The following is a 142,588-nucleotide window of genomic DNA, read 5'->3' on the forward strand; positions in this document are numbered from 1 at the left end:
TTTCCCAAAGGGTCTCAAAATGGAGACATCTTGCCTTGCTATTGAAAATCATGGATATTACTGTACTTACATATTTAAATAATCTTTCTACCCCAAGTGAGGCATGACAGGGTAAATACAAGTCTCTGAACAGTGCAGAATGACTCCAATAATTATATTTGTGTTTATGATGTCTGAAAGTGCACAAGGAGCATCATATGACACATGAAAACAGAGTACCACACAGAGCATCTGTCCATTATGGTCTGTGCAGTTATTTATGCTGAGAAGTGAAGGAATATATCCAATTTCACTTCTGATGTTGTTAAGAAGCAGAAAATGAAATCCTCTCTTTTGGAAGAGGAACTCACCGATATAATTGGGAGCTAAGTCCTGCCTGATGTCGAGCATTTCTGTTCAATTCATCCTGATGCTTTGCAGCATCCTTCCAGTCCATTCTCAACATCCCTCTCTCCCACATTCGTGGGCCACAAACTCCGTTTCCTCGGAATCTGGAGGAACTGTGTCACGAGATCACTCTGCCCCGTATGGTGTTGTGGAGTGGTGTTTCTTTGGAAAGAAAGGCTGGATACCATCCGGCTGCTGAGGGGAAACTAGTAATACTGTTGTTGTTTTTCCCCTTTACTTTTTTAACTGACAGGAACCCATGTCAAGCAGTTGTGTATCAGCACACTCCTTTAACGGTTTGTGTTTTCTCTCCCAGGAACCTGCTAGATGAGCCCTAACGCACTTCAGCTCAGCGTTTTCTTGTTAAACAGGATATTTGTGGGCAGAACGCGGCAGGTGTGTCTGGGAGGCCCGGGGCAGCAGGCTGCAGGGAGGGTCGCGCTGGGTGGCTGTGGCACCGCACAACCGCAGCTGTTGGCTCCGGGTGCCAAGCCTCAGCTGCCATTGCTGGCAATCCTCACCTTGACCAGCAGTTACCGGCCAGGAACAAGATAAAACTGATATTTTTTTTGACACCCTCGGTGCGGGCACACCTGCGCGGCCCCACGACGAAGCTGCTTTTCGAGGGTGGCGGCGGCAGGGCTGCAACCGAGCGCCCTCACGTCGGGGCCGGGAGGACGGTTGTGTCACGACGAAAACATCCTCCCTGTGACAAAACGCTGGCGCGACCCGCGCTGCGCAACCACCCCCTTGTACCGCTCGGCCGTCCCGCCCGTGAGAGCGGATCTGTGAGGGGCCGTGGAGACAAAAACGCCCCGAGAGCAGCACCGCGCCCCGCCGCAGGGTGACGGCCCCGCTCGCCCGCCCTCAGCCCCCGGGGCGGGGCGGCAGCCGCCCCGCCCTATCGCGGCGGCCGGGTGGCGTTGACGGACGGGCGGGGCGCGCAATGAGCGAGGCGCCGCCGCCGGGCAGTGCGGGCTCGGCCGCGGGGTTCCGGCCAATGAGAGGCGCGGGGGTGGGGGCGGGGCGGGGCGTCCCGCCCCCGTCGTGGCGCTGCGCGCGGCCGAAGGCGGAGAGGTGGGAGCGGGCGCCGCCGCCGCCGCCTGCTCGGGCTGAGCGGCCGCGGGCCGGTCACAGCGGGCAGCCCACCGGGACGGGACGGGACGGGACGGGACGGGACGGGACACCGGCGCAGCAGCCATGGATCACTACGACCCGCAGCAGACCAACGACTACATGCAACCGGAGGAGGACTGGGACCGGGACCTGCTCCTCGACCCGGCTTGGGAGAAGCAGCAGAGGAAGGTGGGAGCGGACACCCCCCCCCCCCACGCACACGCCCCGCCGGGACACGGCCCCGGGGGCTGGCGCGGCGCGGCGCGGCGGCGGGCCCCGCGGGGGCGGGCGGAGCGGGCAGGTGATGGCGGGGAGGGAGAGGGAAGGAGGTGCCGCGGCGGGTCCCCCCCGCAGCAACAGCTGTCCGTCCTGTCACCGGCACCCGGCCCGCAGGTGCGCCCGGGCGGAGCGGGGACCCCGCCGGGACCCCCCCCGCGCCCCGGCCCCGCCGGCCCGGCGGCGGGACGGTAACTGGCTTCTCGTTTGAATGGTGTGGTTTAGGGCAGGGCTTGCGCGGAGCTCATGTCCAAAAATGGTAACATTCAGCCCTTTTTTTTTTTTTTTTTTTTTTTTTTTTTTCTCCTCTCAAACCGAAAGGGTGGCGGTGGGGAGGGGAGCTCAGGAGGAGCTTCAGCCTCGCCGCTCTCTCTCTATTTTTTTTTCCCTCCTCCTTTAAACCAAACGCATCCTGTATTAGATCACTCGGGAATCCTAATCCCCGAAACATTTCCGTTTTAGTCACTTCATCAGGCAACAATAAAGCAGAATTTGAAACAACACTCGCGCTAGCATGGCAGGGGCACCTCGGGGTGCAGCGGGCTCCTGCCGCTCTTCCCAGCCGGTCACTTGTTCGCTCTGGGCTGGAGGTTTGGGTCGTGCCTTGCTCTGCCCGAGCCGCGAGCAGGCAGGAGAATCCCCAAAGCTTCCTTCTGTGCTAGAGGGGAGGTTATCACTTATTTACGTGTAGATGATATATTAATATATATATAATGTAGCCTGAGGTGTGGGACTTCCTGTAAGGAGCTGGGAGTAACTGGGGGGAAGGTGGGCACTCCAGTGAGAAGACACTTCTTCCTCTTTAGCCACTCTCTTTTCCCCTTTCTCTGCTTCCAGATGAAGGCTTTTCAGGTTCTGTTGTTCATAGCTGTCTGAAATGGTGCCACTGAAAAGTCTTTCCCCTGGAGCCTGATGAGTTAATTGAAGGTGATAGCTATAGAGCTGCTGTCAGCGATTTCCTCGCTTGGAGGGACTTGGGTGGTGAGAGTAGACAGCATGAAAATTAAAGCACGCAAACGAGGGCTTCTAATGGAGAAAGAGGCGATGGCATGTGAGCTTACATTTCAACAAAGGAGAAAGAGAGGAATGTAATCTTGGTCTGGGATGTGAGTGCTGGAAGGCTTATCGGAAGACTGAGTTGTACTCCTTTGAGGAGGGAAGTTTCTTCCTTTTCAAAAGATCTGCCTGGCTGTGTGATCTGTATCTCCAGTCTTGTGCCTCTATCTGGCCAATATATCTCGAAACAGCCAGTGGGGCCCAGAGCGAGATGGGCAGTATGGCTCACAGGCTGTGAGGGGAAATGGTTATCATGCCGTGGGGTTTTTTGCCTTTCATGGTGCAAGGTGAGGTGAAATATGTTCTATGAAGTGGGAGACCGACTTGTTTGTCAGGAGGGGGAATTGAACCTTTGGATTAAAAGGAAGTCCCAAACCTCAAGTTATGGTACGTGCTGTAAGGGCCATGCTCTTTTAATATAACCTCCTTCCAGGAGATTTTAGGTCCTCTTGGTCCTATCACAAGAGGGGGACAGAGAGCTACTCTGTTAACTTGGGTTACTTGTGCAGAGGAGGGGAGAAGCCAAGGGGGAGTTTTAAGGAATTAACACATCTGCTTCAAAATAAGCCAAGCCAATTTCTTTTGATGTTCAACTGCTACCAGTTGAATTTGATGTGTGAGGTGTCACTCTCCAGCTTGCTGAATGGGAGAGCTCTAGATAGTTAGGTGTCCTCTGGTGGTGGGGTCACTTGGTTGTTTCCCTTCCTGCCAATGGACAGCTGAAGCTGTTCCCTTCTCCAGTGGGTGCAAGCTCATTGTTTTATCGTGACCCACCCCTCTGGTGACCGTAGGTAGGAAGATCAGCTCTGGGAGTGATGGCTCTTTCCAGTTACAGCCTGTCAGACTAATGTCCCCTCAGAGGGGTTGATGACCAGATCCCAGCCTGGACAGGCTGTGCAGATATTGAGGGGACAGTCTTGTTCCCTTCCCCAGGGTCTGAATGTGACCAAAAGCCCTGTTGAGGTCTTGGGGCTTGCTTCCTTCAGACGTGAGGAGATAATGGTATGCACTAAACATAAGCCTGGGATGTGTGGTATATTAAAACTGTCACCCCTTCTTACCTGTGAAATTAAATTATTGCAGCAATTAAAATTAAATGTTCGTTTCTGTACATGTTAGTTAATAGCTTGCTGAAGTGAACAGGAGAGATTCATGCTTCCCAAATACTCCTGTGGGCTTTCTTCAGGCTCAGTCTTTCGTGGTTCACTCACGTGTTTTAGGTTTTCCTTCACCTAAGGAATACCTAGAGAATTTCTCACAGGAAATCTGTTTAAGTACTAAATCAGACAGTACTAAATCTGATTTAAGTAGTACTGAATTATTGTTGTCATTATTGTTTATAGTGCTGAAGCCAGCCAGTGAGGCAGATGAGAACTTTTGTGCTCGGGCCCTCTGTGGGAGGGGAGACAGCATGTCTGAAGTGGTGGCATGGCCAATAATCCAGTGAGCAAATGTCTGCGTAAGAAGTGCCTGCGTCTTTCTGACTGTTTCCAACCCATCCCCTCATGTCCCAGCTCAGTAAGGCCCTAGGGATAGCTGTGCCACAGTGCTGTCCTGAGTGGCTTTGTGCAGCTGGGACTAATTGAGACTTGGGAAGCAAACAGTCTAGAGATGTTGTTCAAAGATGAATTGAATCCAGCTCCCCTTCTCCTGGCTGCATGGTCTCATGGCAGGCATCGGAAGCAGGAAGATCTGCTGATTTTTTTTTTTTTTAGTAACAGCCTCAACAGGCACGCTGTAAGGAGGACGAGATTGCTGAGGTTTTGGGAGCTGGTTTGCAGGTTTCCTACCTGTGCTGAGAGACAGATATGACAGTCTTCACTCTCTGAGACTGTGCTTGAGGTACGATCTCATGAGCTGCTTTGAGATGAGTGAATAGGTGAGCTGCAGAGTGTATTTCATATTTGAAGGGTGAAGCTTGGCCTCTTGCATGATACAGAGACACTGGTCTCACACTTCTTCCCACCTGCTCCTTCCTGGGAAGTTACTGTTTTGCAATGTTAGGGATAAAGTGACAATTCCTGGGAGGAAAGCAGCTTTCCATGCAAAGCCTATTTTTCATGTCTATCAGAAGAGACTCTAAGAGGTTTTACAGAGCTCGTCACAGCATCGCTATTCATAAGTGGCAAAAAATACAATGTGCAGAACAAATTAATCTGTTTCTCACTTGATATAAGCTTCTGCACAGCCTTTTGTGCAGGTGCAGGGGGTCTCTTTTTTCCCCTTTGCACTGTTGAACTCATCTCAGTAGTTTCTTCTAATTGCCTTTTCCTCTCCCTTCTCTTTCCTGTCTGGAGTCAGGCCTCACAGTAGCACTAGCCAAGGCGTAACAAGGCTGATCCTGTTGCTTCCCAGTGTTATGAAGCAAAACTTGCCGAAAACCACTGCAACAGTCTCACCCGGCTGTCAAGATAGGCAGGTTTGCCATGTAAAAAGTATGTGGATGCTTACTGACCAAGAGATTGTCACTTGTGCCCACAAGGACATTTCTCACTCTTGATGACAAATGGCTAGCTGTGGTGGTCAGTCATTTCCTGAGTCACCGGGGGGGCTTTTGGGGAAGGAGCCGCATTTGGCCTTGAGGGACTGGGTGAGCCACTTGGTGTTCAGCACGCCTGGCTTATCTTTGCAGGTGGGGTGAAGGGTAGTGGTGAGAAGGGCAGCCTCCTGCCACCTCCTCCTGTGTGTCCCGGGGAGGTCAGGAATGACACCGGGGTGAAGCTGGCAGTGCTTTGGGGTGCTGGTAGGGGTCAGCCTTCGGGCCCCACATGCAGCAGGCTCTCCTGTTGGCTACTCTGTTTCACTAACTGGTTGCTCAAACTGCACCTCGTTCAGGATTTATTTTAAAATCTGGCCTGAAACAACTTGATCAAATTGTAGAGCTGGGGAGGAAGCTTTAAATGCCAAATTGCTTTCTGACCTGATAGCTGCCATCTTGGAAATGCGAGTAGGAAGCAGTATTTGTTTGCACCATGTAGAAGACAGCCACATACAACTTAAATATGCTGTAAAGAATGATAATAATGCTTTTCTTTTTTTTTTTTTTTTTTTTTAAATAAAAATCTATGAAATAAATGTACCTTGTCTTTATTCAGTGCTGCTCTTCCTCACCAGGTTGGCACTTCTGTGGCAATGTGGCAGTAAATGATATCTCTGGCTGAGAGAACTGCACTGTTCAGATTTACAGTGCTGCTGAAGCAGTGATAGCACAGACTTTGGGAGCGCCTTTTCTGCCTTGAAGTACTTACTAAGTACAGTTATTCATGAACTTACAGAAGTTCCCTGTTGGAAATGGTAGTCTCCCAGAACCCGTCTCACTAGTCTGTGCCATACACTGCATGTAAAGATACGAATAAATACAAGGGTAATCCCATAACCTAAAAAGCCATGGGTCTCTCAGCACTACCGTGTCTGCATCCAACAGGTCTTACTGCTCTCATTATGATTTGAATTTTGCTGTGCTAATTGCCTCCCTGTTTGATGTAGGGTTGTTAATGACAGAAAGTACCTGTCAAATGGAGCCCAGGTCCCTCATGGAAACACCCCACCTCCAAGCCTGCTGGTAGCATGCTCAGATCAGGTGGCATGAGTCTGACTAATATCTCTGACAAAATGAAAAAGTCACAATCACAGCTTCCTTTTCCCTTGGCTTGAGTGTCTTCGTGTCCCAACAGGGTCTATTTTGAGAAGGGTATTTAGATTTCCAGGAAGCTACAGTTGTGATAGCTGCTGTGGACCCACACAGAGGTGTGGTACCACACCTAATCTGTAGTTTGCTAACATTTCTTTCAGCGCCATCATAGATACAGCCATGAGGTAAATAAATGTGTGTTATTGGTGAATGTGCAGCGCTGGGTCCCTCTGCTCCTGCTGTGAGTGACATGGTGCAGTAGTCGATGGGCCACGGGGAGGGGTGGTCCCTGCGTGGTCTTCACAGTGTGGCTGTGCTGTAGGAAAGGTGGCCCTGATGCACCTGAGGATCCTCTATGCTTTATTTTGCACTGACCAGTATCGATACAGAAGCAGAATGGTGTAATTTGTAAGGCTGCTTGCTCAGCTGCTATTTTACAGTCAGACAGGCAAGCAATATAGGTCACCAGATATCTCTTATCTTTCAGATCAAGCTTTTGTTGTTTAACATAGGTAGCCTATTGCCAGATACTTGCTCTTCAAAACATTAAACTCAAAAGTTGCTGTAGGGGGTTCTGGAAATATCTGGCTTTGTAGATCAGTTATTTGTCCTTGAGTGTGGGAGCTGCCTCATACTTTCTGTGATCAGGTTTTGTCAGGATGTGCGCTTGTGGGTTTTTTAACAAGAACATTATTATTCATTGTAACCTCTTGGTGCATGATGAATGAGGCATGTGAGCTTTGCAGTGACTTACCTGCCTATTCAGCATCCTATTTAAGGAGGAAAACTAAGGAGAAAGTGGGCATGGGTTAAAAAAGAGACTGCGCGTTCTTTGAGGAGGGAGCTCTATAACAAATCCCAAGGATCAACTCATGCGAACACAATATTCACCAAACTGTATTGAATTGCTCCTTCTCCTAATCCTCTAGGGAAGGGTAAAACACCTCGAAGGCATCCAGCTACCAGCCCAGTGTTGTAAAGTGTGTCTGTCTGGGGAATTTCTTGCTGACTGCTTCAGGCAACCAGTTTAAATTCTTGTGCATGTGATTTGGTAATGACGTTTTTGCTGTGCGTTTTTGCTGTGCGTAAGGGCAAAGGCTAGAGAGGATAACATTGTTTTCCTCTCTGACTGCTTCCAGTGCTCGGTGGTATAGCTTGGGGTGTCTGGCGTGCCACATAGGGCATCTTTAAGCTGACACTGTTTGGAAACTTCAGTTTTCTTGGCTGTCTGGTGAGAACTTGTCCCCTTAAAATGAAGTGGGTACTTTTGTATGAGGTGGTGGTGTCTGGCTATGAAACTAAAGTGTAACTGAATGGTAGCCGTGAGAATGTGTCCTGGTAAACCTGTTCAGTAAAAGTGTTTGTGAACACTGGGATCACATTTTTAGAAGCTGTGTGTGTTACAGTGGAGACCCAGTGAACAGTACCGGCTCTTCCCAGCACTGAGGTGACCAGCATGAATGATAGTAATATGCTCCCCAGCTGCTCCTGCTGTAGGCACCTTGCTTTTCTCGTGTGTGCTGTGTGAGAGCTGCAATTCTACAGCCTAACACATCTCATGCATTTTTAACTGGAGGAAGAGCAGGGTTCAATCAGCCTCCTTGGCCAGGTTGTGAGCCTGTGTGCTTTTCTGTGCCTCCTCACTGGGATCCACTTAAGACTTTGGCCTGGAGTTCCTAAGGTTGGCACAAGCAGCAGTGACAGAGATGGTGAAAATTTGCATGGCTGTGCTGGGGAAAGACTGAGAGTGCTTTCCAGCCGCCTTTGGATTATGACTGTTGTGCCTGACACTTAGGCTGTACTCTGGGGTGCACTTAGGCTAGCAGAGGATGGCTGTGCTCTTTCTGATGATGAGGTGCAGAAAGCAGTCACTGTAGAAAAGCGACTGGAGAGCTGTCTGGGGAAACGTTGGGAAGCTGCTAAAATACAACACATACAGTGGACTGGTCTCACTTTAATGTGTTGCATCTGCCCCAGGGGCTTGCTGGATGTATTGCTGTGATTTCTAGAGGTATTTCGTACAGTCTAAGCAATGGTGTTTGAGGAGGATGGGGGACAGAGTGCAACAGAGTTTACTCATCTTATATATAAGAACATAAAACTGATTTCTTGCCGTGTGTGACTATTGGAAACATGATGGTTACCATAAGGAATGTGCTTAGCATGACTTCTACAAATCTTCTGTAGCAACATAAAATGCTCTTATCCCCTCAAAGCCATAGGTGAACTCTGCACGTAGGGGGCAAAAATGTGTGTAGTATGCTTAGCAATTGCTAGGTGGGAAAAACATGACCTTAGCAAGAAAGGCAGAGTCATCTTTTCTTCATAGAGGTATAAGATGTGTTTTAACTCTGGGATTTTGGGGCTGAAGCATGTTACATGGAGCTTGGATCTGTTGGGAAGAGTTGATGTAGAGTGGTGAAATAGGCTTGTCAACAGCAGGACCTTTTGTCTGGTGCTAGTCATGCCAGAAAAGTCTGTTTTATTGAAGTCTGTGGAGCCACCCACTGCTTTATTTTGACCCTGATGCATGAGACTGATGTACAGGTTCTCAACAGTCACCCAGATCCTCGAGACAGAACTGGGCATGCCTTGGGCCAACCCAAAGGATGCTTAAGTGGGCAAAACCACTAGCATTAATATGATCAGCAAAAAAACCTTGCTTCTTGTTCCCTTCCTGCCATTGCCTTCCCTGTTCTCATTCCCTCACTGCATGAGAGCAGAACTTGGTCACAGGATGTGTGTGGTGTGGCCTGGCACCAATTTAACCTCTTGACTCCCTATTAGGCAGTAAAGCAGAACCATTTTTTCCCCATATTGGTTTCGTGTCATGTCTTTTCTGTTCAACTGGCAATGTGTGTATCTTATTGGCAAGGGCTGGGTCAAGCCTTTGCAAGCCAACCTTTATACCAGTACTGCAGCTGGCTGACCTCGGGCTTTTACCTGCAGTTGTCCTCTCTTCTTCTTCCAAATCTGTTACTGGTTTGAAGCACTACAACAGGAACAAGGCTCTGCAGAGGCCTTCACCCTCAGTGCACTGAAACAGCTCCCACTGACAGGCCTGGGGTATGCATGAATAAACAGAGAGGACTTTGGTCTCTCATCCAGGTGAATCTCTGATTTATTATTCTATCTATGTCAACTCAAAGCCTCCTGGAAATGCGTTCATTCCTGTGGTGTGGGAAATAACAGCAAAACTGGCCTTTCCATTGTATTAGAGCCAAGATGGGAAGTACTGGCAGGTGAAAAGGCCGTGTCTTGGCTATTAACGCTCACTACAGTGGACACCACTGATGTGAGTGTCCATATATCACCTGTCTGTTGCTCAGATTGGAGCAGTTTCAAGTAGGTCTCTGAATGACAGCAATCCAGGGCGTCTGGGCAACCTTACAGAAACCCGCCAGCGTGGATAGTTGACAGGCAGGTGAGGCTGCAGGGCAGACTTCTTAAGCAGCAACTTGTCCCACATCCTCTTAGGCAGCTTACGTGGTCAACGGGAAGGCAGGGATGACTTGAGGTCGCTTCGTTGGCAGTCTGCTTGACTTTGCAGTGACTGTGCATTATTACTGTGGTGTAGGGCCTGTCCTTTGGGATAGCACAGGTGGGCTCTGCTCATGCATTCTGTGCATGGCCCTCATTTTCAGAGGGACCCTTGTGAAATCTTGTATCTCTGTGCCACGCAGCACAGTGGGGTTGGGCAGCCTGTTAGCTCTGCTCCTTCTATGAGCAGAGTGCTGGATGGCTGGAGAGGTTTCATGCAGAATACTCATGCTTTTTTTTACAAGGCTGGGGACAACTCTCCCATCCTACAGAGGTGCTGAACCAAGGCCAGTTGGCAGCAGAGGAAGGACTTCTGCCTTCCATGGCCTTTGGATCAGGCAGCCAAGGCACTTGTTACTCCTTGCTGCAGTATATGATGCTAAACGCTCAAACTTCACTGCTGCTGTAAATGGAAGTTGTGCTGTTACATCTTTGCTCCAGGAGCTAGCCTGTAAAGGCTTCCGAGAGATGAGGGAGAGTGAGAGAACCATGTATGGGCTCTACATCCCAGCAGAGTGCTCTTTTCTTCATCATGGAAAGTGATGTGTCCCAGAAGCCCTGTTTCCTGGCCAGATTCCTTGGCTCTATAGCAGCTGATGCTTTTTTGCTGCCCAGTGTACTTACCTGTGAACCCCCTCAGTATTTTTAAATCTACCCTTCAGTAGATGAGGAGTTAGTTCTACTACTTTAATCTGTTATCCCTCAGAAAACTTTAAAATTTGGCTCCACAGGTGAAAAAAATGCAAGTTAATTTCTTAACTGTTAAACAATGCCAATGAAAGGGCACTTTGTTTAAAGCTGCTTAGACCACGTCTATGCCAGGGTTTATCACAAAACGGAAAATACTTAATTTCCTAAGGAAAACTTTGATTGCAGCCAAAACAGTTCCAGCTTTTTAAGTGTATTTATGCTTCCAGGTGAGTTTCCTACATGTCTTATCTGGTTTGAGATGTGGAGATCTCCCACCGATGAGAGAGGGGAGAGCAGTAGCTCAGATGCAAGGGTGTGGTGGGAAGAGTGTGGGGGTACATTTGTTCAAGCCTCTGCCTTCCCTGTAGCTCTGCTCGCAGTGTTGCTGTGCAGGAGGAGCATCTCCAGAGGAAGCGTTGGACTTGGCCACACCTGGCTCGGCGCAGAAAGGGAGGCCCAGCTAATCAAAGAGTCAGTGCTTGCTAATCAAGCACCTTTTGGCAGCGGCACTCGCAGGCGGCTGCGCTGCACTGCACAGAGAAGGCTGGGTGGGGGCAGCGGGGGAGTACATTCATGAACATGAACCAGTCTGTTTCAAAATGGCTAACGCGTGGAGACTTGCCGTTTCCCGAGGGTTTTGTTGAGCCGTTGGGGAACTCTGGCCAGGGATGAGACTATTTCCAGCTGTGGTGAGCCAAGTGTGAACTCACTCTGGGCAAGATGCCCAGATCCACTGTTTTTCTCCTGCCAGAAATCCTCACCCTCCAGCCAGCGATACCAAACTCAGTTTCTGCCAGTCCTCAGCTGAAGACCTCTGAAGGGAGAGGAAAACAAGGAGCCTAAGCAGAGCAAGATGCTGCTGAGGAGGGGCACTGAAAAGCTTGTGCAGGGGACACAATGATGGGGTATCACCACCGTGGGGTGGCATTTGTGGGTGAGGTCTGGTGAGGGATCTAGGGACCTGCTTTTCCTAGGGCAAGTGGAGAGGGAAAAGTGGGTGGTGGGGGTGCAAGGAGTTGGCTTTCCTTGGTTAGGCAGAGCTGTCCAACCCACAGGGACATGCTGCTGGCAGTACCGTCAGCGTAGTCATCTGGGAGTGAGCATTGTTCCCTTCATCGTGATTTCAACACACTGGGGATTTCTTCTGTAAAATAGGATATTCCTTTCCTCTTGTGGAAGGTGCTGCAAGGTAAAAGGTGCCCTTCAAGGAGTAGGCTGTGCATCTGGGACCTCTGGCCCTCCATGGTAAAGGCATGGCCACAAAAATCTTCATTTTCTGGAGCTGGCAGTCCTCCTTGTTGCAGGTTCTGTGTAATGGGATAGGACTTCTTGCAGGGATCCATTGGTCCAGCTGCTTTTCTGCAAAGACTGCTCTGCAGTCAGATGCTGCGGAAGAGCAAGAAGGTACGCAAGAGTCAAGTGTGCCAGGAGCCTCCCTGGATGCTCCTTGTATGGATTTTTAGCAGTTGGAGGGACTGAGGGATTAACGCCTAATACAGTGGTCCTTCCAGTGCTGGCAACAATTGCTAGTCAAAGGAAATTTCTAGTGGCAATTTCTGATGAGTGCCTTTGGCTCCTGATACTGCGGGTGTTTGCATTCAGCTGTTTGGTTGGAGCTAGCAGGTCTCTGTCGAAGAGTTTCTAAAATGCCAGTACTCACAACTCCTTGCATGCTGAAACAAAGCATCACAAGCATGGCATTGTGTCGGTAACAGTGTGCACACACCTGTCAGCATCATGTCTCCTGGGCCCATCCATGCAGAGGTGTTGGAGCTGACGGGGCCAGCGTATGAACAGGAGACCTTCTACCCCTGCAATCACACCTCCTCCAACACTGATAATTTTCATGTGCCAGTGTATCATTTAGTGACACATTACACTGCTCCTTGCTGTTTCAGCCCATTGCAAATGGTGTGACCCAGCCAGCTACTGAACAGCCTCCTACAGGGTGGACAACTGAAAGCTGTTTCCATCCTAGGAAAGGAGTATTTCCCTCCCCCTCCTATAATGGCTTGGTTTTTTAAAGCTGCTAACTGGCCATAATCCAGTCATTACTACTGTAATTAGTGAACTGCTTACAGTAACTAAAACACTTGAAGCGTAATATCCTCTGTGTTTGCAGAGCTTGGAACAGCTTTTTGCCTGCAGTTCTGTGAGAGGTAATTACTGCTGATGGCCCGTGGGTAGGTGCAGGGGACACGGGGCAAACCTGGCACAGGCCACGCTGCCTCTCTTGTCGAGCTGGCTTCCCACAGCAGGGAGAAGCTCCGGAGCCCTGTGGAGGTGAGCTGGCGTGCCCAGCTCGTGGCGATCTCCTGCTGCCCCTTGGTCAGAAAGGAGCTGTCTCTTTGCGAGCTATGTCAGAGGACACTGGTGTTGGGTGGAACTTGCAGGGCAGCTGGTGGCGTTGAAGGTGTGATGTAGCATTGCTTAACATTTGGTTTATTACATGGTAGAAAATCCCTTCATTGCAGCAGGCTCAATGTCTCCTCTTGCTGCCAGAGTACCTTCTTGTCCCTATGCACAGTGTCTGTGCTCTCCCCCCCTCCACCGAACTACTAACCTCATAAGCAAGGCCAAGAGACTTCAGCTCCTGGCCCTGCAGGTTCTTTCTACAGGACTTGGGGCTTCCAGGCAGACACATTCCTCTGCTGCATTCTTCAGCCACTTCTCCTTTTGGGAGCAATGAGCTGGCTTTCCTGAAGGCTTCTGCTGCCCTCCCCTTCATACCCTGACAGGAGGGCAGTACCAGCATGCTTGTCTCCAGCCTTTGTTCTGCTTCCTCATTTTTACATCCCGAGATGAAGCTTGTAACTCAGGCTCTTCCCTCTTGAGGAGGAGGAGGATGGTGGTGAGGAAAGAGTGTGGGCAGCTTTTATGAAGTGGAGAGCCCTGCTGGGTGAGAAGGGGTGAGGGTGGGTGCGCGCATGCGACTGCAGCAAGCAAATGGCCTGCAGTGGTAAAATACCTAGCTACCCAGGTGCCTGCCATCAGTTGGCAGGCATGCTGCACTCAGCAGCTGAGTAGGGTATTCATTTGCAGTATTTAGCCTGTGATGGGGTCATAAAAATTAAAAGACTTTTTGAACTAAGGATGAAGTTTAAAATAAAAAAAAAACACCACAAAAAAAACAAAACAAAAAAAACAACCAAACACCACCCCCCCAAAAAAACCCCCCAACATCCACACCCAAAACCCACCCCCACTCCAAAACTGACTGCCATCATGGGATTTTCATTTTGCTGTTGGGAGATTATCATGAAGCTTTTCCAGGCTTCATTCCTGTGTGGTGCTGGGCAATAGAAGCGCTATAAGGTGTGCAGTCCACATCATGGCCCCCAGCTGGTGAAATGGATAGAGACACAACCTCTGAGAATGAGTTTGCTCCATGTGCTCTGGAATTAGCTGTGGAGGGGAGGGATGTTCTCGCCCCTCAGGATCTCATGCATGCTGTCAGCCTCTGCCACTGCTGTTTATATTCTTACCTTATTGGCCCAGAAATCTGCTGTTGTCACTGAGTTGTGTGAAAGACTGAAAACGTATTTGTTGGCATGTAGATCAAAGTGGTCAGTAAGGTGAGGAGCAAGTCCTAGACTGCCAGTGGCCAGAGATCTGCGCGGTGGGCCCCATGATGTGCCAAGATCTCTGCCTGCTAGCCCAAGCAATCTGCCCGTTGCCTCGCGCTCCACCTTTGCAACTCTCTGCATCTTCCTGCAGTCTCTTGCCATGCTCATAGCCTGCAGGGTAACTGGGGAAAGGGACAGTGTTTTTACACCACCCAGCACCACAGAGCTCTCCTCTAGGAGCCTGCTTCCCAGGTGCTGCAAGGCCATGAGCACCAAAGAGATGGTAACTGATTTTAAATGGACTTTTTTTTTTCCCTTTACTTGTAAGTGTTGTCTTAAGACCACTTGTGCTCATTATGGTACATAAGAGATAAAAGTTGCTTCTCTGTTTGTGGTACTTGCTTACAGTCCACTTGACTCAAAGAAATTATTTTCAATTCCATATTCTTCTGCACTAGCACCATGCGTTTGACTTGCTGTTGGGTTTAGGTGATGGCACAGCCACTACCAGCACACCCTGCTTGAGTGCTTCCCAGTCTCTCTTCTGGATGCGGTCTAGTGGCAAACTATTTTGGAGTGGTGCTTCGGTATTGGTCATCTTTAGCTTCAGATGGCTGCTTTCAGCGTGTTGCTACAAAATTGCAAGTGTAGATCTCCCCTTTTCCGCACCCTTTCAACTCTGCTCGTGTAGTATAGCAGTATTTGGTAGTGAGTTTCTGATGTGGGTGTAACCAAAGAGAATAAAATTATCAGCATACTATTTTTTGTTAAATTTTGCCTTGAGTTTAAAGCCTCCGATGGTATTCCTTAACATCTCTTTTTCTACCTGTATTTCCCTATCCCAAATTCTCCCTCCTCCTCTTGTCCCTTCCTTTCCTTGCTCCTCTTTCAGTACCAAAAGCTGGGAAGGGAAGTCTGGGTTCCCATCTTACTCTGCCATTGTGTTCAGTGATCTCATATGCTTTGGATTGAAAATTGCTGTTCTGCTGAGATGGGTACCTGGCTTTCATGGTCTGATACACTAACAAAATGATGTGGTGCTGGAAAGAGCTTTTGAAACTTTTTGTTAGTAAGTTTTTAATAATTATCTTAATCTCTTTTATGTAGACGTGGTGTTGCTTTCCTTCAGAGCTTATTTGGCAGTCCCCCACTGGCAGTGAGCCTCGGCAGCCCCTGAGCAAGCCTTGCTCTGCTTCTGAGCAGGGCAGCAGCAGGCAGGCTTGAGGTAGGGGAGTGTTTGCACTGGACACAGTCAGGCTGTTGGAATCGAAGGTGTGGGTTCAGTCTGAACAGCCCATCCAAAGGAACAGCTCACCAGGCAAAGAGCAAAGCTCCTCATCAGTGCCAGTACGAAGTAAAGACATGTCCTTTGGATAAGCATGCCTCTGGGTGTGAGTACTGTCCTCATGCTATAGCAAACAGTGAGGCACTGGCAAAACTTGCCTGGGTTTCTGTTCCCTTCTGACCTTCCTGTGTGGTGATTGGTAAGTCACATTCTCCTATGACTTCTTCTCATGTGAACCCTTCACAAGGTTTTGTAGGGATGCTTATTTGTCATGAAGTTGCAGCACACCAGAACAATAACTGCCCTTCCAATCTTAGTAGAAGAGAATAGAAATATGAGCTAGACATGCCTGTTTCTATCAGAGTAAATTTATGCCCCCCCCTTCCCCCCCCCCCCCCCCCCCCCATTTGCTACTTGCTTTGCCTTCTGACGATATGAGCGGGCAAAATATTTTACATAGGTATATTGGGGATAACATATTCCAGAGCCCTTAATGTAGTTTATGTAGCACTTATCTGCTTTTTGGCTAGTGAACTTTGGTACTTCTGCAGCCTTACAAAAGGACTGAATAAATGTATTGTGTAATTGCACTCTGTAAAGTGTATTCTAGACAGTTTGCCAGAGGATGACATAAGGTATAGTCAAATTGGCAGTCCCTGATGATTCCAAAGACCTGCCAAAATCTTATGTTTTGCACCTAATTTGTTTAACTTTTGCATATGCGAGTGCTGAGTGTTCTCTCTTCATCCATTTATTTGGGGCAAGACTCACTCCAGATGCAGTTTCACAACCTTCAGTCTGACTGTGCTTATCTGTCACTCATTCTCAGTTGGATGCACCCATGACCAGTACCTGCCAATGCTATGAAAAGTGAGTTTGCAGCCAGATAACAGAGTTGATTCTGCTGAGCCTTCTGTTAAGAGGAGGATGGGGGAAGTGAAGGGTGAGTGCAGAGTGGGACTGCCCACTTTAATGGCAGCTTGTCAATAAAGTGGTCAATGCCAGACATTAAACCAGTCCCTCAGCGATATGGTATTTGGAGCTACAGCAAATGCAGAGGGGACCTGGCTCCCACAGCCAAAGCAACTTGAGGTTTGTGCTCTGTTCCAGGCTTCTGAATGCCTTTTACTAGGTTGGAAAGCAAAGAAATGCTTTCTCATTTTCTTTAAGCCCTGCCCAAATTCCTTGAATTTTTGCAGCTTGGACCAGGTGACAGTTCTAGTCTGCATGTGAAAAGAATAAACTGTCCGCCCTGCCAACTCTCCATAGGTAGGAATGCAGTTTAAAACCACCCCTAACCATGCAAGATATCAGAGATTACGGGGGAAGGGGTTTGGAGTGGGGGAATGGAAATCTGCCTGACACAAGTAAGTAATGTTGGAAGCAGTGAGACTACATTTATGGCTTGATAGAGTAAGGGGGCTGGATGAGCTGACTGAGAAATACGTGTCCCCAGCTGCTCCTTCTCTCCCTTGCAAGGCACAGCCTCTGCACTGCTCCAATGTAACTGCTTGTGGACACAAACTGTGAGCCAGATGAAATAACTTAATTGGTGTTAAAATTAATTTACCAAAACAAGAGGGAGAAGAGCTAAACCTAGATGGCTCCTCACAGTGAGGGAGCAGCAGAATTGGAAAAATCTGAAGAGACTCTAAAAAAAAAAAGCCCCCAAACCTCTTAACTGTTTTTGCTGTGGAAATAAATATCGATGAATCTGTGTTCTGAACATCACACTGCCTGGTTCCCCAAGCACTGGCCCTGGACTGGGATTTGGCATCTCTCTCATTTTCACGTCCAATGCAGTCTCCCGCCTTCTGGAAGCGAGTGCTGGTCAAAGAACCGCTGCATAGCAGCTGCTGAGCTGGGAAAGAAGTTGCTTCTGTTGCCTGTGCAGGAACATTAGCCGCCGCCTCTTAGGCCCTGCAGAGATTGCCAGAGCTCAGAGCAGTTCCCGCGAACCCAGTTGCTGGAGCTTTGAGGAAACAAAGCTGCTCAGCAAGTGCAGTCTTTAGCCCTCCAAGTCTGAAAGCTCAAAACCTGAAGACTTTGCCATGCTGCTTTGCAGAATACCAGACTTCTTCCATGAACAGGTACCAGTAGTCTCATCCCCATCTTTAAAGAGTGGCAAGGCTGCTGTAGGGAGTTTGGGGAGCCAAAGGGTTGTGCTGTGGGTTGGCTTCTCATGCCTGGGAGCTGGAGCTTCCCTGTTGGGCTGGCTGCTGCTACAGTGAGCTGAGTAAATCCCCTGTCAGCAGGGAGATGCTCTGCTGCAGCGGCTCTGCTGATGGGTGCCTTTATTCCCTAGCAAATGCATGGTGCTGTGATCTGATCTGCTTTTGCTGCCTGGTCGCTGTTCATATGGACCTGTACTGCTCTGCAAACTGTGCATCAAGTGCAGTTCAAAGTCTGCAGCACTGAACATGTCAGGGCTCCGTGCTGAGTCTTCCTGGGTAGTGCTCAGCCTACAGCAGGCCTAAATAGAGAGAAACCACACAGAGATCTGGAGACAGGCTCTAAAATTATCAGGGTTGGGTTCTTAAGCATCAGGAAGTAAGAAAAAAAAAGTGCTAGAGAGTAGTCTGCTAAGCAATGCAAGGGGCTTAGCTGTTTTGGCAGCTGAGAAGGGAAGAAATAAATTTTAATTCACTTAACAATACCTTACCTGCGTGCAGAAATGGGCTGGCTGGCTCATGGCATGGGAGACAGTGTAATGTGGAAATGACTAACTTCCTCTGGCAGTTGTCAGTGCAGTGCATAGGATGTAGGAGGTAGGTTGTGAGGAGGTCTTGGGCCGCTAATAAGTGTAGCTAGGCTTGCTAAGTACCAAGTTGAACATCATACTGTGAAAACTCCACTTTCTGTGTTGGATTGCCTCATTTGTGCAGGAAGAAAATGTTTCCCCTACAAGCACAATGCTCTGTGGCCATCTGACTGCGTAAGAGGAAGGAAGAGTCCCGCAAAGGTTAGGTCCTACGTGCCCTGATGATAGGATATGTGATCCCATGGGAGGGAAGAGGATCCCATGGGAGAGAGGGGCTGAAATTCATTACTTACCTGGCTTCCAGCCTGCTGGTTCAGGTCGCTTTCTCTTCCCAGGTGGTGGGTGCTGGCGTAGGGTTGTGTTTGGTCACAGCTGCACAGCGCGTGTGGCAGGAGTTGGAGTGGGAGCGCAGTGTGCGAGGCGCGGCGTTGATGCTCGTGCAGCAGCCGCAGTGCCCCTGGGTGATGGCCAATACCTACTGTGGTGTGCAACAACTGCGTGATTGCTTGGTGAGGAAAGGGTTGGGACAGCTGTGCCCTTGCTCTTCAAGCCCACCCGCTGGTTATTCAGCGTGATGGGAGTGGGATTATTTCTTCTGGCCCACAGGCAAGATCAGCTTGAGCCCTCCCACTGCGGGATCTTAATTACCCATACCCTTTTCCCTGTGAAGTGGCACGTAGACTGCTGGTGGTGTTTGACATGGCTGTGGCTGGTGCCCAGCCTTATGCTTGGGTCAGAGCAGCACAGATCACCGAATAAAGCAGACTTCCAGGGGACTGGTTACGGTGAAAATCACATTCATCCTTCTGCAGCCTTCCATTGTGTGGAAGTGGTTTTCCAAAGGAGGCAGCAGTGAGCACAAAGCTGAGGACAAAAGGCCAATCAGTCTGCGGAGACATTGTTTTGCTGTTCCCACTGCAATGCTGTGCTGATGTGCAGCTGCCAGCAGGAAGAGGGTTAAGCACACATATCGCATGGCATGGTTCTGTTTACTGCATACTTCTCATAATCAGGGCTGGCATCCAAATCCGGAAGAAGATTAGCACTTAACCAGAGACCCTGAAACAATGTGTTTCATGTTGGTATTCCTGTGCAGCTATGCAGTCTGCCATCAGCTCTCTTGCAGAGACCTTGTCCCTGCAGCCCTCAGAGGGAGCTATGGGGAGAGAAGAAAATGGATGGATTTAGGAACAAAGACTGGATTGGGCTGAACCGCATTTATCATCGGTGTAAGCTTGAAGCCAGGGGAGTTTTGCCAGGAATTAACTTATTCCATAATAACTTGATCTCTACCAAAGGGGGTTCTGGCTGGACTCTAGCCTGAGATTAGTGCAAGAAGCTATCCAGGCTCAACAGTGACCAGTCTGGGAAATGGAACCGTGCCCCTTGGTGTAAGAGTTTGGGTGGGTGTCACTCAGCAATTTGGCCAGTACTGAATACAAGCAGTTGTAGTGGTGGAGAACCAAGTGTAAAATTCAAATTAGTTGTCGAGATATTGTTTTGGACAAGAGGGAAGGTATAATTTTGCAGCACCATCTATCGCTTACCTTTGCTATCAGTGTGGGCATCACTGTGTAGCAAACTTCCATGGGGCCCAAGGCAGGGTGTGATTGCGATTTACCTTCCTATTACTCCTTCTGCAGAAGGGAGATCCCTCTGTTTCTTTCTCTCTCCTAGCAAACTCATTTCTGCACATACACATAACACATCATGGGGCTTTTCTCTTCTTCAGTCTAGTACCAGTTCACTTGTGAAGACCTGCCTTGTCCTCCTTAGACCTTCAACTTATGGCAGCAACCTGTATTGCTGCTGATTTCCAATGCCATTTCTGAAGATTTCTATAATCTCTTAGGAATTGCGGGTCTGTTTTCCCCCATGCTTCCAAAGGTCTTTTTCTGTCACTCTTTCTGTCTTGTCTGAAAAGTCTGATTAACATCCAAGGGTGAAGTTTATATGAATGGAAGAGAAATGACGGAGCGGTGTACCTTTCCCCTTGCCATGATGAAGCCAAAGCCAATGAAGGAAGAACTTCTCTTGACCATCCTGTTCGTTACTGGGACCTACCTGCTTAGGAAGCTCTTGGCCTGAAGGAGAATAGGAGAGATTTGCTAGTCTAGGCACAAGCTTGAAATAAACCTGTCCATGTGTCTGTTGGTAATGTCAGAAGGACCATTCTTTTTTTTTTTTTTTTTTTTTTTTTTTTGTCTTTTCTCCAACAAAGTTGACTTTTATTTACTCTTTTGTACTTCAGCAGGAAAGGAGAAGAGTTCCTGCTTCCTATTCTGTTGGGTGCTAGTTATTACTGCTAACCTATGGTACAGTTTCTTTAGCCACAAATACTAAAAATGTAGTAGAGTCTGTCTTGAATTAACTTTTCTATATTGGTTTTACACTGAACTGGATTATTGTAGGGGAAATGGAAAGCTACTTGAACTTCTGGAAACAATCCCAAATTCCTCTAATTAGATGATTTGTGGTGGATATCTTAGGGTGCTAGCAAGATATCTGTTTTCAGTAGTTATTGACAGACCTTGTATGAATATTGCTGGAATGAGGTTTTTAGGTCTTCTGAAACAAGTGGCAATAAATGTTCCTTGTACCAGAGCGTTGTGGTTTTATCCCAGCCAGCAACTAAGCATCATGCAGCTGATTGCTCAATCCTTCCCCCTCACAGTGGGACGGGAGGAGAATTGGAAAAAAAAAAAAGAAGTAAAACTTGTGGGTTGAGAGAAGAACAGTTTAGTAACTAAAATAAAAGAAAATACTAATAGTAATGAAAATTAATATAGCAAAAAGAGATGGAAAGAAAACCCAGGAAAAGACAAGTGAGTCATGATGCAGTTGTTCATCACCCACTGAACAATGCCCAAGGAGCCGTTGACCCCTCCCAGCCAACCGCTCCCCAGTTTCTGTACTGAGCATGATGCCCTATGGTATGGAATATCCCTGTGGCTAGTTCGGGTCAGATCTGCTGGCCATGCTCCCTCCTGGCTTCTTGTGCACCTGCTCACTGGCAGAGCATGGGAAGATGAAAAATCCTTAAGTTAAATGCTACTTAGCAACAACTAAAACATCAGTGTGTTATCAACATTATTTTCACACTGAATCCAAACCACAGCACTGTACCAGCTACTAGGAAGAAAATTAACTCTGTCCTAGGCAAAACCAGGACACGGGTAATTTGACTTCCATGTGGTAACTAATACTGCTATCTGTCATCTGCATGCATCTTGCCACACTTAGATGATTCCTTAGCTGAGAAAACAGATGACAAATGTCATGGCAATGATGACTTGTAGATTGCACACAAACTGCATGTCCTACTGTTTGGGTTATCTATTTCTTGTCAGTATTTTTTTGTTTGTGGCTTGGTTTGTTTTTTGTTTTGTTTTTTTCCTAATGTAATATGATGCAGGATTAAGGATCTGTTAGTTTTATTATTCCTACTGTATCCGTCCATGCATATATTTCAGTAGAAATGATTTAGGCACTCCCTAAGTAAAGAATGAAATACCCTGGATGTCACAGATCTGAAAAAAAAAAAAAACCACAAACATAAAAACCCAAACCAAACAAAACAAAAACAAAAAACAAACAAACAAAAAACAAACAAACAAACAAAAACAAAGCAGAAAAAAAAAAAAAAAAAACAAACCAAAATGGGTATGTCAAAAAATGAACAAAACTCAACAGCCATGTACCATGTATTTTTACTGTGTAACCATTAGGAACAATCGCCATGTATCAGTTGTGATAGTAAGCTGAATTGCAAATATTTTGCTTAGCAACTGTTGCAAAGGAAAGTTGTCAGGCAACAGCAAAATTAGGAATGGTAAGTACGGAAGGCACTCTTTTTAAAAGATGAGCTGTACTCTGACATTATCTGTGACTAAATGATTTAGCATTTTCTTACAGAAACATGCAAGAATACAAGCATTTATGAATACGCATGAAAGCAAGTTCAGTCTAATCCGGTAGCTTCATAAAAGCTCTTGCTGGCTTTCTGTGTGTAGTAGATACCTCTAGGCAACCTCCCAATACAAGGCAGCAGGGTCAAAGGGTTTTACATGGTAGTAACTTCTATGGCCAATCCTTAGGCAACAGTGATGAGTTTGAGTGGACATCAAACCATGGTAGCTGAAGAGTGGTGGTTGGTTTAGCCATTCTCCATCATTAAACTGTACCCTTTTGCCTAAAATAAATTATGTACTTGGCAGGGCCATGGCCAATACCACATTTGAGACTTCCTCCCTGTGGAACTGCACCAAGGTTGATGGTGGTGTAAGCACGAGTGTGAATGTGAGGTACCAGTTTGTCCACTCTTAAGTATGTAGCAAGACAGCAAAATGGCAAACAATGCACTGTATGGTGTGTGCAGAAGTGCTTGCTCAAGCAGTGTTGGCTGTGGAGCCGCCTAAATGGAGGATGAGCCTACAGTGATGAAGGCTTTAATTTTGTCATGTATAAGTATGTGTGTGTTAGAGAAAACTGTGTGTAAAAGACTCCATGAAGGGGGTTAATCCAGCAATCTTTAGGCCTAAAGTCTGAAATAAGAAATTGGTACTAAGCTAAACAACTCCTTTAAGCACTTTTGTTAGGCAGTGTCCGTGTCCACGCATCTCCTGCCCTTGCTACTGTAATCTTAACAAGGGACTGTCACAGGAGAGGCATATGAATAGCAGTTGGGCATCATAATACAAATACTGTCAGGATAAGAGCACTTTCATTAGGTGTTACTTATTCATGGGAGAAATGATCAAAGGCAAAAGAAACCTGCCTTGAACTGGCACATGAGATGTGCCTCTGTGCAGGAGCCTTCTACTGGGTTATCTGTGAGAGAATGCCTGATAGATGACAGTCTCCTTTTTAGTTGATTATTCTATGCAAAAATAGATCTAAAAGTTACATAAGGAAGAGTCAGGGTACAGCTTAGTAGCAGTCTGCCCAGGCTACTTGCCTGGTCTTGGAGTGAAGGTTTTTATTTTTCCAGCATCCCAACATTGCAGTGAGGTTTCACAGCACTAACGTTGCCCCTCCAGGCCAGGGTACAGCTGAAACCAGGGCACTGTCTCCTAAGTACCTGCCCTTTCTTCCTTGCCTGTCCCAAATGTATAGCATGTGGCAGGGGGGAATCAGTGTTTTGTTAGGGTGACAGCATAGCTCAAGTGGAGGTTTTCCAAAATGATACCTTCCGTGTTTGAACCAGAAAGGCCTGGCAGGAAAACGTTTTCAGCAAAGCGTTGTCTTTTTCGGAAATTTTCTTCCCATCTGACTCTGACATATTTCTGCAAGTCCTGTCCCTTGCAGCGGAAGGTCACCAGAGAGGATGTCCCTCACTGTGATGGGTTGTGGCAGTTCTGGTGTGAGCATTGGTGCCACTTGCTGTGCTTTGTACTTGCAGTTCTGTCATTCTGGCTACCCCATATGGGTTTTGTCTTCATCAGAAATCCTGTTTGTTGCAAGCTACGGTAGCTCCCAAATAAAGGTTGAGTCCCTGCTTCCTCATCCTACTCTCAAGTGAAATGTCTCGTGTAAATCACTTGTCTTTCCCTGGCCAGAGATCTCATTTTATCCCTCACATCAGGAGTGGGAGCCTCTCCAACCTCCTTGCCCCACTGAACCTGTGGAGTTTCAGACACGGTAGCAAGGCATGCGTGTTGTTCTGTTACAGACTAATGATGTAGGCGTTGTACTCGATCCCTCCTGTGTCTCCTTCATCACCATGCTGACAAGCACAGTGTGAGACAGGCCCAGGGATCCTTCATGACTGCCAGAGGTGGCAGGTGATGCTGGCAGATAGTGGGAAAGCCTGTGCTGTTGTTACTGACTCGCTCTTCCTTGCAATTAATAAAACTGGTTGGGTTTGGGGTTGTTTTTGTTGTTTTGTTGTTGTTTTGTTTTGTTTTGTTTTTTTAAAGTGCTTCTTGGATGCACCTGCTTTTCCAAAGTCTGTGCAGTTGGTGGAAAGCAAATGGTGTCTCACCAGCAGTGGATGGGAGGATGTATGCAGGCCTGGTCCCTGGCTGCCAGGGCCCCCGCAGTGTGTGTGAGACCCAGGCTGTCTCCATCCCCTGGATCCCAGCGATGCTGTGCTGGCTTCTCCCTGGGGCTCGTGTCTCTTCCGCAGCAATCTCCTCTCTCTTCCAGCTCTGGGCTGCATGCTCAGCAGCACAGGGTGCCCCTCTCCCCTTGCATCGCTTGGTGCCCTGTCCCTAAAAGAGGCCCCCCCCCCCCCCCCCCCCCCCCGACCCCGTGCTGGTGGCTCTGCTGCCTCCCAGGTCTGTTTGCAGGGGTGACTCATCTCTGCCAGCCTCCTGGACTGCGTGAGCCTCAGGACCACCTCGGTCCCACCGCTCTGGTGGGGCAGCACCGGGTGCTGCTCTGTCCAGAAGACGAGGGGATTGCCACCCCACTGCCTTCCCTGTCGGCAAGAGCACACTCTGCCCTGCAAGCAAGCCAGCCATGCCTGCACCCTGTGAATTTATGGGCTTCCTCCGGGTAGCTTTGTCTCTGTTCACCAAGCAGGGAGCTTGGCAGGTGGATCTGCTAATACAAGAAATCAGCTGACTTGTGTCAGGAAGCAGGGGTAAGGGTTGAGAGACCAGCTCTGGTAACTAAGACTGCTGAGCAGGCATCCAACTGTACGTGCTTCAGGGCTGTACTGAGTGGGCACAGCTGAAAGAGCCTGATCAGAAACAGAGACAGTGGCTAGGAGTACAGGTACGGAAAGCATGACTTTGTGGTGCTTGTGCATTTTACCACAACAGCAAACTCTCTGAGGGTCCTCAAAGTGATTTTTCCAGCATCAAAAAAAAAAATCCCATGTAGCCTAAATAGAGGTCCTGGTAAAGGACTTAAAAGGTTGTGGGATGGTAGAAACCCAGGATGGTGCTCTGTGGGAACTCCTTTGCTATTGGTGGTCATGGGGAGCATCTCAATCATTTCAGCTTCAGTTTACTGCTAGCACATTGCTTAGGTCCCTAGGCTTTTCCAGAATTGCCATAGAAAGCTTAAAACTGTCCAGAATTTTATCATGCTCCTGGGTTGAATAAATCCCATGCCACTTACCAACGAAACTGAGAGTTAGTGGTGTGGTTTGGTTTGGTTTGGGTTTTTTTTAGAAATGCCATTTAGGAATTATATGGGATTAGAGGTTTCTCTTGTCCTTGGGGAAAAAAATTGTTCTGCTGTGTCAGGGTCCCAGGATGATGGACTTCTGTTGTAGCTTTGGGACCACAGCTGTAGAGTACCTCTGCATTTTTTAGTGTGTGCCCCCTATTTTGAAAGTCATTAAGCGCACAGGTTTACTGGCCGTTAATTTGTGCAGCAGTGTTTCATGCATCACAGAAAACAAGATGAGCCTGTGTCCTGGAGAATTTCTAAGTAAAATTAGTGGTTCCAGCTAACGGTGTGCAAGTATAAAGCAGCAGGCATCCTTGTACTTTGTTCTTGCTGACAGGCTAGACCATAGATCATTTCCTGTGGTCAGGAGTGACATCTGAGAGTTTCAAGAGCAAGGTATGCAAGTTGGGGACCTTGTAGCTAAAATAACATATGTTTCAGATGAGATCAGATCTTACTAGAAAGGGGAAAAAAAAAAAAAAAAAAAGCTAAGTAAGGATATGGGTTACAGATATGAGTGCATGCATATTCAGTTTAGGCAAATAATTTGTTGTGATGGTTCTAAGTGTTTTTGATGTCCTGTTTTGTAGGAGGTGCCGAAGCACTGCTTTTTGAAGCAGCCCAGTTCTGTTACCCACCTAAAATGACTAACTTGATAAACTGTTTCAAAACTTCCAGCACACAAGGTAAAAAGGACTCCATCCTTTGAATGGTTTCACTTCTGCATATGGGAGAAGGGCACCTCCCCATGCTACCCTGAGAGCTGCTATTGTCAGTGGCATTTCTCACTGGTAGTTAATATGCAACCATAATGTCCACAGAAAGTCTAGATTTCAACATTTATTTCTGTACCTTGACAATGTCTTTTTCAAGAGTCGCAAGGGAGGGGCAGGAAAGGGGTGATTTGCCTTTGTATTGCCTTAAAAAAAGCTAAACAAACCAACTGTAAGACACATAGTATTGATCTGACCTTCACCCAAGTCAAACTCTATATAAAATGTGCTGTAGATATATGGAACAACTGCTGTGTAATTATATTCTGCTCTTTCCTACTGAACTGTAAAGCAGAAGTAAATTGAACATCTCAGATGATTTAAGGAGCTTGCTTACAAAAATGTTTTGTTTCTGCTCTCTTGTTGTGCAGGTTCAGGACCCCATTGTTCTCTGTGTGCAGGCGCAGCACGGAGCAGTGTACTGTTACTGTAGTGTCCATGTTGTTCATCCCATTCCTTCCTCACCTGTACTTGCTGTCTCACTTCTAGGGTATTGCTGTGCGTTAAGCAAATGAGTTGGTGAGCTGTTCAGGGCTCCTCCCTGTTTTGTCCAGGTTTATATTGAATTAATTTAGGATCCAGTAAGATGTTTTAATAGTTCCAATGCAACTAAATCCTTGAGGATTTATCACCAGTGACTTTTATCTGTCATTGTGTTACTCACCTGCTTTTGGTAAAATCTTGTTCTTCACAGCTGGGTTTTATAAACCAAAATATGTTTTCACCTTACTGATCATCTTATTTTTCTCTATCACTAGTAATTTCATCAGGTGATATTTGTGTTTGTTGGACATGTTGTGTAACTACCCTAGCTTAGTTCTCTCCATGATGGAGACTAGACACTTTATAATTTAATTTTCTGCCTTCTAGCTAGTTTATATTCCAAGAGAGAATGTCTCTCTTGCCCTATAACTATTTGCCTTCAAAGGGTCACTGATGTTATAACAGCAGCAAAATTAGCAAAAATAAGTCAGAAGTTGAGCGACAACGAAGAAAGGTGCAAAATGCATGCTTGTTTCTGGAGGTGTGGCTGGATGGGACAAGGCAAATAGGTTTGTTCCTTATTAGACACCAATGAACATGCACCAGTGCAGTGTAGTAAGCCAGACTTCGTTAGTTCTGCTGCTTACTGAATGGCTTGTTATCAAAGAATAAATAAGTTAATATTTGACTTTGGGGATGAGGCACTAATTTTCAAGAAAAGTTGAAAACCAGCTGGAAATTGAATACAACAGTAAGAAAGGTTTCACTAGCATTACTTTGCATCTTTCAAGAATGGCACATGGCCTGTTACGTTACTAGTGATTTGTTTGTGTTGCCAAGGACAGCTGATGCTTAGCAGTGCTGGGAGGCTAAGGCACCTTCCTGGAAAAAAAGCCCTACTGCTAACTGAAGCAGCTGTGGGCTTTGATAGCCCGACAAAGGGGGGAGGATGGATGGACAGATGGACACGGACACAGCCTCAGTGATATTTAAATTTGATGCTATTTTAATGGTTAGCCAGGACCACTTAAAGGCTTCACTAGGAAGATGGTGCTGACCTAATGCCTGTGGCAGGGGCAGTCAGTTCAGCTGTACCGGGGTACCGACCCATTGGAGGGGGGTGATGGTGCAGGTGGAGCCCGTTGTCTGGCAGGGCAGCACTCCTGGGGTGTCATCCTCTGCTGCCCTTTGCGAGGAGACTTGTACATCCTTCAGTAATGGATTTCCATTGCTCTGCCTCTGGTGGGATACTCAGTCACCTGGCACCAAAGGCTAGTGGATTGCTGTTGGCACCACAATTAAACTAACTTCTTGGTGGGACTACCTTTGTGTTGATCAAGTCTGGTACAATTTTTGAAAGCTAAATACAATTTTTTGTCATACATGAGGTGGGAATTAAGCTGCTGTGTTGACTCTGCCACATCTCCAGAAGATAAAGATGTGGAGTAGGATATACCTCAAGGATGGGGAAGCTTTCCTAGGGCTCCCATATAGTTTGAAAGAAGACTGTGGACCCAGAGGTTGAGCAGCTGCAGTTCAGGCACACATTCCTCCTTGCTGCACCTCTTAGTGGAGTAGCAGTGTTCAGCAGTGGGACGGGGTAGAGTTGTCTTAAAAACTATGGCTGAGGTTTTTTTGAGCCTAGCCTTTTGTTAAAGCTGGAAAAACAGTTTTGGGGAAACATTGTTACCCAGTGTGCAATTACACTGCTGCTTGTGTGCATCTCCTGCACTGGATGGTGTGCAATTAGCCCTGCTACTGCAATGTTGAAGAGCCCATCACATGTCAAGCTGCCTTTAACTCTTTTCTCTTACAGCTTTGCAAGTCTTGAACCCAGGAATCCTCACCTAATTTAGATGTAGCCACAGCACAATGCTGAAATGTAATGATGTGTCCTGTTGATTAAGTAGGCAGTGTGTGCTACAATGTGACACCCAACTTCCGAAGTGTATCTTGCATGGCACTTCTCCCTTCCTTCCTCCCTCAGCTTGGGAGACACCGAGTGGATGGTACTGCATTAATCCATTAGCATTCACATGGCCAGAGCAACAGGCAGTGATATCGTGCCATGATTTCACCTGCAAGATTCCCTTAATGCCCATGTGAATCAGCAGATTCACATGAAGAACACGTGCTTCCCAGGGTGGTCGCAGTGCTTTCAGGGCTGCTGAGTTCTTCGTTAAATTCAGGCAAGTGAGATAGAGATGAAGAGCGACACACAGGCCCTTTAAGAATGAATTGGCAAAAGAAGAGCTCAGTATTTAAATTTAGTGCAGACGAAGAGGGAAAAAAAATCCCTACAGCATCTGGTTTATATTACTGCTCTCTCTGCTTCAGTAGAGGGTGTGTTTACAGGGAAGCTCTCTGGTGCGTAGAAAGGGGGGTGCTCAAGCTGTTCGTTTCTGGGGGACTCTGAGCTCAGGGTATGCCTTGCAGCTACCCCCATGTCCTTCCTTTGGCCTTCTCAACTAATCCCATCTTGGCTTGTTGAGTGGAGCGGAGGGGTGCCCACTTGAGTCTGACGTGTCTGAGCACAGTACCCAATTTTCTAGGGCTCACTGTCCTCGCTGCTTCCTATTTTGCTCAGCCTAGAAATGGAGGCAAATAGTCCCCTGATTATGAGTTTGTGTGGACATATGACCAGTGGCTACCTACAAAGATTATAAAACTGCTGATGCATCTGTGTATTGGCTATTGTAATGTTTTGAACAGAGCCAGTCACTTCTGACTTTTCTAAATGCAAGGTTGAAGCTCAGCATTGGGAGGTGGAAAGAGCAGAAGCATGGCTGGGTTTTAGTTGTGGTGGAATTTTTCTTCTCTGTGTGTGTGTTTTCTTTATTAAAGCGTGGTTTGTGGTCTCTGAGCAGTTTCAGCAGAACCAAGCGCCAAAAGGAAACCTGAATGTAGTAGCGTTAGTGGAGCGAGCTACTCATCACAAAGTAGTAGAGCTTTGCACAGGTAGTGTTTGCACAGATCTGTGGCAATTTCTGCAAATGCTCCCTTCCACCTGTAGCTTGTGCATCCTGTAGTCTATCTCCTTGAGGACTGACTGCAGCTCCAGTCACGTATGCTGTAAAAGTACAGTTGTTGGACTAGGCAGTGAGCTCCTGTGCTCTGTTTGGCAGGCAGGGAGGTTAAAAATTCCCCTGAGTTCAGTCATAATATAATTGTATTGCAAGATTTCATCATGTTCAAGGATAAAATACAAATTTTTTTAGACCTAGAGCTATGACAAAAATAATTTGTAGTGATCATTTCAGTGCCTCTTATTTGAAACTCTTGGGAATAGATGCCATGTGCTTCCAGGAAGAAGGAAGAGGAATGGAAAATTCTGGATTTATGTTCATGTATAGTACAGATTTTTCATATAGTCATTCTCTCCAGCTACTGCTGGACCAAAGCCTGTTGCCACCACCGCTAGACTGAGATTAAAGCTCGTAACACAAATAAACTCTTCCCCTAGCTATTTTTGCAGTTTGCCTCATCCAAGAAAACACAAAACTAGTCCCCACCTCCCCCTTTTTCCTCCTCCTGTCCCAGGATGAGTTAGAAGCAGTTTTCATCTTACAGTATTCATCATCCCTTCTCTTTAAACAGCAGCAAAGGCAAATAATAATTAATCTTTGCCTGACCCCATTCAAATTGGTTTCCCGCAACTACCAGTCATCCTTTATAACTGAGTGCATCCCCCTACAGATGAATCAGAAGTTAAACCCTACAGTTGCTTCTTTGCCATCCTCTTCCAGCCAACCCTCGTCTTTCAATCTGCCACGTTCATTTACCGGTCACTGCCCTTCTAGGGGCAGCCTGCTGGCAGGGGAGAGAAAATACTTCTACACATAGGAACTACACGGTTGATGGCAAAACTGGCAGCACTGTGTGTCTGTCCTGTTCTCCCAATGACACTTTGGGAAACACTTGTACCTAGGGGGACGTTCAGTGATTACTGCAAAGGGCCAGTCCTTTTCAAACGGTTAGAAATGTTCTGTGACCAAAAATAAATCTACTCTTAATCGTAGTATTACAGCTTTTTTTTTTTTTTTTTTTTTAGTGAAAAGTGTGTTTTCTGTGGGGGAAAAGCAATGTTGGGGTGATTTTATTTTTTTTTAATTCTTTTCTCTTTTTAACAAAAAAACCTGCCAGTTAGTGGTAATCCCCAAATTCCAATATTTTGGCCAGTTTCCTTTTTCTTCTTCAAAATACATTTGTGTACGCAACTAAAAATTTGGTTGTATCTGCAGGGTGGTTTCCAAAGGGAATTGCATCTCCCATGATTTGTACCCATCAGACTCCTATAAAGCACCATCCTACTTGGTAGCTTATTGTGGAAGATGCCTTTAGACGAGTTCCTGCACAGTAGAAGAAAATGGGAGCATGAGGCATCTGAACTACAGCTCCTGAAAGACATCACAACTCCACTGCTGAAGCAAAATCCTGCAATTCCTGATGAAGTATTTCTCTTCTATGTACCCTTGCTGAAACAGGCCCTGTCCTGTAGAGCAGGAAAAAAATGTCTCATTCACACTAGCCAATATCTCCAATTGTCAGAGCTATCCTGAAACTCATTCACTTTTCTAAAAACAGTGAAATTGAATCTATCAATTGAGAACACTCACTATTTAGTACGTATATACCTGGAATATGGTTAGGGTTGAAATGGAGCTGCAGAAAGGAAGGGAAAATCCTAACAAATTGTTAAGTAAGGTAGAAATGTCTAAAAAAAAAATTTAATTTTAACTTCGTTTCCAATGGATTGTACTCTTCTTTGGTCTTCTCTCTTTCCCAAGATATTTGCATTAATGCACAGCATCTCGGGACATCTGGCATGGCAAGTAGAATTGTCCCAATCTTCTTTCTTCCAGCCTAAAGCTGGTCACAAAAAAAGGGTATTTAGCTCTGTTCATTGAAAATAGCTAAGACATCATTAACTTGGAGGTGTATTTATTTTCCTTGATGAAAATATCTGAATTTTCTCCTCAAATCTATCTTCCAGTCCCCTGCCCACCTGGAAGCTCCTCCCTAGAGAGGAAAAACATTTTTTTTTTTTTTTTCTCTCATCCCCTAACAAGAGGTGCTGAGCTTTGGAAACAGTGCTAGCATTTTTATACCCAGTATGATGTCCCCTCCTCTGGCCCACTGAAGAATGCACCTTTTATACCAATGGCCTTTCCTATAAATGGAAAGGCTCTGGGTATGTGCAGAGCACGGTGGAAAAAAAAAAAAAAAAAAAAGTAGTGCTGGCACTCAGCATCCAGTTTACATCATCCATCCTCTCCTGTGGTGAGCTCTTTGACCTCATCTCCTAGAAATGAGCAAATGCAAGAATGTGAACGTGTCTGTGGCTAGGGCCTAAATCACACTCTGTCCTCAGCCACTGGAGTTGCTACAGCTCCAGCTCCTGCCTTCAGATTATTCATATGCTTTCCTGACTGCCCTGCGTGCCAAGTTGATTTCCCCAGCCAGATACAACAGTGTGGTGTTACTAATCTAGGTTACATTTGGGCTTGTTGCATCTTTCCAGCAGGTGACTGAGGAGCAGAGCATGACTTTTACAGAAGGTGGTCCTAGATTGGTCCCCAAGTCCTCACCAGTCAATGGGAATGTCTGTTAGCCCAAGGCATCGACTCTGGGACTTGCCTCTGCACCATCCCCTCGTGCTCTGTCTCTCAGAGAACATTGTTTGAAGCCTCCAGCTCTTTGAGGCGGAAAAGTAGAAACAGCAAACATTTCCTGATGGGCTGAATTGGCTGGTAGCGGTGTTTTCCTCCCAGTTCTTTCTGCAGTGTTTCCCCCTACGTCCCCATAGGTTTTCCTGTCATCAGGATGGTGAAAATCTTGATGCTAGGTTTAAAAAGAGATCAAATTTTTCCCATTAGTATCTGGCAAAGTGTTCTGCATGTCTGCTTTTAAATAACGCAGCAGCTCCTGTTGGCTCTTTTGGACTTGGTTGGAGTCACCAGACTCTTTCTGTCATTCTGCCACTGTCCCCCGCAGCGCAGGGCCTGATCCCAACCCCCTGCAGTCAGTGGAAACATTCTCCTCGGTAGCCTTTGGGTCAAGTCCAGAAAGTTTGCTGACTGCGTTTCCCAGGCTTTACCTAGGGCAGCTATTCTAACAGGCTCAACACTCTCCCAAAGTACTGGCAGATCCCTGGTGCATGCCTCTATAAGCCTCACTTCCTTTTTTCCTTTTCATAAAAGTTTTGTACAATTAGACAGTAAGACCATAGCACAAACTTTTTAAAGAATAAATGATACCAATAGATAGTAGCTCAGAGCTATTGTGCTACCTAGAACTGAAACTGGCTTTGCTAATTGTTCAGGTTGAATAAAAGATCAAAGGGGGGGAAAAAACCAAACAAACTTGAATGTTTCTTTTTCCCTTTTAATCCTTGATATCAGTCCCACATCTGACTTCTTTTAGAGAGAGCTTCTTGCTTTGATAAACTGCATAAACAGTTTCAAGACAAACAAAATAATTAAGGTCAAAATAGATAAAAATATGAGGTTTTGGTCATGAGATCAAGAAAGTCTTTAAAGACTTCATCCCCTTAAAGTTAGGTCATATTCTGCTTAGATTTCCAGTCTGGAGTCTTGGTGGCCATGGGCAGGGCAAGGGAGGATGAGTTTGGAGCAAAGACAGTGGTTTGGGGGAAGCAGAGAAGTGCTACCCTGTCCTCAGCCGGATGTTATGTTGGGTGAGCCAGCATCGCCTCCATCTCTCTTAATGCAGTTGCTGCTCTCTTGGGGTGTCTGAAACATTGAACCACAGCAGTCTGGAACAAAGCTCTTGCTGTAATTATACTCTATCATAATTTTTAATCTTCAACTGCCTTTTTTTTCTTACTTTGTTTTAAGATCTCCATCCTGGTCTGAACACACATGCTGGGAAGACCTGACCTGACCTCTCCTGCTGCTTTGCTCCACTGCAGTACCAAGCCTCCATTCCTATGCTTGCCACGTACTAATCTCTGCAGGGGGGCTGTGCCCTGGATCCCTGGTATGGCTCCTACATTGGATAGCTCTTGCCAAGCTGTGCTTTGCTGCCACTGCTGTTTCTGGTACTTTGTCTCAGATACTTGAACACTTCTACGCTGGTTTTCACTGTGCTGTCCAGGTGTACCCACAGACTCGGCACGGATCCCTCAGGGCACACCTCAGTACCAGTCAGGGCTATATCTGCTGGGTGAAGGTACGAGATCCCACCACTTGCAGTGCATGTGGTGGTAAGGTGGTGTTAGAAGCTTGCAGTGGCATGCAGATGCCTTAGGGCCCATGAGGATGCTCACTAATTAGACCACTCCTTGGGCTGTGATGCACACCAAGAAATAGCTTGCTACTCGGTGCTAGTATAGACAGTTTAAATCCTGTTTTATCCTAACTCATAGATGACACATTCATGCCTCAGCAAGGAATATGTCTTAAGATCCCAGAAAAGACCACCTTCATAATCTCACCACCCACAGCAGCTTCAGCACTTTCAGTATCCAATTAAAAAGACGTCACGATGCAATTCAATTTTAAATATGACCATTATCTTAATAAATGCCCTTCCCTACAACCACAAGACACGCAGACACTGATATATATGAATTTGTAGTGTTCTTAGCTGTTTCATGTGCTGGGTATTTAAACTATAAGTGAAAACACTGTTGAACCTACAGCTGTGCAAACATCCATGCCCACCTAAGAGTAACAGCCTGGGAGGAGAGATGCCTGTGGTCAACTCCCAGCCATTCGCTGAGGATCTGATCCTCCTGACGCTGCTTGTCTGTGCACTGTTGAAGGCCTGCAGGTTCAATGAGATGTAGCAGATATGCCACAGTAAGGACCTACTTCTTTTCATGCATGAGAAGCTGCAGATCTCAGCACCATCCCGATTACCTGTGCTGACTTCATAGAGATAACAGCAGTAAAATGTGACGACAACTGCTGCTCTGTGCGTGTGAAAGAAAGGAGCACATCTACTTAGGGGTAGATAGAGGAGCAGCTCCACCTTTTCACAGTCTCTGTGTTGCAGGTAGTGGGAGAGAGAGGGAGTGATGAGGTGGTCACTGTTCAGAGTTCCCAAGGCTCAGTTCTGTATTTTGCCTTTTAGAAGACATTTACTGCTCCCATGGGTTAGTGGTGGGACTTTTTTGGCAGTGCCTTTATGTAAACATTCAATATCTTGCCTACACTCAGATCATTTAAAACCTTTCATTCAACAATAGATGTGACATTCCCTACTCTGACCTGACATTTAATTTCTCTCCAGAATGGCTGGTGGATCTCTCATACAGCTCCTACATGGGCTCTCAATTATTTTATGTCTGAGTAATGGCAACATCCTTTTTTTCTGACCTCTGTGAAGCAATCCAATCACACTCACCCAAACAGCTGCAGCAATAATTTTTGTTACCCATCATATATAAACATGCCCTTCAGTTCATGTCTCTCCAGTAGCACCCCTTTCTTTCACCTTGTTAAATATGAGGTACCTCTCATTGTTTTCAAGGCCCCATGTTTTTTCTTACATTCTTCTTATCTCTCTGCTGTGAGGTGCCAGGTCTCACCTCTGTCAGTCCCTGATGCCAACTGTGTGCTCATTACATTTTCAAACAAATGCTTTCTTGCTCTTGTTTGTGCTGCCTCTCTCACTTAGGAATAATCTGCTGTAGACAACCACAGTTCTGTTGTTTCCCCTCCAATTAGGCTGCCAGTACCAACTGCATGGACCAAGTTAGAGCACGTTGCTCTGTGGCAGCAGGCTGTAGCTTTTGAGAACAAGGTGATGGCATCAAATGTTGGAGAGCATGAGGGAATCAGATCTGCAGTCTTGCACAGGAGGCTGCTGTTCAGATGCAGTTACATAGCTTATAGGGGTTGCGAACTGTGTGTTGTCAGATAGGGTCATTCTTTTTTTATAGTTTCCTATGATCTTAGTAAAGAATGTGACAAGAGGTAGGTTGTAGGTGTGCTGAGACCACTGCCAAGCACCCTGACTAACGCTGCTTTGTTATTCTGAGATGCACTGTCTCCACGCGCATCTCTGAGCCTTACAATTGAAAGTGCTTTGGAGCCCAGAGCAGCTTTTCACCCTGTGTCTGTGTAGTCCCTAGCATGGTAAGATCCGTACCTGTCTTCGGGGCCCTTACTTTGGTAGTATATGTGCATTACAGTCATCTTGTCCCAGGAGCTATTCTCTTAATTTTGGAAAATCCCTTATCAGGTGAATGATCTTAACAATTGAAGACCTTGTTCAAAAGGCAAACCCTCTGGAGCTGGGAGTGATGTGTTTCACAGCTACAAATGAGCATGAGAGCTCTGAGCATTGACAGCATGGAGTCAGGGGCAGTGCTAATGGCCAAGGGGACAAGTGTATCTGAAAGTCTTATTTTCTTCCTGTACATTTTAGCTAAAAGTTTGTGTCACTGGTGATGGGAGTGAAGCCCAAATACATCTATGCCAGGTGGCCTTCAGAAACTGTTGGATACCAGTATCCTTTCTGATTCCTTGCTCTCGGGCTTCATGCCAACCACTGCTTTGGAGTCCCTTTCTCACTCAAAATGCAGTTACAGGTTCTTTCAGCCAGGACACTTGCTATCATCCCTTAGAAAACCAGATTATTTCAATTTTTTTCTGTCTTCCAGAGCTGCAGAGTCATTAAAGTTCTGCAGCCTGAAAAGCCTGGAGCAATGCTTTGTGCTAATTTTGCAGCATCCATACAGAACAGTGGGCAAATACATGTTAAACTGTTTCAATTATTCAACCTGTTTACTTACCTCTGTATTTAGAAGGCCTGGATAAATGAAGCTGTAAGTTCCTCTTCCTCACTTCCCCTTCACCAGCAAAGTAAACAGCCAAAGAAGTCACAGAAAAAGCAACACCTGGGAATCCTCCCAGGAGGCTGAAAGAAGCAGACCCATAGGACAGCCGCATGCAAGATGGACATGAGAGCTCTCAAATGTCTCCAAACCTCCACCACAGAAGGGCTTTCAAGCCAGATCAGCTTCTGCACTGCTGGCTTTGCAGACTTAGTATAAACTGATAGCCCCCCACCCCGTGAGAGCAGAAGCACAAGACAGATTTTCAGCAGAGCAGTTGTGTTAAAGTCTGCCTGTGGATCTAAGTGGATCCACTGCAGGTAGGGTGCTTCCCTGCCCTGCCTTGAGTGGAAAGAAGTCCCATACCCGTGTCCCGTGCTCCCAGATAAGCCAAGGCTGGAGCGGATTTGCATGTCCTGGTTCATGTTACAGTGCCAGGCATTCGCTGTCTTCCCCATAAGACTTTTCCCGGGACCAAGTGGGTGACATCTCACCATGAAATCAGTACTGGGTCTGGATAAATCCTCAGAGAGTTTGACTGGATGGTGAGATGTGAAGTGTAGGCCTGCCACCGGGAACATAAGGCTGCTCGTGAAGGCTTTCATCCTGGTGTCCTGGCCCAATCCTGCTCTGGACAGTTGGAGTTTAGCCTTCATGAATCAAACAGTCTTGCTTTCAGTGGTTTCTTGCCACTTTTCAGTCCATAAATAGTTGCGTCATAGTGCTCAGTAAAATAATTTCTTCCTGTATGTCTTGAAATGCTATAAAGCATTTGGGAAGCTCAGCATATAAAGTGCAGAGACAAGCTCTGTTTAATCTTTGTTATGAGAGAGCTTAAAGCAAGTTGACATTTATGAGCTGATTTCATAGGAGAGTGAAGAGCATAATGAGGCATCTTGCTAGTCTGAGCTCCACAATAAACTCTAAAAGATCATACTTCTAGCCAGTTGATCTCCTTGTATAGTTTGGGGTTGGTTTTTGGTTTTTTTTTTTGCATGGTTTTTGCATGTCTGAAGACTTCTTGTAAGTTGCTAGCTATTAATGCACCCTGGTAACTCTGGAATAAAGAGAGCTTGTACTTTACTGATCTGAAATGCCAGCCGACTCATTGATTGGTAGCTTTCAAATGCCAAAAGCAGATTCTTCCTGAAATGGTCTGTAGCAGAAATGGAGTTAAAGGCTCCAGAGGCACAAATGTAGAGAAGAACAAATATTTACCCTGTGTTGGACAGGAAGTGTGCTGGATTGAGATTTCTGCCCTTACCACTTTAGCCCGTTGTTAGCTAATAAAAGGGATTGTTCTGACTCCAAAGCAGTTAATACCACACCAGGGGAAAACTAACGTGGAAGGGACTCTGGCTTTTTCTTTTTCATCCTGTCTTCCAGGAGAGGAGACTCAAAAATTGTGCAAGACACTGAGAACTGTATTCCACTGAGCAAAACTGAAAACTCCTACACTGAATTTACTTGCACTTCTTGCAAGTGATGTGCTGATTCATTGCCATCGTTGAAAAGGATGAATTGATTGTAAGGAGGGTTTATTTCCCATGTGCAATGCTTCCTAGTTCCTCTGGACAAGGAGAGGCTTTTGTGGTGAACTTCATGTTCCCAGCAGGATCCAGCCTGGCTTAGGCAGTTACATTTAGGGCTGGGGCTCTTACCCTGGTACAGTTGTTCTCATCCTGAGCTGCAGAGTTGGGTTTTGGGAAGCGGCTAAGAAGCAGTGACTGAGCTCTGTGTTGCCAAGTTGCAGGGGCTGTGCCCTGGAGTCAGGAAATGAAAGTAAACTTACAATTTACCTTTTCATCCTCAGTAATTCCTTACGCAGCCACCATTTGGTTCTTTAGGTGGTTGCTGGGAACACAGTACAATGTAGTGATACCTCCCATTTTCAGGACACAGTACTGCAGAAACAGTGTGGGCTGTATTTTGTCTTTTAGTCATGCTTGGAACTCAGCAGCTGCAATTAAACCAGAACAGGACATTGCCACCAATGCTAGTGGTACTAAACTCCTTTTGTGGAGGTGGCAAAGTAGTGCTGTGAGTATCTGTAATGATTCCTTCTGAATACCCATTTAATTCCTTTGGCCTTTTGAAGACTACATTGGAGGTCAACTACATTGGAAAGCAAAGCTCTTCACTGTGCAGCGTTGGCCTTGTTGATGGGTTTCCAGCCACAAATCCAAAATATAGCCCTGTACTAACTACTATGAAGAAAATTAACTCTACCTCAGCCAAAACCAGAACACCATCATATCTGCAATTCTTTAGAGGTCAGCTGCTGACAGTGTACCTCTTCAACAAAAAACAAGCTCTTTGAACCACCCCCGTGTCCTGGAGAATGGGTTCAGAGAGTAAATGCTGAAGGGGTTTATCAAATGCCTTTCTTCTTTTCAAAACTGTTAGATGGCTTCAAATGCAAAGCAATGCACAGTGGAGGTATTTCAGGTTAGAAGATTAAATTGGCATATGGTGGCTGATCTCTTAATTCAGGTTCAAACAAAAGGCACTTTGGGTGGCTCCCTAAACTCGTGATGAGGTTTCTGTAGAGTATCTCCAATCCCTAGAGCTTCTCTGCAGGAAGAGGACAGCCCTGAGAGCGTTTTTGGGCTTTCTAGCAGATATTCAAGTAAACCAAGAGGTGTGTAGCATACAGAACTGAGGGCTGCAGGGCTGCACTTCCTCCATCACGGCTGAAAACCACTAATACAAAGGTGTATAAAGCTTCTGTCACTTGCAGCCTGTGGGCACAGAAAATATTCATTGGGACAGGAGACTCTGTTTTGGCTTATCTGATCACAGTTGTAGTCCATGAAGGGCCATTTCAATGCCCAGCTTTCTTCACTATGGTTGTTGGTGTGTTCTGTCTTGTGTCCAGCCATTGCCTTTCTTGTGCCAAGGTGTTGACAGAATCCAGGATTACTTTGTAATTACTCCGTAATTAACTGAGCACCTTGTCATCTTATACCACAGATTTGGGCAGGAAAAGAAACTGCAACCAAGACTGTCTTTTGAGTCTGTGTTGAGTGTGGGAGGGTGATAAGCAGCCACCCACAAGACCCCCAGCAATACTTCCAAGTGCTTTAAGGTGTGAAAGGAGGATTCACAGAAGGGAGTGCCACAGAAACCCTTGAAGAGCATTCGCAGCAGGAAGGGGAGAATCACATGAAACCCTGGGGGTTAATGCTGGTAATGAATTTTAGTGCTGAGTGCAGGGAAACTTGGACTGGATGGTTGAGATTTGTTTTATGGCCTGCCCAGCCTTTCAGTCCAAAAACGTCCGATTAATAAGGTAATGATGGCCTAGTCTGTCTGTTCAGGGAGCAGGAGAGAGAGATTTGTGGTGACTGTGGGTTAGCATCCTCCTTACTTAATGCAGTATATTCAGCTCTCAGACTACCAAGGTGGAAAGGATCCCATTTTGGGGCAGCTGGAACTGCATTATTAGTAATTCTATTGCTTAAAAAAGCTGTGTGTGCAGCAGTTTCCTGCCTGCTCTTAATAAACTATTAGTCATTGTTAGGTGCCTCAGTCGTTGTTCCAGATAATTTCATTTAAATACAATTCCTTGCAGCGTGGAATCGGCTGTAGAATTTGTTGCAAGAATTAGCAGATCTGTCTGGGCAGTCCTGTAAGGCATGATGGCAGTAAGCAGGCGCCACAGAGCGTTTGCTTTCAGGCCGGGCAGGGAATGCAGCCTGGCTCTGCAGTCAGAAGCCCGGCTGCACTCCTCTGAGCATGCGACTAGCAGAAGAGCAGCACTTGCAGCTGGGTAAATTAATTTTGTTTTCCAGCTGTGTATGATATTTTAATATTCTGCTTTCTTTCCTGGTGACTGGAAAGGGATTCTTCCTGTCATTTTCCATACAACACTAGAAGAAAGCCTGGGCTAGCACCCATAAGCTTTCAGCCTGTTCAAGACCTCACTTTGCAGAGCATGTGTGCAGACACCATGAAACTACACTACTAGGGCAAGATTTGTGTGCTAGCAGCTCCATCCTCTTCTTAACAGGAGCCAAACCTTTGTGGACACATCTCAACAGCAGAGCTGTGTTGAAATACTTGCTTAAAATTCATCCCCCAGCATAAACACAAGGAGGGAGTGTGCCTGATGGCCGTGAACGCTTGCCTGCCTTTGACTGTGGTGGCGGTGATCTGGAGAGACAGTGCTCCAGTGAATTCTTTCTTTGGTTGCTTAAGCCAGACCTTTCTCCTGTCAGAAGGGAGGCAAGCAGCACTGCTCTGGCTCAGTTACAGCTTCTCTGGGGCTGTTACACAAACATGGCAGTCTCTTGGCTGTGTCAAAAAGTTTACACCCACCCGTGGAAGGCAGGGCTGCATGGAAGAGTGATTTAGCAAGGAGAGAAGTAAAGAGCATCTGGAAAGGTCAGATAAAGCTGGAATGTCACTGTCGCAGCCACAAAGAGATAAAACTGCCCATTTATTTTTTTTAATATCTGTCATTTAGGTGGTTGTGGTAGATTCAACATTTACATTGCTGAAATTGCTCAGCGACTGAAGAGCCTTATGACTGTTTTCTTGCAGCGAAGTGCTCTCTAGATCTGCTCTCAGTGGTGTCACAGCACTACTGCTTTCCAGGCAGAAGCATTTTCTAAACTGAAAAATATTGACTTACTATCCTGCTTTCCCAGGTTTCAGGAACACTGCCTGAGCCACTTTGGTACCAGAAAGGTACTGAATTCAGAAAGGACAATGTGAAGAGGAAAAGTTACTGGGTTTCAGGAAGAAAAGCAAAAGCTTAGGAAATGCAGAGTACCAGGGAGTGTGTGCCTGCACGTGTAATACAGGGAGAGCCAAATGTAGGTTTGCAGTTGGCAGGTCTGGGAGATACTTGGAAGGAGGTAGCTGAAAATGGTGTATCAGAGCTTTGGCTGCAAGACTTCTAGCAATCACCTACCTGTTGTTTTTAGTTAACTCACGCCTGGGCATGGGTTAATACAGAAAGCTCTGAAGAAGCAGGGACTTTTCATGTTGTGTCAGAAAAAGGGTGTGTATGCCTGTTAAAATAGGTATGCAGGTAGGCTTGTAGAGGTTACCCCAACAGTAAACCTGCCTCCTATGCTGAGGTAGCAGAACAGTTAATCATATTTGCTTGCTTTTAGTAACATTTGTTATTCTTTTTATTATCTGACAGGTTATATTGTGGTAGAATATGAAAGTCCTATTGTTTGTACAGCACCTAGCGCACAAATAGCAAGAGTTGATCTCAGTGACAGGGATTTTACTGATGAAGCTGGAATGTAAAAAAAGGAAGCTACAAATCATAGCTAGGTGGGAGCAGGGTGCACAGAGAGCAATGCTGAGAAATGCACAAGTGTACATGCAGACACCCCCACACACACTACATCCAGCATCCTCCATTGTGAACACTGAAGAAGAGGCAGACCTGCAGGGGAGTCCCAGCTGCCTGTTGTGTCCAAAAATGAAATTAAGAGTACAATATATGGAAAGATCCAGGGGCTGAGAAACACAGCTCTGTTTGCACCACTTGTGCAGTTACCATAGAAAATTTATGGTGTGAGATTTGTTAAAGAAAATCCAGTTGATGGTATGTTTTTGTGCTATTATTTAACAGTAAGTAGTTTTCCAGCTCTGTGAAATTTCCGTAAACCTCTAACAGAGTATTTGTGATTTACGGATGAAAGTTTCCTCGTCTTTGGGACAGGGAGTTAGGGGTAAGCAGAAGAATAATCTCGAGGCTTCTGCATCTGCAGGCAGCAAGGAAGCACATCTGTGGCCTCAGAGCAGTGCTTTGAGCTCATGACCGAGGAGATGGTGCTTCCCACCTGGCAGTGCATTTCTGCCATCCAAACGGGGGTGTGCCTCGCCTCACCCCAGCAAACACAGGTGGTTTGGGTTTGGGTTTTTTTGTCTGGCTGCTCCCACGGCCAGGCTTGCACTAGAAAGATGGCTGGCTGCTCTTGGCAGCCCTTTCCACTTTCAAAAGCTTCATTCGCTGGTGGCGGGCAGCAGAGCAGCTGCCCCCAGCCGATTGCCACTGCTAGCAGCGACACAGGGCAAGGGGAGGAGCAGCTGTGTTGCCCGGGAGGTGGATGGGGTGAGTGGGTGGTTTCGGTAGGTTTCCTAGAATAACAAAAAGGATCCTGTGCAGATACGTGAAGCCAAGCCAGTAAAAATGGCTCCAGACAAGACTGCCAGGATTGCAAGGCCCCAGCGGACAGGAAAAATTTCAGCTCTTCCTTCTTCTTGTGCTTCCTCCCACTTTTCTGCCACGTTTTTCCAGCCTTCTCCTATCTGTCTGTCATCTCCTTCCAATTTACTACTTTGAAGTAAGAAGATATTTTACTCCTGTGCAGTATATGCAGCAAATGCAACATAAAGCTCTTTTCCGATTATTGTTTTGAATGATGTTGCTCTGGATTGGTCTGTGAAGAATATAGTTTGTGAATCCCACTGCAGTTATTAAAAGCATTCATAATCCTGCTTTCTTGTAAAATGGCCTAGTGCATCCACAATGGGCTGCTGGTTGTTGCTGTTCCCACACGCTGTTGTGCTGCTTACAGTGTTATGCTTGTTGCAGTTCATGTAGGACCCGAAGGGTGCCTTGACAAAAAATGCCTGGGAGTTGTCTAGTGGGGACTGCGTGTGCTCTATTAACCCTTCGTGGCCCATGTCCGTGAGGAGGTGAGGTGTCAGCTCTGCCACTGATGGCTAATGGCAATGTTTTGCAGAGTTGTCTCACATGAACACGTCTGAGGCTGTGATGTGGTGGAGATGGCTCCAGCAGAGAAGTTGGAGTGCTGGCTTTGGGACTTAATTTCCCACCAAGCCCTGGGTGACTCTTGCAGCAATAAAAATACTCTCACTGATCTGGTTATCCTGCCAGGCTTTAAAATAACGCAAAGTTTAGAAGATTTGTGGTTTGCTTTTAATTTCGTCTGTGTTTCTTAGAAATGTAGACCTCGTTGCCCTATTCCATCCTCAAAATATGCAAAGAGATGCCCAGCTGAGTTACACCAGAATTATCAGTGATTTAAAGCAGAACTTCCTGATCTGCTTGGGGCTGATGGAAAACTGAAATGGCCTCAGGGAAGTCATACAAGAAATAAAAGTGCAATTTGGTGGCCTGTGAGTTAGATCTGAGTCTTCCTCCTCAGTTCAACACAGATCTTGTAATGTGACCTGGGACCAGACACTAGCTCTACGTATCTTGGTTTGTCTGCTTTCCAAATATGAGAAGGAGGTTCATGGGCATCCACAACCTTCCTGACATAACTTGCTATCATACTTTGATACATGATAACGGTGTATCATTTGAAAGCATCTCTGCTCTCATTTGACCCTCAAGTGAAGGAGCCCGGCTGCAAAAGGGAGCCACATAAATGAACCTCTTCTCATATAATACAGCACAGGCAGTGGAATGAAAAAAATAGTGCCAGAAGGATGTACTTCAGGATACAGGGCCCATTTTCAAATAAAACTGCTCTTATTTAAAAAAAACACCACTTTTATTTCTCAGGGGAATAACAATAAAAAGCAATAAAAGGTGCTTAATGACTTACTCTTTTTTTTTTAGAGCTTCCAAATCTGGAAGCAAACCAGCCCATCTTGAAAAAAAAGATCCCAGACTTTCACAATACATGCATCCGTCCAAAGGGCCATTGCCATGAAAGTATTTACAGCTGCACTGTTATCCTGCTCCATTCCACAGCCCCGGCAGGGAGCAAGGCCAGAGCACAGCAGTGGGAAGCTCGGCAGCTGCTGAGCAATGCTTTTTCCGAGGAAAGGTTCTGCTATGCTCTCTGTAGTCGTGTAAGCACTAATGTGAGCAGATTAGTAGAGGAAGCCCAGCTTCCAGACAAATAAGAACGAGTCCTGATGCGCTTTGCCATTTGGGGTAATCTTTCAAAATGCTATGCATGGTGTAAGCAGTGGTGAAGCATTTCTAAATTTTTGGCATGCCATGCTTCAGTGTCAGCTGAGTCCTTTCTGCTGAGGTTCCCCAACAGCCTAAGATGGCATGACTGCTGTGGTCCACTCCACCCTACTGCTTGGCCCGTGTATGCCAAATTTTCTCTTGCAGAGGCTTGTTAGACTGCCTTCATGCACTGCTGAGCAGAAGACTAGCCTTACCAAAGAAAGTAAATAGTTCTTTGCTGGGCCAATGAGTTGAATTGGCTCTGGGAGAGGACAGGAAGAAAGACCTTTCCCTGTGGTAGCACTGAGCTTTTGGAGCCGCTCATTTTTTGAGTAACCTCACCCTTCTATTTAAAGCATGATTGAGGGGTTATCAGTTTGTACAAAGGAAAGGATTTACTTGATGTCCTATTCAAACACTGTGAAACACATTCTTTAGCACTTGGACAAACTTGTCCACCTTAAAAGAACTAGTTGCTACCATTTACTCTTCAAACAGTCCTTTTGTCAAACAGCTTCTGCATCTCCAGGTTGGTCTCTTTGATTTGCATTTTTAAGACCACGCCACACTAAGGTGCCTGAGGAGTTTTATATTGGTTTCTTGTGTTTTGACTGTTGAATGGTAGCACTTGCTTTTCTTTTTCAGACCCATTCACATATGGCTCTTTTGAGATAATCCCAACTATCTCATCTCTTGGATGAGACAGTCTCTTCCCGGTCAGTGCCCCACATGCCCATTGTTTAGAACATGGGCTGACAGATTGCAACCACAGAAAATGTGTCTTGTCATCAGTTGTGGTGAAATTCATTTCTCTCATATGAGAGATCCTCTTATCCTGACCACATGAGGTCAGAAGGCGTTTCCAAAAAGAGTTTTGTTTAGCCTGAATGCCGCTGGCTGTGTTGTAGTTTGGATCTCAGTCCCTCTTGCACTTCATATTATTATTCCAGTGGTGGTGCATAATATCACTAATTGCAGCGTGGCTATGATTTCTATCATTGAGGTGGCTGCAGTGATCCCTCTGCCAGAGGCTCTCAAGTAGTGAGAGTTTGGGACTGTGCTAGACAGTAGTGTCACTAAGTAATGCTTACTTTTATCCTTTCTAGGACCTCTACTTCTGCTGAGACGGGTGATCGCATTGTTTTTTAGAAAGTATTTACTCTTCCACATGAGGGAGGAGAGAAGGTGGGACACTCATGCAGGGGAGGGAGGTCTGCTTAATAGCAAGTTGGTGAGAACAGAGGCAGCAGGACAGACACTGCTGGGATGTAGTTTATGTGGCTGAGGAGCTCAGCCTCTGTCTAAGGGCTGCAGTGTTTGCTGGGGATGAAGTAGACCAGAGGCAGTTGCCCATAGAAGAACAGTCCTTTTTTTCTCAAGCACCTGTCTAGAGACAGGAAGATCTGGAATGCTGTTTTACATTCTCCTTCATATTATGTCAAGACGTGTCATCTAACACCACTGGAATCCCTAGCAATCAGCATTTAGCATGCCTTAAAATTGGTTTCAAGGTATTCTAAACCAAACACAAAATGTAGGGGCCTCTCCAGAAAATCAGACATGCTGGAGCCATGAAGCGATTGTCTCTCTCAGACTCCTTCTGTCATAGGAACACCCTGCAACTTCTTTGGCTATTTGGGTACTAATGCTTGTGCTCCACAAGGCCAGCGGGTGGAAAGATGATAACCTAACCACCATTTGAATCTGTGTCATGGTACATAGCAGCACTGTTTTGGTTCTGAACTGTTGTTTGGCTTCTGGGAAGATTACTGACTGCTTTTTTTTTTTTTTTTTTTCTTTTTTTCTGTCTTTCTTTCCTGTGTTTTAGACATTTACAGCATGGTGTAATTCTCACCTCCGCAAGGCTGGGACACAGATTGAGAACATAGAGGAAGATTTCAGGGACGGTCTTAAACTCATGTTACTTCTGGAAGTCATTTCAGGTGAGAGAGGTTTTGTGTGGAGCTCTCAAGTGTCTCAAGTTTCAGAGCATCTCCACTCTGAAATCTGTCTTCCTCCCTTCTCGCAGAACAGGGACAGCAAGGTCTGTAATGCTGCAGATTTTGCTGGAATATAAGAACAGCTGCTTTCTGATTCAGAACAAATTTCTCCCTAACAAATATCTTGTCTCCAGCAGTGACCATTAATGTGCTTTTGGAATGTACTCCAAGCCTCATGGCCTGTGCAGGCTGCCCGTTGCATTCCTGCTCCTGCCTCTCGGCTTTCCTCTGCCCGTCAGGAATGCACGGCCTCCTGTGAAGGCTCAGGCAACGGTTCTTACTGCTTGGCAGGGCTGATGAAGCAGCTCTGGGAAGGGTGTGGGAATGCTGCACTGGCAAATCATACCAAAGCCACATGACAGTGGGAATAGGATAGAAGTTATTGGAAGGGGGGGAGTCAAACCAGTAAATCTTCTGTGTCGTTCAGTTTTAGCTGTGACTGAAGTTTTTCCATTCTAGTTTCAATCTGAGCTCAGTGCTCAAGCCTTTAGGGAAAAAAAAAATCCCCAAAAAAAGCAAAATCCCAGAAAACCCAGTCTGAAATAAAAACAGTGGCATGAACAACTTAGATCAGATTTGTTTTCACTCCCTATCGTGAATGTTCCACTACTTGACAGATATCTCCCTGGGATTATTTCATATAAGAAGTAATCCCTATTGATGTGCTGATGAAATAAATACCTTAGTAAAGTATTGTGGGAGGCATCGAGGGGGGGTAAGACTGAAAAAAACCCACATGAAACAGGGTTTATGCCCACAGACTTTCTTTTAATGGCTTTTGAGCCAGTAATAGCATCCCAGTGACTTGCACTCCTGACCTTCTTCAATGCTTTCCAATAAAATCGTCATGATAGAAGCACTCAGACTGCCTTCCCTCTGCACTTCCTTTCCTCCCCTTTTCTCCTTTCCCCCTTTCCCTCATTTCCCCTTTTCCTTTGCCGGATCCTGAAAAGATGCTGTCAGTATTTGTGTTTTTCAGAATTTATGAATACAGGATAAAACTTCAGGGGTTTTGCCCATGCTGGTGGTTTAGAGGGATCAGTGTTCAAAATAATATCAGAGCTTTGCGGCACACAAATTGCCTCTGCTGTGCCTGTAAGAAACAAGGTAGCAGAGCCTTATTGGTTTCTTTTCTGTATTTATGTTGCCTTGCAGAGGAGGGGCTGCAGCCTGGAAGCAGTGGCAGATGAGCGTTGATGACTTAGTTTCTAATCACTTAATTGGAAGATAGGGGAGAGAAGCATAAACAGGGGAGGGCAGATGAGGCCTTGCGCTAAAGCAGGGCTCTCATATCTCCTACTGCTTAATTTCCTTGCCTCATCTCCCGCTCTTCCTCTCCTGTTGTCCTTCTGGGAGCCCACTGGCAGGGCCTGTCAGGCCCCCCTCAGTTTGGGAAGAAGCTAATGGCTTCTGAGTGCCCCGGTGGTGTGGGCATGGCATTTCCCCATCTGCCACAGAGCGCTCTGTGCCCGCATCCTCCTGCTAGATGACTGGTGGGCAAAGGCATCAGGACCAGCTGTGGGCTGCATCCCACCAGAGGCCATGGTCCTTCACACACTAAGGACTGAGCATCCTTTCCTTAGAGCCAGCAGAAGCTAGAACCACGGTTCTCCTAGTTACAATGGCAAAAGAGGAGAAATTTAGCGCAGTTGGTTTTCCCCATTTTGTTTCCATCATTGGCAGTTCCATTTCCAGTTGTGAGCCCCACTGCTCTTATGGACCCTCATTCCAGCCACTGGCCCCACTAGTAGCCCCTGTGGCCCGCAGGTGAGGAAGCAGCAGCCCAGCCCGGGAGCAGCGTCAGGGTAAGGAGTCTCCCCACTGGTTGGCAAGGGCTTGCCAGTATGTTCCTGCCACAGTTCCTACCGATCACCTGCCAAAAGGATGAGTCTCTGGATGGCTCTTAGCCCTCCAGTTCCAGCTCTTGGCCTTTCCTTTCAGCTCTTGGCTCACTCCACACCTTCCTCTTCCCGTATCTGGGGGGACTGCAGAGCTGCTGACGGGAATTTGGCGTGGGCAGGGTTGCTCTGTGGCAGGCTGATCTTTCCCTCTAACCCAGAGGGTGATGGCCATCAGAGCGCCCTGGGCCAGCCTGGCCGAGAGCCGTGTGGAGCCCAGCGCCTCCTCCGCCTGGCTGCCCGGCCGGGTGTTTGGGAGAGAGGGAGCACTGTGTCCCCCGCTGCTGCCGCGGGGAGGAGGATGGAGCCTCCATCAGGGAAGCTGCTGGGGACCCTAGGGTTGGAGAGAGGGACTGTGCCAGCGGGGCTGTGGGAGAACTGTTTCAGGGCAGACCCTCCCGTGTGTCCTTGAGGAGATGTCGCTGCCAGGCAGCTAGGGCAGATAGGAAGCAGTTTTCCCAACCAACACAGCTTCCTAAACTATGGGAAAGCAGTGGTGTTCTGCAGGAGGAGAGCGCCTCAGTTTTACTCAGCCTGGTACCTCCTGGTGGTGAGCTGCGCTGCTGACTGGTCCCCTTCCAGCCCAACCAGAGCCCCTCGGTCCCCCAGCCACTGTGTGATGTGGGAAGCTCCACAGACAGTCCTGGGGCTCCCTCACTGCAAATCCTATCCCGTTGGCCTCCATGGTGGGAAGGAACTGTTGGGCCCCCCCATAGAAACTGCCCCAAAAGATAGACTTTCATTTTTCACCGCATGCGTTTCCTTCCCCTGACAAAGCCATTTTAAAAATAATACAAGACTGAAAAAGGCTAAGCTCGTGTTTAGTACATTTAAAGTAAAGTTATAAGGTTGAGTGTTTTTTTTCCCCAAACAAAAGGAATGACTAGTTGAAATTTTTCCTAAACAAATTTTCTGTAAACAACTTCTATGCCAACACTTCCTTGCATTGTTTGGCTTTTAAAGTACAGCCTTGGGCTAGTACATGAGCATTAGAGAATGGAAGTGAGTAGACCATTTTCATTTTCTCAGCTGGGAGAAGTACTGAGAAATAAAGCGATGATGCAAATAGCTGAAAGTAGAACATATTTCTAGCAGGCTTCCCGTTTAACAGTATACGACATTAATAATGTATGGCATGGAACCAGATTAAGCTTTTCTGTGGAAATCTAAATTTGTAATAAAGTCCAAGTCTGAAGGGAATAGCCATCAGGTTTTGGGACCTTTTAAGTTCCCCTCAAAAAATGATTCTAAACCAAATAACCTATTGTGGTATTTGAGAGAGGAAGACTGCAGTTTTGCAGTCACCATCAGCTGCTTGAGGATCGTGTTGCTGTCAGAGGGAACAATCCTGCTCTCCCCAGCCCAGGGAGAGCAGCTCAGATGCTGTCCCTTGTGTTGGCAATGCACATGCGGCCACAAGGTGAATTGGATCATCTTGCTGTTCCAGCTGAAACCTAATCTCTTGTCTTTATTTTTCTTCTTTTGCAAGGCTAGTTTACAATCACATGAGCTGAAGAAAATGGTTATTTTTTAGCTGGCTCAACCCATTTGTTGATATTTGGCAGCATAAGTCTGCTATTGTGAAACTGTCACAAAAAATGCTTCCACTTTTTTAAAAAATGACTAGCATTACCCAAATGGAAAAAGAAGGCAACATATCATGATATATACTTGAGGCTCCATTAAAGCAAAAGAGATTTTTTTTTTTTAATCCTAGTATGGAGGTAGTACCGTAAATACATCTTTTTACTTAAATTATCAGACATCAGTATTTCATTTTGGAAGTGAATCTGGTTTTACCCTTAAGCTTGAGAGCTAATGACACCAGCCTACAGTAATCACTGAAACACTTTTAAAGGATTTTCATTTCCAAACTTTTTTCTTTGTAGAGCATGGCTATGGAGATAACCTATTTTTCTCCCTTTTAGTTTTTCCTCAGTCCTTTGTTAGGAAACAAGCCATCCAGTTTTAGTATGAGAAAGAGTTCTTTAAAAAGTACTTTTCTTTCTCACCCTTAAGCCTCAAATAAAGACTTTGAGTCAGCTCACATTGACTTAAATATTCAGGTTCAAGATACAGCAGGAGGATTTTAGAACTGAATAGGTCAGGTGAGTAATTACTTGCCTAGACTTGCCCATTTGATCTCTTTTTAATGATCTTGTAACTTCTTTTCAAAGTGCAAAACCTGCTTGCATTTTGTTTAGGTCTTTTTTGTATTCTGGAGCTTGTGATCTGAAAGTGGCTGTTCTGTTCATTTTTTGCTGTTGTGTGTCACATAGAGGTGGTTCCTGATGTCCCATTTAATTACATTTCTAGCAGAGGTTCCGTTGAAAAGTCCACGTGTATGTCCAAGCTTTAATTTGCTTGCTCTGCATGTTGGGTTAGTGCTAGTAAAAGTAGGCTGTGATCATAGTTACAGGCAACCCATCAAGAAGGGCATGACTGCACTTAATGCAACTCTTGAAATAAATAAGGTCAAGAAAGCACTTTTCCCCATATTCCAGGTTTGTTCCAGCTGGCACTTGCCCTAAGACTCATTCTTATCAGAGATTTACCTGCTCTTGCCTCAGATCTAGGCTGCTTCCCTCTCTCTGCCTTATTATAAACATTTAAAATGCATACCACTGTGTAAGACACCATTGCATAGGGTTAGGAATACATCAAACATGTAATGGAAGGGAGTTGAGATGACAGTCCTTACAATTATAAAGCCACTTGCTAAAGAAGTGATTTTATTTCCTGATACAGGTAGTTGTGGCCATTCAGTGAAGAGACTTGAGATGTAGGGGGTGAAGAGAAAAGGCAAGATACAAGATAATGCTCATAATTGACTGCAGGGAGTTCCAAGAAGGAGAGATTTGCTTTATAAATTGGGTGTTGTAAGTGCTGGAGGGGAGCTCCTCATCTGTCTTTCGGGGGGAGGGAAGTTTATGCCATTTCCAGGCATTGTTATCAGCAGTTAATGCTATGAAGGTTAGTTCCAATGCCTAGCTCAGTGTGGTTTTGAAGGACCTTTTCACCTCCAATACAAACCTGCCATGGGAAGGACTCAGTGCCAACAGTTTCTCTGTCATTAAATTGTCAGGGATGCAACAAAAGGATACTTCTCTGTCTGATTCTTTCTGGGGGTACTTAATGGTGAGTGTGGCTGTCCTGTATTCAGTGGCAAGAAAGGATCCAGGGAGGTCTACTCTCCCCATGGCTGAGCAGTGGGAGTCACCAGCATGAGAAAACACCCACCAGGGAAGAAAGGGTTCAGAATTGTTTTCTAACACTTTTTTTTTTTTTTTTTCTCTTATTAGGTGAACGTTTGGCTAAGCCTGAAAGAGGCAAAATGCGAGTGCACAAAATATCCAATGTGAACAAGGCCTTGGATTTCATTGCCAGCAAAGGAGTCAAACTAGTATCTATTGGAGCAGAAGGTAAAGAAACCAGCTGGTTTGTCTGGGTCCAAGCTGTGCTTAGCTGTTGCCTTTCTCTCACAGCTTCATGTCATTTCCCTTTGCGTCTCCTTAGCCCTACCATGTCATTGTAGAATAAGTCATACAGGAAAAAAGGGGATATATTAGGCCTTTAATCTGGATTTAAATCCCACTTTCACACCAAGCTGCCAAACCGGATTCCTACTTGGGCTTATTGGTCAGACACTCTTGCTTTTCTCCTGGCTCTCATGAGCTAAGGAAAACATTGAGCAGTGGCAGAAACAATTTCTCAAATGAAGAAAAGTCTCATCTGAAGCAGAGGGGTTAGGAAAGATCCCCCATTGCTGTAGGACATCCCATGGCTCAAAGCCAAGTGTAGTCCCCAGCACAGGTCAAAGACCCCAATTTTTAGGGCTTCTAGGCTGCTTCTTATGCACTCCAGAAAGCTGGGTGCTCTGGCTGGAAGCCTGTGTATCGTTGTGTAGAGACCACTGTAGGCAGCACCAGGGATGCCCTCCAGACAAACTTGTGGATCATGCAGACGGCAGGGAGTTGTGTGGGATTTTTGTCTTTTTAGCAAAGATGGTGGGTGTTTTGCAGGTATGTCACCTGAGACCCAGAAGTGCTTGCAGGTTAGTAAGATAGTTTGCTCTTTTATAAACCTTAACAACTTGTCATCTTATCTGCATTGTGTTTTCATGACACTTATTTTCCTCTGCTCTGGACCTGTGAGTGAATCCTTCCTATGGACTCATGTTGTGACTGTTGCTGTGGACACTCTGCTTCTGGGGTATTTCTAGGCTTGTCTTTGCAGTGTCCGTGGAAAATTAGGGAGGTTTGTTATCTCCATCTTACAGATGGAAATATGTGGTTTCTCTAGGGAAACTCATGACAGAGCCAGGAAACGAGCCCATGATACAGTTCTGGATGAGCATTCCTTCTTCAGGAGACTCATGGGGCTGCAGGGCTGAGCCCTCCCTGTTCTTAGTTGAGGAGGTCAGAGCAGTGTTTGTATGCTGTCCCCAATTTTGGCCTTTCAGGCATGCTCTTGGGGACATCTCCAAGACATGTGCCCGTCCTATGGTCCACTTGTTCTATGTCAGATCAGGCACAATACCTCAGCTGCTGCAGATGCTTGTGTTTGCCTTACCGAGACCCTTACCTCAACATACTGCTATAACTTTATGGAGGCTTTGGAAGAATTTTAAACTAATGCGCAGGGACATTGCAGACACTTACTTACTGCATTTGGTATTTAAGAGCAAAATACAAGAGGTGAATGGCTCAATGATATTGTGCATGCAAAACTTTTCTTCAATTTTCTCAGTTTTTCCCACAGGAGCAACATGAGGGTGTTGCTTGCCCTGTTTATGTAGCATTAATACAAACCTAAGGTAATTTTGTGGCCTTATAAAAAAGACTGATGCATCCAGTGTCTGGTACAGTAGTCCATATCTATATGGGACCCTTTTCAAATTGGAATTTGGACCTGGAGCCAGAGGTCTTCTGCCTTAAGACAGGTCCTACTGTCACTTGGATCACACACAGACATTTGGATCCTACTGGGAGTCTAGAGCATTCATAAAACTTATTTTCCCTGCTCTATTTCGTTTTTGGTTTGTTTGGATTTTTAGGGTTTTTTTGTTTTGTTTTGTTATTCCCCTGGTTCTTCTCTGCTTAGCACTAGTTTGCCTTTCCTTCTTCCACTGGATTTTTCTTTTTTGATCTCTGCTCCTGAATCAGCTGTGACTGTAACCTCACAGCACTTAGAAATCATTTGCAAGTAAGATAGTCGGTGACCAAAGATCTCCAGGGCCCTGTTATTCACTATGGATTCATAGCAGTTACCCTGTTCAGAAATAGGCTGTGAGGTGCCATTTGGTGACAGAAGCCATGATTTATATCAGTCTGAATGGTGATCTTGACCTCCCCTGTCAAATGTTCCTGGCTCTCCTTTGTCCTGGTGCCCATGCAGCTCCATGATGAACCCCTCTGAGTTTCTTTATGCTACCAAAGGTAGCACAGCACTGAAGTTTGGATCAAGGTTTGCTTTGATTTTTGTACAGAGTGCTTGGGCCCATGCTGTGATGCCAGCTCAGGGCATCTAAGGGTGATCACAGCATGGGCTACCCATGCACCCAGATCGAGCCCAGGCCACTCTGGTTGTCACCAGGAAACATAACCTGCTGCAGGGGCTTCTGCCTGATCCATCCAGGTGCTTGGTGTGCAATAAATTATACATCCGCTACAAAAGTGGACTTTTACTTTGAACAGCAGAAGTTACTCTGCCCATGGAAGGTATTATAAACCGTCCCACAGCATGAATTTTAAGGGCTTACTTTCAGACTTTAAGAAGACATCATGCAGCAATAAAGAAGATAAAAGCCAATGACGCAGTCATAACACTGCACCGAAAATATGAGCTGTAAATGCCTAAGTCAGGTTGGACTGATCTAGGAAGTTTTCCAGGTTGCTTTTCTCCCAGAGGAGAAAACCACGATCCAATGGCAGTGTAGTGGTACTGGTTAGGGCAGCACACTCCTCACCTCAAGGTGCCTTGCTCCATCTCTGGGTATTTGCTGGGCAGCAGGGTCCTGTGTGAAGTCTGCAGCCCAGCTGTAGTTCTTTGTATACATTAGACAAATGGCATTGGCCATCAATGTCCTGGCTTGCTTTATTATTATTTTTTTGTGGTTAAAAAATAAGCTCCAGAAAGAATCCCAAGGAGAACCTCAGGTTGGCTTAAGCCTTGTGAAACCTTGTGTTTAATCAGAGTTAAAGCCAGCAAAAATGTTTTTGTGGCATTTATCTCGCATTTCATCAAATAAAGATCCCTCTCTGCTGTTTACAAGCCAAACTCTGCAGCCACATCCCAGTGAACGAGAACCAGAGTTGAAGAGGACTTCCTACACACAGCACGAGTGCAGGACATATTCTGTGTCCACATTAAATGGAGGGTGAACTAAGCATACAGAATAAGCAGTGAGGGTTAAGAGCTGCTTTATACAACCATCTTTGACTGTTAACAATTCAGGATGATTCTAAACATCTTTATTAGCCAGTGTCTGTATGATCAAAGCAGTTGCAGCATAAAGCAGATCTGTGTAAAACTGGATCAAGGAAGGCACAAGCCTGGTGCAGCTTCCAAATGGTTTTTCATCTGCTTTTAAATCTCGCTGTCATCTGACACCTCAGGAGCCATCTTTTGCTGTAATGGGTTCCATACTGGTGTCAAATGCTCCTGGGATTTAACAGATTGAATAGGTCAAGTATGTGACCCTAAGACTGTTTTATTTGTACCTCTAATCTGCATAGAAAGTTGCTGCTTTCTTAGACAGATGTGGCTTATTTCAGCATAAAGATAATTTTGGATGAACTGATCCCTATTCTCACCTGCACGAGTGAAAGGAGAAATAAAACTTAGAGATTTCAGCAATTGCAGAAGTCCCATCTGAGCAAAACTCCTACTGAAACACCAGGCAGAGCAAGCATACATTTGACAGTGGAAAGGGGTGTGTGTGTGTGTGTGTGTGCAGAAATAAGGTCTCTCCATGTCAGTGAGTGAAATGTAGCATTATAGTTGTCCCTGTCTCCTGCCTGCTCACAATTAGGGAGCTGAGATGCACACACCCATCAACAGTGCCCACCATCTGTGCTAAACCTGGCTGGACTATCATTAGCAACATGCTTGCTGAACACAGGGGCACGGCTGCTTGTCCTGCTTTATTAGGCTTTTGTTAGGATAAACAAAATGCAGAACAGCCTTTATTTTATGTCTCCATTGTTGCTCTATGTCTCCAATTCCCAGATCATAATGTTATCCTACCAGTTGTCCATCCCCTGCAATTTCTTCTCTCCATGAGGTAACCAGAGGCTGTGCTCTCATGAGGGACTCAGAAGTAGCTAGGGGGGATAACAGTTTCTGTAGCATTGATTCTGCTTCTAACTACCCAGGCCAGGGTAGAAAAGTAAGCTTAATCATTTTTCAAAATGAGTTCATGCATTTAAAAAAATCATTTTTAAAGTTTTAAAATTAATCTAAAATTCATTTTAAAGTTCATGCATTTTAAAAGCCACGCCTATGTAGCCAGTCAGTCTTGCTCCTAAGGACTGAATATTTCTCAGGCCCTTAACTGGCTGTCAAATGGATGAAGGTACTGTAGCCTTTGCATATTTTGTTCATGGTGTTTGGTACAATAATGGGAGCTGGGTGGGAACATATTCACTGGTGCAAAAAATTTATTTCCAGTAGATGCAGCTGCATCACCAGCTTTAGCCAGCAACTGATCCACCCCCAAGTTGAATGTAAATCACATTAATAACATACACTTGCTGGTGCTGTTCAGACAACAGCTGCTGGTGCTGGAGAAAGTGCAGGCAATGCTTGCAGAGGTCCTGACTAGGAAAAGCACTTGGAAAGCACAGTCAGACAGAAGATAATGTCTGATTATTAGCCTTTTAATATGTGAACTTCTCTTGCATTACTGAGCCTTACTTATATCAGCAGGGAACAAACACAGGATCTTTAATTAAGCATTAGGTTGTTCTAGCTTTGTAGTGTTATGTTCAATTTTTTAACAATTCCTGTGGAGTTTCTTTCTCTTCAGCACCAGGAAGCAGAAGGCTTCATGCAAACCTATTTTGCAACCATGTTTTTCACTTTTGTTTCTTGGCCATATTCCACTGTATTAGAAAGAGACTGGCAGCAGCTGAAGGGATCCTAAAGGGAAAAGGAGGTTGGCATTGGGCAATGCAGGGGTGGAAAACTAAGTGAGCGAGCATGTGGCCTTTCTGATCAGGCTGGTTGACTTTGTAACCAGGTTGCCAGGAGAAGTTTTTTAGCTCCAGAAATGAAAAATGTTTGCCTGCTTCTAACAAATAATAACAGTTTTGTCAACTCTATTTAAAAGGGAAAAAAAAAAAAAAAAAAAAGACTGGGGATGGTGTGGTTGGTTAAATCTGCATCATGGGATAGATCACTTGCTAATCTCACTGATATCGGTATCTGCTTGGTAGGTGGTGGGTTTTCTCTCTGTCAGGAAAAAGTAAAATGATATGTAGAGATGAAGTGGTGAAAATATTCTGGGCTTCTTCCAGAGTAGCTTTGCTTTGGTGCACGGCTATGGAAGAATCAGACATGGGAGTGAGGAGCACACATCCTCCTTTTTAAATGAGTAATGCAATGAAGAGGGCTGGGGTAGAAGAGTTGCTTTCCACCTTAACTCCCCAACTAACTTTATAAAACTGGAATTTGAGAACGTGACCAGAGCATAGTGCTGAATTCTAATGCCACTTTAGCAACTTAACGCCATCTGGTTTTATGTAAGTATCTTGATCTTTATTGCCAATTAAATCCATGGAACAGTAATATTAATTACCTGTTTCAGCTCACTGATTGATTTATTAGTGTTCATAAAGCATTTTCAACATTAAAGTATTGCCATCAGATTTTAATCTAGTCCATTAAAATAAAGAGCTCGATTTAGGTTCAGATCTTAAATATATCCTAGGGTCCTCCTGCCAACTGCTGTGGCTTTTACAAGCACTGGGGCTTTTTGCTTTTTGAAAACCTCCACAAAGATCTATCCCATGAACAAAACAAACAACCTGAAAACATTTATGCTTTCTTTTATACTTTAACTGTAGTATCTCAGGTATTTGTAACAATAGTAAGGATTTTCCTTTAAGTTGATTGCAGTACTTTATTGGAGGAGTGAAGAATGCAAAAAGTACAGAACTAAATATACTTGCCATCACATGACATCATCTACATCAGCCTAGCAGACAACTCACTGACCCCAAAATACCTGTAAAAAATTAGTTTGTGAGAAAACTGTCACAGGTTTTTTTTCCTCTCAACTGCTATCAACAATGACTGTAGTTCTTTTGCACTGCAGTGAAAGGTTTCTAGCTATTTAATTCTGGGTGAACAGATGCCCACCAAGATATCTGTGTGTACTCTTAGGTGTGGAAAGGAGCAGGCACAGAGGTTTACTGCAGTGGAGCAAAGTGGTGTGTCTTGTTTTCTGTCTTTTAAATCTGTAAATCCTTAATGCGGATGTATGTCAAAGCACAGTGGAGATTATCCTTCTAATTTATGCTTGGAAGTTGCACCACATGTATCACTAAATCACAAGCTTTCAGGAATTTGGACCAGATGGACACAGTTTCTAAAACAATGTGTTTGGGGTGCGTGCTACTTGTCTGTTGGTTTTGAATGCACTGAGATTCACATTTTGAATATTTTTCATAAGCCGTTAAAAAAAAGCTTTTCCTCTTAAAAGGAAAATTTCAAATATTGTTACTTTTGTGACAGGATCCAGACAGGTGACAGCTGCCTATACTGCATTCTTCTACTTGCCCCAGAGCATGATGTGTTCCTGCTGGGCGGCTTTATGGAAGCATTGGCACAGAGGTGTCTACCATAGTACAAAAATGGTTTCTGGCAGCCTTGTTAGGACTTGAATTATTCTACCTCCATACAGTAGGTTAATTCTAACCACTTTCTTACTGAAAATACTCTTGTAACTTGTCAGTTGTTTGTGAAAGATCCTTCTGCCATGCAGGAACCTCCCAGAGAATGAGTAGGAGAAGGCAGCTTGGCTAGTTTCACTATCCAAAAAAGTGAAGGCTGTAAATTTTATAATGTGTATATATAGTCTGCGTGGAATTTTTGTAGATGCTGAGGATCAGCACTTGAGACCCAGCTGCTCACTGTTTGGCACTAATCTATACATAGTGGAAGCCCCTTTCTGGGCCAGCATCCCCCCAGCACCTCCCCCCAGAATCTTGATCCCCCATCCTAAACAGATCATACCTCACACACACAAGCACTCACTTTCTAAAACCTCTGAGTTGTTGACCCTTGCTGATTTATATTGTGGAGTCCAATGAGCAATAAAGCACAATCTGTTTAACATCTTAGTTTATGTTATGGTCTGCTCAGGCTGGTCAGCATGAGTCTCAGCTTCCTCGTCAAGCAGGATGCATGTACTTTGATGAATGCTCTGTTGTGTCTTTTGGCAATTATATGACTGAAAGAAGTCCTATTGCAGGCAGTCTGGCAGATTCAGGCTTCTTTGAAACAAAAAGCATTTTGGCTTCTTTGAAATTAAAATGTTGATGTTTCTTGGTTTTCTTAGTGATATCTTGTTCACATGACAAAACCAGCTGGCAGAGCTCATCTGCACTGGGAAGTCTCACTGGTGGTTCTGGTCTAAATATGCTGGGGCAGTTATATATGTGACTTGGAGTGGACGTATCAGAGTAAGAGAGGGAGGCTTTTCTTTTGCCCAGTTTGGCTTATATGGCTTGTAAGTGATCAGAATTAAACCTGAACAAGGTGTTTTTAGGCCCCTGGGGGGAATTGCACTAATCTACATTGATCCTTATTCCTGGTCTTTTGCATCATCAATGTCTGTTTTACAGTCAGTATTGTACTGCAGGAGAACCAGTCTGATTAATACTGGGCAAGACTGTGCTGTACCAGCAGATCATCTGGGGAGGTGGGGAAGAACAGTTTTCAGCTGGAATTCCATTCTCCTATCTGCAAAAAAGAATGCCCTGCAATGCTTCTGTTTTACTAGGACTTGCACTTGCAACTTGATGCCTTTTATTTTTTCTCTTTCTACTTTTTTTGTTTGTTTGTTTGTTTGTTTGTTTTTTCCATAGAAATCGTGGATGGCAATGTTAAAATGACTCTTGGAATGATCTGGACCATCATCCTTCGTTTTGCCATTCAGGATATCTCAGTTGAAGGTAAATCTTCGTTCTTTCCAACTGTTGTTCAACAATGAACAACTGGGGTAGCTAAATGGCTTTGCCACTTAAAAGACCCAGAATGTGCTCTTAGGTGAGTCACTGGAAGATTGTAGGGAGCTACCCCTCCCAAGGTGCCCTGTCATCTCACTGACAGTTCTGGCCAGGTTCAGGTACAGTGAGAAGAGTTTTTCACATCCTCTTCTTGTAACGGATTTTAAGAGCAGCTCAAAAGGATGGCGAAGCCTGAAAGCCAACTTTGATGTTGGAATTTATTTCATTTCTTGCAGGCTGATCTGGGGACTAGCACTGAAAATGGACCTATCTCTTACAAGTCCTACAAAACTCTCTCTAATCCCCAAAAGCTATCTTCTTATTACAGAACCTCATTAAGAAAATAATAGTAACAAAACTATCCCAGTAGACTATTCTAAACAAGGAGTTTTCTGACAAATGAAATTAAATAAAGCACAATTTAGTGGAGTCTCTACTAAAGAGGAGTTGGTCGTGTTTTTCTAGCATATGCTCCAGAGACTCCTGCTTTCAAGAAAATGAATTAATTGGTGTGTTTTCTTTCTTCATCTAGAGACATCTGCTAAAGAAGGACTTTTGTTATGGTGTCAGAGGAAGACAGCCCCCTACAAAAATGTAAACATCCAGAACTTCCATATCAGGTGAGTTACAGGCAAGAACACAGTTTTACAATATCTGTTATTTTCATATGTCGCTTGGAATATTCAACAATGTTCCCAGCAGAACTCCCAAGGCAACGCAGATGCATGTTACACAGTAACGGTGTAGTCCAGAGAGACACCTAGGAAATTAAAATCAGTGGTTATAAGGGGATCCAAGTACTTACATCTCAATCCCTCATTCTTGTTACACTTGCTGCTTTTGTAAAGTTCTTCAAAGTATTAAGTCCTCTGAGAGCAGTGTATGTGCCACAGGCTAAGCAAGACAACTTTTGCTCTGTGAAAAGTCAGGACACTTCAGGAGCCATGAAATAAGGGCTTCACCAGAAGCTTTGTGATATGGCAGAGTTGGGAAGGGATGAGAGATTTTTTTTATCTGCTCTTACTGTTTCCAAATTGGTAGGCGTTCCAGTGAAGATTCTGCATAATAGTGTTTTTTCCAGCATATCTTGAACAGCTGTATGAACCATATAAATGGAAAGCACTTTTTTTGAGCTCTTAGGTGCCATCCACGCTAGCCAGTACTATAGTGGAGCTAGCTATGGGCATCTGCCTTTTCCTTAACGAATGCACTTGTTCTTCCTTTAGGGTTTGTATCTACATCTTTTTTCAACCCTGAGCTCTGCACCTGTCCTTGCATGCTCCGCAGGACATGCACAGAGAGTTCAGCACAGAGAACTGGCAAAAAGGAGGTGGCAGTGCAAGGGGCAAGTCCTAATCACAGTAGATTTTTGTAGGGGTTGAAATGAATCTTTATTACAGTCTCATGCAGGTACAAGGCATGCCTCCTTCCCAGCACTTACAGAAGCACTGTTCACTAGAAACTAAACCAGAATTAGTTGTCCTGCTGTCTTGATGCCTTCCCTCATGCTCATGCCTGTCACTGTGTCTCTGCCCAGCTGAGCACTGTTCATTGTGCTCTCTTCTGTGTCTCTTGTAGTTGGAAGGATGGCCTTGGTTTCTGCGCTTTAATTCATAGACACCGTCCAGAGCTCATCGACTACGGGAAGCTACGAAAGGTACAACTCAATTTGTTTGTCAGACCAGATGCTTGGCTCCTTGGAAATAAAGAGGGAGAAGAATTAGCTTGATAAACGTAATTGGAGAACTTCAGCACAAGCTGGCAGTTGCAGGATTGGGGGGAAGGAAGGAGGGATGAATCAGTACATTCAGGCTTCTTAGTGAAGCGTGAAATTAATGAGCTTCCTGCTTGACTTTCCCTGCTTTCAGACAGCCTTATATGAGACACACGTGCCCCAGTCCCAGCTGATGAGCAAAAGCTGGCAAATTCAGTAACACCAAATGTAAGACTAGTTCTGTGCTAACGTCACAGACTAGCGAGTCAAATCAGACTTAACATTTCCGTGGAGGCTTGGATAGAAACCGAATACCTGGTGTTGAAGTGCAGAAGCTCATTGAGGCGTCTGTGTGCCCTCACTGGACACTGGTCACATGCTTCCATCTTAGCACTGAGCCATGTGCAGTACTGGGATTCTCCTAGCATGTAGGTGTCAGGTGCCAGAAAAACATTTGCCATAAAACTCAATTTTACTTTAAAAATTGCCACGGGTAACATGGTATCTAGATGATCCAGAGTTTGCTACCTGCGTGTCTTGGAGACAATATTGCTAAGTGGATGAGGAAAATAAGCATTCAGTGGTTTGTGCTGCCAGCAGTGTCTTAACCCAGCAGGGTGATGGAAGACCAAACTGGGTTCTCATCCTACTGGCATTCCTGTAGTCTGCTGAGATCCGCTTTCACTGTATCTGTGCACATGTGGAGTGAAATGTCACCAAGAGCAAAATTCACGTGTCATTACTGGCACTAATACACACAAAAAGTTTGACCATCTGATCTCACAGGCTGGTCGTTACGAAGTGTGTGCGTGCTCTGTGTTAGGGAAATAAATGCAGAAGCCCATCAGTAATAGACCTCGGCTCTTGGATCACTGTGCAAATAGGCAATATGTAAATGAGTTAATCAAATTAGCTGCATCCTTGAGGCAATGAATTGTACAATGCCTGATCTGCTTTTCAGTAACATTTTAGATCTTTACTGTCTTGCAGAGCAGTCAATTATATTATCTGAGCAGTTTTGGTGTCTGGAGTCAGCACATGATGAATAAACAGTGAGGAGAGACTGCAACTGTTTACAGAAACAGCAGCGATAAAAAAATGAATTATTAGAGCTACATTTTCAGTGCCTGATCTTGGGAAAATAAAGGCAGCTAAGCAATGTGTGTCTGACAAACCCTGCCGGGTAAATGCTACAGTGTTCTCCGTTATCAGCAAAGCCCTAAGCCAAACCAAAGTGAAACTAGAGTGAAGAAAAGTTAGTTATTTGGTCATATTGCCTGCAGGCTTTTTAAGGTGAAAGAGAGGGTGATTGTCTTAGCCAAAATCAATGTAGATGAGAAAGGATTTGTCCTCCTTGGAGCAAGGTTAAAGGAAACCAGCATCTTTTGTTCTCTACTTGCCTTTGATCCCATCCTTCATCAGGTTCCCTCTGCCCTCCTGCAGCCTTCTGATTCTTTCTGTATCATTTTTATTGTTGTTCTGCCTCATTCAAAGGCATGAGATTAAATGCATGTTTGAGAACTCTACCACAGCTGAAATCTTGAGCAAATAGCTGGGAAGAAGTTAGCTCAGAGCCTAGACTTTAGCTCTGGCAGTTGACGTGTGCTGAAGGGAAGTTGCTTTTTTTATTCTAGATCTTTGAAACCCATTTGTAGAATGTGTAAACATGGCACCTTCCTAAACAGTATTTGCCTGGACTATTTCTGTCACTTGTTTCCTCTGTTATTGCTTCTTTCTTCTCCCTTTGGCTCAATTCAACTGATTCTTGCCCTTCTCCTTGGAGCCTACTCCCCCCTCTTCCCTTTCCCTCAAAAACGAGCAAAAAAAAACCCCAGCCCCAACATTTTGAATCATTCCTGGCTCTGCAGGGGACTTATCTTGCGGAGAAAGACATGCGAAAGGCTGCTGAGAAGCAGCCATCACAGTGGATAGTAGATTAGAGGTTCACTTCCAGGTCTCTTCCACCTCTAGGAAGTGATTAATGGCATCTCAGCTGTATGTGCCTTTGGCGATGATGTGTGTGTTTCTGTGTACACACACACACAAGGTAGAGGTGTGAACATCAGCCTAAGCTGCCAAGAGGTCGGCATTGTGCCTCCTGTTTGGGTGGCATTCTTGTGCAGTTTTAGTGTTTTCTGCTGCTTCACAGAAGCCGTGTCTATGCTACAGACCCTGTATTGGCAGTGTATGCTAGCAAGACATAGCCAGTGTAGCTGCATGTCTTCTTCCCAAAAGTTAGCATCTTCTTTTGTCAGCACGGTTTTGTACTGAGTTTAGGTTCCTAGCTATTTTTCCTAGTCTGGCTATATTAGTGGGGCAAGCACGATTCTCTTCTGCCTACATGCACTGCCTAGCTGAAGTTACTCTTATAGTCCAGACCCCAAAATAAAAGGTGCAACTCTAGCCAGCTTGGTGTCAGTGATTCCCTGACACCACAGCTACTTATTTGCTCAGATGGTTGCTATTCAGTGCGGGCCTCTGCTGTTGTTCAGCTCACTGTAGATAAGATCTTGAGATTCAGCTCATAGTCTGCATGTGATGGATATGCAGAAGATGGGGTTTCCATTTCTCCTTTTACCCTGACTGTAGCTCAACTGTGGCCACATCGAAGATTTTTTTATCAAATACAATGGTTGACTGATGGCTCAGACACCCTCTCATATACTGAAGTCTATATAGAAATGTGGTCTGTGTACTGCCCTGTTAGATGCATTTATTACAGATGTTCCTGAAAAACATGAGTTGTACCAACTGGATTTCTTTCCTAGTGTCTTCAACTGAGTCAGATATAGTAAGTGCTTGCTCTCTCTCAATTTTCCTCCCCCTCCATCTCCTTTCTTGATTGCTAGTTAATAGAAGATTTTTTTTTTTATGTCACACTGCAATAATTGCCATGGCAACCTTGTGTGCTGCAAGGACTTGGAAATAGCTGGAGGAAGAGAGAAGTCTCCCTGTGTGAGTTAGGGTTGTGGTGAAAGAGGAGGAGCTGCAGTAGTCTTTAGTCAGCAAAAGCAGAGAACGTGCCAGGTGGGCATCTGTTTAGGGCAGGTTTGCTGTCTGACACCGTTAAAACAATGTAATTCCTCTGTGGTAAAACTATATTTCCTCGCATTTGGCCCAGCTAGAGCCTGGCAAGTTACTGTTCCTCTTCATGTCTCTGCCATTTCTATGTTCATGTAAGCAGAGTGGGAACGGAGGCACCTCTGCAGAACCTCATCTGGGTCAGTGCTCTTCTGGGGTATGTGTTTCAACTGTGGAAGGAATCAGGGGCAGGTGGCTTGGCTTTTGTTTGCTCTGCTGCCTTTGGGTCCCTAACGCGTGCCTGCAGCTGTGGTGCTGCAGTGTTGCACTGCGGGGCTTGGAGCTGCCAGGCCAGTCCATAATACTTTATCCCTTTTCATGGGAGTCAACTGAAATGGGTGACTTGAAATAATGTTTAGCCACTCACTCAGACCCAGGACACTGATGTACAATGGGGTGGAACTGAAAGCAGTGGAGTTTGGAGGAATTTCATAGGGCTCAAGACCCTATTGTAGCCCTGGACAAGCCCCCAGGGAAACCCTATTTCTTGCACAGAACATCGCTTTTGTGGTGAGCAGCTCCACTGTCCATGAGGGGTGAAGCTTTTCCCATAGGGAACAGGGTCTTGCTTGGGTTTAGCTCTCTGCCCATCTTGGAGCTACTCTTGGACTTAGGTAGCTTGCATTCGGTAGCACTGTCTTTAGTTTCATTCCCCAAGAGACTGTGCAATCACACATCTTTCTTGCATATGAAAAAGTTGCCTACTGGCTTCATTTGGTGAGTCTGCAGTTTCCCACATGTTAAGACTTCCAGCCCTTCCTTTGGGAGTGCCCAAGCCCAGTAAGTTTTCCCATCAGGAAACCTCTCCCAACTTCCAGCTTAAAATTTCTTTTTAACCTTTGGCATCATTACTCCTGGTGTTGTTACTTGCAAACTGATAGGAAAGCTATCTGTGGTGAGTTTGCTCCTCCCTTTCCTCTAGGAGAGGCTCAGATGAGTCTGTGTTAGTGAAGGGTCTGTGTTAATACTAAACACTTTGTCAGAGCATTAGCAATGCCATGGTGGTCATGGTCAGCATAGGTTGAAATTTGGTATACAGTGGTGACATTCTACAGAAGTAGAAAATGTCACATGGGCTAGGGGAAAACTGGCAAGGGAGCTGCCACTTGGTGTTTCTGGATGCTCCTGAGCTTGAGTGAAAGGCTGTTACTTTTCCTTCTCAAATGGAGCTAAGGCCCTGTCTACACATAGTGAACAAGGTATGTTATATAGCAGCTAGTCTCACTTCTTCAAGTTAGGCTTTTGCTTACACTTTGGGTTCATAGAGGCTTCTCCACAGCAGGTACAGGAGAAAAGTAGGCTAAAGTTGGAATGGTACCAGCCTCTAATTCCATGGCATAGGGTGGTTGCTTGTGGCTGGAGGATCATAAAAATCCCCTGCCTGCACTGCTGCTAAACTCTGAAGAAGTGGATATAGATATACGTATCTGACATAGTCACCATTGAAAGTATATTATTTAGGGATAAAGTACTATTTGAAACTGAGATGGGGGCCTGTTACCATGTGTGACAGCTGCTGATTTCATCACAGTGTGCCCGTGCGACATTTCCTTGCTTAATATTTAGTCCCAGTGGACTAAATACAGATCACTGGTCATGTTTGTTTTGATGGCCTCTGTGTGTGATTTACTTTGGTAGGTGGAACACTGCAGTCTACTGGAGACATTCACCCAAGGGAATATGATGCTGATATGGGATGCCAACCTAATACATGCATTAATTCCTAGGGAAATGCTGCAGGAAACTGCTTTTCAGATTAGCTCAGTTTCCTAGTTTCATGAAGGCTGTAATCCAAGCGCTACATAATGACCAGTGCCATAAAGAAACTTACTATCATGGATATACAGGAATATAGGGATCAGGCTTGTATGAGGGACTCATACAGGTTGGCAAGTGTCTTGTTTCTGATCGTTGTGTTTGAATGCTGGAAACAATTTGCAGAGGTCTTTCATTTCCAGTGACATCTGCATTTCATACTCTCTCGTGTGGCTCTTCAAAATCTAGTTACCTTTGTTATATGACTCATGATGTGATAAGTCACATTTAACTTTGTTTAGGATTTGATTACTGTGTATTGATGTCTGTATCTGAAGTGCATCCTGCCACAGCAGAAGGTTTATATATAGAGGTATAGAAATGTACTAAGGAAATGACAAGGCCTGTGCAGCTCCTAGGAAGAAAAGCAATACTCAGACAAAATGTGTACTTTTATATATATTTATTTTGTAGAGATTTGTTAAAACATTTCTCTTCCTCCCACTCAACTGGTGTTCAACAAACTGTACACTAGCTAAGGACAGCACCCGTTGCAGATGTTGTTACTATTTTAGTATTGCTTAGAAGTTCTAACAGATACATGGCTCTGCAGTTCTTTAAAATCAAAGTTGCAAACCTAATACAAGCATGAGATGTGTGAGATATGGTCGTTTACTATCAGGATGATGTGAAGCTAATTTTATTTTAAACTAGGTTCAAGACAAAATGCATTCTTTCTTCTTGTTGCAAGTGCATAGATTATATGTTAATTATCATATCATGAGTCTCCAGGCTCTGCTTTCAAAAGGAAGCTAATTATTCCATCCTGCTACATGAGGATTCACACATAATTGTATCTGGACAGCGCAGTTACCTGAACCAAACCAAGCACAATAGCTCTGTTTTGAGGGAAATGCTGTGTACCTTGTTACAAGTTGATGCTGATGCTCTGGCTCTATTTCTCTCCCAGGATGATCCTCTCACTAATCTAAACACAGCTTTTGATGTGGCTGAGAAATATCTGGATATTCCCAAGATGCTGGATGCAGAAGGTAAAGTACAATCCCAATGGCTTTTAACTTGCTTTTTCTCAAGAAATTTCCCACTTCTTCTAGGTGGACTTGTATTGTACAAGATTTCAGTAACTTCTGAATGCTCCCTTCATCACCACATACTAAATATATAGGGAAAAGGTTACAATGGAATAATGAATCACATATTCTGCTTCCCTCTTCCTCCTGTGCCCCTCAGTCTTGAGTATGGTGCGGAGAACTTAACGTGGGGTTAACACACTAGGCAGAGATGAGTAACAGCTGGCTGTGTCCACTGCTGACTGAAGTGTTCCCTTTCAAGAAGCAGGCATAGTACTGAGTTAATGTATGGTGTAGGACTGCATTCCTTTTGCTCCAGATTTTTTTTCTGGGCTCCTTCTGACATTGCTGGTGATCTTCCTTTTGGAGGCATGATATTAATAGTATAAACTGCTGCTTCTTGACTATTCAGAAGTGTTGGGCGTGGAGATCCATCACTGGCTGGGTCTGGAGGCCAAGGCAGAGATCCATGTTGTTCAGTGGTGCTTTTGCTACTGACTGTGACTGCTTCCCTGACGCCACTGGGACAGCAAGGATTACTTTTTAGAGCCTTGTCAGGACCAGCTTGGCAACAGACTATGAAGACTAACTCTGAGGTACAAACAACAGCCTGAAGTAGTTCACTGGTTGTTGGCTGTTTGCCTGAAGCCAGATAGTTTCAATGGTAAAAGCTGTGCTTCAGGCTTGGTTTGGACAGGAGAAGCAGTTAAAGGCTTTTGTTAAGTAAGGGATTGAGAGGAACTAGGGGGTAAGGTGGGAATAGGACAGCTGAACCCAGTGAACCTGCATTTGGATAACCAGGACGTTGACATTCTTAGGTAGTATTTCCCATCCTTAGGGATGAGTCATGCTTTCCCTGCATTCATCATGCTGAGGTCACAAAAAATCATGAGGATTCTAGAGCAGATTCAAGTGCTTCCTGCCATTCTGTAGGAAATAGAGTTACCTCCAAAATAAGCAGATCTAGCTTCACATCTCAGCAAAGCTAGCAGTGATGAAGAGGGCCCCTTGCAGGAGCTCCCATTGCTCTTTTCTGATCACACTCCTCCCTCATAGAGTGGAGCTAATGTGCATTCCTCCACACCATTAATTCTGATCTGGAGGTGTTGAGTTTCTCCTGAAACTAATGAAAGGGCCTTTTGAAATTCAAGCCATCATTGTGTTGAAATGAAGGACGGGGGCATGGAAAGGAAGGGAGAAAGGATCTTTCCTGAAGAACTGCATGGAGGAACTGCAGTATAATACATCTATAAAAGCCATGTCAACTTGCTGCCAGTTTGGATTGATTCAACCCACCATTTGCAGTAATTTTCTCAGGATGGGGAAGTGCTGTGACACGAGACGTGCTGACAAATGGCTGCATTAGCCTGGCCAGACCCTGGAAGCAATTTTATCATGAGGGAGGGGAACCAGGAGGGTGATTCTGACTTCTGAGAGAGACACATCTTCTGGGGAATGCTGGGAAGCCCTGTGGAGTTGCTATGACAAGCATATACCCCAGCAGGCCTCCTGGACAGTTGTGGCGCTCCCTCTCCTTTGCTTTCCTCCCATCAGTTGATTATGCTCTTAACGTGAGGTTTTTTTTGACAGACATTGTTGGAACTGCCCGTCCTGACGAGAAAGCCATCATGACCTATGTTTCTAGCTTCTACCACGCCTTCTCAGGAGCCCAGAAGGTATCGCAGGATCCCAAGCTCCCTCCACAGAGCACACCTGGTGCCGTTGCTAATGTCCAAACCTTTTTTTTTCTTTCTCTCTCTCCTCTCTAGCTACGGGCATCTTTATTATTATGTTCTTGGTAGAGTTGGCTGTTGGTTCAAAGTGGTGCCCCAGACATAATACGTGGGGCAAGGGAGCCAGGAGTCCCATTTCCCTATAGTCAGTGGTACTTCCCGTGGCACTTACGTATGCCAGCACCTTGGCACCCACACAAATCCAAGGGAGTGCGGAGCTCTGCCTTCTCCATTTGCCTTCCAAACTGCTGACCTGATGGCCAAGGACTTGCATCCCCTGTTCCTAGGAAATCTGAGCTAGGATGCTTGGTGTCATGAAGGTGGAGACCACCATGTAGACACTCTGCTCAGCAGGACACTGCAGCTTGCCCCCACTGGAAACAGGGCTGATACCTAGTCACTTTTTTTTCCCCTTTTTCAAAGATGGAGAAAGAGAGCTGACTTAGTAGTTTTATGAAGGGTTCAGTGAGTACCCAAAGCTTTATCTTTTACCTTATGTATGCTGCAGGTTCCCGCACCCTTGCTTCAAGGTCTGAACCTGCTGCTTTCTCAAGTTGTGCCACAAATTCAGTCCCAGTTCACCTGGGGCTTACTAAGCATGTCTAACGAGTACATCCATGGTGATTTTGCAAACAGAGCATTACTTATCACGCCCGAGTTTTGTTCATTTGTTTCTTTTTTTCCTCTTTTCTCACCCACCATGCTGGAAAACAGGCAGTTGAGTCCTTGCTGTGTCTGGCTTAGCCATTTTCCTGTTGGTAATGGAGTCGCTTAAGGAAAACATTTTGTGGGTGCAACCTTGTAAACATCTCTCGCCAAAACCAAGCAGCCGCCTGTACCTCAGTGCCGTAGGAACAGGCAGTGCGTGTTGCAGCAGAGCAGATAGTGTGTAGGAAGCGCACTGCGTAGGAAGGCTCTGATCTCTAGCTCCTCGCTGCACAGAAAGGCCTCGAGCGCGGGCGTTCAAACCTCCAAACAGCCTATTTGCGTCCTCGGGCCAGGACCCCGGACCGCAGCTACGAAGGTGCAGAGCCCGGATCCTTAGCACAGGATCCCCCTGGATTGCGGGGGGGGGGAAGGAGGGGTGCCTCTTTGAGCCACAAGCCAACGCTGCTAGCCACCTTCTGATCCGAATTCCCAGCTCTCCGCATGGAAATCTGTTTGGCCTGTCCTGCAATGCATGATGGGAAGTTTTCTCCCCCTCTCTCACGCCACCCATGACTGTTTTGTTTTATTCTGTGTGCTGCTTCTTACTTTATCCTTTCAACCTCTTTTCCTTCTCTGCACAGATATTATAGGCACGCTAAGGCCGGATGAGAAGGCCATAATGACCTATGTCTCATGTTACTACCACGCCTTCTCAGGGGCGCAGAAGGTGAGACTTTACCGCTAACAACCCCCCTTCCCTCTCCCTGCCCTGCCCACCACTCCTCTCCACCGAGGAACGTGCCAGACCCCCCGTCTGCCCCAGGGCATCTGCAGGGAAGCCCAGTGCGTCCAGCGATGCGCTCTTGGATGTGCCATCTGTAGTCTTGCTGGAGAAGTGATGTAAATGTCCTTCCAGACAGACTTGAGCTGCCCCATCCCTCCAGTTTCACACCCCAGCGGTGGACAAAGCTTTTGGTAAAGCTGGCATCGAAAGGTGAATGAACGCCTGCTCTGGCAGAGTCAGTATTTGTCACCACAGTGACTAGTAGCCATCATCCTGGCCAGGCAATGCGCCTCCACAAGTACCACAGTCCAGTTAGCCTACTCCAGGAAATCACAGCCTGTCCTTGAGCTGCCATCCTGCCTTCCCCACTCGGCCCCTGCTAGGTCAGTCGCCTTTCCCTAGGCTGAATCATCTGTGAGCTGGTTACATAGCACTTTTGTGCTCCAGCCACAAAGTCTGTTCCTACCAGGCCTTGAGCTTTCCCAAGCCTACACACTTCTCCATTCCTTGCTTCTCCCTGGTGCTTCTCTTCTGTTTCCCAAACCACTTGTATGTTTTATTTCTCTTTCCTCTGCTTTGCACGTTTCCATAACTTCAGTCCTCCTTCCTCTGCTTCCTCTTCACTCCAAAGTCTCTTTGCCTAGCATCGGGACATTTGTCCTCACTGGAACCAAATAGTCACAGTTTGCCTTTGGGCAAACTTCCTCCAAAATGGCAATTTCCCTGCAATCCTTTGAATAGAAGAAAAAAGTCCACCCTTTCCTCCCATGCCATAACCTGGCTGGGCTGAAGCCTTTCTACGAGATCACTGCTAATTTCAGATTGTAGGCTTTGGAACAATAAAATCCAAAGTTTGAGACTGCGTTCTTCATGTTATCAACAGATGTAAAATCTCCCTGTTTCCCCAAACCACAGCTTTTTCTCACCAGGCCTTTTCTATTTGAGACACAGTTCATGTGTTGCCCAGCTTGAGGGCTAACTTGATTCCAGGAAGAATCCATCTCCTTTGTACAAATCAGTGCTGATGGTCGCAGCGTTGATGCAGATATCACGCTGATGCTGGCTTTCAGAGGGCAAATGCAGGCAGTAGGTTCCAGGGAGCAGCTCTTTAGTTCAAGCTTTTTGTTCTCAGCCCTGTTTCATATAAATTATGTGATACTGTCATGTTTCCAAGTAACTGGGAATATGTCCCACAGCAGCGCGGTAGGCTTGCCCATTTGGCATAATTTGTGTAGTCATGGCTTTTCTGCTAGGATCCTGCTTTGTGAATAGTTCGAATCCCTTAAGACCAGGCTGCAAGCTCCAGCCAGCCGATACTTGCCCAGGAAGACTGTAGTCTCAGAACTCATGCCAGCCCGGTGATAAGGCCTGCTGTTTGACTGGTGGCCCTGAGGGACCACTCCACGCTGTCTGCTTAACTTGAAGCATTCCAGATTGAGGAAACAGCAAACCACAATATGAGTAGGGTTGTTGCCTGCTGCAAAAGCAGCTATGCCCCTTGCCAATCCCTTCCTCTTCTCTCTGCACCCATGCCATGATTTGGAAGCCTGCTCAGCAGGTCCCATGCTCTCATCAGCAATTTAGGTGGATGCTAGGTATCCTGGGATAGCTGAAAACAACCCTTTACTGCCTCAGGACCTGAACCAAGTAGTTGGGGCAAGAACTAGAGATGGAGATTCTTAGTTATTAAAGCTTCAATCCCATGTAGTCTAACTGGCTTACAGAGAAGATTAAAGATTTAATCGCTTATTAATTTTTTAGCAGACCTGATGGTCCAGCAGCTCAGCTGTGCCCTGGCAGGAGGGGCACAGCTCCTTTTTGGAGCTTCTCTAGCGTACATTAGCCAGCTGCTGAGTGACACAGATTCAAACCCCCAGGCAAATGCAAAGTGATTACTGAGTACAAGCCCCACCCCGGATTGTAATGTGTTGCCGCCTCATGCACGGTTAGGTGACTTACTGTGATATCACTCCGTTTTTCATTCAGATTTTTCATTACTGCCACCAGTCCTGAAGGGGAAGTCCCATGAGCCGCTTTCTGCTTCTTTCACTCTCTTATACTGAGCCTTTGAAGGTACAGGGTCCCCAGCCTGACGTGTGTGTAGATGGCTGCTTTTTCTTTATGCCATTTTTTTATATCTATGTATATTTGTAGGTATACTTGCTTTGGTTTGCTTGTTTTCTAACCGCTTCTGACTTTCACACTAAATGCATGCAACTACTGGTTGGCTTGATATTTTGTAAACTTGATTTCTGGGGTGAAAATTCCTAACTAATGTTTTACCATTTTGTTAAGAGATTGTGTTTGGCATACAGTGTTCTGGAGTGGTCCTCTGAGGCCAGAGGAGAGCAACAGGCAGGCATCTTCACTGTGTAGCGTACTGTGGGAATGCCTTCCTTTATGATCCTCCTCAGCAAAGAGACATGGATCTGTGATCTAGAGAGACAGCTAACTCCACTTCCATCCTAAGCAGTTCAAGTCAGGCTTGAGAAGAACTGAAAAGCCAAAAGGCAGAGAAATTACTGATACTTTGGCTGATTCAGATTTCCATTTTGAGTCCACCAAACAGCACATTGCTTATTGCACAGCAGTGTGGTATCAAGCAGAGTGCCCTGGGCTTGCCCTCCCCACAGTCTCTGAGCACAGGTAGTGTGACGTGTCAGCACGATGCTGCACTGAAGCTGAGCAGCTCACACAGGTTCTCTGCGAATACAGGTATGCAGCTTCCAGAACCCAGGATGGTGCAGCTTCTCAGTGCTGCTCCATGCCTTGTGGGCATCCTGTCTTGTTTGAGCATCCTAAATGCATCATTGCCTTTAGCAGTATGGGGAAACCAAAATGGCTTTTTCTGCTCCACTAATGAAGGTGTAGGGGGAGCTGCCTTGGACTCATGTGAACATCTTAGTGTGCCACTCTTCTTTTACTTGAAAGTGTTTCACTGAGGTTGCCATCACCACAGATCAGCTCATTAGCAGCAGTGTGAGAGGTATTTGTGGAGTCTACCTGAAAGCACTGGGATCCTTTTGTCCTACCTTGCTTAGAGCAAGTCAGTGTAATGCGTTGCTCGTGACATTAATGGTGACAGAGGCCACAGAACTTTTCCTATTGCTGCAGCACACTGTTGCATAGAGCAGTCTGGACTAGACAGGAACCATTGGGAAGCAAGTTCTGATAGGAAAGAGAAAGCTCTACACTTCAGCCGTTAGGATAATACAAATAATGTTGTAATTGCTGACATTCAGAGGGCTTTTATGTTTGGACAGATGTTCAACATGCATGTATACACACACATACTGAAAAACTTGGGCAGCTGGAGGAAATCTATTGTCAGATGCATGTAAATATGCCTCTGCAAAATGGGGTCCCTCCTGCACAGCTGGCTGCCGCTGCAGTGAGCTCCTGGGGTGTAAAAAGAAGAAAGTTAAGAGTGTGCAGGGAGCTTCTCTCCTGAGATGACTGAGATAAACGTTTGGCATCACTAGTTCCTTGTAGTCACAAGGAACGTCATAGTAGGGCTCTGGCAATGTCTTTTTGACATACTATTTGGTCCCATGTCTATGAAGTTTTCTCTGGATATTAAAAACCACTCCATTAAAGTACAAACTTCAGTTAAAAACAGATCAAAGTACAACCTTTCTTAAATGTAACCATCATTTGCCCTTTTTTCAGAATTTTTTTTTCTAAGTGAAGTTGCTCTTTCTCTTGTACAGGTCCCTCTGATGTGTATTAAATTAGTTAATATCTGTTTATCTGCTAGCTGGCCCGCTTTAGTGAAGGGACAGACAACTTAATATATGTTTTTACAGCTTCTTACAAATGAATAAGATTGCTGGATCCCCTGGGACCTTAGCAATCCATGCATCACTCTATAGCCTATGACTTTATTGCTATTCTTCGCATCAGCTGCAAAAATTAAGAGGATTTTTCTCAAATAGCCTTGGAGATTGAACAGTTAATAAAAGGCCTTTTAAGAATAAGGAAAGGTTGAAACTTGCAAGCTATAAGCTCAGCAAAACTTCTTTTGGCATCAGTCCCACACATAGTTTTAAGGCAGGACACAGCATTCGCGACTGCTCTATTGTAGTGTTGGCATGTAACCTCCTCCTCATCTCCACTTAGCCTCTGTCAGGAGGACCCCACAGCGATCCTGTGGGTAGCCCGAGCACCTTCCCCAGGCACAGGATGACGGCTGTGCTGCGATAAGAGGGTGCTGAGCAGTCCCCTGACACCCATCACAGGGACACATCCTCCAAGGCCTTGTAGCACAGCACCTACCGTGATAATGATAAAGGGAGCTGATAGCCAGAGATACATGCTGTGCAAGGATCAGCCTGCTGTGTGTTCCCCATGCCAGACACATGCATGGCACTCCAGGGCAGACTGACTGCTCCTGAGTTCATAGCTGGGATTTTTCTGATCCTTACTTTGTTCCAGATTCATGTTTTAACATGTTCAGCTCCCTGCAGAGAACGAGGTTTTGATCCCACAGTGGGGAAAAAAAAAAAAAGAAAAAAGAAAAAAAAACCCCACAAAACTGAATAGTAACAACAGACTCTTTTTTAGTGAGGCTTGTTTTGGGACAGTAAGCAAAAAGATTACCCAGAAATGAAAAAAAAAAAAAAAATCCTTTTCTCAGCTGGATCATGAGACCCTGAATACATGGTAGGTGTCATGCGACAAGATGCTGGAGGAGGTGGCCCTGTAATGAGTGCCAGAAATACAGGGAAAGCTGGAAAACATCTCTGCTGGGCAGAATTTAAGGTTAAGAGGAATATCTAACACTTTATCTTCCAAAGAAAATTAGTAATTTTCCAAAGTCCAGTCTATGGATTAACTTTGCTTATGTAGTTCTTTCATGGGGTAAAACCACATAGAGAGCCTCATCAGCTTGCCAGCACTCAGTTACTGGTGTTGCAGCTCTGAATGCTGGTGAGGGGAGTGGAGGTGGTGGCAGAACCCCCCTGTCTTTGTAAAGAGGCAGGCAGTGTCCCTCTGGTAGCAAGCAAACAACAGAGCCCTCTCATAAGCGCAGCTTCAGAAAAGGCATAGAAATGTTGTCTCACAACACATAGGGTGGGATCAGTAGAGCTGAGAATCTCTGAAGTAATATATTCACCTAAGAAGGGAAAAATAAATTATTATAAAAGATCAAGCAGAAAGCAAAGAGGTCAGGACAGATGTTTCAAAGCGCAGACAGGTAGCTAAAGCCAAGGGTATGAAACTTTACCCACAGGTATGTGGCAGGAGGCTAAGCTGCAAGCTTTGGTTTATATTTTTTTTCACACTTTTCCCTTCCGTTTCTCCTCTCTTTGTCAGGCGGAGACAGCAGCAAATCGTATCTGCAAGGTGCTGGCAGTCAACCAAGAAAACGAACAGCTCATGGAAGACTATGAAAAACTGGCCAGTGATGTAGGTGTCCATGGTGCTGTTGGTTTCTGGGTGGTGGTATGTGGAAAGAAATTGCATTTAACGCTGATAATTAATCTTGGAGAATGCTACTGGCCCATGTTTCCCTGGAAAATTCTTTTTTTTTTTTCCCCTTCTACCTTGAGAAGAATTAAAAGATCAAACATATTAAAGGCAAGAGCAATCTGCTTTAAAATAGAAAGCTTCCGTAGAGGACCTCTGAGTTTCTCAGTTTATTAAGAGCAGCCACAGAATGTTAAAATTAAAGGAAGACTAAAGCTGGTTTAACTTGCATTCCTCAGGACTATGCAGCTTCATAACATCTTTCATACAAATTGTATGCTGATATACTGCAGAAGTCAAGCATTGGATCAGAGAGAATGGAAGTTAGAGATAATTAAGGAAAGAAATATGCATTTGTTGATAGTTGGAAAGAATCTGTGTAAGATACAAACTGGAGGCTGCTTTGGTTAGCTGAGAAGGCTGAAGGCTGACAGACTGAGAGCTGTGAACTACAGAAGTGGCCAAATGTGGACTGGAGTGTGTTTGTGGAAGATAAGTAGGGAGGGGAAGATGGAGAACAGAAGGGCAAACATAGCCCATGAGCCTGGTTTCAGCCTGGTATGAAAAGCACAGGTCAGTGTTCCACTCACACTATAGACGGGCCACTGCATTAGCGTTTTGCTGGCTCACCAAATAGGTTTGCTAAGGAGGGCTATTCAAAGAGCAACACTGACTTCAAGGAAGCGGGAAGAGTGTAACTGGAGGCAAGAACTTGATTTTTCCTGTCAGACCCTTCTGGGGATAATATGACTTACAGCATCCTTTAGTTATGCAACAGTCCAGCAAAACTCTAAGGCTTTAGTGTAATCTGAGGACATAGTTTGGTCCTGATTGTGCAAAAGTTACGCCTTAAGCATGTTGGATTGGCAGTGCTGCAACAATCAGTACTACTTAGTGTGATAGGGAATGGACTGCTCATTAAAAAATAAACCCCACTTCTAAAAAAGCTAGAAAGCTTTCTTTTAGAAGCCCTCCCGGTGTCAGAATCTTTCTGACAACAAACATAAAAAGTAAACGGTCCTTAATGAGATCATAGCAACATCTGTAGTTTTAACACAATTTTTAGCTCAAGGCTTGTCATTGCTCTTTCCAGCTGCTGGAGTGGATCCGTCGCACCATCCCCTGGCTGGAGAACCGGGCTCCAGAGAACACCATGCAAGCCATGCAGCAGAAACTGGAGGACTTTCGGGACTACCGCCGCCTGCACAAGCCCCCCAAGGTCCAAGAGAAGTGCCAACTTGAGATCAATTTCAACACCTTGCAGACCAAGCTGCGGCTCAGCAACAGGCCAGCCTTCATGCCATCAGAAGGGAAAATGGTCTCGGTGAGTGGGGGTAGATTGGTAGTATACCCCAATCGTGCCTAAAAAATGGGACTCCTTTTCCTGCCCGTGGGTGGGCAGAGCGTGCTCCACCTTCAGTGTGAGCTATTCTGTGGTAGGATCCCTGTAGAACATAGTTCAGTGAGGCCATAATAAGAGAGGGTCAAGTGGTCATTGCTTCCCTGTATCTAAACCGCTCCGAGGCTCACAAGTCTCATGCCTTTATGAGGAGATGTCTGGGTGCCTCACATTTTTTCTAATTGAAAAATGGTTGGGGTTTTGTTGAAGTTTCATGTGGGGAAGTGTGTGTATCCCGACACTGCTAGTCCTGCTTATCTTAAGTCTGTCACTTTGTCTTCCTGACCTGTCTGCTCGACCCTGTGAGATTAAAAGCCCACATCCTCTCCCTCCAACCAATTGGAGCCATGTAGCTCATGGAGACTAATGCTGATGTACATCTTGCCCCCCCAACTTATAACCTGCCTTTTCTTTGTATGCTTCTTTCTCTAGGATATAAACAATGCCTGGGGTGGCCTAGAGCAGGCTGAGAAGGGCTATGAGGAGTGGTTGTTGAATGAGATCCGGAGGCTAGAAAGGCTGGACCACCTGGCAGAGAAGTTCCGGCAGAAGGCATCCATTCATGAGTCCTGGACAGATGGTAATGCCAACCTACATGCTTCCTATGGCCTGACATAGTGCTGTCCATCATGTAGGGAGCAAGAGGTGGATCATGCATAGGTCCTTCCATAAGATTTTCATCTCAAGAACGTTAGGTTCTTTTCTTATTTTATTAGAAAATCATGCATGAAAATCAGCTTACTGTCTGTTCTGCTACATCATGAGGCCACATTGGCATTCCCTAACTGTTGCAAAGTGAAAACTTTGGATAGAAAAGATCTACAGAGCAGAGGAAAAGTTACTGTACAGTAAATGCTACAGTTGGCATTTACAGGACCAGCATAGCCCAGTTTGCACATACTGAGACGAGTCCAGTATAAACTGTGACAGCACTGGCTTGAGCTGCGCTCCGTGCCCTGCTCTGTTGTTAATGGCAAACTCACGCTCTGTGGTTTGAAAGTGAGGACTGTGCATCTCTAGGCCAGCACGGGTGAGGGCAAGACTCAGGCAGGGTGTTTGGGGTGGGGGGCTGCTTCCACAGCGGGGAGCTGCCTGCGGGGGGCACTGGGTCCTGCCCTTCATTCTCCTGTCCTCTGGCTCCCTCCCCAGGTAAGGAAGCAATGCTGCAGCAGAAGGATTACGAAACTGCTACCCTCTCGGAGATAAAGGCCCTGCTGAAGAAACACGAGGCCTTTGAGAGCGACCTGGCTGCGCACCAGGACCGCGTGGAACAGATTGCTGCTATTGCACAAGAGCTGAAGTACGGCACCCCGGCACACGTCCCATCCCTGGGGCCAGGGAGGCTTAATCAGCTTTGCCCTCTGCCCTCTGGAGAGCCATAAATCAATCCCCACACAAAAATGCTGGGAAGTCCCAGTGTTTCCAAACAGTATCTAGGATACTGCTCTCCAGTATCCGGATGCACCAGAAGAGCAGGCCAGAGAACGGATGAGTCGTGGGTGCTGATGAGGGGGCAGCAGAATTATATTCCCAAGTCAAGTTTCCATCCTCTTCCAGCTTGTTATGCTGCTGTGAACCCTTTTGTAAAGAGTCTGACCTGCCACTGGTGCCTGCTAGGTTTTAGAGTTGTAATGCCGTCATACTTTTCCAGGAACAGAAGGAAATGGCAGAGGATAGCAGACTCTCAGTTTGCTCTCTTTTATCAAAAAAATCATTATTCCGGCAGGAAAAAAAACCTGCTGATGCTTGAGCCCATTGTGGCCTCCGCTGGCACTCCAGGCCCTTTGCCCCATCAGCACTTGCTCCAGGACATCCCCACAGCAGTTCAGCTCCTTCCCTGCTTCCCCCACCTTGGAAACCTTCACCTCCACTCCTTTTCCTGGAGTGACGAGTGACACAGGTTACCAGGAGAAATGGGGTCTCCTCAGGGCAGGAGGTTGATTGCTGGGGATAGCAGGCAGGTAAAGAGCTGCCCTCTGCAGCACAGGGAGCGCGATTTTGAAACCCTGCATGTTTCTTGGCAAAAAACAGTCTGAACGACTTGGCTTTGACTTTGTTTCCTATTTTAAAAATATTTATATATCACACTGGCCTATCTCAAGTTAGTGTCTGGGCTAAGATCAGTAATCTTGGGCTGAAGGACTGTTTTTGTCTAAAAAAACAGGATTATTGGATCAAGATCATTATCTCCTTTAACAACACAGATTTACAGAATTGCTCCCTTGTCCACTGGAGAATTGACCTTGGAACACGAGGAGGGTTCGAGGCAATCCTCCATGTCAGTAAGATTAAAACCAAGGCTGGCTAGTCAGCAGGCATTAGTTGACCTGCCACTTGCAGAGCACGTGCTGTGTGCCAGCCAAAGCAGCTGCAGCACTGAGAGCAGCAGTGAAGGCGGGGCCCTCAGCTGGGGGGACAGGTAATTTCTTCCAACCCGTGGGCTCTGCCGTCCTTCCAAAAGCCATCTTCCATCTCAACAAAGAGGCCATGCCCTGAAAAACCATGGTGGAGCTCTTTTCTCCCCCAGAGATACACTGCCAGGGAGATGGAGAGGGTCTGGAAGAAGCTGCTGCAGCTGCCGGTGCCGGGCGTGTTCCGCTCCCCTGTCATCCAGCACGGGTGTGTTACAAGCCAGGCTTTCAGAAGCAGTTCTTTCATCTGCAGTGCTGGCTCTGCAGCAAAGTAGATCAAGGAACTGATATGGATTAAAAACCCAGCAAAGAAAAAGTTATTTTTAACCCAAATCAGTTTCCTGACTAGTTTACCGCAAGATTCCACCAACAGTCATGCCCACACACCTCAGGAGGGCGATACAATGGTGGGAAGAAACAAGGTGGGGGGAGGCAATAGGAAACTGTTTAAACCTGCATTACTGCTTAGAGAAATGCTCATCAGATGGCCCACAGCCACTCAGTAGCCCAGTGAGTTATTCTGTTTTCTCTTTTGGGGCTGACATGTCCCATTTTGGCTGGTCTCCCTCTGCCTGCAGGCTTTTCCCTCTTTGACCACGTGCAGAACCAAGAGCACAAAGCAATACAAACCACCAGCTTCAGCTTACCGCCGTGCTCTCCTTTCCCCACCCATACTCTTACCAGCCCATCTTCCATGAGTGCCAGCCTATAGACACCTCAGCAAAGTCCTGTCAGGCATATAGGAGAGAAACCTATGCTGTAATTCTGGGATTGTCCCAAATAAATGGATGGATTGTGTAATTTAGTTATTCCTTGTCACTCGCACTATGCAACTTTTTGAACGATCTTGAGCAGTTTCTTTGCATTCATGGTAAAGTCTTTGGTGCCCATTGTGGGGTACAGGGAGGTTACAGGTGGTTAGCCTGCATGATGTTCTTGAGCAGAGTACAGGGACATATTGCTCTGCTCGTAATCTGTTTATTCCCAGTCTCAGCAAAAGTCTGTACTCCCTTCCCCCAGTGCCAAGTTATTCCCATCAGGCGGCCAGCACCAGTGTTTGTTGAGGCCTTGGGTGGTGGTTGTTTTTCTTCCTGTCCTGTGCTGTTTGATGTACCATAACATACAATGTCTCCACAACTAGATACTGCTGTCTTCCTGGCTCGCTTTACTTGCAGAGACCATGAGCTCTTTGTCTGAACCTGTCCTCAAAGCTGATAAAGATTTCTAATGGGTTTCTCTTTCTTCTCCAAAAGGTCTTTAGTTGACTTCCTGCCCTTTTTTTCCCCACCCCTTATAGTGAGCTGGACTATTACGACTCTCCCAGTGTCAATGCCAGGTGCCAGAAGATCTGTGATCAGTGGGATAATCTGGGTGCCCTAACCCAGAAACGTAGAGAAGCCTTGGAGGTGAGACATGTTACAAGTTGGACCTTTGGGATTACGTGGGCAGGTCATTTGTGGGAAGCAAGCTGCAGTGGGCACAAGCAACCAATTTTAGCTCTTTTGTGCACTTCTAGAACGTCCTGGACTGTAAACAAGGGCTGCATCTCAGTATATTTAGCCTGCTTTTCCCCCTCCAGCCCAATTATGGTGCCATTCATTTGCTCAGGCTATTGATTGATCTCTACTTTTCTGTGTTTTGTAATTTCATTCTGCTTGAAAAGACTGTCCTTGTTTTATTTCAAAGGGCCTTGGATTTTTCCCTCAGAGGAAAAAATCGATCCTATGTGTAATCTGTTAACAGCAGACTGACTTTTACTGTAGTGCCATCCTGGGAGCACCAGAGAGGTCTGAAAGGAAGGGGCAGCTTGGAGAACCCACATATCTATGTGATTATTCTGCTCTAACCATCTTTCCTGATTTTCTTTTTTTGCACATGCCCAGAGGACAGAGAAGCTACTGGAAACAATTGACCAGTTGTACCTGGAATATGCCAAACGAGCTGCCCCTTTCAATAACTGGATGGAAGGGGCCATGGAGGACCTGCAGGACACGTTCATTGTTCACACCATTGAGGAGATCCAGGTACAGAGTAGTCATTTGCACCAGTCAGGCTGGGATAGACAGAAGTCTGAGGTCTCCTGGATTCCTAGTGGTGCCACATTTGTAGATCATGTTTTGGTGCTTCTGCTCTAGTGAGTGAGCCTTAGCAAGGGAAACAAAAAGGAAAATGTTTTTCCTTGATTTCCTCCAAAAACCTGGATCTGAATAGGTATGAAACACGCTCACACCATCCTAGCTGGACACAAAGAACTGAAAGTGGATTTTTCAGTGTAACTCAAGAGTCTTATTAATGAAAGCCTGAAAACTGAGAGACTCTTTTAGGGTCTTGTGGGCTTTTTTTAACCCACATGAGCAAAGCTTAGTGCTGCTCATGGGCTCTGCATGTCAGTTGTCCCACATAATGTCATGTCCAGGTCATTTGGTCTTATGCGATAGGATGTGCCGTGAAGGGAGTTGTTGAGCTGCCAGCTGGGTGTTGGTGCTGAGCACAAGAAAAATTAGAATTCTTCACTTTAGTGGTGGATTACCGTTTGAAGTGAAAGTCGTCTTGCCTCCTACAAGACAACAGAGACAGTATCTCAGTTTCCCCCCTTCTGCAAGGGTGTTACCAAAGCAACTTGAGGTATCAACAGGTAATTTTCAGGCCTCTGAAAGCAGGAATTACTCTTCCCTGAGTTGCAGTGGGGGGGACTTCTGTTTCTGCTGCTTGATGGGCTCATGAAAAGAATCCAAGTCAGCTCTTTGCAGGAATGGCTGAGAGCAACGTGGCCATCAGTGAGGCATGGAATGGGAGACCGACAGCGGACACTAGGCAGCCAGCAGGGTGAAGGGGTAGTGAGGTAGCCCAGGTTTCAGCCTGGTATCACCTCTGTCACTGAGCTGCTACTTGTTTCTTGCACCCTTCCCTCCTGAACAAAGGAGTTTGTTAAGTCTTCCGTAATGCAGAGCAAATCTGAACAGCATTTAAACACTTCCATTGTCTCTTTGTGACTGTTTGCAGTATCTTTCCCAGCCCCCCAGACTTGCATTACATCTCTATGGCCACTGCAGCAGCTGCAAAAATGAGTCACCATGTAAGGAAGTAATTTTACAAAAAGTAGCTACAGTGTGTGTGTTTTGTAAGAGTGGTCAATCATGCAGTTTACTTTCATTCCCTCTTCTGTCCACACTGTTCCCTCGATTATCCCTGAACATGCCTCTCTGTCCCCCATTTGTTTTGCTGTCTCTTTCCCTGCGTTTGCTTCCCTAGTCTTGATCTTCCAGGTTTCTAGGATGAAGTACCTTAAAGGCCTGTAGAAGCAGTGGGAGATGAGCCAGGACCAACTGGCTTGTCAGCTGTCCACAAACTACCAGCAAGTGTGCCCCCACCATTGGTCCTCGGAGCACAGTCTGGGCACCACAGCAAGACGGGGAACATAAAGGGCCTGTTGTGTTCAGGGTGAAGGAGCTGGGTTTCAGCAGCAGGAGCATATGTTGCCTGTGCGGGTTTGCTGTTGGCTGGAAGACCTTCACCTAGTTCCAAGTGGCTCTGATCAGACTGAATCTGACTTTTTATTTATCTGGAGCTATCTTAGGTGTAGAGCTAGTGCATAACCTGGTGGGAGAAGGAAAACGTGGCACATTTACACTAGTGAGACGTGACTGCTTTATAGTAATGCTAGTAGTCAGATCTTCTTCCCAAAGGGTCTGACAGGCAGTCACAGAGCACTGTTGGAGAAATAGTACCCCCTGAATTATGAATCGGAATTATTCCACCATTTTTTGGGATGTGATCTCTGTCACTGGTCAACATGGGACAGGCACAGGGAAAATGAGACTTCACATCACTTAACTGCTTTAAACAGCCTGTTTAATGATGCTGAGAGAACCTGAAAAGCATGAGACTAGCCTGCTTTACATCCTGGGAACATGTAAGCTTTTGCAGCCACTGCTGCAGGGATACATTTGCTGAAGAGGCTGTTTAGTAACTAATGCTCTTACCCTCCCTTTGCTGCTGCCTCCCTTCTGCAGGGGTTGACCACAGCCCACGAACAGTTCAAAGCCACTTTGCCAGATGCCGACAAGGAGCGACAGGCCATCCTGGGAATCCATAATGAAGTCTCAAAGATTGTCCAGACGTACCATGTCAACATGGCAGGAACGAACCCTTACACTACGATCACCCCACACGAGATCAATGGCAAATGGGAACATGTGAGTTCTGTCCAGCCTTGCAAGTTAGTGTGGGAGGATGCTGCTGCTCGATCACTGGTGCCTCAGGAAATGGATTGTTTACTCTTCAGTTACCCTCCCATGTTTACTTCTGAGCTTTTTTTTTTTTTCCCTTGTCATTTGTTTTTGGAACAATTGCCACTTGCTCAGAAAGTGGAAGAGATCTTCAGGGGAAGAGAACCTCTTAAATGCCTGAGGGGTTTCAGATCTGTTTTACTTGCTGTTTTTATAATGAAAGATGCTAAATTAAAAGCTTTGAGGTTTTTAGTCCTCAGCTGACCTCATAAGCAAGTAAGTATGGCACGTGAGTCAGTATCCTTTTTCACCATTCAACCCTTTCAGCTGTTTTGTTTCTGCAACCAAGCAGCCTTCCCCTGCTGTAATCCTAAAAGAGCAGCTACTGTCCATGCCAGCTGTGCTGATGGTTCTTACTACCAAACAAGATCACCAAAGTGAGATCTGAACAGGGTCCTGCAATTCAGTTAACATGAGCCACCAAAAACCCAAGTAGTGAATGGAAGAAGCTTCTGGTCTTTCATGGCCTGGGATGAGTTTGCAGCGTGCACCCTACAGCAGATAAGATTCACATGCCATGAGCCTTCCCACTGTGTCCTAAACCGTATGACTGCTTGTTGTCAGTGCAAACACCCACTCCTCCCTTCCTTGCAGCAATTTCTACATTTACTATACATGTGCCTTTGTATTATAAACTGCATGCTTTGTTACTCTTTGCTGTAGGTGCGGCAGCTGGTTCCCAGAAGGGACCAAGCCCTGATGGAAGAACACGCTCGCCAGCAGCAAAATGAACGACTTCGTAAACAGTTTGGTGCACAGGCCAATGTCATTGGACCCTGGATTCAGACCAAAATGGAGGTAGTGCTTTGCTCATTTTGAAACAGCCTCTTTTCCTCTGTGATCTTCACTGATATTCTTATCCTTGGTCTTTCTTGACCTCTGTCATGGTCATTCTTCCTTCAGGTTTACAGTAAGAGAAACTTTCATAGAAAATACAGAGAATCCCAAGATTAATATCAGTTGCTTAAGTGCTTGTACTTTTCTTTCCCATACTCTTTAGTACAGAGATGAAAAACATGACTTAAAGTGGGGAACACTGATACTTTAATAGAGTTGTTAAAAAGTTGTTAAAGAGACCCTACATCAGAAGCAAATTTTGTGCAACTGCTTTCACAGCAATGGTCTTGATACACATGACAAAATAAATACAATTAGCATATCAAACATCAGCAGAAGAGACATTTTTAAGGGAGATATCTCTTTAGATAAGATTTGAGTTAAAGGAATTGGAGTTAATGAAATGGAAAAATATGAAGCTATTACTGATGGCAGGAGCTGTAAAGAAGAGAGCAATTACAGAAATATGTCTGTATGAAGGGACTAAGTGACAGATAGTACATCAGAAAAAGATCTGGCTTGGTACATTACTATCTTATGGACTGCAGTTTCCTTATATTTTTTTTGTATCCTTGCATTAGACACATCTCATGTGACTCACCTCACTTGGAAAATGTTCAGGGCTCTGCTAAAATTTTTGCTGACGCTGTCTCGGCTCATTTAAATTAAATGCTCCATGAGATTTTTTTTTATTTTCAAATCTTCATCCTGTGTGAGCATGAAATAGCTGCAATAAATGTGAAGCATGCTGAGGCTTGTCCTTCCAATGGGGCCTAACTCCTTTGGCTTTGTTAATGCAGGAGATTGGCCGTATTTCAATAGAGATGCACGGGACCCTGGAGGACCAGCTCAACCACTTGCGGCAGTACGAGAAAAGCATTGTGAATTACAAACCAAAGATTGACCAGTTGGAAGGAGACCACCAGCAGATCCAGGAAGCACTTATATTTGACAACAAGCACACCAACTACACCATGGAGGTAAAAGTTTGGGCAGCAGATCAGCCAGCCTCATCTGCTGTGGCCAGTTAGTATCAGCCATATCTAGCTCTGGCAGCGTGTTGTGATTCTCAGGAAAATGGAGAGCTTGACAATGTGGCCAAGCAGGCAACAACATGTTGCCGAAATATTGTTTTTTGCCTTGCTGTACTTCATGCCAACCCATTCCAATGTACTTCCAAATATAGACAATAGAAATAACCTGAATGAGATCAACAGTACGGCTTGAAAAATTGGCTGGTCTTGTTTCTCCTGCCACCTGATTGTGGCAGCGTATTAGCTGGGCTTAGAAAGACCAGGGGAGTGCTGGTGATTTTGAGCTGCCACAGCCTGGCAGACGAAAAAAGTCCAACAAAAGCTTTTTAGAATCAGAGTCTGGCTTTCTGTTGACAGTGTGAGGTTTCTTGGAAGCAATTTGAGTTCAACATGAGTCCAGCAGAACACAGACAGGCTTTGAAACTTGTCTTTTGGTTTCTGGCCAGCTCTCCATTAAGCAACAGCAGAGGCAGTGGAGCACCAGTGCCTTCCAAGGAGTGTGGTTTATTTATTTTCTTGGTAAGAAGAGTTTTCTGCCCAACTAAGTCCTACAAGCACTGGGTTTGATTCTCATTTGTGCTCAAGGTCCCCAGTATGTTACTCTGACAAGGCAAAGGAACTTTGTAATAGGACCAAGACTTTCTTAAGATTAGGAGTTGGCTGATTGGCCCACACTGCAGATGAGAAGGAAGCTTTTCTGAGCAAATGGACTTCTCCTGCCTTGTCCAGCAGGATCATTTAATTTGCAACAAGTGGCACATTCAGTCCACTGGTCTCAGAGGCAGAAGAGCTACTTTTTAATTTAAAAATTGTCCTGTCCTCTTTTTCCAGCATATCCGAGTGGGCTGGGAGCAGTTACTAACAACAATTGCTAGAACCATCAATGAAGTGGAAAACCAGATTCTGACCCGTGATGCCAAAGGAATCAGCCAGGAACAGATGAACGAGTTCCGGGCTTCTTTCAACCATTTTGACAGGGTAAGTCAGTGCTGACTGCAGCTTGGTAAGATACAAGCTTCCACGTAGACTGCGGAGTGCAATAAAAAACAGTCACTGTGATAAAACTAGGTCAATAGAAGATATTTTGTTCTTAAAAACGCCACTCCTGTGGAGCGCAGTCATTCCTGTGAAGACTGCTAAGTGATCGTTAGACTGGGAGAAGTATATCTTCACAGGAAACTGCTAAGTTTCCTGATAAAGCTGAAGTATGGAAAAGTTTGAAGCCTTATTTAGGAAATTAGACTTCTACCCCATCTAATCCAGAGAGGGGAGAGGAGATTATTAGCTTGATCTATAAAATTCTTTGAAGCAGCTGTCCTCCACACTGACATACCATCACATAAACCTGTATTGAAGGAACCAATATTGCTCTTGTACGGAGCAAACAGGAGGATCTACACACACCACAGCATTGCGTGACGTAGATAAACCCTGATGTAAAGCCTGCCTTGCCTAGCTGTAGAAATACGTGCCAAGGCACTAACGGGTGCAATAAGAAAGGAATTCCTTAAAGGAAATTCTCCTCCCCTCAATTTGCCAGCCTGTCTGCAGCTCTTCCTTCTACAACCTGAATCACAAAGATGTCATGCAGGGAAGCAGAGACAGCAACCCAAGCCTGAAACTGGCTCCATTATCAGCTCCTTCAATGCTGTCTGGAAATCCATGAGCAGCCGGCAGAGATACAAAGTCAGTGATACAAATATTGAGGTTGCTCTCCACCCCTTGCTGCACCAGCCGGACTGTTTGGAAGGTCTGCAGAGAACAGGGCTGCAGCCTGCCCTCAGAGATCAGCAACACTTTCAGATTGCTGAACCCTGGTTATTTCAGCCCTTCTCTAGTTACCCAAGAATAACAAAAACCATGGCTACTTTTCTTAGCAGAAGGACCCATAAAGCATTGTAGATTCTGTATTTTGACCTTCATATCATTTGCCCCTTCATCCACAACAACATGAATGATAATGCAGAGAGAATGTGGGTTTCCTGTCATCAGCTGTGCCAACGCTGACTTTAAAAGCTGATTTTTTGAGGAAAGTCACTTGGAATTGGCCCCGCCATCCTGTCTGTAGATTCCTTGATCTGGCCAGAGATGGTGGCGGCAGGCAGGGGCTTTTCCGTGTTTGAGGGCTGTCTTGAACTAAAATTCTGCAGGGTGGATGGGGATTCTCAGATCCTTTGGTGGCTCGTGTATAGTTTGATGGGTACGTCCAACCACTGGGGGAGCGGGGAATGAGCAGCTGCCAAGCCGCGTTGTGCTGCGCTGTACAGCAGTGCTATTTGCAGAGCTGAGCACTTGAAATAGCTTTGCCAGTCAAAGCTCCACCTCACCTGCGGGTTTCGTAAATACAGCCATAACACTGCTCCCCTGAGCTTCAGCTGGTTTTCCTTGTCTGTTCCTGGGATGCCCTGACAGCTAAGCTTCCTTGGGTGTGTTGCCAAACATAGCTGCCCTCACCTACTCCTTTAGTGGGACTTTTGACTAGAAGATTAAGGCAATGCTTCCCACTGCCTCTGCCTGCTTACCTGCACTCCGGGTTACTAGTGAAACACAGGGCTTCTGACACTGTGGATAACAAGCAGTAACGCAAGTTAATTCACTTGGGAGATGGAGATCTTGAGGCTTCTGAGCATCGACTGGTTTTGTCATTCAGATGCTCTCAAGATGTGACAAGCTCTCTGAGAAGGAACTGTTCCAAGAGCATTTTTAGCACATCCTGAAATGTCATTGTGATATCTAATGTTGTGCACTTTTTATTTTTCTTCCCTGTCTTTCTATCTGCATGTCATTCTTCCTCTCCCTCTCTCCTCACCCACTGCATGGTGCACCTGTTTGTTGTCCTTCCACCTCCCTTTGATCTCCTCTGTGTCTCCCTTCCTTCTGCCCCACACCGTCACCCCACTGGCACTGCATGTCCTGCTGCCTGGCACACCGCATAACCAGGACCACTCCGGCACACTTGGCCCTGAGGAATTCAAAGCCTGTCTCATCAGCTTGGGTTACGATATTGGAAACGATGCACAGGTACTGAATGCTAGTGGTGAACACAGCCAGATGTTAAACTGTGAAAAAATAACAGTTTTTTCCTCTCTTTTCTTGTTTGTCTTAATCCATCTGTCATTGCTGTTCTTGTGTTTGACTATATATACATCACTTTTCTATACTTCCTCTCTAAATGTACTTTGGTATCTATTCCTTCTTAATTCCCAAATTGTTTTTCTTGGGAGAATTCCTTTTATGTCTTCAAACTATTCCATTTACTTCTTTGTCACTTAACACTCCTTTTCTTGTTCCTCCCTCAACCCATCTTGCTGATTATCTTCGTTCATTCTTTTCATCATCAATATGTTCTTGTATGTAAACTATGTCCAAAACCACCTTTGCTTCTTCATGGTTCTACAAACTACCTTTCCTCTATTGTTTTTCATTGTCCTGTAAATCCTTCTTTTCATCTCCTCCCCCCCTGAAACTCATTCCTTGTAATGTTTCATGTGGGTTCATTTCTTCCTGGACTGGTCTCCATTTTCTCTCTTGGCTTTTTCCACCTTTGCATCATTCCCTGTAGAAGAAGACTGGTATGATGGATTGTGAAGATTTCCGGGCCTGCCTTATCTCCATGGGTTACAATATGGTAATGTAGAGCCCTCTGTCACTCCTGTTCAAAGTGGTTCTTGTAGGCACCTTCAAAATTAAAGGCAGAATGTGTAGTGAATCAAGGTAAATACAGCCTTATTTTCCAGAATTATCAGCAATGGGTGTTAACTCTAGTATTGGGTGTACATGTAAAATTCTTGTCTCACAGCAGTAGCTGAAGGTAAAAAAATGGGAATCATTGTCTAAAATTCCTGTGTATTTCAAATAAGAATTACATTTATCAAACTGTGTAGCTACAAGTGGAAGAAACAGTGTGTGAAACTCTGCACAGCACACACAACCTCCCCAGCCCTAAGTATCAGTTGGACTCATCTGGAAGTATACACAATCTGATTTCTGAATACACTCAAATGCTGCTCCTCTCATTCCTACCATTTATTTCACATCTCTCTTCCTGTACCTGTAAGTAAGTTCAAGTGCCAGTCCTCTTCCCCGTAGCTTTTCCCTCACCAGAGTACCTGCATATTCAGAACAGTAACATGGGGTACCTTGAGAGGCACGATCACTAATAGGATGAGCTTCACCAAAGACTGATACTCATCAGAGGGCAGGAGAAGAGCGTAGTGCAAAAATATTCAGCTGTACTCTCAGTATCTTTGCTCCTGATGTCAGGCAAAGCAGTGTTTATTCATCAGCGCAGTATAAATACAGCCTCTTTACTGGAGCCTGCCAAGCCGCAATAACATTTGATTAGATACATTAATTACTCTTGAAGGTATAGTGTTCTAGATGTGTTAGAAGACCCTGTTCCCAGAAGAAAACTCAACTCTGTTCTCCCCTCCTCCTTACCTGGGGAGGAAGGATTCCCACAGATGAAAATGGATGATCTTATGTTTATGTGAAAAAAAAAAAAAAAACAAAAACAAAAAACAAGCCAAAAAAACCCCAAAACCACAGAAAACTACACTACAAGGTTTTGGCTTCTATAGCAAACTTCTCTGCAGGATCTTCCCTGTAAAGGCTAATTCCCTGAGCCGCTCCAGATATGCAAGTCCTTCTTTCCAAAGCCTGCCTAGTTAAGATACTATTAAAGACCCCAGAAATGTTTCTTCTGGTGGTTTCTGTTCAGGCAGCTGAAGAGAACTCTAAAAGTTCTCTTCTAGTAAATGAAAGTAAAAGGATTTGAGGAATGCAAATGTCCAAATATTACTAGAGACATCTAGCACAACTTGTATTATGGAGAAATTTGCATCTTCCCCTGAAGCTTGTGTGATACTGTTTCCTGATAGGAGCATTGTCCTAGAGCTAGATGGAGCTGGGTGCTATCCTAGGGCACAGCTACGAATATTTTATTCCAAAGGACAAATGAGTGGGAAGCATTTGTACACACCAATAAGCTAAAAAAGAATATCCTGATCAAAAAAAAAAAAAAAAAAAAACAAAACAAAAAAAAACAGAAGTGGTTTCTATTTGGCTTTGCTTTTCTAGCTGTGAGATGTGCTGCTGAACAGTTTCTCTCTGCTTTCACGGCACTGCAGCCCGAATGTCCAGGCTTACATGACTGTCTTGTTCTCCAGGGAGAGGCAGAGTTTGCCCGCATCATGAGCATCGTCGACCCTAACCGCTTGGGTGTAGTGACGTTCCAGGCCTTCATCGACTTCATGTCCCGGGAAACAGCAGATACAGATACTGCTGACCAGGTTATGGCTTCCTTCAAGATCCTGGCTGGAGATAAGGTCAGGCTCCACACCCTCCTTCCCTGCATCTGCCTTGCTCCTGCTTTCCTTTTTCTCTCTCGTCTCCAAGAGAAGGGGTCGAGGGCAGCACTCTCTAGAGCGGAGGGTATTTTCACGGGAACATTGTGCCGTGCTGGAGGAGTGCAAGGCTGAAGTGTGGGTTAATAAGCAGCCTGCCATGGCACTTGAAAGTCCTGCTCAGCTGTCAGTCAGAACTTTGCTGCCCACTCTTGCTTCAAAAATTTAATTAAGAGCTTGGTTGTGATTTGTTATTTTAAAATGTATGAACAAATTCAACAGATGGTTCTTGATTAGTCTTGAAAAACTATTAATTACTGACAGCTGCAAACTCGAGGTGACTTTTCTCAGATATACATGTGTCACTATCTGTTGTTGCACAATCAATAGTAGATTTTCATTGAGGATACACTGTATCTGCAAGAGAAGCATTTTTAAATCAGAGAAATTGGTTGAAAGTAGGAAACCTCACAGGATGATACTAAAAGTATTAATTTACTAAATTTGCATCATCTTCAGTGTAACCAGCTGAATAAAAAAATAAGTAATCTTATTTTTCTTATATAACAATCCCCACTAATCTTTTATGTAATGAACAAATAATATGTATGGGTAATATGAATGTATCTCTGTGTTTTCTAATGATTTTATTCATCTCACTTGAAATGTCAGATACCATTTCTCAGGTTGTAATGAGGTACCCCTAAATCCAGTACTGGTTTCCGTGTTTCACCAGTAATCTTTTCATGATCTGTAATGTAGAAGCCCGTGATACCTGTCCTTTAGGCATCTACCTGAAGGAAGCCAGTCCTATTGTCTTTCAAGGCCTGAAAATTCCATGTTATTCAGATAAGCTAATCACTGAATAAATAGGTACTTTTGGGTACAGTATTACTTATTAACTCATTTACTGTGTACAGTATGTTAAATATATTTGTCAGTGTTTAATATGGTCTAGTGACTATAATATGAATCAGACAGTGTTTCATTATGAACAAAAATACCTCTTACTCACTCCAATCATTAAACTAAAAGGCGAGGGGGGCTGGAGCGGGGGGGAAAGAAGAATAAAAAGTCACAGGAGAGAGAGAGAGAGAGAGATGGTGTGAAACCTGAAACATTGTTCAGACAGACTGCAAGTGCCCATGAGTCAGTCAGCTAAAGACAACATAGTGGTTAGCAAACAGGCAGCTACTGTTACCTACGGCATGGAGAGAAGCCAAGCTACCTCAGCTCCGCTCAGTGAGTCTCCAGAAGCCGAATTTACATAAGACGTTTTGCTTGCTTATTAAAAACGTGTGCTGTGAAAGGCAAGGACTGTTGGGGGAACTGTGGAAGCGATACAGTGTGTGTGCTTGCCTGCTGCCTGCAGCAGTGCCACCAGCCAGAGCGAGTGGGGATGGCTCCTTCCTTGCTCTGAGGAGAGGGAACGGGCAATTCCCAAGCAGCACAAGCAGTTGTTGCCTCCTGCCAGCGAGGGACAGGATCCAAACGAAATTTCTGCTTCCTCCCATTCGCTTTCACCAAGGCCTCCCCCGTCAACGGGAAGGCGCAGTCCTACACTAACAACTTACCTTATTTACCTCCAGATTTTTTTTTCAGGTGTGCCGGCATCGCTCCTGCAAAAACAATCTTTGTCTCCATTGTAAAAACCATTTTCTTGTCCGAACGGTAGGGAGTGACTGAATTTCCTCCCAGGGTGTACGCGCAGAGAGCTGCCTGTGTGGGTGTACGGTACTAGGCAGGCTGTTGGGGTCCTGCCCCTGACTGCTGCCCTGGGGGGCCAGGGGCTGGTTGTCCCTCTGAGGAGGGTCCGTTTTCTGAAAGTAACGATCGCCTTCTCGTTTGTCCCCACTGCAGAACTACATCACTGTGGATGAATTACGGCGGGAACTGCCTCCTGATCAGGCCGAGTACTGCATTGCTAGAATGGCACCCTACAACGGCCGTGATGCTGTACCCGGTGCCCTGGACTACATGTCCTTCTCCACGGCACTCTACGGCGAAAGTGACCTTTAACTTTTTTCTGTCCCACCACACGCTCCCTCCCCTCTCCCCCGTCCGACACACCCTTCTTTCTCTTTGCAAAGCAGCCTCTGCTCCGCTCTTTTTTGTGTTTCCCTGTTTTGCTTCAGATAACAAATTCCATTTGTAAGTGAGGGGGAGGACATTGACATGGCACCACCTACCTTGCCCTTGAAATGACAGTTTACAAAATTATTTTGTGCAAAAAAGTTAAGTTTTAAAAAGAACAGACATATTTTATTATAGAAAAAGGTATTTTTCTCCACCAGATTGAAACTTAAACAGAAAATGCTAAAATATTGCACCAAATATTTTTTGTTGTGACATAGAAAGTCGAGCACAATGTTACATTCCATCCTTTCCAAAAAGAACCAAACAACAACAAAACGCCACTTGTTCTGTTAACTTTTACATTTGCGTATGTCTCTTTTATCACGTTTATCTTGGGAGGGGGGAAGGCACACAAGTGCATGTGTTTGCTGGTTCACTCATTTCATGAAAATATTTTATGATAAACTTTTGAAATTGCTGTGTTTTCTAGGGAAAAAAATAATGTACACAGCTCATGTTTTCATATTTAATTAAAAAAATACAATATGCCTCCTATGTTTATCAGTGCACAACTTTTTTTGTTGCTGAGAGTTGTCTGGTTTCAGAACATGAAGCTTGAGAGTTGATAACTTTGATATTGCTTGTCACAAACCATATTAAAAATTTCTTGTGATAACAAATCTAGACTTTATTCATTTGTATAGTAAATTGTTTAATCCTATTTAGTTGAAACCACAAACACGATGAAGAGAATACAGAATGAATGTTTTTAAATCGAAATTACAATGCTTTAAAGGTAAACTTCCTTTCCCCCTTTTTCATTCTTGCTGAATAATGTTGGAACTTTCGCAGATTTCTTACTACTTTATATTAATGTGTTATATAATTTTTAACCGTCCCTGATACGCCCACATCTCTAGGAACAACATTCTTGTTATTCCTTAAACACCAGCACAGACTGTGTTTCCTTAAAAGCCACACACAAACTGTGAAAACAACCAACCACTGTATCTTGAACCATCTATGAAAAATTCCTCCACTGTTCCATGTTCATCATCGAATATCTCACTGCTCTTGATACCACATCTTTCTGTCATTATAAATGCTTCCAGAGCCCTCAAGATCACCTTTGTAGTGGACATTCAAAAGAAAACAGCCTTCAGAACAACTCCTTTGGGACCTTTAATGAGTCATAAAGTATACACACACACACACACACCTGAAAACCAGCAATGGGAAGCAGCTAATCCCTTCCCAGCCATCTCATTACAGGTGCATTTCCTGCTCTCCCACAACTTTTTTAGGAAAAATGGAGTTAGGAACAAAAAAAAACTGCATTACTGCTTCATTACTTGTTTCAAGTGATTGTTTTTTAGGTACAACCACATACTGCTGTCTCTAGTCCCAAAGGCAGGTTTTATTTTGAAGTAACAACTGCAGGAGCAGAGATTTCACGCACAGATTCACAGGGAGCTCCTGCAGCTCTCGGTAGCGGTGCCCTCGGTTCTCCAGGGCAGAGCCAAGTCCTGAGGAAGCCATTGTACATGGTGGGTTGGGATCCAACACAGCTTTCTGGTTTATTCCTCACCTTGAGTAGGACACAGTAAAAGTCACAGCAGCATGTTGTGATGTATCCCAACCTGACAGTATCTGCATGCTGTATTTGGGAGGGGGGATGCTAATGTGTTACCAAACTTCTTCCGGGAGACACCAAGATCTGCAATCTCCTGTGGGCTGGGGAACTTGTTCACAGAGGGTATGCAAGTGAGAATCATTTAGCTTCATACATAGAGAAGACCAGATGGTACTCACCATAGTTTGTTTTCACCGGTTGAAGCTGAGACAGTTGATGTAATTTACCTATAATTGCACTGTTAATGAGCGCTGGAGTTGCACCGAAGCTGAGTTTCCTGTGGTGTAACCCATGATACTGAGAGGCCTGGAGGGGTCAATATGAATCGGCAGTTAAGTAGCACTTGCAGCCACATCAGTATTTAATCCACTTGCAAGCTCCTCAATAGGCTCATTTTCAGCTACGTCACTGCTATATTGCTTCAAATGGGACTGTCCTCTTCAAAGGCATGGGGTGCTGATTCCACTGCCGTGTTTTAATGTACATAGCAGAGGTTATCTGTTTGCAAAGTAAAACAGCAGAGAGGGTGACTATAGGCATGAGCATATAATTTATATCAAAGTTTGCCTCAGAGTGGCCATTGCCCTTGCTTCGATAACCCTCTTCCCTCTTCCACAATCGCTGCCCTGTCCTTGGTTTGCTGCACCTAGGAAAAGACATCTGCACTGTCAAACAAGTTGTTCTCTGTGGGTTGTACCCACTTCCAGAAGATGTAATGATAGACTTTTTTTATGTTTTGTTTTTTTTTTTAATAATTTAAGCAATATCAGGGGGGTGGGGGAAATATCCATTGGGGTATCGAATGACCACTGTCTGGAGAAAAGACCCACGTTATTTTAAAATAGGGCTGGAAAAAGGGCATATAGGTGCACCCCCCCATTCCCACCCCACCCGGGGAGGAGCGCTAGGATGCTGCAACACATTCACCTTCCTCACGTGCAGCATGAAATGTATCTTGCACTCGTGTGGCCTAACAGTCTCTGGCAGTGAGTATGTTGAAATTTGAAAACAGCTTTTTGTACTCGGCTCACGGTTTTGCAGCTAACATGCCATTCTTTAGCCAAGTCCTGACATCAGCCTTGATGAAATTCGTCTCTGGAAGCAGCTGCTTGCAGCTCAGTGCCTGTCCCTTCCCCTGCCAAGAACAGAAGCAGTGGGTAAACCGCTTCAAGCTCATACCTCCCATTCAGGGGTAGACTGTTTTTGTCAGTCTGCCATACTCACTATTTTCCAGCACAGAAATTTAAATAATGCTTTCTCAATAAATTAACCATTCTCCTTTCATGGCTGCTGCTCTGTTTGGCTGCTGAGATCCTGGTACCTGCCCTGGCACGACTGTCTGACAGTACAGGGGCAAAAAACACATCAGTGCTCAGACAACATGGCTTTGTCTTGTTTGCCAGTATGTCAAACACATTTCCAAAAGCCTCTCAAATCTATCTTGTGACTGTTGCATGTCTTCCGTGCTGCCAGCATCTGGTTTTGGAGTGGAGGAGCAGAGCCAGGAGTCTCAGAAAACAATGAAAGGAAACTGGTCTGCAACCTTGAATGAACTTCTTTTCAAAGAAGTATTCATACATCCACGGAGGATCCATCCAGCTGAATCAGACTGACTGGTTTTATCAAGGAAATAACTGAGAATGAGGAATAAAGAGACGGTGACTGTAACAGACATGAAAAGGAACAGCTCAAATTAAAATGACTTTGTTATGAAACAAGAACGCAGGTATGATTTTCAGACCATAACAAGATTATTTGTATGACTTTACTTGCACTACAGATGCTAGGGTAGGACAGATTTTTTCCACCCCTATGGTAGCCAAGTACTAAGAAAGCTTAATCCTGTTGAATTGATCAAACTGCTGAGGTGACTGGCTACTGGAAGAGTTGCCACTGTGTAAACCCTTAAAATCCATTGCATTAGCACTAAGCTGCTGGGAAAGTCTTAGCATAATAAACCTAGATTAACAAAGTCTAGGGCATATCCTGAGACAAACAGGTAATCAGAACTTTCCCCAGCACACACCGAGAAAATGTGTTCAATGCTGCAGTCAGTAGAGGAGTCAGCCATTGCGAAGGGTAAAGTTGGATGATTAGATCTTTCAGAAAGAAGGATGTTCTATAAGGCTATTTTAGGTAGATCTAAATCTCAGCGATTTAAACCCACTGAAAATGCAAGAAGAAAATTAATCTTTTCTATATTCTGAGGATTTACAGCCACTATAGACCATACATCTCACCAATAAAATATTGAAATGGGTTCCTCCCCTGTTTTTAGACACTACACAACGGTCAGGAAGTAGTTTCTCAGTTTTGTTCTCTGCTTTGATATTTGGGATATACATGCATGAAAATACGTTGGTAGAAACTGCACTACATCCCATCACTGTCTTACCTCTTCTCTGCAACTTTTTTTACACCTTCTTTTACACATTTACACCTCAGTAGTTCACATCCTGGTGACCTAGCAAGCATTTAAGTGAAATATCAAGAAGGACCTTTAGCTATCGCAGTACCTCAGTGACCCCGATCCTCACACTGTCTGGGAAAGCATAAGCTCTCACTACTGCTGTGGGAAATACCAAGTGTTATTCCCGCTGTGCAGGTGAAGAAGGCACATGGGGAAAAACGGCTAGGTGTCACTAGGAGGTAGAAATGCAAAGTCTGTATTTACAGCTGCAGTCCAAACAGTTTCTGTTCAGCTGCTGCCCAAATCTGGAGGTATTGCTCACTAGGCTTTTCCCTATTGCACTTAAGCCTTCTCTGCACACCTATGTTTCTGCTTTGGGGCAGGTCTGGAATGGGCCACTGAAACAGTTGGACACCTGGTCCCCTGTGACAGTCCCCATCAGGGCCCAAGCATTCTCCTCACAAACATCTCGCATCACTGGGGGCTGCAAACCTCACCCCGTGTACAAAGAGCAGTACAAACTTGCACGACTGCCTGCTTGCTTTGCAAAGCCTCTGGGTGGGTTTGCCACCCATTTGCTCCATAAGAGCCTAATTGCCTAAAATATCTTCACATAAGGAGAGTAACACAAGTTCAATGCTTCATACCTCCTCAGGGGATCCCCACCTTCCAGCACGACACCCTAGCCAGTGGGAAACCTAGTAGGCTGGGCCAGGGAGCATCTCCCCAGCCTCACTCTGTCTGTCTCAGTGAGATATAGAATAAGCACACAGAGTAAGGAGAGAAAGCATCAACCCATATCCTCATGATTTAGGCAATCAGTTTGCAGAAGGAATGCTGCATTTCGGTACCTAATGACAAGAGCCATTTTTTAGGTATTTTTCTATTAAACAGTCAAAGGATAAAATATGGAACAAAGCCTGAGGGTGGGAAACGGGCCCTGGGCCGCCTCTCCCAGCACCCCAACCACTAGGTCTGCCCTTACACTTGCTCTCCCTCAGTTGTCTGCTCCACAGTGGCACAGTGTGAATGAGAGGAGCCTCCCGCCTCCACCACCACGGGCTCACACCCTGGTTAGGGCACTCTGTGGTGGGTGGGAGTCTGAATCTTCAGTTGGAGGAAGCCAGCGGACCCAAGCCTCCAGAGTGATGGGTATTTCAAACAATAGGCCGTTTTACAAAATGTAGCTGTTGTTCTTAACATGCCTTTTGGCAGCTAAAGGAAAGAGCAAGTCCTAGTTAGTCCTTGCTAGAAACTGATGTTGGCACTTTTCTTTGGGACAACTCCGAGCTGTGGATCCCAAGTGGAACAAAACTCTGGCTTCCCAGCTGCAGGCAGGTGTGTTTGTACCGTTTTTGGTCCCCAGGTGTCTCCTCTATGTCCCGAGCAAGACCTAGCTCCAGGTCTTGGATTCCTGCTGGGCAGCTGGCACCTGGTAGGTGCTGCTGTGAAGGCAACCAAACGGTTCTTGTCTGCAGCCAGAAGTGATTTGCCTGTGATCCTCCACGAGGTCCATGGTGGGGCAGAGAATGGAGCCCAGCTCGTCGCATTCCAGTGTAAGTGCTGCAGTCATCCTACAACTATTTCAAACCTTTTCCCAGACCATTCCTCTCAGTTCCTTAATTGCTGTCATGGCTTTTTGTATGAACCCTGTGGCTTTTGTCGTACAGATTGGCCTAAAACCAAGGACTACTTTAATCTGCAGTTAGGAAAGCATTTTTATACCTTATTTATTGTTAAGCACATTCAAACACCATCACCACCACTTTAATGAAGAACTTCTTTCCTGCCACTTACTTGAATAGGGCACAATCTCTAATCTGTGGTACTGAGCCACAGCATCCTGCTTTCTGCCACAGAGAAAATAAAGTCTCTTCTTTGGGGAAGCAGGGAAGTAGTTCATTTACCCCAGCAGTAAACAGATTGTGTTTTTTAAGTGTCCCGATTCCAGCTGAGTATTTATTTACATTTATAGGTGTGTAGTCAGGATGCTAATAGTTCCCAGTGGGCTTTCAGATGGTCTTCTGAGAGACGGATCATTTTGTGCAACCAAAATAACGAGGAAACTAAAATACAGCTTTATTATGAAAGCTGATTTTTCACATGATAGCTTCCAGAAACGCTACCCACACACTAGAGGCAACGCTGCAGATTCTTCTAATGATGTATTTCATGCTTTTTACCACCCGTGCAGAGTGTCCACAACCAAGAAAGGGAAAGCGGGACTCCAGCCTGGCTCAGGCACCACCAGAGCAGCCAGAGCTGTGTTCCAGACACACAGCTGCATTCTTCCCCACTGACACGACTCCAGAGGCTGCAGAGATGCAGGATAAAACCAAAAAAGCTTTAATTGGGCTTCCGGCATGACTTATCTTCACTATTTCCAGTAACTCAAATCCCTATTACTCCCATATCATTCCAAGACTGCCACCTAAGGAGCTTTTTTCTGCTTCTGAGCTTCTTAGGCAGCAATTCAAGCACACAGGCACACAGAGACTCTGGAGCTACTCCTGTAATAGTCCAGCTCTGCTAGCTACACAGAATTTGAATAGAAAGAGCCATTGAGGTGCCATTTTGAGTGTCCTTGTCAGTCTTATCAAATAAAGAATTAAAACAGCCTTACACCTGAACATTTGTATTCAATGTTGTAAGTCATACTTGCCCCAGATACAGCTACCCGCTTTTTTCTTTTTTAATCCCAGCCAGCTTTGTTAAGATGTCACATTACTCCATTTTCTTAACAAAAAAAAGTTCGTATCTGTTGCCTTGCAGCAAAAGCCAACAGCATCCTGAGCTGCATTCGGCAGAGCGTTGCTGGAAGGTCAAGGGAGGTGATTCCCCTCAGCACTGGTGAGGCCAGACCTGGAGCATCATGTCCTCTGCTGAGCTCCCCAGTACAAAAGAGATATGGACTTACTGGAGAGAGTCCAGCACATGGCCACAAAGTTGTTTGTGGGACTGGAGCATCTCTCATATAAGGAGAGGCTGAGAGAGCTGGGACTGTTCAGCCTGGAGAAGGCTGAATGTGTATCAGCACCTGATAGAAGGGAATAAAGAGAAGGGAGCAAGACTCTTCTCAGTATCATCCACTGACAATTAAAAACTTTGAAATTTCGTTTGAACACAAGAAAACACTTTTTTTTTACTGTAAGGGATGGTCAAACAGTCGATCTGGAGCCCCCATCTGTGGGGATATTAAGAACGTGACTGGACGCGGTCCTGGGCAACCTGGGGGGGTTGATCTCGAGGGGTCCCTTCAAACCTAAATGATTCTGTTTATTATGGATGCTGAATGTATAGGTTACCTCCATCCTAAAGAATTAGAGGGCAGGAAATTTGAATGATGCCTGAATCTAATATACGATGTCATAAATGTGACTTGGATATTTACTACAAGTTAAATCCAAAAATCCAGACATGATGCTATCAGACAAGGGGCCCGGGGGGGGGGGGGGGGGGGGGCGCGGCGGGGAGTAAAACGGGCAAAAAAACCCTGTAGCTGTATTAAACTAGCTATATTTTAAGCGTCTGGACGGTGAAGCTTGAACAAGCTGTGCTATGCGGAAAAATAGGTAACAATTATAAACAGGTAACAATTTTCATCTTGATTATCATACCATGAGCTGCCGTGAATGACACTGTAAGAGTTCCATCAGACGAGCGCCCTTCAGACGCTGACAGCAAAAGTAGCGGTCTCCCCCACCCGCGGTTTCCCTCTGGTGTCCGCCATGGAGAAACGGCCGTCCCCCGACGGCGGGAACGGCGCGTGATGCGCTGAGGAGCGCCTCCCCCCCGCGCGCGCCTACAACTCCCATCGGGCCCTGGGGGTGGATCGGCGAAACGGCGGGGCGGGGCGGGGCGGGGCGGGGCCGCCGCGGGGTGCGACGGGAGCTGGAGTCCTGTTCGTCGGCGGCTGCGCAGCGGCGACTGGGGGCGCGCGGCGGCTCTGGTCTCTGGTCAGGCAGCCATTGCCGCCGCGGACGGGCAGAGCCCGCTCCCCTCACGGCCCTGCAGGACCCCCGAGCGCTCCGCGACGGTGAGCGCCTCGCCCCTCCGCGCCGCTGCTGGGCGGCGGGGGGGGCGCGGGGGAGGGTCGGGCGTGGAGTCGGGAGCGGGGTTCTTGCGGCCGGGCCCTGCCGCGGGGCGGGGACAGGCCCGGCCTTTCTTGTGGGAAGCGGCCGGCGGAGGCCTCGCTGGCGCCGCGCAGCGCCGGGGGCCGCCGGCCGGGGGGCGATCGCGGCCTCGCCGAGGGGGCTGATCCCGGCATTATTGCTCGGAGAGGTGCCCGGGAGCCGTCGTGGCTCGGAGGCGGGTGAAAAGCCTTCGCGGCCGCCGCGAAGAGCCGGAGGGGCGGTCGGCGCTGGGTGGGCCGACGCCTCGGTGATGGCGAACCCGAGGAGAAGATCCTCCCGCCTTGGAGGGTGGGGGAGGGCGGGCGTCGAGCCGAGCGCAGCCCCGGCCCGGCTCGGCTTCTCGGAAAGACGAAGGAGCAGTCGGGCTTTCGCGGCGGGCCCGTGCTGCCCCGGGGCTTTTCCGCCGGTGTGTTGTGAGCCGCCAGTGAGTAAACGCGGTTGCATTGTGCTTGGGAACGCCGCGTGAAGCGCTGCGGCTTGCAGGTGTCGGCACGAATTTCGCATCCAGGGTGCTCCCTGATGTTTGTGTAAATAACGCGGACATAGCTTGCGTGTCTTGCGCTCTGTCTGTGACAGTTTCTCAGGCAGTCAGCCCCATCCACCCCATGTTCATTTCCTTATGTGATTCTTCTCTCCTCCCCACCTTGTATTTCTAGAACTAAGAACTGGAAATATTGAACAGCAGTTACGTAGTCTTTTTAATCTTTCAAATCTATATTGCTCCCAAAAGGAGTGCTATTGCCAAAGTGACCGTCCTTACCTTGTTTTAGATAAGAGCACATAGTTATGTAAGTCTGTCCTTCCTCTGCAAAGGCCTGTCTTTCCATTAATATCCACTGCTGGCCTTGCCAGTGTTTGTGTGGTAAGGGTGCGTCAAGGGAAACAGTCTGTTGGAAGACTAGCTGCCCTGCGAGGGAGCTGAATCAGTCCTCGGAGCTGGATTTCCATGTGGGCATAAAAATGCAAGTGTGAGCACAAAGGGGGGAATGGTTACAAAGGGCAGCATCGGCTCTTGTAGGGGAAGCACAAAACTTTTCACGTGAAAGCGATTAAATAGCTCAGGTCGTGGTTCGGGGGCAGTTTAGGTTAATCTAAGTAAGTGCTGTCACACTTCGGCCCGTCGCCCTGTAAGAAGCCCTATACTCAGTCTTCCAAAGTTCTGGCACTTCTCTGTTGGCATAGTGAGCCTGGGTAAGGAAGCTAATCGATAGAAACGTAATGGGTGTTAATACAAAAGGTAAATCGCACTAATTCAAAACACTGCATCCAAGCTGTCTTGAGCTACTTTCGCAGCTAAGGTGATATGTTGTCTGTTTGCTCTGCTTTACAGCCCAGTAATATAAGATCGCATTGTATTTCTACTCTTTAGGGCTTGGATTCTTTGGTTTTTTGTATGACAGCAAGCTTACTGAGTGAGCCAAATAATTAATATTTTCCAGTTAACCTAAAAATTTCCAAATCGCATAAACTGAAAAAGTGACATACTCAAGGTAAACAATGGAGCTTCCATAAAATATCTCAAACTATGCATCCTGGATCAGTAGATAGTTTTGAAAATCAGAATATCTGACATAACCTTGGTTTTTACCATTCTTGAAACTCATAATAACAAAATATTTCTTTTTCATAACTTGATAGACTGTTAAAAATAAGGTATTTTATGGCTAGTGCAAATTGAAATAATTTGATGACTACTGTTTATCATTTGGATGTTAATAAAACTTCTATTGCAGCAATTCTTCCAGGTGAAAGCAAAAGTTTGAGAATGTTTTATGTTGTTATTCCAATGATTAGCATAAGAGTTCGGGGGGGGGGGGAGCTGGTTTTGGTTTTTAACTGCTGTTAGCCCAGTAAATTTATCTTGGAGCTTATAAAGTGGGGTTTTTCTCATGCTCTGTGATACAAAAGCTTTATTAGTCTAGCAGGAAACAAAAACATTCTTTCAGATACAAGAAGTCGTTAAGTTATATGACTAAAAAGGACAAAACTGGGCGTTCAATGTAGGTTCTGCTAGAAGTCAGTAAGGCAGGATTTTCTCACTTATCTGGCCATAGAGAATTGGTTTTTAAAATATATACCTGGAGAACAATAAAATCAAATCCTATTTAACCAAGATTTCTGAGATGTAAAAGCGATCTTAATCGCCCTATTTGTTAATCTGATAAATGCTGTTTTCTGTATTAGCATCAACCTTAAGATGAGTGGCTGCCGTGTCTTTGTTGGACACTTAAGCTCACGCGCTCGGGAACGGGATGTGGAGAAATTCTTCAAAGGATACGGACGCATACGAGAAATCCATCTGAAAAATGGATTTGGATTTGTGGTAAGTAATACCTTGTATTCTTTTCTCTTGCTTGCAGCTCCTAGCCTTGCTAGGCTGATGTCAAGGAAGGGAAGATGCTTAAGAGAATAATAGTTCCAATGGGAAATGGAAAATATCAATACACATTTCAGACTGCTTTTCAGATGTTGGGATCACAGTTTTACCTGGTGCTGATCAGGTTTTGCTCGAAATCTTGGTAGTATTTTAACTACATTAAGTGCATTGTCTGATCATAGTCTTGCATGGATTTAAATTTTATTCCTTATTTCTGGAGACAGTATAAATATCCTGTTAAGGCATTACAAAACTTGACAAAGTCTTGGCCTGGAGAAGAGTTTACACAGAATCACTTATGTTCCAATTTTACTCCTGTCTCTAGATGATGGCCTGATATAAAAGCCAAGTAGTTGGCTAAGACAGCAGGTGTAATAGGTGCTTGCGGTTGGATTTAAGCAGCACAGCTTTTAACTCTTGTGCAGCTGAAGTTAGGCATATTCACCAGCAATATATGTTCACGGGGCGTATGTGTCTGTCGGGGTATTAAATGAAATACACAGTTCATTGAATCTCAGTTTCCTACCGCTGCTTTCTAGAGCTCTGTGTTCCTAAACCGTTGTCCAGATTTTTACAGCTTTACAGATTCCTGATGTGACTCAAGATCAGCCTGTTTCTTAACTATTAGCTCCTGAAAACTGAGAATTAGCTGTTCTGCAGCACTGAGTTAAAACTGGAAAGGTTGATACTGCCCTTGCACTATAGCAGGCTTACATGCCTATGGTTCTGCCAAGGTCTGTCCCTTGGGTGAAGCTATGAGAAAAGAACAAAAAAACAGGCTTTGCCTACTTTAGTTTCATATGAGTATTACTTGACTCTTACACGTGCTGGTTCCCAGTTGCCCTGCAATATGAGCTGCTTCTTGTTGACTGCCAGCAGGTAAATACCCGCCTCTTCTCATCTGGAGGTAAATGGTCAATCTAGATGCGAACCTGAGTTTATTCAGTGCGTCCTTTCCAATTGCTACTATTTCTCAATCGCCTTTCCCTGAGCGTTCCTCTTCTCTTCGTGGGCAGGGCTGTTGACTCATTCAGGAACAACTTCTGTTCAACTCCTGTACATGAGTCAGCCAGCCCTCCTTCCTCTCTTCTCCAGTTCCTAGGCAGAAGCATTTTCTTTTCAAAGCACACTAATAAGCTTGAATAATTGTCCCATAACTCTGTCTAAAAAATTAAGTTGTTTGCACAATGAATATTTTCCTTACATATGAACAAAACTTCCCCCCTTTCCCCTGTCATCCCATCAGTGTGCAACCACGTGAGAAAAGCGCTTCCATTATCTCTGTAACTATGTTTTAGGTTTTGGAGGACTCTCAATCCCCTTTGAGCTGCCTTTTCTTCAGGCTGAAGAAACACAGCTCTCCGACCTTTCTTTGTTCTCCAACCTTCTGATCAGTTTCGGTGGAACTCTGTTGGTCCTGCTCCAGGTTTTCAGTGTCTTTCTTGAGCTGGAGGGATCAAAACTGGACACAGTGTTCCAGGTGTGGCCTGGCAAGTGCCAAGTAGGGTGGAATAATCACATCCCTTGGTCTGCTGGCTGTACCCTTACCAATGCAGCCCAGGACGCGGTTTACTTTCACTGCAGCAAGGCCACACTTGCTGACTCACACTTAGCTGACTCTCCACAAGGATTTCCGTGTCCTTTCCACCAGAGCTAGGCTCCAGCCAGTCAGATCCCAGCCTGTTCTCCTGCTTAGGATTACTCTATCCCAGGTGCAGGACTTCACATTTATATTTTGCTTAAACTTGCAATTCTTCTTGGCCTAATCTTTCAGCCTACCATGGTCTCTCTGTGTGGTGGTTTTTCCTTCTGGTATAGCTATTTCTCCTCCTACACTTTTAGTGTCAGCCACAAAATTGGTGAGGGTGCACTCCATCCTGTCATCCAGATCATTTATAAATACACTGAATAGCATTATCCTTTGCGGTACATCACTTGTCATGGACTGTCAGTTCATCTTCGTTTTCTGTTATTTAAAATCTATATTTATAAAACCTCTTACAAAACCAAGTGATTTTGATTGAATGTTATTGTAGTGTTAAAAGCATGTTTCATTGTGCTTGATTGAAATCACTGCTCGGTCTTTGAAACTAATCATATTTATTTAAATTTTGTAGCTTTCAGTGCAGAATGTTTTCAAACTTCAGACCATAAAGCTAGTATGTAAAGCTAGACAGACTTGCAGACATTCAGTTTGTTAGAAACTAGCTGAAATCATGGGAATTTTAGTTGTTAACTATTGATACCCTTAAATGCTGGGCCTACATGAATTTTCTCAAGATAATCTTTGCATCATCTTGCAAGGATGTGTAATGTTTCACTTGGTAGTGAAACCTATTTCAGTGCAGAAGGGGGAAGATTGCTTAAACCAGTATTGCTTCTGAAAAGCTGTTCATAGTTATGCAAACACTTTCTTCAACTTGAGAAGCTTCTTCTCTGTTGTTCATCACTCTGAAGCTGCAGTTCCACAGTTTTATTTTTCTCCATCCCCACTGCTGGTTCAGGCAGTCCCTATTTGTTCTCACTGCTTTATTTCTTTTCTTTCTCCCCTTGTCTCACATGGTGTTACCACAAGTTGTTCAGCAACATAATGAACCTACCTGGGAAGCTTGTCTAGTTGAAAAATAACACTGTCTTTTTCACCCCACCTCCTGTACAAAGTGTGCTGTTTTTCATCTGGATAGGTTTCTTGACCTAGTTTCCTGCAGAGCTGTACAAACAGCTTTGCCAGGAACCAGTGGGCTGGATAGTGGGCAGAGGCTACTCGGGCTGACTAAAGCAGCATTGCTGCCAAAAGCAAAGCGACGGATTCTGTTGCAACAGTGTGTGGAATTGCACATTATAGCTGACCCAGACCCACAGGTGGCCAATACTGAAGAGGGGCTTATGTTTCTTATTCTTCTTACACAGGCACCTTTTTGCCAGACTAGTGAGCTGAACTCGCTCAGGAAAATTCCAGAGGACTTTTTTTCTGTTTTATTCTTTGTTTGACAATTCAGTAAGAATTGAATCAGCCTCAGAACTCTTTAAGAGGCTTTTGGGAGTGCACAGCTCTCCTGCTTTTGTTTACAGTTGATCAACTAGTGCTGTTATATAGGATTTCCCTGTATGTAGGGCTGGGTTTTAAACTGTATACTTTAAAGTAATCCCCCCACCTCTCTCCCCAAAAGTATTTTAGATATTTATATAATAAAACAGGTCATTTAATTAATTCATTTTATATAGGTCCTGCAAATAGTTATACTGAAACAACTAGGGAGGCAAAAGGAGTTTGCAGGATGGAGGGGGAAATGGTTATGAATGGGAATATCTTGGATTTTTGGTCATAAATATACTAGGAATCTACTTCCTTGTTCAAAGTTCTGTCTGATACTTGCTGCAGAAATGTCAAATTTATAAAGATGACGTGTTTTCTAGCATTTGAATACACTATGAGGGATAATACTTTTTTATTCCTATTTTTCTTCTAGGAATTTGAAGACCACAGGGATGCTGATGATGCAATTTATGAACTAAATGGTAAAGAGTTGTGTGATGAAAGGTAAGAATGATACCATAATTTCCTTTAAGAGCAGCGAAAGTGCTTTGTATCCAAGTACAGTGTGTTAGTTTGTGCTCTGACACCCATTTCTTGTGGCTCTGTGGTGGGATATGCCTTCCATAACTTTAGATAAAGAGATTCATTGGGATCCTGGCTACAGTCTTACATAAGGCAGAGATAGTTTGGGACTGGAGGAGGGGTGGTTTGGAGCAGGGCTGACTGTTTTCTCTGCTTGCACTTATTTCTCCTTCAAAGCTAGCTCAAGGTCTTGTCACTAGATGTATTAGTAAAAATTAATTGAACTTACTTGTTATTTATCTGTGTGACTTAGGAAAAAAGTTGATGATAGCCTTACATCATTTGGAGTGTTGCCCTTCGATTTGTAACAATGTGGACGATAATCATTGTATCTTACAGTAATTTTTGTTTTGATTGTGGAAGCTGGCTGGGTTTAGGTCATTAGGTTGTTGTTAATTATTTTGGTACTCTTTTTTTTTTTTTTTTCCTCTGGAGTTACTCTTGGGCTCTGGTTGATCAAATTTAATTGTTTCAATCTGAATTACAGACCCACAGCAATTTTCATGCAAGTCTGAGGCAGATGCGTGAGGCAAGAGAATGCCCCTGTTCTGGCTCTTTAAGAAATGCCAGTGACTGTGTTAAAAATCACTGCTTGCAAGGGCAAGATAATTCTTGTTTGTGCACATGTGCTTCCAGTTGCGAAAGATTAAGTCAGTGTCAGATAACTCAACTTCGTGTTTTATTTTTTGTTTGCTTGATTTGTTTTGTTCCTTTCATAAGGGTTACAATTGAGCATGCACGAGCCCGAAGAGGAAGGGGCAGATTCCCACAACGGTTCAGTTATTACCAGTCACAGAGTGGATCTAGGTAGGTGGTCTGGACTCTGTTTTCTACAAACACAGTAACTGAAGAACTGTACTGAAATACTGTTTTCTTCTTGTGGTTGGAGCTGGGGATCCAGCTCCGTTTCCTTCTATATCTTAATGAAAGAAGTTTTATGTTCTCAAACCTTGGCAGTCCATTACTATTATATACCTCCTCTGGCTGAGGAGAATGTGGATTTTAAAGCAATTTAACTGGCTTGCAGAGGTTCACAAACCTATTATGAAACGCTCCCTCTCCGTGTTGTAGGCACTACATTGGTCTTGCTTCCTACTGTTGTGTAGAGGATGTGAAGGAGTAATGCTGCAGTTGGATTGGCTGTTTTTAACACTAAAGCAAGAAAAATGCCAGAGCCTCTCAGCTTCTCTGTTGAGGCTTTTGTCATTAAACTGAGCCTACAAGCTAGTAGAATTACTGTAGAGCAATAGTTCAAGGTATTTACTGTCTAACCAAGCTTTCATGTTTCCAATTGTATGGTTATCAAAATGCTTACTTCAGCACAGGATACAAATGGAACTGTATTTGAGGAACAGTACTAGGGGACAAGATAACACGTGCGGAAGTTTTAAATACCAGTTGACTAAGTTTGCTGACCGAGCAGATGCCTTGCTGAAGGAGAGCCTCTGTCCAGCAGTGGAGTCTGAAAAGCAGGATGTAGCTCGTATGTAGAATACCTGTAGTGGACATAGGGTATTGGTGGAGTTGTTCACTTTCGGTGATTTGAGCCACTGGTGAAACTTGTGCCAGCTTGCAGTGGAGTTTGAAAGTTCTGCGGATTTGCATATATTCCACCAAAAAACTACACATTACATCTTTGTACTTTATATCTACCTGTGTGAAGGAATGTATGGAATAATTTACTCTGTAGAAACATTTATACCTGTGACCTGTGCAGGGTAGAGTTTGGAAGAAAGATGAAGACTTAACTGACATAAACCTCTGTGTTTGTTTCAAAGTCAGAATTGCTGCCAGTTACGAACCAGTGTCTGGAACATCTAATTTGCATATGCAAGTATGCTAATTAGATTATTTTTTCTTTAGTGGCAGTAACCTTGATGCGGTATAATTGGTCCGAGGTCCAGGCTAAAAGTGGACTTTTAAAGTAGGAAGTGTGATTGAAGGTCGTGGGCATCTGACGCTGTAGTCATGTTCATGACGTCAGACTGCCGATGCCAGACAGGAGGAGACTGCGGTTTGCAATAATGGAAAAATGAGACTCAGCCTGCCAGTTTTGGGACTCTGGGACCTCTGTTTAAATGCCCGGAAGATCTGGATGTTCTGAAAAAAATTGGGACACTTTGAGGTATGCACTGAAATGAAATTGCCTATGCTTCAGTGTACAAATCAATACGCACAATTTAGGATTGTGTTTCTATGGGAGAAGATGAGAATAATTTTCTCTAAGGTCAGTGTTCTTGATTCTTGCATCTTCTTGTAGTAATACAAAGTAGTGCCATTGTTAGAATCCCGCAGCACTTCTCAAATGGCTGGCATAGCTTTTTCCATAGTTCTCAGATCCCTTTGCATTCAGAATGACTAGGATTGGGAACAGAAATGACGTGTAAGGGCAGTATTCTTTCAGTATTCTTTCCAGATGTCTTACTCTTCTGTATGAACATTTTCAAGCCACATTTTCTTTTTTGAGAGGGTCTTTTAATTTTTGGTTGAGTGAAAAACATCATCTTCCATCCAGGAACTGTCAAATGCCACAATTATTTCAGGGCAGCCAGTTATCTAGCTTTCATTTTACTAAAATAAGAATATTTCTACCCAGAAAAATATCTAATACAGGTCATAGTGACATAAATATTAACAAGTGATTTGAAATTTAGAAGCATGAACTAAGATGCGTCTAAATTGTGCCTTCTGTCTCCCTGACATGAAGCAGAATTTATCCTACCAACTAAAAAACCAAAAAATTTTAAATTGCCCTTTACATTAATATCTTCCAAAACTGTATGTGTGAGCCAAGCCTGTCAAATACCAAAATTAAACTAATTCTCCTTACATTATTTTAATTCTACTAGCCACTTATTTCAATATATCTAGAAAAAAATTACAGCTATATTGACTGTTTTGGTATAAAGTTCTGCATCAAAATAATTTTTAATCCACTGGTAGCAGCTCTCTTCTTGTAGTGGACTCTTAAATATATTCTTGACTAGGGAGAATCAAATCTGCGGTCCAGCAACAAAGGAAATACTTAAATCTCTCAGCAAACTATAGAAAACATCAGATTTAAGTTCTAAACTCCTTACACTGGAGACTTTTTCCTTTTTTTTTTTTTCCCCTCTGAACTCTTCTAGCCGGTATGGGCCTCCTGTTCGTACTGAACACAGGATCATAGTTGAAAACCTTTCATCCCGTATCAGCTGGCAGGTGAGTTAACATCTTTTTTTTACATCTTATTTTCCTACCCTGTAAGTAGACTGCTCTCAGCCTAATTTCTTAATAAAGCCATCATAAATATTTAACCCGAATAAAAAATTAACAAAGAAGCTTCAGTGATTGCTAAATATTAGCATTCAAACACTTAAAGAAGTCTTTTGTTTCACAGCTGTGCAAATAGTTCTATAACTAGATTTTGCAGTTGGGAACTGATTTTTAATTGCTTGTGTTTACCAACTGATAAAACTTTTGAAGACTCTAGATTGTTTCTAAATTATTAAAGCATAGCATCCATTCAAACTATGTCATCCCTTTGTATTGTTACACCTGGAGGTGCATGCCTTTGTTTTGTGTGAAATTTATGTTCTCAGGTTTTGCAAAATATTTTTGTGGCATGATGCATGATTGAGAAGTCTGGCAATATGTCATTAATAAAGGGAATCTTAAGAAAGCTACTGTGTATAGTATGCTTTATGCAGATATTTTTAAAAAGCCCCAAACTTTCAGTAATTGTCTCTTGAAGCTTTCTTACCACCACATTTTTTTTTCACCCCTTGCTAATGTTTTGCTAATTTTTACCTGGCTTTTAACAGAATAACCAGATGATCAATTCCTTTAGTTGTGTTCAGTGTAGTATACAGACTGTAGAGAGTTTACTTTTTAAGGGCATAGCAACAGATGCTATTTACAAAAGGTGAGTGAATAGTGGAGTTTAGTCTTGTTTATTAACCTTTATATTCTTTGAATAAAGAGACTTTAGTTAGTGTACTGAAAGATGCAGTAGAACAGGTTGAATGTTCAAACCTTGCTCTTGCAGCTAAGTCCGCATGAGGAGGCTGTTTGGCTTGCCTGGAGCTTTGCTGATGTGTTTCATAAGAGCTTGGGTACAATCCATGCAGATAAACAGTTGAACTAGGTTTGTTTATCTTCTGCATGACAGGTTCAAAAGGTTCGTAATTGTACAGTTGTGTTAATTATTGAATAACTAAAAAAACCAACTTCTGATTTGTTGTGATGAGCAAGTGGATTTCATCTAAATATCTTCTGGGTATGCTATGCAGTTATGTATATGAAGAGGTTGCTGCAAAACACAATGCTTGGAGTAGGGACTGGAGAAGTAAGCTAGAATGGAGTGTTAAGGAGATTAAATCCTATAGTGCTGTTCAGTGTTAAATTCATAACTTGGGGGGGGGGGGGGGGGAATAACATTTCTATAACTTCATTCTTCTTGTGAATATTTATAATGGCTTTACATGTACTTACCATTTTAGAATCAAGCCCACCCCGTTCAGATTTCATACTGATGAATCTTTAGGATTCTAATTAATGTTTCAGTGACTCCCTTAAATACAGGATAAGTTAGCATAAGAGACTTTACTTCTTGATACCTCCCTAAACAAATCATTTGAAGCTAGCATCCAGGTGCAAACCTCATTTAGTTTTGAAGCTGTACTGCTTTTTGATACTAACTGTAATGTTTTAACTTTTTAACTGTGCTACTTACACAACAGATGAAAATAGCTAATGCCTTAACAGTAGCGGCATTATTCTTGCTTTCTAATCCCTGAGCTTCTAGCAAGTACAGTCGATACGGAACCTTGCTTTAAAACTTAGACACACAGTTTAATCTTTGGTGTGTGCAAATCCTCATGCTTTGAGATGCTTTGTCTCCTTTTAAAAGTTACTGTGTTGGGATATGTAAAAAAACAAACCACAAATAAAATTTGTATTCAGATCAGTTTCCTCAAATTGTTGACTATTTTGTTAATAGATAATCTCATATATAAGTAGTAGACAAACTGTCAGAATTCTTATTTTAGCAAACTTATATTTATGCATGTTCAGAGTTTTCCAACCACCCTTATTAGTTCTTCAGTATCTGTGAATTTTCAAGCAGTTGGGAAGAGTAGATCTGTGTTACATCCAGATGTAATATGTGGTTTTTCCTGTTTACGGTTGCCCTACACCTTATTTTCCTTTGCTGCTAAGGACAACAGGATATTCTTGTGCTGTTTAAGGTGAATGAAAACAGTAAACTTGGGATAAAACTGGACTGTTCCACTGGTTAAGTAAAACCACATAACTTTAAAACATTCCCCTAATAATAGCAAATGCTCTGGTTGAGCTTTTATAACACATGTACGCTTACTCTATTTTGAACAATAATGTTGGCATCTTAACCATGTTGACATTACTATTACAAATGATATTTCATGATGATGATCCTTATGAATCGGTGTATAGTGTGACAAGTCCTGTGGGGGCCTCAGTTTTAAAGCGTAAATTTAGTTACTGAATTAGAAAATAATTCTGTAGATTAATATTTTCTAACTTCCTTTTGACTTAACAGTCCTGGTCTGGTTAAGATCTCATTGACTTGAGTAGAGCCAAAATTTTGTTCTTCATCTCTAAATTGGGGGATAAACATACTGAGGTTGAAGTATTACTTTTAATAGTACTGCAGGGCCCATTTTTCATTTGCTATTAAGGTTTCTTTGTGTTAAGCACAAATGAAACAAGGAAAATATCTACTAGTTTGCATATGCCAGTTTTTAAAATAAAATTGTTGAATTTTAATTAAAAGATTAGGTAAAACTAAGTTTTCTTATACTCTGTGGCAAATGTTCTAAAGTTTTTCTCGGCTTTTTGTTTTGTAGTCTTTTCGTCCTTAAGCATATTTCTAACCAAGTGCATTTTGAACCTCTTCTAACAACCTTGATTTGGTTAACCCTCATTTTTCTTGTGTGGAGGAAAAAGAACCAAAGATTTGGGGGTTTTCTGGTGGCTGAAATTCTAGGGTTTGGCCTGTTTTAAATTTTCATTTTGGTTCCTATGACACTCCTGTTTTTTGGCGATCTAGATCTTGGTTTGCCTGGGTTTGATCTCGATTGGCTAGCACAGATCATCCTCGGGTTCTTTAGCCACTTCTGGAGACTGGAGACTATGTCCAGTGCTTTCAGGGCCTCTGGTACCTCCGTGAAGCATATTGCTATGAGCCATCACTCTGCCTTTCTCATGTAAGAGAGTTCCTCTTGGCCAGCTAGGTATTGGACAAGCAGCTCTTTGCTTAAGGTACCTTCTTATATCATCTGTCACTTGTGGCATGTTGCGGTAAGTAGTCTGGGATTATAAAATACCAGATAGTTTGGTAAAAGTACTGCTTTAGTTTGTACAAATGTTTAGCTTTTGAGTGACCTTTTACATTATTTGTTTGTACTTTATCCTATTGCTGAGCAAGTAATTTTAGAGTGTCTGCCTGCTTAGTGTCTAAGTTAAACACAAGGGTGTCTATTGATGTGGCACTGTAGTGTGACAGATACTCAAGTGAAATATAAGAAAATTTTTCCCTTTGTAAAATTATTAATTATATAGTAATTACACCTTTTTGCTTTTAAATTTCTTTTGAAGTTGGGGGAGGTGAGCATATAGAATGAATTTGTCTACATATGTTGTTATTTAGCTGGGGTGTTACTCATGAAACTCTGCATTTAATACTACACTGCTTTTCATCTGTTATAGTTCTGATTTCAGTGCATATGTTTGTGTTTTAAGTATTGTGTTGTGTTTTCATAACAGCTGGTTTTGGGATGTAAGATTATTTTTAAAGCAATATTTTAGTCAATATAGATATGAAAATGAGGGCTTTGTATATGCAGCTGCTATTACATAGGCTGTTTCAGAAACTTTTCTAAATTATATGTGTCTATATATATAAAAAAATAGAAAAGCATTAAGCAGTTTTAGCAGAGAAATTTTGAGGGGGGTGTTACTGCTAGGTGACTCATTTTTGTCCTGTTTAAGGCTAAAATGTTAACTTTTGCTGCAGGACTTGAAAGATGTCATGAGAAAGGCAGGGGAGGTCACCTATGTGGATGCGCACAGAAACAACAGGAATGAAGGGTAGGTTCATTTTGTGTCTTAAATCTGTATGATAACTGAAACTGTTAAAGGCAAGATTATCCTTGTAATATAAAAGAAATGAAACATAAATCTATGGTGTGGCTTAGATGCTGACATTTCTCCAATTTAAAAAACAAACCAACCCAACCAAAAAAACCAGAAACAGTCAGTAAGTTCAGAAGTGGTACTGAACTCAGTCTCTACCATGAAAACAGTGTGTCAGAGCAGAAAGGGAAGGGAGAATACCTTTCAGCAGTTGAGTTCTGGTGTCTTTAACTTCAGATTTATTTATGTATAATCGTTTATGATCTGGCTCCTGAGGCTAAAATACCTCCTGTCTGTGGCTGCTTTGCACTGGTTCAGCAAAGTCATGGGAAATGACCGTAACCAGTCTCCATAGGGAATACCTAGCTGCCTGCTCCCCATTCTTAGTTCTGCAGACTACAAAGGTCCTGCACGACAAAGCAGGAGAGACAGAAGTATGAACAGAGTGTCTGTGCTGGCAAAACAGTCCTCAAGGGCCACTGCAAGCACATGCAACTTAGACTTTTTTTGAGAGGAAAACAAATTTTAAAAAACAGGGGTTTTCTATTCAGTGCTAAAAGTCTAAGTAGGGCAGGAGAGTCTGCAAGTTTATTCTGTTTCTTGGACAGCTTTAGAATGCAATTTAGTGGGGGTCTGAAAAACATTTCCTCAGCTGGTGCAGGTTTGTGTAGTTTCCTGGATGTTCTTCATCTTATTTCAGATGAGAGTTCTGGTAACGTTTGAGATGTCAAAGATATGGATGACTAGACTGTTAGTGACATATTTTCCTTTTAACCAAGTTAAAAATTTGCTTTCAGAAGATAAAGCATCAAGCTGTGAATCAGCAGATTGAAAAAGGCCCAAACTTGTTCACCTTGCTTTTTCAGTTTCTCTGAAACTTTTTCTTTTTTCTTCTGATGGCATACAGGGTTGTGGAATTTGCATCTTACAGTGATATGAAGAGTGCACTGGAAAAATTGGATGGCACTGAGCTGAATGGACGCAGAATTAAACTAACTGAAGATCACAGAAGGCATAGGTATGTCACCTGACCTGATAAAATTCTGCTGAGGGCATGGATTTGGGTAGTATGGATGCCAAAGTTTTATTATCTAATTCTTTGGCCCCAGGCTAAATATCACCACACAGAACCACTTCCTAGCAGTGTAAATAGATTTAGATAAGAACTAGCCTGCTGAAAACAGGGTAGATAGAACACTTTTGGATGAGAGTAAGACTTTTTATTTTTTAAAAAATATAAAGGTTGATATTTAAGTTAAAGACCTTTTTAAAAAACCTATGTATGCTGGAATTAAAAGCCTTTTAATTTAATGGGAAGCTGCTTCACAGTCCTGTGAAATCTCTCAAATAATGTTAGCTGCAGATTTTTCATTGTCTGTCTTTAAGAATAAATCCATTTCTTTTCATGATAAAAGGGACGCGTAACTAGAGAAGGTGGTAAACTCTCAGGCCTTAAAGTGTGCTGGTGTTCCATGCCTTTAGAGACTTTTAGCATCTTGAGAGAAACCCTAATTTACATGGGCATTTCTAGAGAGAATAAATACCACAGGTACGAATTTTCATTTCTGTGCTTTTCTTGATAAATGGCTAAAAATCTGCTTGTCTCCTCCCAGTGGGGGTGGTGGGAAGGCAGTTTTATTAGGCAGTTCATGTTTTGCCAAGCTAGCAGAGAATGTCAAGGCTAGAACTGCTAGCCTTGGCCTAAGAAAATGTTGTGATGGAACATAACAAAAATCTAGAAGCACTCTGAAATAGCTGAATGTTGTGCCTAGCGTGTTCAGATGGACGTGCTGTGCATACAAAGTAGTTGAGAATTTAATTTGATTATTTTGAATTTAGTAGGAGGTGAGACTACAGCTCTTAACTGTGTTTCTCTAGAAGCAGATCTCGATCAAGGAGTTACTCAAGATCTCGCAGCAGGTCCCGGTCTACAGGATCTTCCAGGTCGGACAGCCGGTCCAGGTCCAGGTCAAGATCAAGGTCCCGGTCCCGGTCCCGGTCTCGATCCCGGTCCCGGTCTCGATCCCGGTCTCGTTCTCGCAGTCGTACACCTAAAAAGAGTTACTCCCAGAAGAGCCACCGCTCCAGCTTGCTAGCTTCTTCCCCATCTCCTTCTTCTTCTAAAAGAAAATCTCGTTCTAGATCGAGCTCTGCTCATAGCCGTAGTTAACCTGCTCATAGAGATGTGTTAATGCATTTAATTTGATTCAAGTTTCTTGAAGGCTTGAGACAAATTATACATGAGAACTGGGAGGGGAAGAGTTAACATGATGAAAGGGTAACCTCCTCTTACATTGCCAAAGTGCCTGTCATCAAATAGGCCATCTCTGTGAGGAGGAGCTGTCAGCTTTCTCCTTTCAGTGAAGTCTGGAGTGGGAAGTCTTTTTTTATTTTTTTTTCCCTGCTATTAGTAAACATTTCTATCATAGATATGTTATGTACACATAATGCTGAGGTAATGGGATGAGACAATACGCTGCTTTCTCCCTTTCTTGCCCCCCAATTTCCCCTCCACCTCCAAGGCCTTTGACTTCCAAAATACTACGTTAGCTTTTGTCCTTGGTATTAAGTCCAAGAACAGGAAGTATAGATTTTATTCCTTTAAGGTTCTGTGGCTACTTTTCTGTGTGAGAATGAATGGACCAGCTGAATTTAGTTTAGAGTTCACTTTTTCCCCTGTTGCTTGGCTTAACAGGCTGTTCAAGTCCCAGCTTTAAATGACCTTGATAAGATGCTTAATTTGCAACAGACTTTCAGGAATACACATTGATTAGTTGAATATTGCTCATTTGGACAGTGTATCAATACCACGTTAAGCAGTAACAAAAGCTGGAGTTTGCTGTTAAAATGAGATGTACCATCCAGATGTCAGGATTATTGGGAATCCATTATAATAATTTTCCAGTAATTCACTAGTATGTGGTATTGTATGTAGAGGCCTTATTTGTCAGGTGACTCCATAAAGCTGCACAGAAATGTCAATATGCATGTCCATGTTTTTGATGTTTATAAAAGTGACATAGCTTTCATACCCAAAAGTATGATACTGAATAATGTGTGTATGACTAGCAATAGTCTTGATGGAAAGGAAGGTTATTTTAGTAATGACAGCAGCAAAAAAATCCCAGGAAAAGTGTAGTCAGTTGTGACAGGAAAACTTAATCATGTTAAAGCATAAAGAGGATAATTTCTTCAAATCTTCTGAATGCACAGTAGTTTTGATTAATAGAAATTTCCACTGCAAATACTGTTTGTTCTTATAATTTGAAATTAGATTTTTTTTTTTAACTTCTGTATCATTAAAGAAGGGAAACATTTTTGGAAAAATATGTAAATTAATCCCAAAGTCTTACATGTGTTTAAATGTACCATTCCTAATAAAATAAAACCTTTTTCTGGCTTACTTTGCAGTTTTGTTTAGTAATGTTACCGTTGCTGTTGTTCATACAGTCTTGCAAACATCATCACAGGGACATTTATTTGAAGGCATACCCATAGAAAACAGGTAAGACACGTAAGTAACCAGACGCTGACGTAGAGGAGCACAGGATAGGATTTTACTGCCACGGCCAGCAGTGGCTGTTGGAATGGATGGCAAGTAGTAGTCTTTCTGCAGCACTTGCAGGGACATCTGCGTGGTACTTGCTTGTCCACAAGTTCAACAGAAGAACCAACCACCAAATGGCCATAGGTGTTGGAGTCTTCCTATAGGTAAAACCATTTGTCACTTTTTAAATACGGTTCTCTATACTGCCCACCATACTTCTGTGCCTCTAAAGCTTCAAGGTTGACACTCTTTCTAGAGCGAGTTACTGCTAATCGTGTTCTGTGCATGCTTGGCTTGATGTGATCTGGATATGCTAGAAGTTCAGGAAGAACACCAGGAACGAATAGAAATCTGTTTGCAGGGGAATCTGACGAGATGGAACTCTGTTGGGAAAGCTGGGGTATGCTCAGCTCTGTTAAATGTCAGCGTTGCTTGCTTTGGTAAATTGGTTATGTTACCAAAAGAACTCCCAAAATTGCCCACTGCCTAGCCTAGTGCCTTTCAGATTGGCATGTGCAATATCAGAGCCCTTGAATGCTTCTGACCACAGCATGCTTACCCTGCAAACTGTTTAAATACAGAGCTAACGGAGAGCATGTAAATTTTATTAATTCTTGTTTCTTTATTGTATAACATCATTTCCCTTCCATAATTTTCTGTTGATTCAGTCAGCAGTGGCAACAAGATGAATATAGATCAAAGAACCAGCCTCCCCTTTCCCACCAAACACCTTGAGGTTATAAGCAAGTTTACAATCGTGATTGCAACCATGAAGATGTACAGCTTATTTCTGAACATAAAGCCCGGTCTACCCATAGACTTGTGTTGCTATTAATACTGGTTAGAAGTACAATTTTTTTAAGTTATTTTAAATTGTATGATTGAACTGATAGTGGGGTTTAGTATAGAAACACCTATGACAGTATTTCTTTTCTGTGCTGGCATAGTAGCGGTTTAAACATTTTTGCCAGCACAGCTGCATCCAAGTTAACTGCAGTACTGGTTTCTAAATATAGCAACAGGTAACTAAGGACTGCAGACTGTAGGGTGGCCTTACCAACACAATGGAAACAGACCTCTCACTAATCTGTTTTAAGTGTTTTTCAAGGTGTCCAGCAGTGGCTCTTTGTTCCCGTAAGATACACAAAAGTCTTTAGGTGAGGGAAAGGTGAGCTTCTGAAATAGTAAGAATATCAAATCTGATCTTTCTCTGGGGAAGGATTTGTTTATAGTAGATGTGAATTTGGCAGCTTTCTCAATATTTATTTAAAGGGCAAGGATAGGAATCCTCAGCAGCTAAAAACAGTTTTCTTGAATGAGAGGTTGAGACCCTGGTTATTCAACTCTTAGTTGTTTCTTTTGGTACATTAATTCCAATGCCTGGAGAAATAATGGATTTTGAAGCCCAAATGTTTATTTATTGTGCATGTGACTTGCCATGGCTTTTTCTGTGTCAAAAAAGCTTAAGCCCTTACCATGTACCTGGGGGAGAAGGCGGAAGGGTGGTCTGATTTCCTCCCCTCCCCCTCCATTTCCTGCTGTGCCACCACATCTTTTTTTTCTTAAAGAGGACAGACTATGAATAGCAGATTGGATTTTTTTTTTTTTTTTGCATTTAGGGTGGAAAAAAAAAATCAAGCCAAACCTCAAGACTATTGTATCATGAAGTTCTAACAATTTTGAGCAGATTTCAGAGCAGCCCAACCCTGTTTGGCACACAGTAGAACTGGAAATGAAAACTACTCTTTTATTGTTTTCAAGTTTTGACCTTTCTGACATGTAAAATGAGCTACAACTGCGTAGACTTAATTAATTGCTTTGATGAAGGATAACTCATTGTGCCTGCCACTCATGTCTGATCTCAACTTGGAGCAAACCCGATCTGGAATTTGTAGTTTTAGGGCGTATGAGTTGGTGGAGAGGGCTTAAAAGGACAGTTCAGCAGCTCGGATAAAATACTTGCTTGGTGGTCAGTAAGCGTAGAAAAGTCTTGAGAGGGAAGAAGAGGGAGTGGGGTAGATAGAAGCCATGAAGGGAAAAAAAGACAAGAGGGAGTTTGAGTTTTGACAGGTGGCAGTTTCAGTGTCAAAGACTGTTATAAATAGACCACAGAAGGGAATACCACCTTTACTCATGACAAAATTTCAAATTTAGAGGTTTCCTCCAGCATGTGATCTTGAGGTAAGCAAATTGGGAAAAATGTGCTTGCTTGTTTTGCTTACAAATACTTGGTGTTTTGCTGAAGAGCAAAAGGTCTAAAGAAAACTAAAGTCATACCTGTGTTCCTGTGAGAAGGTAGTATCTATCAGGTAGGGATCTGGATTAGTAGACATAGACTTGCTTGGTAGACTCTTTAAGGAACACATTATAGTTTGAAACATAGCTGAGCTATTAATGTATTTCAGAAACCAGATTCTTTTAAAAATAGAACATTTTTAGACTGTGTTGGAACAAATTATTTATCCATATCAGGTGTCTTAGCTCCAGCTTTACAGAGCACGGGAATGTAAGCTCCACTTTAAAATAACTGTAAATAGACTTCTTTAATGTACTAAAGCCATATCTTTTACAGGCAGCACGTTCCAACATCTGACACTTTCCATGGGAAAGCTGGGAATCATCCCTTCCAACTGGCAGAAAGCTTCTGCTCCCAGCCCTGCAAAGCTGAAAGAACAAAGCTCTTAAGTCATGATGCATCTACAAGTAAACCTGTCATTACTCCTACCCTTATTCTGCTAACCTGATCTTTGAAAAGCAGTTTCCACAAATTTCTCCTCAGCAAATGGAGGCAACATAAGACAGTACAAATGTTAAATTTATATTAGATACAAAGGTTCCACCTGTACCTTGGGGGTGCACTGGGGCTATATGGTTGGGGTGATCTAGCAGCTTGCTGCTGGCAAGACAAGCTACCATCCCTCTGCCTGCCCCTTGTCTTGTGCCAGCCCTGATGCTCATCTGATCCTCCAGAAGCCAATTCAATTACATCACAAAAGTGAGGACTTTGGGTCTCCTGCAATACTGCTTTTCCCATCCTCTCTGGGAGGGAGGAAGTGGAATTATGACCTGGAGTATAACTCCCCTGTGGGCCTTCTGTTTACTTCCCTCACAAACACAAGTATCCTATTTTTCCTAACTTTCTCCTCCCATTCTGTTCTCCAAGCAGTCAGTCTCCAAACAGAACACCACCACTCCTTCTGTCCAGGATTTCTTGTGCTTCTCTTACCACAGGACGTTTTCCTCCCAGGGGGAGCCTTACGCTACAGCATGCAACTGCTTGTAGCACAGGGCACAGCTGGAAGTTGAATGCTGCAATTTGTTGCATTTCGGCAACTGACTATATCCCACCTCAAAAATAAGAGTGTATTTTCTGTGATGTTTATGGCACTTCTTTATTATTAATTACATTTTTGTCAATTTAACACAGGGCTCTTCATCCAAGGCTATCCCAAGAGTTTGTGAAGATAAACTTTATTATACTTGGCCACGTCACATCTCTGCTTTACAGATGACAAAAAGAAAGCAAGTGGTGGGGGTGTTCACCTGCCGTTGCAAAACAAGGTCAGGAGGAGTGTGCCTGCAGCAAAGGCCAGGAGTCCTCACTCAACGGGCTCAGCTCTGACTTGTGCTATCTATTGCCCTGCTTGCTGCTGCTGCTGCTGCTGGAGCCATGAAACAGGCTGAGAAAGGGTTTGGCTCCTCTCAGGTGAGAGAGTTTCTCTTTGAAAAATGCAGTGAAGTAGCAAGTGTGCTTCCAAGTAGGAAGAAATGGCCCTGCATGTGTTCCCGCAGTGCTCTGCCACGGCTCCTGCAGGGGGTCAAGGACAATGAGTTCTGAGGTGGGGAGTTCTCCGCTCTGCCTGCACCTCCTGCTGCACCCTGATCCTAGAGCGGAGTGCTATACAGTTCCTAAAGTGCCTTTCGTTTTCTTACAAGGGTTTGGGAAGCTTGTAATTTCCGATCTGTTTCCTTCATTCCCCCTCTTTAGCCATTGTTTGCTGGAAGACTAAATGCTGGTGGGCATGTTTCCCATTTTACCAGCCCTGCAATCAGTTAGCCCTCAACCCCCTCTCTTTGCAAACCTGCAGGAGTGTTGTTAGGCTTTCACCCTAGGGGTGATTTACTGGGACAATAACGCTGATTAACTAACAGTTATGCCTGGCAGAGGGCTATAGCTGGGGGAGCAGCACAAACTCCATGTGTCTATGTTGTCAGTTTAAAGGAGGGGATACAGCAGAAACTCTGATTTCACATAAGGGAGCCATTCAGTCCTTGGATAGAGTCAGCACCAAAGATGAAAGTGCAAGGGTTAACAGGCTGGGGGCCCGAGTTAGAAACAAGGCCAAATTATATGCTGTAGTGAAATACTAGCTAATGGCAACTCTATGTCTGGGTAGTCTCAAGATGTTCAAAGGACAATCACTACTATTGATTTGCTTGGCCTAGGACCATGAGGGAGAGGAGAAGAATGTACGATAAAACCTGCTTTTCAAGATTAACGAATGGCTTAAAATAAGAGACAGAGTTTCACTGGTAATGAATGATACTTTTGTGTTGTGTAATGGCTTTGTCCTGTAACCAGGATTGCATCTCTTCTTTCCCTGTTCTTTCTTTTTCCACTCTAGAAACCGTTTGCACTGTGTGGGCATTTAGCAGTGCAAGGTTGCAAGTGGCAGGTTGAGCTGCAAAGATCCAGATCAATATGCTTAGAGTAGATGTTTCAGTTCAGACCAAGAATTGTTCTGTATATTGTATGTTGGTGTGATACATCACTGGAGACCTTGAGATCAGGTTCAGCAAGATCCTACATGCACACTGGATTTGTTTTACCCAAGTCAGTGCTCTGGCATTCTAAGGCAACTGATTTCTCCTTGCCTGTCAGAGGCCTGTGGATGTTATGTGGTCTTGTGGGACCCACCCTGCAGTGCTGTGTCCAGCCCTGGGGCCCCCAGCGTAAAAAGGACATGAACCAGCTCAAGCAGGTCCATAGGAGGCCAGAAATATGATCAGGGGACTGGAGCACCTCCCTTATGAGGACAGGCTGAGAGAGTTGGGATTGTTCAACCCGGAGAAGGTTCCAGTGAGACCTTCTAGCAGCCTTCCAGTACTTAAAGGGGGCTACAGGAAAGGTGGGGAGGGGCTCTTGATCAGGGGGTGTAGTGATAGGACGAGGTGTAACGGTTTTAAACTGAAAGAGGGTAGATTTAGATTAGATGTAAGGAAGAAATTCTTTACAGTGAGGGTGGTGAGACACTGACACAGGTTGCACAGAGCATCTGTGGCTGCCCCCTCCCTGGAAGGGTTCAAGGCCAGGTTGGACGGGGCTTGGAGCAACCTGGGCTGGTGGAAGGGGGCCCTGCCCATGGCAGGAGGGTTGGAACTATGATCTTTAAGGTCCCTTTCAACCCAAACCATCCTATGATTCTCTTACTTTACGGTTCATAGAGGTAAGATGTAGCAGGACAGTCTTTTAAAGGATGTGAGCACCCATTGGTATAGCTTAAATTATTAATTTTTTTAAATGCTCACACTGTAGAGCCTTGAAAGCAGAGGTACCCAAACTGTTGTTAAAATTTGGGCCATATTTTAGTTGGGGGGTTAGGGTGGCAGTGGTGCAGCTTATGATGGCACTCCAATGACAGGAAAGAGACATAAAGATATACAGGGAAAGAAAGGAAACTGGATGAAATCTTTACATTTTACATCTACAGCTGAAAGAATTATTTCTCAAACTCAGTGAAAGGGACTGTGGATCTAGGCCCCACTCAGCACTGTGACTTCTGGTTGGGATTTTTGTAAGTGCCTCAGGATATCAGGAGTCCAGGCCAGCATCATTCCAGCTTCCAGTCAGTCCAAAGCAGATGGTGCCTGCCTAGGCCGTGGGCAATCTGTCCTTCTGCTGGTACTGACCACCAGAGAATCCATATCTGGCCTCTCTAGACAGCCTAGTCTTTCCATGCTTTTGGCCAAAGATGGGATTTACTGGAGCTGGAGTTAAACACAACATCTAGTGCTTCAGCCTGAAGTGTTGTTTTTGATTGCACTTGGCTTTGTTCCTTCTATGTCTTTTTCCCAGAAAAGCTTCAGATCACAGTGGCTGTTTAACAAAAGGTATAAGCAAGCAGCTCTGCTGTTTCTTACTCACATGGCCATTGCCACATTCTCTGCATCACTGACAGTTCCTGTGAATGCCTAACTGAAAAGTGATGTGCTCAAAGAACCAAGTTTTCTTGTATGTTTAAAAAGCTTCCTTGTTCTTTTCCTTCAAATTGTCATTGCCTGTTTTTAGCACTGTGCAAGAACCACTGGTGATCATGTAGACTGGTCTTCCAGGTTTGCCAAAATGCTTGCTGCAAGCTTTCTGCCCATACCTGCCCTCCATTTGTTTCAATTTGCTTTATCTTTTCTCAGTTCTGGCACTTGGATGGTCTAAAATCCACACCTGCTCATTGTACATACTCTCCTGAACTTCTATTAGTCCGGTAGCTCATATCTCTTATCCTTGAACACCAAAATGATCGCGCTGTGCCGTATTTCCCAGTGAGAATGGATGATACTCAGTATATCATTTTTGACACCCCACAAATCTCTCAGCGAACACCTCACAAACTAGGAGCAAATTTACTCAGCTCAGCCAAGACCTCACAAACCCGTACTGTGCGCTTTCCTACCCTACATTTGTCTATATCTAAACAACAGTAGTAGCTGTATGTGGAAAAAGAGTGTGAGGAGCGTGGTTTATGCTCGTACTTACTGTGAAGAAGTTGTGGTGTTACATAGCAGCCAGTGCTGCCTTGGACTTGAGTTTAAAGCTGGCCCACGCACTTGTTCACCGTGACGGTGTGGTTTACGGTCACGCTGGGGTTTGTCCACTCCATAAGCAGTCAGACGCCAGGCCGCCGGAGCGGCGGCTGCAACGCAGTCCCAGAGGGACGTTTTGGCACACCTTATTATCAGCCAGATCACGTGAAGCAACCAGGGCCCCGGACGGTTCGCAGCATGGCAGCAGGGTATGCTTTCAAAGAGTATTCTGCTCTCTGAGAGCTCTTGCCAAGGGCTAGCGTGCCGTGAACACGGACAGAGATCCCAGCCCCGCTGCCACCGCCGTGCCTGCTGGCAGGAGGCAGGCCGGGCCGCGGCAGCCTGGCTGCGCTCGGAGTAGCCCCTTTTTTAAGGCCATTTGCGGCAGAGCAGCCCCTTTTCTGCTGGCGGTTGGCTGGGACCCCACCAGATGGTGCTGTAACACTGCCTCAAGGAAATACCCTTTCTAGAAGAAACTTGCAAAATCCATCTTAAAATAGCTCTGGTGACCCAAACCATTGCCTTTGTGGAAAAAAAAAAAAAAAAAAAAAAAAAAAACAACCCAAAACAAAAAAACACACACACACAAAAGAAAAAAAAAACAAAACACCATAACAACACCCCTGACTACAGCACTGGAAACTCTGTCTTCCTCCCCTCATGTGGTTTCCGGCACGCTCACCTGCCAGGGGAGCGGAAGGAAGAGGTGGGGGGGCCTCAAAAATCAGCCAAGGAGCTGAGCCATGTGCAGCTCCGTCGGAGGACCTGCTGGAAGCCGTGCCCGTGTGTGCAGGTATTCCGTGTCTCATCCCTCTGACTCCCTGGTATGGCCTCAAGCCCTTGGAAGTGCCTCTGTCCCGAGAGCCACCGTGAGGACTGACCTGAAGGGCTGTGGCCCCGTTTCTCCAGCCCAGCTGCGGCCCTGGGGTAGCTCCCCAGATCCCACAGCAGCTTCTGAAGGACACAGCTTCACTGAGGGCTCAAGCTGTCCACCTTTGTGACCTCTGGCGGGGCAAGGGAGGGAGACAGAGAGGTTGAATTAAGACCCAGATACTAAGTCGCAACTGTGAAAACCACAAACCAACCACCCAGGAAACCTACACAGGCTAGTCTTGAGAGTGGTTAGCAAGGCTCAGAAGTAGCAAGAGCTTACAAATGCTTCTCCTCTGCACCAGACTGAGAAATTTAAAATTGTCTGCTGAGGAACCAGCCACCCCCAGCATCTTGCTCCCCACACACACACATGTACCCACAGGAGCTGCCCAGAACTGGGGCTGCACCCTCCTCCTGCCATGGCCCTGTTTCTAGCCAGCGTCAGGTATACACTGAATGTTGCCACTCCTCCAAAGGAGTCTGATGACAAAAGAGGCTTCAGGAAATAGCTTTTGGCTTGGTCTGGAGAAAATTTCTTGCTGTTTGGGTGTGACTTCTGAGCCAAATGCTTTTCTGCTATGTTTTACCACCCAGTGCCCTGAAGCAGCCCTCTCTTAACAGGGCCGTTATTCCCTGGGGGCTAGCTGGGGGCTGTTTTCCCAGGTATGGCTTTCCCTGGTCCACTCCAGAAACCTCTGGCCCTTACCAAGACAACTCCCCAAGGCAGCCTCTCCAGACTCCAGTCCTCTGCCAGCATCAGGGCTCCACAGAGGCTACCTCAAGACAGCTTCCCACACCCCCAGCGAAGGGGTCCAGTTCTTCCTCATCATCAGTCCTTTTACAGAAAGGGGACTCAGCTGCCTTTCTTGATACACCCCTGGTACCTGGGAGCAGTATCAGAGTCTGTGAACTGTTTCTCTTTCAAGACCAGATCCGTCTGCTTAAGAGCTTGAGGACAGAGTGGCCAGACTCCAAACGCCTGGAGGAGTGGATCAGCTCCCAGACTGCCTGGACCCCTGATCATGCAGCGTGGCAACAAGGTGGTAAGTTGCTTAACTGTCTTGTGGTCCAGAGAAGGCGGCAAACCCCTAGTCTTGAATTTCCCCCAGACTATTTGTCTCTAACAGGAGTCCAGCACGTGCTGCCTTGCCCTTCCTGGTACCTGCCAGACTGAAAAGCAGGGAAGACAGAAACACTAATAAGCTCCCAATCAGCCCAACTTCCCATGGGCATTACTTTCCCAGGATTTAGAAAACCTTGGGCAAACAGCACAGGCCATTTTCAACAGTATCCATTTCATCTGGGTTAACAGACTTCATTGCTTTCTCTTCAGCTTAACAGTGACGGCCATCCACTCTGAGCTCTGTTGTCACGAACAGGACTGGCAACACTCTAGCTCTTCCTACAGGACATTGCTAACGCACCTCCATCTTCCACGTGCCATCATCCAACATCCACTCAATTCTACTGGCCTACTAGCAGCCATCTCGTTGGCTCCAGGGGCAAGGGCATCCGAGCCTCAGACCACACAGAAGAGTTCCCCTTCACATCCCCTCCTCTACATCCTTTTTAGTCCAGGGAGCAAGTTCAGGCCATTTTTGGCTGCAAGTGCTCCAAGAATGAACAGCAAAATTGAAAGGCAGTGTTTGGGAATGTTATCCCAGGATATTCACTTTCCACCATTTCATTTACAGAGAAAACACTCCACTGCAGAAAGGTTTTCTGGTCTTCCGTACCTCTGGGACTTTTAGTGTCTCGGGGTCAGACCATCACTGGGGGCTTGCCCCACTTCTCATCTGCAACTGAAGTAGACATAAAGAGGGCAGGGGATTTGGCCGCTTACACACAGGTGGGAGGGAGCTGCCCATACTTCAAAGCTCCTGAGGCTGTCGGCAGTCAGGAAGGGCAGCCCTGTGACGCTGGGGCATGAGGCAAGCCCACGACAAGGAAACAGCGAGGCTGATGGGATGTGAAAGCTGCGAGTGTGTCAAAGGCAGGACGGAAGTGTTGTAGGGGACAGCCCTATTTTTAGCCACTTCTTGCAGAACTCTGCTAGCACTTGCTGGAGTCAACGGTCACTTCCCCTTTCCTTGATGTAAGCAGTGGTGACTGGGTTCAGATCTGTTTTTATTAGCCACTCATGTAATAGTATTGACTGAAAGGTCCCTCCAGCTCCTTGGACTCAAAAACACTCGTGTTCAGAGAGCCCTAGGTATGGAGAACAGAAAGCATCTGACACTTCCCTGTCTCCATTTCAGGGCTTTGAGAAGTAGAAACTGAAGCTGAGGCTGCAGAGCGTGACTCTTAGTCACATCAACGGGGGATTTTGCAATACAGCGGGTGCAGGGCACGGAGCAGGCAGCGTGCAAGCAAAACTGAAGTGCTTTGCAAGGACATTTGACTGGGGTTCTGCAGCTGCAAGGCTAGAATATTGCCATGCAACCCTCACTTTCCTGCTCCACTTCAACCTGCTTGGCCGCTCGAGGAATGTGGGAGGTGGAAAGGTTTAACACACCTCAAATTAGCATGGGGCATTGTGGAGAGCAATAGGTTGCCATGAATGTCCTCTGCCTGGTTCCTTTTAACATTTGTCAGTATTAAATGACTCCTACGCCTGCTGTAGGGAAATGCACAGGGAGAGGTCATTCCTAAACCAGACTACAGAGAAAATCAGGCAGCAAGGCAGAGGAGCAGCCATGGGGAAGGAGTATGAGCTGAGATGTGACTTTTTTGTACAGGCTGTAGCCACCAAGATGAGTTCCAGACTGGCTTGTTGCTGGGAGTTTGGATCAGTCTGACTTGCAGAATTCAGTTCAGGGGCAGGTTGGGGAGGTCCAGGCCTAGGTAGCCAGAGTTTGCTGCTGGCCTCAACAGACCTGGACCCCCACTTGTTGTCAGAGAGGAATAAGATTTCTGTAGAGATGGGAGAAAAGCACATTTGGAGCCAAAACAGATGCAGTTCTGGGGCATTTCCAGAGCAAACTCTTCCCAAGCCTGGCAGTAGTGAGGGGTAGCAATGGAATGAGCAGATTAAAATCTTGCTCATTTTGTGACTATCGAGCTTGATGTGACTAAGGTGGCAACACAAAGCCCTGTCCATACTCAAGTGTCCCCGCTATAACTCTTTCAAAAACACACATTTTATACCAGTCCCAGAAGCATAAAGCTCCCCAGAGCCCTTCAAGTATCTCTGCAAGGCTCTGTTTTATATCTCATGTTTCATACTGTCCTTCATCCCTATGGCAGCTACATTCATTATCGATATAGCCCATTCTTAAACTGGATTGATTAAGGCAGGATATACAATTCTTGAATGAGAGATGTAGATGGAGAAGTGTTTTGTACTCTAGCAATTTTATTTAGAATTGAGAAATCCTTTCTAAGGAAGCAGTGAGGGGAGCAGCTTATGGTCAGTGACATTGCTGTCCAAGGGAATGTGCTGGAAAGTCACTTTGGCCTCTAGATGGCAGAGCTATTGCTCACACACCAAAATGATGAAAAAGACGGCAATGCCTTCCATTCAAAAATGAGGCATAAAGACAGACCTCACACTTTAGTAGCCCAGACCAAAACCTACAGGCAGTCAAGACTGCATTGAAAACAAACTGGATTTGCTTTTTTTTTTAGTTCTTGTTCAAAATGAGGACTATGGGTTTGCCCCCCCTCTGGACTCCGCACTTGCCTGTAATGAATTAGGAATTGCTACATGGGAATTGACCTTGACATTTCTGAAGTTGCATGGAAATCAAAGCAGAGATGCAGTAGCTCCTTCAGGGGCCCACGCTTGCACACCTTTGGTGTGTGCTTTGCCTGATGCACCAGCAGCTCTCTTGGGGTGAGACCCAGCACCTCCTCAGTGCTCAGAAGGGTCAAAGGCTTTGCTGCTGTACTTGACCTTTAGGGATATAGGGTTGTGAACTTCGACACAACCTAAATCCCTCCTTGCCAAAGCTATTTGTATGGTAAATTGCTTTATTGTTGCAATAAAAAAATGCAGCCAGGCATTTAATGGCTCCCATCCACAGCCGGTATGGGTGATTCACTATGTGTGAATGCTTCTTTTCCTTTTTTAAGCATGGGGACAAAAAGGGAGAGTTAATGTCCCTAAAATTGATAGATGCATCTTCATGCTCTATTTTAAGTGAGATAAACCAGTCTTTCGAAGGAGAAGGGTCATAAATATTTCCTTGTGTGAATGGAGATGCTGGCAGTAGGAATCATGGGAATCTATCAAAGCTGGCTATTAGCTGAAAGTGTTAATAGACTGTCTTTCTAATTGACTTTAAAGTTACTTAGTTGACCCCATTTCTATATTTCCTGAGAACTCATAGTCATTACAGCTTCCATCCTCACAACACCCTGAAAGCTGAAAGTGCCATAGACTAAGAGAGGACTGAGGCTGTCAACCAGACTTTAAAGGTGTTTGATACCTAGAGATGGGAACCAGGGTTTACATGTCCAACCTGCATTGAAACCAAAAGCCAGCAGGAGCAATGCCCTTTTGAAATCCAGTTAGGCACTCTGCCAACATCTTTAAGTGCCTCAATACCTGTAATATTCCTCCCTAGACGACTTGCGGGAAGCATGTGTCACAACCCTACATGAACAAAGTGCACAAATAAGGCAGATGACACCCACAGGGTACAGAAATGTGACATTTTTTAACTGATAGTTTGGGGAGGTGATAATAGGATAGGAAGAACGTCCTCTTGGTGTGTAATTTTGTCATGCTGGTGACCGGTATGAGTGACAAGCCTTGAAGCGGAGCAGGGCCGAGTCAGTTGTTTTCCACGGCCAGCAAAGCCGGGGGGCTCAGGAATGCACTTTTCATGTTGTGGGCAGTTGTCAGACCACAGTCTTCTCAGAGGTGGGATATATTTTTCCCGACACCAGGAAGGAGCAGAAAGGAGAATAACTATGTAAGAAAAAGGGGAAATTACTTTTAAAATAGTTTTTTAGTTTGAGAGGTTTTTTTCACTTCAATAAAGCAGAAAAAATTTGCAAGAAATTTATGGTCTGATTTGAATCCTGCTAATGCTCATGGAAATCCCTTTAGTGAATACTGGACCAGGTCCAAGAAAAGCAGGTTATTACTCCCTTAACTTTTATTCATCCCTAACTGTGTCCTTCTGCATGCAATCTTGTTAGATCTTGCCAGGAGATTTAACGTGAACCTCATCAGCAGTGGACCTGGATACTGTCCTGGATAGTGTCCTGGATAGCGGACACGGGGATCAGCTGCTTCTTCACTCTCAGCCAGTCTTCCCAGAAGCGTGGTGGTAAAGGAGGATGCCTTGACTACACAGCAGGTAGCTGTTGCCTTGGCTGGAGCATCCCAGTATAGGATCTCCTATGGTAAGTCACAACTGAGAGGTATGTGGCTTCTCTCTGTCTTGCACTGAACTGCTCTGCCAGCTGGGCAATTTTAGCACACCAAAACCAGAACAGCACAATAAAATGGTTTCTGCATGAACAGCTCAATGAAAATATCTGTTTGGTTGTGGTCAACAATGCAAATTAAAACCCTTTCGGGATAGACAGAGAATGGACCAGAAAATGGCCTTGTGTTGCCAGGACCAGAACAAAGCCTGGCACCCCCAACCCAGGAGACTGGAGATGAGAGGAGGCAGCTTCCAGTCCTGGCTCTGCCAAAGAGTTTCTGAGTGCCCTTTTTAATGTGCCATTGCTAAATCTGTGCACCTGCCACAAAAGAGGTCAATGAGAAATCTTGGCTCATTTCAATGCCCTAGGGATAGGGGAATGCTTTGGGGGAATTTTGCACATGCATCACTCTACATCTATGCTGTCCTCAGTAAACATGCTTGAGTTTGCAAAGTCAAGGGGTTTGAGCCAGGACTACTTGTGCTGCTGGTAAGGACATAGTTTCTACATGGACCAGGCTCTTCTCTGCTGTTTGGAGAGCAAGACTGTGTATGGAAGAGGTGGTGTGAGCACTCAGTGAGTTTGGACTTGAAACTAAGCTTGAACCCTGAGTTACCCATATATAAATTTACGAGCATGTGGGGATTCACATTGAAGGTTATACCTCAGATATGTCCACCCATATTAAAAAGTTGGAAATATGAGTTTGGGATAACTCGCTATCCATCCTTTCTTTCCCTGTCCTGCCTCTCTGCTCGGCAACTATGACTAGGTTATCACAGGGCATGTGGGCTCAGCCTATTTTGGGTTTTGAGCCACAGGGTAGCTGTGGCTGCTCCTGGTGAGGTGGGATTAGCCCTCACATATCCCATCAGGTGTCTGTCTTTCTGTGATATTGGTGTGTCATACAAGGTGCAGAGCAGGAGCATGCTGTGCATGAACACAGAGGTTCCCGTTGAGGCACAAGGAAAGGAAGCTCATGGTGTGCCCCCCAAAAAAGGGAACAGGAGCTGCACCTTCCGTCTTCTTGGGCTATGAATAAAACTACCTCTCAGCTTCCAGGAAGCTGAAAGCTGCTCCAGATCCACCCTTATGCAAGAAGAAAACACACCCCAAGCTTCTGCTTACATGTGGCTGCAGGTTCCTTGCTGCAGCCTGAGACAGCCCTCCCTGATGACGTGTGGCCCTTGGGTGGTGTGACACCATGCTTTGTGGGAGCAGGGCTGTCTGGGCCACTGCTGGAATGGGCTTCCTCAGCTTCCCCTTCTGCTGGGTGCTGCCCCTGTGGAACAGTCTCCGGCCATCTGGAAATTCAGCATGGCCCTGTATCTTCCAAAATGGAGATTTTGTTAAACAGTTTTGTATTTCTAATTGTTACACAGCTCTGTCGTAAACTTCCCAATACCTGCCTCAAGCAGCTCATCTGAGCTATTCCTCCCATGCTAATCTCTGATCTGTGGCATGCATACAGCATCCACGGGAACAGGACCTCCCTTCTGCTGCACCATATTTGCCAGAACAGGCATAACTCAAGATAACCAGATTTGAAACAATCAGAGCAGGAAGCAGCAATAACTGGCCTGGAGGGAAGGCAGGGAGTTGCCCATAAGCGATTTTTTAGAGGGGTGCCCAATTTGTGATATCTGATCTCTTTCCATGCTCCTTTAGCCTCACGTACAAAGGCAGCATGCAAAGCTGGCAGGATCATCCCTCACCATCCTGGCTTGAGCGCTGGAGTTTAGATCTGTACCCTCTTCTTTTCAGCTGCAGCGTTTCATGTGTGGCGACGCGTGCATTGACCTATGCTTCTGCATGACAAAGACCTCCAGAGCTGCGTCTGGTTCAGACACCGGGGTCGTTGCCAGAGATGCTACTTTGTGGGGATGGACAAGGTGGCAGACGTTCACAGCATTTTTTCTCTGGAGCACGTGGACCCCGAGGGCTGGCTCTCGCACAGATAATGCTTCCCATGACTCGTAGCCCCCAGCCTGTATACAGCAAACACGGCCCAGTCGGGACCTCCATATTGTGGGGGTCAGGACAGGCCGAGGCAGGCCTGTGAGTGCCCCCGCTGATGAGCTGATGGCTTAGTCACCGGGGCTGTCCACAGAGCCGTGTAGACACTACCCACAGCTCCCCACATCTGCCCTTGCCACCGGGTTCTGCCAGCGCCCCGTCCTGCTGCGCCCCGTGCCAAGGGTCACGAGCTGGCACCGCCAGCCCAGTGCCAAATGCGGGCTGTAGCTTTGTGCAGCCGGTCTGCTAGAGGTCGTCACACGCCTCCTTAAGCAAACAGGGATCCACGCCAGTTGATAAATCATTTACGAGGAGAAGTCAGAAGCAAAGAACTAGATTAACCAGGTCACTGGGTGTCCTGAGGGAATGACGTGTCAGTGGAGCTGAAACAGCAGATCCCACAGTTGCAATCTGTTGCCTTCTTCTGTCCTGACAGCAATTCATGGAAATCCCTGGAACTAGACACCAGAGATGGAAAAACCCATTAGCTCATCCCAGTCAGCTCACTTAGTTAAAGCAGTCACTCCCATTGTATGTTTTCTGGCAAAGTTAAAAATGTCTCAAGAGAGGGGATTTCCACCAGTTTCTTCTCAAGGGGAAATTATTCCACCTATCAGGAAGGCTGCCTCGAGCGGTGCTATTTTTGCAAACCAGAAGTAACTCCAGAACCCGAGAGAGGAAAACAAAAATGATTCTGCTGGAGGAACTGGGGCAGTGATGTTTTTCTGCCTGAACAGACACGTGCCACGTGGGGCACATCTCCAAAGGGAAGCTCCGTGTGTACACGTGTGTTTATACACAGCCACCGAGGTGTGCTCGTGTGCGCGTATACACACCCGTGTCCTCCCTCTCCTTCCCAAGGGTGGGATGACCTTGTGCCTTCAGCACAAGCAGTGTGTTGTACTGTCAGCTCACGCCTGGCCTGCACTTGGGTAGCTCCACTGACATCAAGACAAAGCACATTGCTCTGAGGAGGGAAGACACGCGTGGAAGGTGGGAGGCATCAGCTGATGGTGGTGCCCCAGCACCCACTTCCCCTGTGAGCAGGGAGAAATCATTTCTCCTCGCTGGGCCTCGGGTCTCCTCGGCCGTGTCAGGGGGAGAACGGCCCCTCCACCACTGCTGGGGGCTCTGAGGCTGAGCACGTTAATGGCTGAAAGTACTCGGGGCCTGCACGGATAGGAAAGATGATGCAATGCAGAGCTGCGTCGCTGAGGTTGTCAGCAGAGGCTACGGAGATTTTGGCAGCTAAGCTTTTCAGCACCTGGGAAGCACTCTGGGACAGCGGGGAAATAAATTAGCTGTGTGACGGCATTTAAAGCCTTATCATTAGTTTCAGAGCTAATTCTGCATTTAGATGAATGGGTGTAGCACACATCGCCGAGCTGGAACCTGCAGAGATAGCGAGGATTGCTCCCTGTTCACATGTAGAAAGCTTTTGGCCAGCAAAACTGTAACTTGCAGTCTTGATGGCTTAGGTCTGGGAGCAGAGCTCTGTGGCTAGGATAAGCACTGCAGCAATGCCAGCGGCAAACAAGCCCCATGCTACCCAGGGCTCTGATTACTAGTGCCACAGGGTGTTGGCTATATGCCTCTTACGAGAAGCAGGCAGGGTATTGCCTGGGCGTTTGCCCTGAATTTGTGACGACTCCTCAACTAGTCATTTTATTTGTCTCTCACAGCTGGCACAGCTGTCTTCCCCATTGGCAACAGCTGAAATTTAGGCACTGTGTTTTGCACTGTTCTAAGGACTTGAGTTTCAATTAGCAGCCAGCGATGCTGAGGCTGCCCTCGGGAGCACCCTGTGCACCCTTGTGTTGCTGCAGGACAGCTGATGAAGCCTGCACTGAACATACCCAGCTTTGGCCTGGGCTGTCTTCTCTGCAGGGTTTCTACTTTGTTCTGTTTAGCACAAAACACACTGAAGCATGAACAAGGGCTATAAAAGAATGACATGAACTGTGGAAAAGGATCTAACCAAGGAGGCACAGGTCAAATTCTGGGCCTTGACCAGGTCCCTTTAGTTGCTGTCAGGTACTAGCCAGTTGACCTACTAAGCCCCTTGCCCCTTGCACTGTGGAAGGATAAGAGCAGGTAGAGCCCAGTAATATTTTAACCACGAGATTAACTCTCTGTCAGGTCAACAACAGAAGGTCTTCTGTTTCTGTGGATGAAAGGTGCTGACTCAAGGCTCTTCCACACACCAGCCCACGCTCTTCTGCCACCAGTCACAGCACTGGCCACCCTACCTTCCTCCGTGTCTTGAAAACTCCTGTTCAACCCTCAGTAAGGAAAGGAAGCCTCAACTCCAGAAACAACTGCCTGGAAAGGTGGTGTCATGACCCTCTACAACCAAGGTCTCTGGCACAGTTTGGGTGTCACTTAGTCCCTAAAGGAGGGCTATAAGGAGAAGAGCTAGCCATCTTCATTCCAGATGCACAGGACTCTTCTGCCTCTCCATTTCCCTACAACTGTAAAGTCCCGATGCACCCCAAAACCACACACCATGGTAAGAAGAGACGTAGGGAGGCCTTTGAACAGTCCAGGCACTCAAATGCATTCCCTTCCCACTCCCAAGTACTTCTGAGACACTAATCTCTCACACCATTAAATTAGTGGGTGTTTTGCTGTTGCTCTCAACCAGTGCAGTAACAGCCCCTGAGAGATGGGTCCAAAGCCCATAGACATCAAGGAGGATATTTCTGCAAACGTCGTTGTGGCAACAGAAACAAGATTTGCACGTGGCAAGGCAGAAAGCAACACCAGCTTCATTGGAATGACCTGTGTCCAATGTTCTATTCAAAAGAAGAAAACACCAAGTGTTTTATTTGAAAATGAAAGTTAAGATTTGTACAGGGAAAGCTAACTTCCCCTCCAGTGGCATGAGGCTGGCTGCAGCAGCATCCTGCGGGGCCTGAGCAGCAGCCAGCCTGCCCAGCCCATCCCGGAAAGTGGAACTGAGTAATCAGAGTCGTCTGCGATGAGTTGGACGTGAGTGAAATCATGCCCCGTGTAAACAGTGCGAAAAGCAAACGAAGATGATAAGGAGCGGGTTTTTTTTATTGTTGTTGTTCTTGATTCTGTGTGGGAGAGGACAACAATATCGGTGGGGATTTTAAATAGCAAAGCAGAAGCCAGCAGTGGCAACATGTGGCCCTGGATGTTCAGCTGTGATGAGGCACTGAAGGCTTGGTTTCCCGAGTGCTTGTATTGAACCACCTTTCGGAGGCTTGGTTTCCAGTAAGTGGTCAGCACTCAAAAACAAGCAGCCTCACCGGACAACTGCAGCCGTGATCTTTATCTACTGACCATGTTTTTTGAGAGCCATTTTCCACTGGAGAAGCAAGCATTTTCCTTCCGCTGCCTCATGGAGACATCTTTCCTACCTCAGTCATCTTGCACCAGGACTGTATGGGGCAGAAATGAACCCAGGCCTCAAAAGAGAAGGTGGGGGGACCCTGCCCAGCATGTGGATCATTTACAGATCCTTGCAGTGTGGTGGGACCAACCAACACCTTGGCACAGCAGGGAGGTACGTGATGTGGTTGAGGAGCACGCAGTCATGGATTTTCAACTGCCTACCTCTGTCCTGTGCATGGCCTTGCGTTAGTTTCAGGCATAATAACATCATGATATCATAATAATATATCGTGCGCTGATGACACCATTTCACGGAGTAAGCCACAGCAATCTGATCTCGTCCTGCAAATGCGGAGATGAGTGTTACTGCTTCACAGGACAAGTGGGTGGCAGGTAGCTGGAGCTGGCACTACCTATATTGTCAGCCCTGGGTGGGAACGTGACCCGCTGGGTTAAATTAGTAGCTGGGAGCTTAACACCTCAGCTCTAGATCTGCCTCAGCGGCTGCGGGTGAGTCACCAAACCTATCTGCATTCACTCCTTCCATCTGTGAAATGGTGACAATAATATTTCCTCACTTGATGGGGGGAGGGGAGGGAGCATGTGTGATAGAATGAATAAATGTTTACAAAGCACCTTGTGAGCAGTGCACAGGCCGGCTCTGGCTGTGCTTAGGAGGAACCTGCGCTGTTCCCTCTACTCCGTGTTGCACCACACTGTGAGCACGCCATGAGGTGTAAACACTCCCCTCAGAGTCAAGAGTTTCAAATGAGAGCAAATGAGGTAATTCCTCAGGAGAGAAACAGAGAGTGAAGACTTAATGTGTTACCAGCAATTTCAATAAATCCCATTCAAGGAAAAGCAAAGTAACTTTTTAAAAGAAAAGAATGAATAAAGTAGAAAAACAAATGAGCTATGACCATTTTTTTTTTTTTTTTATAGTGGTACCATGATCTTAGGTTTCACTTCCCAAATAGGAAACAGAAGAGAGAAGTGAATCCCCTTGAAATAAAAGTGAAGTTAATAACGGGACGCCCTTAGCTGCTTGCCACATCCTGTGTATGCTGATCGCTCTGTTTATAGCTGTCAGGAGCCCTTCTAGACTCTTCTCTACCATGTTAACTCTTTGCTGAGCTGAACCGTGTTGTACAAACAGGCGGGGAAAAGCCTTCCCGCCCCTCCCGCCCTGCGCTGGTGCCCGGTGGGCGCCCCGCTGCCGCCCGGCCCCCGCGCCAGCACCGACCCACGCTGCCCACGGCGGGCACCGGCCAGCGCCCTGCCCGCCCCCGCGCAACCCACGGGATGCTCACACGCAGCGGCGCGATGGCCGCTCGGCGCCTTGCTCGCACGCTCGCTGGCGCTTGGCCTCAGGCACGTCCACAGTTCCTTCAGCCAGCACCAACACGTGCACACGCAACGACACGCACACTCTTCCTCGTCCAGTACATGCGCTCAGCGGTGCGTACGTGAGCAGAAACGCCTGTTTTTTGCTTTTTGTGGTACTAAAGAATGACGGAAAAGCGTGCACTTCACAAATGCAAACTGGCCATAACTGTATAGAGCTCAGCTATGAGGTAGAGCTGTCCTGCCTCTGTAGCACTGTCACTGCAGCAGCCCTTCTTCCTGGGATGAGCTTTGTGGCTGAGGGTTCAACTGCTTCTGGAAATGTGGCTTAGATTGGCCTATTCATTCACCGGCACAGCTATTTTTACTGGCCTGATTTAGCCTGGACATGTAGCTTTTGGTGCATTACTGGCTTCTGTGGCTGCTGCTGCTTTTCATTCTGCTTGAACTGTTGGAGGTGACCGTGGGGGCCCCCCCTTCAGCAGCAGACTTGCTCTTTTGAACTGTTTCACCGAAAGAGCCTTTACCATTGACCAACCCCACACCTGCTCCTCAGTGGGTCTTCAGCATTTCAGCAGCACTTAGAAATTCTGGTTTGCATTTTAGAACAGCTGCATTTGCAACAGACACTGTCATAACCACCACAGCTTGAAACTGTGGCGTTTTGATCCATCAGTGGTGTTAATGGTGACAGACTGGTCATCTTTGAACAGCGCATCCTGAACACATCTGGGCTTGGGAGGAGCTGCACAACTCCTCCCAGCATCCCCGCACCATACCGGTGGGTCAACTGACTGCAAACTTCAGCAACAATTAGTGAGTACAGTTTCTCAGCTAGAGGCATGCAGACTGAAAGGCAGTGAATTTTGGAGTCAGAAGACTTTTTTTAAAATTTATTTAAATTGTTAATATGTCTAACAATGCTCACTCTGTAGGCCTGGAGACAGCAATTGTCCATCCACAGATAAACTACAGCAAGAAACAAAGTGGCCCAGGTTGTGCACGTGTTGTTATTGCAGGGCAGTGCAAAGCCTCAGTTGGAAGGGAACTCTGATGGAGAAATTTATTTCCAGGTAATTACAGTCCTCTCTGCTGGGCTGGCAGGGAGAATGGTCATGGCAGACATGAAGATACCAGTTACTGCAGAAATTACACTGTGTGGAGACTTGTCCACTAAGAAGTGCCTGTGCCCTTGGCCAAACTCTCGTTCCACACAGGACATCAGCTAGCCACTGGAGGGGAGAGTTTCCTGCTGCTCAGAGTTACTGCTGGACCTTATTATCCAGCTGGAACAGCCACACACAGGAGAGCTGAAAGAGAAAAGTTGATCTGCTTTTCTCCCTGACTCCTCCCAAAAGTGATCCCAAACTTCTGATGAAGCTCTAGGTACTTGCCAAGGAACACCTCCCCTGCAGAGCAGTGGGCTGGGATCCTGGCATTTCCCAAGTGGCACTAGAGAGCCAACGTCCTCTCCTTTCCAGGACAGCTAATCCCAAATGTTTGACAGTCAGGTTCCAAATATTGTCAGTCACCTAAAGAACATAATTTTTAAAATTAAAACCAATAATTTTGAATCCTGTATGTTTGACTTTTGACTCTAGCTTTTGGCTCACACTCCACAGTTTTCGTGTTTTTCTTTGCATTAGCCAGCAGGAAGAGCATGCTTCTTTTAACTGAAAAATGAGAGTCTCTTATAACCACACGATCAATGGAGCAGAGTCTTAAAGAAAAAAAAAAGTAGGAACAAGCAGAAGCAGTAGCCTTCCTCTTCTCACAACTCCTGTAGTCAGCAACCAGTGGCTCACGTGTGTGCAACACCTCTTATCCCCTTATGGAAAGCAAAGGATTTGTAAGGAAGAAGCGCCCTGCGGCTGATCTACAAGACCTCCTGGGCTTGGCAATGTGGAGGAACCTGAGCCGTGGAGCCAGGCTTCATGGCACCCCACCGGCACTCATGACCCATGCTGTAAGGCAGCCCAGGCACCGGGCCCAACGTCTCTGCTCTCATGAGGAGCACGATTAGCTCTTCTTTGACACCAACTAGTCCAGACTTTGCTTTTGTTTCTCAGCCAAAAGCCTACCACCCAGGGCCCCCATGCAGCACTGGCAGCTGGGGGCAGTGAACTACCCTGCTTCAAATACGTGACAGGCATCATCCAGCAAACGATCTCCCCTCCCTGGTCCCTCCACAGAACGTGTGGTTAAGCTCCCCTCTCTCCGGGGCAGCCACCTGTAGGTATGTGGCATTCCTCCCTCTCTCGTTTCTCTGCAAAGCTTTCTGTATGCAGGAAAAGTTGAAACCTCAGAAGGCAGCCTTCCACTCCCAGCCCTGCTGCTTTCCCTCACAGAGGGGTTGGATGCCTTTGCTCTGTGTCACCTCTCAGCCTCTGGTCCCCAAACTCCAGTCTCAGAATCCACGTGGTTCTTTACTGACTTCATAAAAATAAACAAAGGCCTGGTAGCATTTAGGTCATACTAGTAAATTATTTACACACAGACACACACAGCCCCCTTCCATTTCTCATTGCATGGGTCTTGGTGTCACCGCACCCTGCCAGGGACCGCGTTCATCCCCGCCGTGCAGTCCCCACTCGGTGACAGCCGGACGCTGATGCTGAGCAGGCTTTCCGTGCACAGGCTGGGCTTTGCCGGCTGCTGCCCAGGGCTGGACATTGCCTACAAGGCATTTGCAGAAGCAGCTCTCTGCAATCCAGCCAGAGCAGGTACACTGCTATGGGTGGCTTGGCACGCAGAGCCAGGTTCAGGCCGGGTACAAGCTTATCAGCAGATCGCATCCAGCGGGGAACAGTACTGTGAGGCAGACTGGTGGCAAAGCACAAACTTCCCTTGCAACTATTTTTAAAAGCACCTTTACGTCTTACTTTTCAACTTGCATGGCACAAATAAACCGTAAGCATTAACTAGTTGGTACTAAAGAGAACCATTGTTCTGTAGCCCTCTGCTTTTCTGGTGCGAATGAATTAATAATATACTCCTCAATCTCCCTTCAGGAAAAAAGTCCCCCACCCAGCTCTGCCTTTGCTCCTGTTTCTGTTCTTCCATGCCGCCTTTGGTGGACTTCTGATCTTGATTCAGCATGGTCCATCTTACAATGTTTCTTTGGGTCCTGCTTCATCATGGGCAGGTGGACGTGGACTGTGATGTGTGACCAGGTTATACGATCACATATTTTTCATGCTGACCCATGGTGCAGGTGTTTAACATGCAATGCTTGAAAAGTCATTGCCCATGCCCACTGCTGACCCCTGCAAGCCAGCTTCTAATTCAGAGCGAGAGGCTTGCCCAATTTCTTCTTGAAACAGCTTGCTTTGGCATCTGTGTGCGCTGAACCTTCTCCGTCATTGTGGCTTGGTTTCCAAGTTTAGTTAGAAGCTTCTGGAGTTCCTCCCAGCCCTGTCAAGCCTTGCTTGCAGTTATAATGCATGGTTCTCTTATTGGCAGCAAATGATGTTGCCTTGTTATCCCTCTTCCCTCATTTCTGTTTTTTGAACAGGAGCTTTTGCCTCCTCCAGGTGTGGCCCCACCACCCCCTCCAATCCCAGTAAGCTTTTCTTCCTCTGCTGGAACACTGGCCATTTACTTTTAATGGATTTTTACCCCCCTTCTATCAGCTATGACTCAATTTTCAATCCATGACGGGACTTTTCATCCCATGGCTGCCAAGTTTGTTTCATTCTTGGAAAGGCCTTTATCAAAAAACCTTTTGAAAGCATATATTTACCGTAGTCCCTACTTGTTCCTGATCAGCTTTTTCAGATGCTCACAGAGGTCAACTGACCAGCAGGCCATGATTTAACTTTGTAAAAAAATGCTCCATCAGTTCTCCCTCCACAGGGTGCCGGTCTGCCAGCACGGCTGGCCCAGTCCCCGTTTTCCTAGAAGCCTTGTGCTGTGGCCACTCCGGCCGTTTTTAAAAATGCAGCTGCTCCCCAGAGCGGGGCAGGAGGGAGGACACTGGGGCTCTGCCCTTTGCACTGTGGGGAGCAGCAGCAGGGCCGGTGGTAGAAATGAGGGGGGTGCCAACTCCATGGCTGTGCCACAACACGTTGCATTTTCCTGGGTAAAACCCTTGGGTCCGGGACCCAGGGCAGAGAAAACCCCCATCACCGGTACCGGCGGCTGTGCCGGGTGTCGAGGATGCTGCAGTGGGCACCATCATCCCTCCCCACGTGCGGGGTCTGCACAGGGCAGAGCCCGGTGGGAAACACCTCAGACCGCTGCGGGGCTGCCCAGGTCTTCCTGGGGAAAGCAGAGTGCCGCCGAAATGCCAGTGCCCCACACCCTGGGGAAGGCTGTGTGGGAAAGCCATCCGAAAGCCCTTGGAGCAACCCCCCCCCCCAAACCCCCCGGTTCTCCCTCACCACCAGCTGAGCCTGGCGCTTCTCCTTTGATGCCCTGAGTGGGGGTGGCACCCCCTTGCCATGGTGGGTGGCAGCACAGCCCCACCACTGCTCAACCCCACAGCCGCCCTCCCAGGAAGAGGACACCCCAGTTTAACTCTCCTGTGGCCAAGCGTGAGCATTGGGCCAGGGAACTGGTGGGCACCGCTGGGCCATCTCGTCTTCTGGCTTTTGCTGCTTTCACCTGAAATAACAGTGGAATAAATGTGTGTAAAGAGACACATCCAGAAGCGGGGCACAGACCAAGAGGCTCAGAAGTGGGGACCTGGGTGCCCCCAGGACTGAGGGCAGTTGATGGGGTGGGTGCAATTGCCCAAGCCAAGTGCCA

At 45.3% G+C, this 142,588-nt stretch overlaps 2 protein-coding genes across 8 annotated transcripts; both read left to right on the top strand.

The window, feature by feature from the left end:
• Positions 1-1,426: 1,426 nt before the first annotated feature.
• Positions 1,427-93,869, top strand: ACTN1 (actinin alpha 1). 6 transcript variants are annotated; one of them, XM_032984570.2, is made up of 22 exons: positions 1,428-1,692; positions 46,220-46,334; positions 51,592-51,711; positions 59,383-59,469; positions 60,056-60,143; positions 61,102-61,180; positions 67,044-67,125; positions 68,755-68,840; positions 75,646-75,738; positions 76,892-77,122; positions 77,630-77,777; positions 78,347-78,497; positions 80,906-81,014; positions 81,492-81,632; positions 83,622-83,804; positions 84,561-84,695; positions 85,535-85,714; positions 86,600-86,746; positions 88,709-88,789; positions 89,331-89,396; positions 90,937-91,095; positions 92,974-93,869. In XM_032984570.2, the coding sequence occupies exons 1-22, from the start codon at positions 1,588-1,590 to the stop codon at positions 93,130-93,132; spliced, it is 2,745 nt and encodes a 914-aa protein (XP_032840461.2). In that variant the 5' UTR covers positions 1,428-1,587; the 3' UTR covers positions 93,133-93,869. The 6 variants fall into 6 exon arrangements, with proteins under 6 accessions (XP_042646927.1, XP_032840461.2, XP_032840462.2 ...); XM_032984571.2 differs by lacking the exon at positions 68,755-68,840 and adding an exon at positions 70,187-70,272; XM_042790993.1 differs by lacking the exons at positions 68,755-68,840; positions 88,709-88,789 and adding an exon at positions 70,187-70,272 and having other exon boundaries at positions 1,427-1,692.
• Positions 93,870-101,125: 7,256 nt separating this feature from the next.
• On the top strand, positions 101,126-117,923 carry LOC104363783 (serine/arginine-rich splicing factor 5). 2 transcript variants are annotated; one of them, XM_032984616.2, is made up of 8 exons: positions 101,126-101,268; positions 103,550-103,688; positions 107,213-107,283; positions 108,082-108,168; positions 110,490-110,562; positions 114,398-114,471; positions 115,424-115,534; positions 116,395-117,923. In XM_032984616.2, the coding sequence occupies exons 2-8, from the start codon at positions 103,563-103,565 to the stop codon at positions 116,684-116,686; spliced, it is 834 nt and encodes a 277-aa protein (XP_032840507.1). In that variant the 5' UTR covers positions 101,126-101,268; positions 103,550-103,562; the 3' UTR covers positions 116,687-117,923. The 2 variants fall into 2 exon arrangements, with proteins under 2 accessions (XP_032840507.1, XP_042646928.1); XM_042790994.1 differs by lacking the exon at positions 101,126-101,268 and adding an exon at positions 101,687-101,789.
• Positions 117,924-142,588: the final 24,665 nt, after the last annotated feature.

The sequence above is a fragment of the Tyto alba genome, unplaced genomic scaffold (assembly GCF_018691265.1).
Source record: "Tyto alba isolate M040663 unplaced genomic scaffold, T.alba_DEE_v4.0 Super-Scaffold_18, whole genome shotgun sequence".
NCBI lineage: Eukaryota > Metazoa > Chordata > Aves > Strigiformes > Tytonidae > Tyto > Tyto alba.

Bases quoted from the DNA above. Each gene is read 5' to 3' on its own strand.
- LOC104363783 (XM_032984616.2), top strand. From the start codon at position 103,563: ATGAGTGGCTGCCGTGTCTTTGTTGGACACTTAAGCTCACGCGCTCGG. The intron at 103,689-107,212 runs GTAAGTAATACC...TTTTTCTTCTAG, and splicing joins AAAATGGATTTGGATTTGTG to GAATTTGAAGACCACAGGGA. The intron at 110,563-114,397 runs GTGAGTTAACAT...CTTTTGCTGCAG, and splicing joins CATCCCGTATCAGCTGGCAG to GACTTGAAAGATGTCATGAG.
- ACTN1 (XM_032984570.2), top strand. From the start codon at position 1,588: ATGGATCACTACGACCCGCAGCAGACCAACGACTACATGCAACCGGAG. The intron at 1,693-46,219 runs GTGGGAGCGGAC...CCTGTGTTTTAG, and splicing joins GGGAGAAGCAGCAGAGGAAG to ACATTTACAGCATGGTGTAA. The intron at 77,123-77,629 runs GTGAGTGGGGGT...TTCTTTCTCTAG, and splicing joins CAGAAGGGAAAATGGTCTCG to GATATAAACAATGCCTGGGG.